The 144,179-nt window shown below is 39.0% G+C and overlaps 1 protein-coding gene across 1 annotated transcript; it reads right to left on the bottom strand.

Annotated features, from left to right (window-relative positions):
* Positions 1-39,294: 39,294 nt before the first annotated feature.
* Positions 39,295-127,110, bottom strand: LOC149205103 (nuclear envelope-associated protein 2-like). Its single transcript, XM_089393422.1, has 5 exons — positions 126,656-127,110; positions 126,419-126,529; positions 66,248-66,709; positions 66,006-66,107; positions 39,295-39,554 (listed from the first exon to the last, which is right to left on the bottom strand). Exons 1-5 carry the CDS (start codon positions 126,830-126,832, stop codon positions 39,390-39,392), a joined length of 1,017 nt encoding a protein of 338 aa, XP_089249548.1. The 5' UTR covers positions 126,833-127,110; the 3' UTR covers positions 39,295-39,389.
* Between the last annotated feature and the right edge of the window lie 17,069 nt (positions 127,111-144,179).

The raw sequence follows: 144,179 nt of genomic DNA, 5'->3' as shown, positions 1-144,179 counted from the left end.
AGAGCAATTTCTACAACGCCAAATGTAAAGCAAACAAAATCTTTGGCTATAAAGACAACATTGGCTTCAGAAGCAAATGACCAATGTGGTTGTGGGCAACGCGTTACAGGCTCAATTTGCAGGCCCACAAGAATACACTCACACAGAGGCGTCAATACACCACAATACTTTGCCTTCGATGCAAAACATGCTTCAGTTACACTCTTCTACTACAATATGTGCAATTTCACCCAGAGGGCAGTTATTTGTCCTCTCGATGCACCATTCTCCTTCTTTATCCTTTCTGTGAAATTTATTTTCTTCTTATAGACACAATAAAAATACCTATGAATGCACTCTCCTTCTGAATCAATATGATTCCCTCTATTGTGTGTAAGTGATGTGAAGGTAAATCCCCTCTGCAGACAGAGGCGATCCCTCTAACCCAATGAGTGGGTCTAGCAACAAACTAAACAAACTAACATACACTTTCCTAGTTTATGTTTAACAAATGCAGAGAGAAGGAGAAACCTACCTTGCTCTAATGCTAATCGCTCAATCCTTTGGAGATGACTTTGAATCTTTCACTCCAGGCCTTGCTCCTTACTTGTTCTTCACATCCGAGTACCTGCAAGGAAGATCAAAGAGCTATGCAATATATAAGAGCATATATGGCATACATCAAACATAAACTACTTAATATATCAAGGAGTATTAAGCTAAAAGCATAAACATTTACACAATTATCAAAAGTGATCATCATATGTATATATTAATAAGCTAAAAAAGGAAGCATACAACCTATGCCTTGATGTTGGAGACCTGCTTTTGGTGGATGTCCAAGTCCATTTAAGACTCTTCAAGCACTCCTTCTCCAAGCTAGAATGGGTAGCATGTAAGCATGATCTCAGCATAGGGATGAAGCAATCAATGACCAACCATTTGGGGATGGAAGGGAGTGAATTGATAGGTAAGGAAAGCAAGATAGGGATCCACAAAAGAGGGAGGAAGGTCCACATCTCAAGGGGAAATCCCATGACGATAAGATCAAGAGGTCCAAATGGGAGAGCTCGACCATATCAAAATCAACCAATATCCATCTCGATGTCCTCGAAGGTTCTAGTGCACAACGCTTCTTCTCCAATGTGGGGAAACCTGCCAGAAGAGGTTCAGTGCAAGTTTTCATATCAAAACCTGTGCTGGCAGTGCTAGTGTATAACTGTGTAACCTGCCATCAGCACGGGCAAGCAATGGGGAAAAACGCGCTGATGCTAAAATTTAGGTTTTTATTTAACCTTCTTCAGAATGGATTCAAGGCAGTTTTCCTTTGATTCTTTGGGGAGGTTTTGGTCTGTATATCATGATGGATATGTTGCACAGTTGTCAATGTTTTGGCACTTCGGGATATGGAACAGGAAGTGAATAGGAGGTGTGACAAAATATTGTGTAATAGATGCCCCCTAAAGCATGAAGGCAGAACAGGGAGTGATGGTTGAGATTCTTTACAAGTCAGTGCAAGGACGAGAACAACACCATCAGGAGACCTGCAAATCAAGCATATACATATACATATACATATCTGACATCTCTGATGATCATGCCTAATGATACATGAATAGGCATCTAATAATACATGAATCCGTGGTATGGATGCAACCATCCAAATAGAAGGGATCATGTGTATGGATCCTCGATATGGTCGTAGCCATCTGAATAGAAAGGATCATGAATATGGACCCATGGTATGGTCACAGACATCCGTCCAAAGGAAAAATGTGTATAATCATGAATAACTCACAACTGCACGTAACCTGGATTTTATCAAACAAAATCCAGGGTCTTGCGCTCTGTCTTGACCCGATCAATGTACAAATTCTAACATGTGAATAGATGTGTCGAAGTCGAACATGATAGAAACCCACCTGATTACGTTCAATGATGTAAACAATTACCACGCACTAGAGAAACCACCAATAATGGCAATGGTTCTCAAGGTACAATTAGCACAATCCATGAATGTGAATAATGAAGCTGAAGTTGAACACCCATGGAATCACCCGATCGAAGGTCAATGATGTAAACCCATCGTCGAATGCGAAGAACTTACCATTGAGGCATGCAATCTCTAAGGTACTGGAAGGGAGTTTCTAGATCATATTCTCAGATAATGAGCTGAAGTCGACGGGAATTGATCCCTTGAAGGAGGGCCATAATGAATCCCACATCATCGACATGAAACAAAAGGATGCAGTAGAGTAGATAAGTGTGGTCCAATACTATGGCAGAAAATCAGACAATGTATAAGCGGTAAAGAATTGCAGATAGGACTTCTCTTGAACATATCAGCGACACGACTCCAAAGTTTAGCAAAATTTGACTCAACATAGGATCATAGGTCATGATGACGAAATAATATAATCAGATGAGAGGCAAAATAGATTTCCCAAACCCAGGAAAGCAAGTGACTAAGTGACGATGTCCCAAACCCAACACAAGCAACAGATGAGTGTCATGTTCAAGAGCGACATGTTGCCTTTACAAAATACAAGAAATTATTGCTTTCACTTTTTCCCCCACCATTTTTGGTGAGTACACCATATATTTTTTATCACAATGTTGAAGGGGATAGCATATGCTTGACATATAAGTTCATCCTTTGGATGAATCCATCCTAGTAATTTTTACAAGTCCTAGGAAGTAGAAACATGGTCTCGTCATGGTGACAAGTCATGCGTCATTTAAATTTTACGAGTCTGACGAAGGGGAAACTCGACGTCTTTTTCATGTTTAGAGAGTTCGAAAAAAAATGAAAAAGAAAACTCCAAAGGTCCCTTTTCGTAAATCGTCTCTTGAACCCAAAAAGGTAGAAAACAATATCCAAGAGAACCTCTTAGCCATGTTCGACTAAGGTATTCCTTTTTTGTACAATAGTCTATCTCAGTCTGGAAAAGGGTTAAACTTATACTGAGTAGACGTCATTTCATTTACTTTAACGAGTTTGAAATGACAAGTACTCGGCAATATTTTCATTTTTCTAGAGTTAGAAAAGAGCTTAAAGATGACACTAAGGGGTCGCTTTTTCGTTTATTTTTTGTGAGTCTTAAAAAAGTGATAAAATAAAACTCTTTTAATCAGTCAATATAAATCGTTGTCACTAATAATATGCGACCCGTCGCTGCACAAGGAAACGTATATTACTGATTTCGAGGAAAAATATTAAAAATGAGTGAAATATGCCTTAATTTGGTGAAAATATTACTTAAAACTTATAAATAGGGTAAAAAGTAAATCATTTTTACCACTTTACCAATTTGCAATTGTGAAAGCATTTTTACCTCATTTCACTTCAATTTTAAGGTAAGGCGCACAATTAATCCGGGACACCATTCGTCGAGCCGCTTGATGCAGGTAAGAGATTTGTTCCTTCCCTTCATTTTGGTACTCATTTCATGCATTTTCATCCATAGAATAGGTTGCAAGGAGGACTTACAAAAAAATTATATTGTGGGTGACCAACGCAGGTTTTACCCATCGGAGTCGCGCTACTCACCCTGTGGTCAATTAGGCCCTCGCACTGGTAGTGCAAGAAAATTCATAAACAGTCGCATTGGGGCCAAGGTAAAAAATTTGCATGAAATCCTCCATTTCAAATAGTTTATCTTGGATTTTGTTTCCATGGAAGCTCATGAAATGTTTTTTATTTATTTTCGACAGGATAATCAGTCCAAAATGGTGGTTGAATGGAAAGAAAGGGGACATGAAGCTGAAGACAATCAGGGAACTCAGGATCAAGATTGTGTTGATGCCCTACGAGCATGTGGGTTGATCAAGTTCTTCAGGATTCCTAGGATCATATCAGATCCTAAGTTATTGTAGCATTTGATTATTTGGTGGGATGTGGATTGCCAACTATTCATGATCGGGGATCAAGAACTCGAAATAGAGGTTGCCGACATTTATTTCATTACCGGGTTGTCTAGAAAGGGACAACGGGTGCAGTTGTCTGAATCATGCACTGGAGGAGAGAGCACGGATATGCTCATTGTGAGGCATTGTCCAGGGACCAAAAAGACCCAAAGTGGGAAAATTGACATAAATACCATTACAAATCTCCCACTACAAACAATCCTGCACACTATGGCCCAAGTAGTTGGGGCTCAAGCATTGCATGAGGCAACAAAGTCTCATTTCCAGTACGCAATCGAGTGTCTGAATCCCACGGTTTTCAATTGGAGTGAGGGTTTGTTGGTGTGCATGAAGTGCCAACTTACCAAGTGCAAGTTAGGGAGTCTGAAACAATTTGGTTTCAGATCCATTTTGGTGGCATTCATCCTGGAACATGTTCCATTGTTTCGTTATCATTGGTTAGAAGTGGATGCTCCAGCACCCAAAGATCCATGATTACTTAAATGGGGAGAGTTGATGCCTCGACATGGAGGTGGCCAACAGATGTCATTCCCTTCGGCATTTTTTGGATGGTTGGGTCAGCAGCTAATCATAGTTGATGATTGGGCATATGCAGGCACATACTTTCGAGGAGATATAGATCTTCCACTTCCTCCAGAGGCAAAGTGGACCGATTCAGGTAAAAACTATTTTTTGAAGTTTTTGAAGTTTTAATTTTTTGTATGTGTACTAAGATTTGACTTATGATGTTTTGCATATGTGGGACCATAGAGACCTTCAAGGGTTTCTCCAGTAGCCAGGCGAGTGGCAAGCTAGATTGAGGAGGCTCCTTACAAGGAGGGAGTATATATATATATATATATATATATATATATATATATATGTTTTTTTTGTTTACCATGTCTACTATGTGATGCTTTATGATTTACAAGTTTCGCAAATGTCTATCTAACACATAGTTAGCCAATGCATCTGTTAATGTGTTCATGCAATTCGGAATGTGATGATAAATAATAAAATCAAAGTCTTGTTCCAATAGACGAACGCACAAATACATTCTCAAATTTTGAGGGTTTCTAACTTAATATTGTCCATTAAGTTGTAGTACAATGAGTTGTGAATCAAGTTTTACAATTAACTCTCTAATGCCAAGAGCGATAGCTTCTGACAAAATCTTGATGATTGCACTATATTTGGCAATGTTATTAGTCGTACGACCTAAACATATACCTTGTAAATCCACTAACCCACCATTAGGGTCATAGATTTCACATGCAGCGAAAGATAGATTTTTTGTATTACGACAAGCACCATCAACAAAACCGATGTAGCGGTTGGATGACATTTGCAAACCAAGTAGAGCACGAGGTAAGTAGAGGAAAACGTTTGAAAAAGAAAACTAACACACAAAAACCACACTGCACACTAATGTACATAAGTATTTACCCGAAAAATCACGCATAATACTTCTTTAGGTAAAGCCTATTTCGGGGCTCAACTAAATAATTTCCTTCATAATCTACTAACTCATAAGCACCTTTTTGTAAAACTCGCTTGACAATGTAAGGTCCATGCCAAATTGGTTAGAATTTCCCAGCTCCCTATTTCTCATTGGCTTGATCATAAAGCAAGACCAAGTCACCCTCAGAAAAAATGTGGGGAGAAACAGTTGTATCGTATTGAGCCTTAACTCGCTTCTTGTGGGCTTCAATTACTAACGCTGCAAAACAGCGAGTTTCATAGAGCCTTTCGAGGTAAAGTAAATGTTCCTCCTCAGGTGAGGTATTGGGGAGTAATTCAATAGCTATTTTCAATGAAGGAATTTCACACTCAATTGGAAGAGTTTCCTCTAGACCATACACCGGCTAAAAGGGTGTGAATCTCGTGACGGTCTTAGCTATGGTTCGGTAAGCCCAAAGAGCTTAAAATAGCATGAGATTTTGATTTGATTTATGCATCCCAATGGTTCGTTGAAGCATGGTAACCAAGACTTTGTTGACGGCCTCAACCTCGCCATTGGCCTGTGGATAATAAAGAGTTGAGTTGTCATGATGCAAACCCAACCCGAGTAGTGAGCTATGTCATCATGTAATTTCGTAAATGAGATCCATGATCAGTAACGATGGCTTGAGGGACACCAAATCGAGCTCACATAGTTGAAAAGAAATTGAGCAGCAGTTTTATCGTCAGCATCACGTGTGGGCATCATCTCGGCCCATTTAGTGAAATAATCAACGGCGACGATGATATAACCATGCCCCCCAGTCGAGAAAGGGTTACATGTCATGAAATCAATACCCCATTTAAAAAAGGGTCTGACGGTAACAACAAGGTGTAGGGTTGCAGGTGAGGCACGTTGTTTACGGTTGTAAATATGGCAGGCGTGACATTTTTGGACTGCTAAAATGAAATCTTTAAAAATCGAAGACCAGAAATAACCGACACGAAGGATTTTTTTAGTGGTAGCATACCCTGAGATGTGACCACCACAAACCCTAGAGTGGCAGTCATTTAGGACTCTCATCTTCTTCGAGTGTCAAACATCTATGAAGGATAGAATCGACACCAACACGGTACAAAGTATCGCCAATGATTCGATAGGGTTGGGACTGATGTCGAATGCGATGACGTTCAGAATTGGACAAATCTTATCGAAAAGTTTGGGTTTGGAGATAGATAATAATATCTTGTACCATGGGTCAAGAGTGCTGATGAGAAAGAGAGTCTCGTCAGGAATGAGCTCATAAAAATCCATAGATGTGGTTGCGGAGGGAAGGTCACAAATTAACTCAGCGAAAACCAATGATTTCTTTGATTTGGTTGTAGAAAACTCCAAATCAAACTCCTGAAGGATAACAATCCACTTAGAATATTTCCCCCCAGCAACTAACGAGTCAGAATGTAGGTCATGGGGTTGCAATCGGAAATCACAGTGGTTTTCCACAAGAGAATATAGTGTCGAAAGCGTTGAACAATGTGAACAGCTGCTAAAGCGAGTTTCTCGACATGGGCATATCGAGTTTCGGTATCAATAATATTTTGACTTAAGTAGTAGATCACGTGTTCATTTCCATCATCATCGTCTTGCACCAGTACCATAGCAATAGTACTATCGGTTGTGGCCAAGTACAAGAAGTAGTCGTGGTGATAATTGGGGGGATGCAGCAAAGGGGCACTAATGAGGGTGTTCTTTAATGCATCAAAATATCTTTGAGCGATTTCATCCCAAATAAATGGGATCCCATTTTTCAACAGAAGTAAATCCCTTGGCAAGTTCAACATAATTAGGTACAAAATGATGAAGGAAATTAGCTTTCTCTTGCAAGCTTTGCAACTGATGTAAAGATGATGGAGGGGGTAAATTTACAATGGCCTCAATTTTGAGGGGGTCAATCCGGATGCCTTCTTTAGATACCACAAACCCTAGGAGATGACTAGATTCGACGCAAAAGATACACTTATGCAGATTTAAACGAATATTGTAGTGTCTACAGCGAAAAAAAATCACTCGAAGGTGGTCAGGATGATCATGACGCTTAGCACAATGGGTCAGTAATTCATCAAGATACAGTTGAAAGATGCGTTCGATGTCATGGAAAGCATAATACATCGCTTGTTGGAAGGTAAACCCAACATTTTTCGAACCAAAAGGGAGTATTTTGTAGGCAAAGGTTCCCCATGGACAGATAAAAGCAGTTTTATGTTGATCGGCGGGAAGAATGTTAATCTGGTTGTAGCCAGAAAAAACGTCCACAAAAGGAAAAAACTCACTCCCAGCACATTCATCAATGACTTGGTCTATAAAAGGAGTTGGATAATTATCTTTCGAACACGCCCGATTGATATCACGGTAATCAAAACAAACACAAATAGTCCCTTGTTTTTTAGTCACGGGGACAATGTTTGAAACCCAATATGTCAAAGGAATGGGGTAAATGAAACCAACCTTTAGAAATTTTTCAACCTCTCCCTTTATAGAGGCTACCTTTATAGAGGTTGCCTTTATAGAGGCTACATTTCTAGGGTGCACTGGGCGAATTCGTTGATGAACAAGCTTCGCGTTTGGATAAGTAGGAATTTTGTCCACAAATATACTCCAATCTATGCTAGGAATTTCTTCATATGACTAGGCAAATACATCGCAAAATTCATTAAAAAGGGAAGTGTAAATCTTGATCTCATCTGGAGAACAAGAAACCCCGACATGGATGTTCTTGATAATTCTATGTTTAAAAGAAAATGTCGATGGGCATCGTAGCATTAATGTTCCCCATGTTTCCCTTAGACAAAACTTCATGCACAAAAATGGGCGTTTGAAGCGGATGGGTCAGTGTATAGGAAACAAAGGTATCTAAACACGATGAAATCTCTTTGAGACTCAAGAGAAATGAGGAACGATGATGGGCATCATTCCAGGGAGTTTCCTCAAGAGACATGACCTCAGTGATACTCTCATCAGTGCATTAGGGGAATTTTGAGGTCTAAAATGGACCTCCTAAGAAAATTATAAAATAATAATGGAAATAATAAAATAAGATTAGATTACATCATCAAATTTTAGAGGATATATATATATATATATATATATATATATATATATATATTATATAACTATATATTTTCAACTTATTTTCTCCCTATGGCTTTACTCAAATTTTGAGTGGAAACACTCATTGGATGCAAAATTTGATTCCTCATCCAAGGAGTACCCACATTGCATACTTTCGATGTACCTTGCTACACGAAAAATGGGAAAAACATCAAAAACATGATTGTCATCACGTTTTTTCATGTATTTCTCATTTTTCGTGTAGTAGGGTCCATCGAAAGTATGCAACATGGGTACTCCTTGGATGAGGAATTAACTTTTGCATCCAACGAGTAATTTTGCTTGAAATTTGAGTAAAATATTAGGGAGATAAGTTGAAAATACGAGTTGAAAAAGTAGTTTTATTATTTTATTATTTTTTAATCTTTTTACTTTTTTACTCCAAAAATGGTGAATCATCCCCCATGGTTGACATCATCATCTTGAATCCTATTGGTCCTTATAAAGTTTATTTTGGTTGTACATTTTTGTTAGGAGGTCCATTTTAGACCTCAAAATTCCCCTAATGAGGAAATGTCTCGTTCAAGGGATCCGGAGAATCCTAAGAACCAAGCCAAGGGGATTGTGAATACGTGTCTAGATGCATACTAAGAGTAGCATGACTATCAGAAGTGATCGTTGAAGCCAAAACAACATATTGATATGTGTGTACTATTAGGCTGAGGGGCATGACATCGCCAAAAGAATCAACCTGATCTAGGTGAGGAACGATCCACGGATCGTGATAAGTGGATATCATGTTAATGGAAGCGACGTTTGGAGGTGGGAGGGAAAACTTTCACATAAGATTAGAGTCTTTAAAAAGACCCACCCCAACACTCTAATAAGGGATGTCATTATTTCCCAATCTAGCGTGTTATACGATATCTTGCCTAATTCTCTGAGACCATCTACGAACCCAGCATCTTCTAAACCTCTAGATGTACCACCTGTCGACGGTATTATTGGGCCAGTGACTCAAACTTCCAGTAAAGCTTCTTCGAAGCAGAAATCCGTTTCAACTATTGCATCCAATCCTCCTTCGAATCCCTCTCCAAATCTTGGTAAAACCTCTAAGGTTAATGTCATTCAGTCTACCGCGGTAGACAAAACCTCAAAAGGTAAAAATAAGGGTAAAGGAAAAGCCAAATCTGATACCCCAAAACAAGATCCTCTGAATTCTTCTACTAATGATGCATCTAAACGTAAGCCCAAATATCCTTGCCTCATTTGTGAGGAAGATCACTATACCAAGGATTTTCCCCATCGTGCAAAAGTTAGTCGCTTGTTAAAAGGCACTCAAGGGACACCGGCTATACTAAAAGAACCTTTTCCATCACAGCAGACCCAATTGGTAGAACAACCGCAATCTTCTACATCTTCGGGTTCTCAAGTTTATATGAGTGGAATGGTACCTATTTCTGTTTCCACTCGGTCAAAGTATTCTCTGACTCCTCTTAAACAGGTTGTGTAGAAATAAGTTACTGATACACCTTCCACTTCTACTCCACCTAGTTTCGGACCTCTTCATATTGAGAGACCTAATAATGACTCTGTTAGCCGACCACCTCCCAAGGGTGTCCTTCGAAAATAATCTTACAATCTGAATGCACAAGCCCAGCATTACAATATTATCGAAGACTTAGCTCAAGCGCCTTTGGAGATGTCTGCCTTGGAAGTTCTCCAGAGTTGTCCATCGCAATGGAAAGCATTACTATCTGCTATAGGAGGAATTGACCCTATTGATTCAAGTCTGGTTACCTTTGACCTAGAAAATCATGAAGGTAAATCCCCTATGTGGACAGAGGCAATCCCTCTAACCCAATGAGTGGGTCTAGCAACAAACTAAACTAACTAACATACACTTTCCTAGTTTATGTTTAAAAAATGCAGAGAGAAGGAGAAACCTACCTCGCTCTAATGCTAATCGCTCAATCCTTTGGAGATGACTTTGAATCTTTCGCTCCAGGCCTCACTCCTTACTTGTTCTTCACGTCTAAGTACCTGCAAGGAATATCAAAGAGATATGCAAGATACAAGAGCATATATGGTATACATCAAACATAAACTACTTAATAGATCAAGGAGTATTAAGCTAAAAGCATAAACATTTACACAATTATGGAAAGTGAACATTAGATGTATATATTAATAAGCTAAAAAGGGAAGCATACAATCTATGTCTTGATGTTGGAGACCTCCTTTTGGTGGATGTCCAAGTCCAAGAAAACACTCTTAAAGCACTCCTTCTTTAAGCTAGAATGGGTAGCATGTAAGCATAATCTCAGCATAGGGATGCAGGAATCAATTACCAACCATTTGGGGATGGAAGGGAGTGAATTTATAGGAAGTGAGAGGGAGTTAGGGATCCACAAAAGAGGGAGGAAAGTCCACATCTCAAGGGGAAATCCCATAATGATAAGATCAAGAGGTCCAAATGGGAGAGCTCAGCCATATCAACAACAACCAATATACAACTCATTGTTCTCGAAGCTTCTAGTGCACAAAGCTTCTCCTCTATTTTAGGAAAACCTGCCAAAAGAGGTTCAGTGTGGGTTTTCATATCAAAACCCGCGCTGGCAGCGCTAGTGTATAATTGTGCAATCTGCCACCAGCACAGGCAGGTAGTGAAGAAAAACACACTAATGCTAAAATTTAGGCTTTTAGTTAACCTTCTTCATAATGGATTCAGGGCAGTTTTCATTTGATTCTTTAGGGAGGTTTTGGTCTGTATATCATGATGGATATGTTACACAGTTGTCAATGTTTTGGCACTTCAGGATATAGAACAGGAAATGAATAAGAGGTGTGAAAAAATATTGTGTAACAATAAGTAAGGACAATAGAATCATGTCCTTCCCCTATTCCCTTCGGCATACTTGACCTCAACTTGATGCCTTCATCGATATGTGCTTACTCTTTGACTCAATGCTTTTTCCATGTGTATATAGTCTCCTTAGTCACGATCTTAGTGCGATCGTTCTCCTCAGGTAAATCTACGCAGAAAAATTCCACGCTATCATAAACAAAATGCGCAGAAAATTATTCAAACACCCTTACCTTTCAACACATTCGCCCTACAACAATGTAAACTTTGAAACGAGAACTGAAACTGTTACCCGTTTCGTAGAGATAGCAAAAAAGTGATCTGATTTTGAAAATGGGTGATGCAGAACACACATGTTTTTTTGAGAGCATAGTTTTTGGCACTTTAATTTTTTTAATGTACATTGCATTTTAGAATGGTAGTGATTTTCATGCTGATTTTAAAAAGTGGTAATTCTACATGAGACCCTTTTTTTAAAAGACCTATTTTTTGACTTTAAATTTTCTAATGTATGAAATATAAATAACTATTTTGTAAATTTAATAACTTTTGAAGTGGTCGTTTTCTTCATATTTTCTTGTCTTTATTTTAATTTTAATTTGTTTGTAGTGAGGTTTTTATTGTTTTGTATTTTTAAATTAGAAGGTCGATATTTTGAATTTTCGATATTCTACCTATTTATATATCCTTAATTAATTTTTCAATCCACATGAAATAATTGTTTCTAAAAAACAATATTTTTTAACAATGGATATAAAAATAACCATTTTTAACATAAATATAACTAAAAAACTACACATTTTGATAATTTTTTGCTAGAATTGGCATGTCAAAATCACAATTTTTATACGAAAATTTTAACTAAAAATGGTTAAATAATAGTTTTTTTAATGAATTTCATGTCAAAAAAATAATGATAATCACTTTTTTTTTCAAAAAATAATGTTAACTTAAAAATTAATGCGAAAATCACATATTACAAATATTGAATGCATGACAGTATCAGTTCTCGTAATCGAAATCGAATAACCACTGCCCAACTGCCCATGGGGGTGGCTATCGGAATCGGATAGCCACCTCCCGGCCACCCTCACAGGTGGCCGAGCGGTGGCCATCGGATTCTGAGAATCAGATAGCCACCGCCCGGCCACCCCCACGGGTGGTTGGGCGGTCCTTATCTGATTCCGAGAATCGGAGAGCCACCGCCCAGCCACCCATGGGGGTGGCCGGGCAATGGCTATCTGATTCTGAGAATAGATAGTCATTGCCCGACCACCCCCACAGGTGGCTGGGCGATGGCTATCTGATTCCGAGAATCGGATAGCCACCCCCATGGGCAACCGGGCGATGGCTATTCGATTCCGAGAATTGGATAGCCACCCCCACGGGCATCCGGGCGATGGCTATTCGATTCCGAGAATCGGATAGCCACCCCCACGGGCGGTCGAGCGATGGCTATTCGATTCCAAGAATCAGATAACCACCCCCACCGGCGGTCAAGCGATGGCTATCCGATTCTCGGAATTGGATAATCACCTCGTGACCGCCCTTGAGTTGGATATCTGATTCTCAGAATCGGATAGCCACCGTGGGGGCGGCCGAGCAGTGGCTATCCGATTCTGAGAATCAGATAACCATCACCAGGCCACCCCCACAGGTGGTTGAGTAGTGGTTATCCGATTCCGAGAATTTGATAACCACCGCCCAACCGCCCGTGGGGGTGGCTGGGAAGTGGCTATTCGATTGTCGGAATCAAATAGCCATCGCCCGGCCTCCCGTGGGGACGGTGGCAGATAAAATTATTTTTTTTAAATAAAAAATAAATTATGTTAAATATGTTTATTGTGTGTGTGTATATATATATATATATAAATTAAAAATAAATAAATTTATATATATTTTAAATGTTATTTTAAAAAATATCAAAAATATATTTTATTTTTTTTAATTTTAATGTTTTTTTTTAATAATGTTTAATTTGAAAATATGTATTTTTTTTTTAATTTTAATTGATTTTCCGGTTTTTATTTTATTTTTAATTTCAGAATATTTTTATTTTTTAGAGTTTTTTGAAAATGTTTTTAATCTTTTTTTCTTTTTTTCTTTTTTTTTAATCTAGTTTGTTTTTAAATTTTTTTTTTTTAGTTTTTCTTAATGCTTTTTTAAAATTTCCTATTTTTACTTAATTTTATAGTTTTTTTAATTTTTTTATGGTTTACCACATTAAAAAAAATGTTTTTTTTTTTAAATATGTTTTTCTTATTCTTTATTTCTTTAAATTTTTTTAATTTTTTTATTCTTATCTTTTATAGATTAATTTTGTTTTTTTTTACATTTTTATGATTGTTTTTTTTAATTTTATGTTTTGTTTTTAATATATATTTTTATTTACGTTTTGGTATTTCTTTTTTTTAACTTTTTTTGTATTTTTTTCAATGTTTTTATTTTTGTTTTTATTTTTATTTTATGTTTTCATTATTTTTTTGAAATTTTAATGTTTTTCGGAGTCATAAGAAAATATTTTACATCATTATTTCAAAATGTTGAAAATTTACCAAAAAAAAAAAAAAAGTGTTATTTGAGCATCAACACTTTTCGTTTTGAGGGTGTATTTTGCACAATTTTTGGACATAAAAATTCGGTTTTACTGCAATTTTTTTAAAATGTTGAAAATTAACCCTAAAAAAAAAATTCATCATTCCATTATTAGCACTTTTCATTTTCAGGCTGGTTTTTGCACAATTTTTGCACAAAAAATTCGTTCTCACTGCCATTTTTAAAACATTTTCAAAATTAACCCTTAAAAAAAAACTTCGTTCCAGTATACACATTTTTTGTTTTTAGCACTGTTTTTCATGTTTTTTCGAGGTTTTTTGGGCAGAGTTCTTGTTTTGAGTTTATAATTCTCGTTTCAAAGTTTACATTTTTACCTCCAATGGATCTTCAATCATTTTACTTCCTTTTCTACACCCCAACTGTATAATATTCCCAGGGAGGCAACCAAACAGGTTGTGGATCCTGAGTATGCATCCCAAACTATCTATGAATACTAGTTTACAGCTAATAATAAATCTGAATCGCGTATACTAGGTAGAGGAGGCTCAGACTTTACTTATTTCTTGCATCATGTTGAAGTTCACTTTCGCATACATGTTGCAGTGACAGGAATTTGGGGAATAATTGCACTCAATTGAAAATCCTATGAAACTATGTGTTACAAATTTTAGCAGACTATCTTTCAAAATGCTCGACTACAATGATGGTGACTTCAAACAGGTCTCCACTTTGACATTCCTTCAAACAACTCCTTTACTTCCTCAACAATTCTATACAATGACTCCTTTGTTCTTAATGTCTGGCATTCTCAGTGATGCTCCATTTCTTTTCACAATGTTGAAACAACTTCAACAATGGCATCTAATTTGTTGCAATTTTGCAAACTCCACGCATAATAACTTCAACATCTTGTCCATGCTCTAGGCTCTACGGTAGCGTTGATTGATAACAGTGACTTCCCTCCTTTCGACCATGATAAAAATTTGTGCCTAAACAATGATTTCACCCCTCCACGAATGGAGCTCAGTTCTTGGTGTATAACAGCGTCAAAACTCAATGAAAAATAGGTTGCATTATAATATGTAATTCGCAAGTTTCATACCATACAACATGTCACACCATACAACAACTCACGGACTTCATACATATATGTGCTACAATGATCTGACAGTCAAGAAAATAGTGACTAACCATTGGTTAGTCCATCTGTCACTCTCAACGTTGGGAACTCACGCACACCTGGATCCGATCTCTAACAATTCGGTCTATGACGAACGTGCTCAGCCCAACAAGCTTGCAGAGCTAGAAATTATTCGCCAACAGTTCATTATACTCATTTGTACGCAGCTTACTCTACTCATCCGTGTGCAGATCACAATTTCTTAGTGTTGGCTCTGATACCAAACAGAGGAATTGATAAAAATAAAAAACTAAAATTAAGAGAGACTAATCCATGGCGGAAAAGGCTTCTCAAGATTTAATGTATTGTATTAACAAAGACTGATAATGATATATTTAAATACATCCAGATTATGTCTCAAGATAGTGCGTCTATCTTGGACACACAATCTCTTTGGTTGAGTAAATATCTCAACCACATACCATTATAGGAGCATAACTAGTTGGAGAGAATATCTCAACCAACTAGACCTAAACAAAATCTCAATTTTGAGGAATAGTCTCATTCTAGAATAGACAAGTAGAAATTATTCCAAGTTTAATAATTTATTATTTTGGACTTATTGAATGTTTTATGAGAGTGTGAGGCTAACATTTTTTGAAGGGGTTTTAAAGGCTTTCATGTCATCCCATAATGTTATGTGACTATTGTGTTAGTCGCTCTGTCACTTATCTGACTCATTGTCATATTCTCTGATCATAATGCACCATAACAGCCTCCCTCATCAACCTTGGCAGTTTTGTGGGGCACCTTAGCAATTTTGAAAAAATCGAGGGGGGCGGGGGGGGGTGTCTAAACCCAATAGTCAATTGACACACACACCTAGTAGTGTATCATTTGTTATCCATTTTAGACTACCCATGGTGGTGGTGGTGATGAGGGGGAGGAGTAAGGGGGGGCAGGGGAGTGGTCTGAACCCAATAGTCAATTGACACACACACCTAGTAGTGTAATGTTTGTTATCCATTTTGGACTGCCCGTGACACACCCCTCCCCTCTCCTCCACACCGCCACCCAACCCCCCATTATGTAGTGCACATGTTTGGGGGGAGTCAAAATGAATGAAGGCCATAGATTTTGTGTGTTGATTTGCAGATGTGTGCACCCTTTAATAAAATGTTTATTAAACCCTATTTTACAAAGTTTAAATTCGGAATTTGAATTTTTTCTAAATTTTATTGAAAAGCAAGGGATAAATCCAAATTGTCCAAGGCTATGAAACCCATTAATCACAGAAAAATCAAAAAATTATTTCTTGTTACAACTACATCAGTTTTTTTGTCTCTAGATAGAACTCCAAAATAGAGTTTTTTTTTTTTTTTTTTCGAGGAAAAAAACCATCATTTAATTTATGGATGTAATACATTAGAATGTGTATTCATGAAGGATCTACCCCAATCCAAACAATGGCCATGAAGAAAAATACCATACTGTCCAAAATATATATACATACAACAATCGCCCCCAGGGGCCCTCTCATAGAGCTCATTAAAAACAAAGTAGCTATACTCAAAATCAAACTAACAGAAAAAAAAGAATCGGCCAGATTGGCTACAATGGTAGTCTCAAAAACTAACAACATGATATGGAGATAAAGAAACAAATAGTAAGAAAATAGGAACTATGCTTGTGCACCAAAGGCATCTATAAAAGGACGATGAAAGAAATAGTATATTGTGTCATTTAGGACATCTCCAATAGACCAAAGCCCCAAACCAGTTAAAGGCCTTCCGTAGATAACATCTTTTCTTCCTTGCTGTGATCCCTTGGGGACAATCTCTACTTGAAGCCATTCTTACAGCATTCCAATATTAAACTTCCTCCCTCTAGCCCGGTTGACCAGAGTCTTCTCTGCAAACAATTTGGCCACCTCCATCTCAATGTCAAAACCCAAACTGAGGGTATATGCAGCTAGGCACTTTTCACTTTGCTCGACCTTATCCTTGTTTATTTTGGAACCATAACGAGACGAATCTTTAGTCGATAAGTGAGAAGCTTCTCCACCCTCACGATCCCTAACTTGTTGCTCATAAACTACAGTGCCAGCAAGAAGAGCACCTCCATCCCCCTCCACCAATAAAGTCCTCAAGAGGCTACGCGATGACATATTGTAACCCTCTAACACCAACTCAGCCTTTGAAACAATCCTACAGCCTATAAAGATAAACCCCCTACTGTAGTCAAGAAAGGTATATTCTCCCCTTCATACACAAAATCCACAAAAGAATCTAACCGTAGTGTCTGAAAACCACCAATTAGCATCCTCAAAACAGGGAATTTTAAACCCCCTAAGAGAGGAGGAAACATACGTTAACATGACCCGCCACCACCAGTTCCAAAATGTTTCAATTTTCCTTAGAAAAGGGAACAAAAGTTGTGAATCTGAAGGTAAACCAAAAGAAAGGGGACCATTACTCCCCAAAATCCAAGTAAGTAACCAACAATTCCCTTGACATAAATTTTGTTAGTTTGGAAGCTCAATGACAAATTCCAATCATGGGACTAGATTCCTCTTTTCGAGATGACCAGTTTTGATTTTTTAAGCTCTTGATTTGGACAAGGGAAAGTGTATTTTTTAATTAAAGCCCACATGTGCAAAAAGGACAGGTTGACCCAAAAGAGAAATTGGACACCCATGGATGGATATAAATACAAGTCAAGTGACCCTCATTTGGATATCATCGTGATCATTCTTCTTTCTTTGGTTTGGCTCACATAGGTCTGAGGTGGTTCACGGAGATTGGTTCGTACAAGTCCGAAATTGTAGCGTCTGAAAATCACACATGGGATCTAAGGTTTTGGTTCCCAACCGCGAGGATGCTACAGGGTATTTTTAGTCACAACCGTAGGCACGCAGGCTCATGTGTGTGGTTGGAGGGCTTCAACCGCATGCACATATACTCTTTGCATGCATTTGGAAACTATGGTTTGATTTTTATAGTTGATCAATGATTTGGTTAGTTGACCATAGAGTTCGACAGTTGACCACAAATATTGATAGTTGACTGCAGGCTTCTAGATTAGGGTTTTTTTATTATTGGTAATGTTGGGTTCATCTATTGGATATAGTTTAGTTAATTTTGCTAGATAGCCTTGTGGATAAAGGCATGGATCATTATACTCTCTCCTTGTTGAAACATTCAATGACAATCTAATAAGAAGAAGAATTTGAAAGGGTTTTCGCCCTTGTGGAGTTTTTCCCTAGTCTCCGACCAATCCAAGTGTCTTTATGCATGATTGCTTTTCTTCTGTTGTTCATTTATGTTTCGTTGCATTGATGATGATATTGTTCTTTCTATATAATTTCATATGTTGTTGAATAATGTTGTAAAACCGATTAATGTTATGAGGTTGTAGGGTGAATTTAATATGTAAATGAAGAAATGCAATTATCTAAAGCAAGGAACAATATAGCCCTAGGAAAAATTAGCATGGTATCAGAGTTGGGCTAAAGAAAAGTCATTGAAGATCACCCTTATGAAGACATCATTGATGCAAGCAAGAAAATATGGAGGAGACCTAAAAGAAGGCTAGGGTTTGAAGCAAACTCTATGCAATCAAGTTATTAGGGTTTGATGGATATTATGAGGTTAGGGTTTGGAAGAACCCTGGATTATGACAAAGATTTGAAATATGTTATATTGAAACCATAGCACAATCAGTGTGAAGATGTTCTACCACTTGTGACAGGTTTGATGTAGCCCTAGATGGAATAGTCTCAATTAGGCCTAGTTGTTGATGAAGTTGATTGAAATATATTGAAGGAAACATTGTTATATGGACAATGGTAAGTAATGACCCTTGAAGGCTAGTTCAAGAGGGAGATGATCACCTCTCATTGAAGACAAGTATTTTTTCGATTTATGTTACTTCTTTATTACTTTACTCTTATTTAGATTTATTGATTTTATCATTGATTATACATCCTACACGCATACTTGAGTATTTGGATATTTCTAACCTCCTTATGAGATGTGATAAGCAGATCCTTCTTGAGGATCATCTAAGGTGCAATAAAAGATAGCTAGCGCAAGAAGAGAATACCTACAGCTGCCCATGAAAAGTAAATGATACAAAGTGCAAAGGTATCTGAATTTTATAATGTATGTATAGTATATTGTTTCAGCTGCAATATTGGATGGCAAGGTAAGCCCTGAGGTATGATGGGAATATTACCTTCATATATGCATATGAAAGTAAGTTTGATTCATGGTACATATGATGAGTTGGTGCACTTGATATTGGACAAGTATCTTACATTCTATTAAGTCATAGTAAAGTTACATAGAAACATTGATTTTTGATATATAACTTGATACTATTGATAAGGCTTGTGATAAGCATCCCTGATGATAAAAGAGTAACAATAAGATTGATATTCAGGATATTCTTGTTAGGTTTTGATAAGCTTAGTAATCTTGACAATGTGATGCCCTGAATTGATGGTTGTGTAATGTGATGTTGTATGTTGATACACTTGTCAATTTCACTAGTTATATGACACTAACCCTTGATGAATGTATGATGTCATGTTCATATGTGATGATGAAGTAGTTGATGTTGATTTCTAAGAATCTGATATAGTTTGATTTCATGACCTAACAGTTTTGTTGGTGCATGGCAGTATTATGATAGACAGGTTGATGCCATGATTAATGTTGATTGAAGTGGCTTCTCATTGAAAGAGAAACTCTCCATAAGGTCCCAACACCTATTATCATTTGTAGTAAAATTATAGAATATTCTTTATTGTTGAAGTAAACTTTTTGGACATGAATAGAAAAATATTTGATGTTGTTAGTCTGCAACAAGTTCTAGACAAAGAAGAGAAGGTTTCTCCTAGTCCAAGCCCCAACCGCTAGGACAAAGGCTTAAGGGTGTGGTTCTAATAAGCCTCCCAACTGCACGGAAGAAGGCCTATGGGTGCGATTGTGGTTGTAGGACACAAAAACTAAAATTTTATGCATGAAACCAGAAGCACACCGAGAGTATGGCAAACCTCTAGATATGGAGCAAACAATAGAAAGTTCAATGAGCAGGGAAGTTTGAATGTTTGACTTAATCATTAGGGGATTTTTGAGGTCTAAAATGGGCCTCCTAAGAAAATGTACAACCAAAATAAACTTTATAAGAACCAATAGGATTGAAGATGATGATGTTAACCATGGGGGATGATTCACCATTTTTGGAGTTAAAAAGTACAAAGATTAAAAAATAATAAAATAATGAAACTACTTTTTTAACTCGTATTTTCAACTTATCTCCCTAAGTTTTTACTCAAATTTCGAGCGGGAGTACTCGTTGGATGAAAAAATTCATTCCTCATCTAAGGAGTATCCATGTTGCATAGTTTCGATGGACCCTACTACACGAAAAATGAGAAATACATGAAAAAACATGATTGCAATCACGTTTTCCATGTATTTCTCATTTGTTGTGTAGCATGGTCCATTGAAAGTATGCAACATGGGTACTCCTTGGATGAGGAATCAAATTCTGCATCCAACAGGTCTTTCCACTTGAAATTTGGGTAAACTCATATGGAGATAAGTTGAAAATATGAGTTGAAAAAATAGTTGTCTTTTTTCCCTCTAAAATTTGATGATGTAATGTAATCTTATTTTATTATTTCCACTGTTATTTTATAATTTCCTTAGGAGGCCCATTTTAGACCTCAAAAATCCCCCTAATGAGAGAGAATGTGAATGTGTTGACTAAACTTGTGTTTGTAGGGACTAGAATATGCATATCAGTATGTTATTTTGATTTGATCATTGAAGCTAGTATATGACAGTATTTGATAACAGTTGCAAGGGTTTGACAAGATTTCGCTTATTGGTTTAATATAGATGAGCAGTATTGGAATTTCGACATGATGCTTGATAGTTCATAGCTATGTTTTGGCTTATGGATTGATTGAAGTCACAATGATCACAAGTTAGGGTTTTGATTTGGTTCTTGATAATGGTAATTGCCTTGATGTGGAATAGCAGTGCTATGTAGACATAATTGATTATGTATGGGAATCATTAGCATTTGGCACATTGATTGAAGTATAAACAGTTGTGATTCAATATGCAGTGGTTTTTATTGCAGAAATCTCACAATGAATAGATGGCAGAAATGTATACGACTTATCCTTGATGTATAATGACAGAAATAATTCATACTATGATTATCTGGATAGCCTGATGAAGTTTGATATTTCTTAATGACAGTTGTTGACATTGTTAGTGTCAGTCTTGTTAGCCTGTCACCTGGATCAAAAATGCTTTTACTATGTTTTTCCAAGCTTTCAAAATCAAATTTTTTTGTTACTAGATTTACACAGCAAATTTGGTCATTGTATGGTCAGTCTAAAGATGAATTCAATGTTTGAAAATTCACTCATGTTGGTCGCCTATCACACTTTATGAAGGTGTCACAATGAAAATGGGTCAGTCATCATCAACATTCCATTAGGTATTAGGTCATCCATTAGGTCACTAGGGTTTCCAAGGTCCATCATTTCCATGAATAAAACCAGCAATGAGTCAAACATGACAAAGCAACTTTTGAAGAATTGACCTTGATTTTCCACACACTCCTCATATTCTCATGATATCAAAGGTTCCAAAAAAAGAAGCTCCAACACTCAAGAAAGCAAAAGGACATCTCAGGGTTGCAATGGTAAAATCTGTCTTCATAAAGTGAAAATCAGTTTCTAAAGGAGGGTGGGTCCCATTTCTTTTTGAAAAAGTGAGGAAATTTTCCCTATATAAACTCAAAAAGCCCCATAACTCTTTCATTCATATCCTATTCACTCTTTACCATCAAACTCTCTCGTCCAAAAAAGCAAAAAACTTGTCTTCGTAGGAGAGATTAGCAAAAATTCGAAGGTGTTGCGCGTAGAAGAACTGTGTTGTGCTTAAGGGACAGGCGCTGCGCGTAGAAGCACTGTGGCATAGGAACACTGCGTTGCGCGCACGACAGAGTGCCCCGAAATGCATCAAAACTCTCCCAAACTTCAATTTTTCACTTGCAAGCTTGGTTTTACTGATTTCTAAGCTAAGGAACAAGTAAGTACACCATCATCCTCCATCTTTTTCTTTCCCAATTTCATTTCATGTCAATAATTCTTCAAGTTAGGGTTTGTAGCAAATTTTGCATGGGAAATGTTAGGGTAAAAATGGCCATCATAATTTTTTATTTCCAAAACATGTAAAATGATATCCTACACCTGCATACATGTTTAATGAGCCATTTTGACCAGTTCATCCACCTCAAAACAAAGTTTAAACACTCAAAAAGCAAAACCCTAGCTCATTCCTAGAGGTTTTTTGGAAAATTTCATCATAAACCCTCTTGTTTTCACCTGCAAGCAACAACATATTTCCACTATTTCTCCACTCATTTTCATCAGCTTTCAAATTCATCTCACCTTTCCTAAGACCCCTCCCATCATTTTTTCAAAATCACCTACATATCACTTCATTTCCATTCACACCTCACATCTTATTTTCACTTCCTACTGCTAGGACTTTGTGTCATCATGGAGGCAGAATCTTCGCCAGAAAGAAAGAGACAACATAAAGGAGGGAGGATCCTCAGATATGAACCATCAGACTGCAACACAATCAACTCCTATCCTTTCATCAAACAATGCTTTGAGGATGTCCACTGCTTGGAATTTTGCAAAAGGGTGAGCGAGGCAGGGTTTTATGAGCAACTAACAGATTGGGTAGCAACACAACTGAAAGGAGAGATTGCTATCATTGCTGGTATTGAGTTCAATTTCTCAGTGGCCTCCATTTCAATAGCAATTGGGTTACCAGACAATGGCGAATATTGGTTCAAAGGAATGAACCTAGATCTTGAAAACTACAAGCCTTTCCTAAAGACACCATACAAAGATACACACATTCACCTCTTGCCTTTCAGATATTTATTGGAGAAATATCCCCCTTTAATGAAAGCTATCATGAGGTTCTTCACTTGTGAAGGTAGATTCTCCAGGTTGTATGCCTATCATATTCGCCTCCTGATGCATTTCACATCTCAAAAGTCACTCAACATGTGTAATTATCTATTCAGGAGCATTTCCAAAATGTTTGAAAAGATACAATTAAAGGACAAGGAACACTCCCCAAGCTTATTCCATCATAGTCTCATCAAAGCCATTGTCCTTCACCAGCTGACAGAGAGAGGTATGGCTTGGGAAGCATTTTTGGAAGCAGCCTTAAAATGGCATGAGGAACATGCAGTATCTCAGTCTCCAAGTGCACCAAAACAACAAATAGAGGTGGGGTCATCTAGAAAAATAATAGAGAAGACTCAGCTATCCAAACTTGAGGTGACTAAAGTGTATAAAAAAGGGCAGAGGCTTATGTTTTCTTCTCACAAAGAGAAAGGGGCCAAGCCTTCTTCATCGACAAAGCAGGAATCGACAGCAAAGGATAAAGACACAATAGAACATGAGTTTGAACTAATTGATCCAGAGACCGAAGCTCAGACCATAAACATGAGACAAGCTATCAGTGATAAGGACTACCAAATCAAGGAGTTGGTGATCAATTTGGAAAGGGCAAAGTATGTTATATCATTCCTTGAACAGGAAAACAGTCAACTCAAAGCAAAGGAGTTGATACTAGAAAAGGAAAAAGCTAAGTTAATGCAGCAAATCGGCAAAGGTAAGGAGATCATGACATCAAGTGAGCCTAAAACATCAAAGGTGAGAGGAAAAAGTAAAAGACCAAGAACAAGAGGCCTCAGGAAAGCTTTACAAGAGGAACAAGAACAAATTCTGCTCAATGAGGATCTTGACCTAGAAGATAGGATCGCCCTATAGGTTCATCAAGATAAAGAATATTGGCTTAATAGGGTGAATGAACACTTGGAGAAACTCCTTGAAAAGGCAAATAAAGACAATCAATTTCTCAGACACATGGCGCATCACTATCAAGCTCAAAACATGATCACCAATGTCAAAGTGAAACAACTTGAAAATAAGCTCAAGGAGGCAAAAAAGATCAAAAGGATGAGGGAAACTTAGAGATGCTTGTTGAAGCATCCATGAAGCTATAACAAACATATTTTTACACCTTCCCTCCAATTTTGAGCAAATTCTGAGCATTTTGAGTTTTTTGAGAATTTTTTGTACAAGTTTAGAAATTCAGTAGGCACTGCGCTTTTTCCTCAGGCCTCCATTTGAGGAAAGGTCTACATTTTTGGAAAGGTCTTATCATCCTATAAAAACCCATTTGCCCAGATTTTGCAGAGGTGGCTTAGTTTTGGAGAAAAATGCAAAAAAGTGGCAAAAAACTAGCATTCTGGACCCTTTTTTGACAGGCGCTGCGCTTCTAGAGCGACCTTGGGAGAATGGATTTTTGAAGGTCTTCCCATGCTCCAAATTCAGAAATTCAAACTGTTCTATAAACTAGACTTGAAGGGATAGTTGATTGTTTTCTCAGATTTTCATTTTGACCCCTATAAGGCACTTGAAAATCAGCGCAAAGTCGGCATTGCGTTTCTGCACTTTCTGTGTTTTTATTTGGAAAATTTCACTGTGTAAAATTTCTAGTTTCTAGTCTGACTTGGTCAAAGTCAAGATTCTCTATGTAATGGCACTAGTTACGAGGCTAGGTGATGTAGGCATGAATAAATCTACATCATAGGTAGTTTTTTGTGTTTATTAGGCCTCATAAAAGAAGCAAACTCCTAAACAAACTCTTCATGAAGTGTTTGAGTTTCACCTTCTCACTCTCACCTGTTGGTTGAGAGAATCTTGAAGTTAGTTCCTCCACCAAGGAACTCGACTCCTGAAGGTGGGCAAATGTTCTAGGAGAGTATAAGTATCATTTCTCCTCAGGAGAAGAGGGTTGAACTTTTTGTGAAGGAGGCTTGCATTGTAATCATCTTTCAGCTAATACAGATACAGGTTGCAGCGATTTTCAAGGAACTCTAGCCCAGTGAGTTCATGGTGCTTGTACTTCATTCTTTTTGTTTTCTCATGGTCGAAACATATTTATATACATTATATCCCTTCTTTCTATGAATGCCTTGTGATAAAATACTCAAAATTCTTGTTTTTCAAGCTCTGTTATCTGGTTTCATAGTTATGTGTTTTGTCTTCCTAAGCTAATGAAATCATGTTTACTTATTCTCATTAGTTTCTTCTACACTATATCCTCTATACTACACTGACAAATACTCAAATTACACCATGGCTTCTAATATCTAGCTCCTTATTATGTTTTCTCCTGCATTCGCGCAACCTAGACCTACTTGTGGCTTTAACCCTAAGTTCAGCAAATCATTAAAAAAAAACCAAATTTTCACAAATAAACAAAAAAATATGCATATCTAGCCTAAAATTCATTTGCTTTAAAGTCATATCACTGATAAGAGACTCAGAGAGATTCCTGTCATGCTCAGTAGGACTAGCTACTGAGTTGAAGTGGTTTGAGGTTACTCTTGTCGATTTCCTTTTCAGCCTAGGAGATTGTAAGGACTAACAGACATAACAATAGATAAGGTTGTAACCTTCTATTTGGGTGTGAGCTCTTCTTGGCACCTGGTTCGAAAAGTTTGTCAATGATGTTTGCAAAAGCTTTTAATGGTTTTTATATTAGTTTTGGTTTGGCATTTAAGGCTTGATAAATAGACTTAGTTGATTTAATTTCACATTATTAATTTGTTTGAAGTTGAGCATATTGGTTTGGTCAATATTATGATTGTAAAAAACATTGTATGGTTTGAAGCAAGCTTTCCAAGCTTGGCATGTCCACATTGACCCTACCTAGTAAAGCTTGGAAAATGTGTTGATTTGAACTTCAAGGTAGTCCAAGGTATGCCTTTGATTTTGGTTTTATATGTTGATGATCTATTCTTGATAGTTAACGAGCCTTTGATCATCAAAGTAAGAGGTATTTGGCCTTTGAATTTTGAAATGAAGAACTTGGCATATATATCGTGAAGTTATTGAAGAAATTTTGGAAAGTGGGAATGCAAATCCTAGGACACTCCGATGGAATTAAATTTCAAGAAGTTATGTAGACAAAGTTATTGTTGAACATGACTTGGCAACGACAGTTAATTGAAGCATTGATGTTTTGTATGAACACCAATCTAGATATATGTTTTGCAAAGAAAAACTTAAGTCAATTCATGATTGATCTGCTTCATACACATTAGGTTGTCGACAAGCACATTATTTTGAGATATTTGCATGGGACGATCAATATGTTCTGCAAAGAACTACTTAAGTCAATTCATGATTGAGTCGCTTCATACACATTGGGTTGCCAACAAGCACATATTTTTGAGATATTTGCATGGGACGATCAATCTTGAGCTAATATATACTACAAGAGATGTACGATTTCATGGATGCACTAATGATGATTGGGCTGGAAAGCATTATTGACAGAAAGAGCACATTACGGTGTTGTTTTAGCTTGGTATATGTCATGACAATTTTTATGAGCAGGAAATAGAAGTTCATAGCTTTAAGCACAACCAAGGTTGAGTACATTGTTGCTAGCATGGCTAGTTCTGGGGCAATTTGGTTGAAGAAACTCTTTGGGGATTTGTTTTGAACAGGTTTTGGATATGACAGTGATCCATTGTGACAATAGAAGGTGGGATCTAATTGCCAGAAAATCTCATATATTGTTGGGACTGAGATATCTTCATATGATGAGACAGTTTTGCTTTATAAGACAAGCTTAGGCTTGTGGTTGCTACCTCCGTGAGAGGGAGGATGAATAAGGTATCCTTTGGACATGTATTTATTCTGACATAATATTTGATGTAATGTCCTGCATGAATGGGAAATCAAAGGATTGTTGCTCTTGGTAATATATGAGGAAGTGTGATTGAGCTAATCAGTGAGATGCTTAAGCTGGTACCGGATATGAGCACATTGATATTATTCTGATCTATAGAGAGCAGGACTAATCGAGAACACTGAGCCATCTTTTCCCCCCCTATCTGAGTTCTTAGGGTAAGGAATTGAGATGTAGGGCCCCTAGGGTGGAACTCTGGACAATAGGGTATCACCCCTATCTGTCACCCATAGGGTGAAAGATGTTGCTCCCCTATCTTGGTCTATGCAGAGTATACCCTAGTTGGCACCATACCCACAAGTTGGACTTGTCGAGGTTATCACTCCATGTCTGACCAATAGGTTGAGAGAGCTTAGGGGTGTGTGACCCAAGCTAATTATGATGGAGGTGTTCTACCACATGACTCTTGAGGGTCATTGTGGGGAAGATCAGTGGGCAATAAGATGGATGAAATATTATTGATCGACATAGGATGGAAGATGTTTACTCCCCTATGCGATGACTCCTATTGCTCAATATAGGGTGGAAGATGTTTGCTCACCTATGAGATGACATGAGGTGAGAGTGTCCCACGAGACCTTCCTCATTGTCATTGGATTCTGAGTTGAGACTAAGCTCTATGATGTGGTTTCAGGTTGATATGTGCTCCCTGAGTTAAGCTCTCTAATGTTTCCCGGGTTGCAGCATTGAGCTCCCCGCCGACAGATGATTTTGGGTGGTAGAAGTGGCTCCCCGATGAATAGAGGATGGTAGCTTGAACCCCCCTCCAATTTCAAATTCTTCTTCTTTTAGATTTGAGAATGTTCAACATATGAACAGAGAAAATCAAGAGATAAGCAAAGATGAGCAGTGATGACATTGGATGACGAGATACTTGAGATAGGATATGATTTGATGTCAGGATACTTGCGATGATTACATGATGCAATTGGAATCTCTCCCTATCTTAGATGGGGTGTTAATTTGGCAATTCATTAACAAATTCAAATCATGGCACTAGATTCCTCTTTTCGAGAGGACCAATTTTGACTTTTGAAGCACTTGATTTGGACAAGGGAAAGCGTATTTTTTAATCAAAGCCCACATGTGCACAAAAGGACAGGTCGGCTTAAATGACAAATTGGACACCCTCATTTAGATATCATCATGATCATTCTTCTTTCTTTGATTTTGCTCGCACAGGGTTTAGGTGGTTCATGGAGATGTTTCGTACAGGTCTGAAATTGCAGGGTCTGAAGCTCGCACGTGAGATTTAGGGTTTTGGTTCCCAATCGCAAGGATGCTATAAGGTATTTTTGGTCACAACCGTAGGCACGTAGGCTCATGTGTGCGGTTGGAAACTTCGAATTCTCTTCTCTGTATACTGTTCATAGCTCCAATAAACTAGGCTCTGATACCATGTAGAAATTCTGTAAATTCTCTACAAATCTCGCTCTGAGACCTCTGTAGAAAATCTAACTGTAGGCTAACCCAATAATGCAATATACCAAAAAAAAATACTATAATCTACTTCTACTATCAATTTGCGGAAGCTTAAAGATTGAGCAAGATCGAGCTGAACACATATAACCAGAAGAAGAAGAACCAATGCATAATACACATGAAAATACTTTGGGGAAAGCCTCAGCTAAAAACCCCATTATCTGTATTATCATACAAGGTGGAAATACATTAGAATTATACAAAGCCTTAGCTCTCACAACTAGCTAGCTCTCAGTACAATCCTCCTGGATGCTCACAGGCAAACCTGGCTTCTCACAAGCCTTCTCCTCTGCATTCCAAGCTCTTATTTCCTTGCGCAGTTCCTCTGGGATGATCTCCTTCACCAGTGGAACACTGCTCTCACACACTGCTCTAACACACTGTCAGAACTGTGCAATCCTCAAGGAACCTTACCTTGACTACATGCATAAGTTTCCTTTATAGGAAAACACATGCAACTGAGAGTACATTGTCCTTGACATTTAGCTCAACTGGGTCTTTCTCAGAATAAACATGCATGAGTTTCTAATGAGGGAATCTTCAGTTATCTAGAGTACACTAGTTGAGTGCATGCATGCATCAACTGACTGATAACTCACAATTAGTTCCTCAAATAGTTTGGAACTAATTTAACTGGACTTAACTCAGTAAACTAAGCTAACTAATTAAAACTCAAATATAACTCAATATTATCTCCTTAATTAAGGGATAACCTCCTTAATTTAAGGGATAACTCTTGCATGACTTCATAAAGAATTCTAACTTGAATTTCTCCATCTAATTAATCCATAATGAATTAATTAATTATTTCCAAGCCACTGGTGAGACTAAATTTGATTTTAATTCACAATTTTAATTCAAGGACAAATTAAAATTGGAATATTCTAGATTCTGCTTTTATCATTTCTTGTTGCTATTTTCAACAGTTGGATAGTCTTGTGGATAAAGGAATGGATCATTGTACTCTCTCTTTGCTAAAATAGTCAATGACAATCTAATAAAAAGAAGAATTTGAAAGGGTTTTCCCCCTTATGGGGTTTTGCCTTGGTCTTTGACCAATCATGGTGTTTCTATGTGTGAATGATTTTCTTCTATTGTTCCTTTATGTTCCGCTGCATTGATGATGATATTGTTCTTTCTATATAATTGCATATGCTATTGAATAATGTTGTAAAACTGAATAACGTTATGAGGTTGTGAGGTGAATTTCATATATAAATGAAGAAATAAAATTATCTAAAGCAAAGAACAATATAGCCCTAAGAAAAATTAGCAAATTCACTTGCAGTTACCATGCCCCCATCCATAAACCATGATAACCTTCTCGCACTCGCCTTAGATTGTCTAAACTCTGAATCTGAGGGAAATATATCCATGTGACCGAGGCTAATAGAATAGTCAGTTAAATCGAACTCCATGATTCCGCCAAGAGACCCCCAGAACCTTGGTCAAACCACCTATGCACCTGAACCTCGTTTCCATGCAACAATAGTTACAAATCCTAAATCCATCGAATTTCTAGCTCTTTTTCCACCATGAATGAGCATAAATGAATATTCTATTGAAATTGTCATCTTTGACTCCAAAATAGAGTGAGAGATACATGCTCTTATATTTAATCAAACATATTCTTAGCAAAGACTAGAACAAGATATTATTACAAGGCTTAAGTCAAAGTACAATACACAATTATAGCATGTATCCAAGTTGAAGGATTGCCACAATCAAAACACTTTGTAAGGGAAACACTTGGGCCTGAAAATGAGAACCTAAGTAACCGGATTCGTCCTAAACCCCCTACGAATCCGAATCCTGCAAATTGGACACGATTCGCTAGGAATTCGAATCCTAGAATGGGACACGACGTGTCCGTACGGGATTCGTATGAATCCCGTACGGACACATCGTGTCCCGATTCTGGGATTCGAATCCCCTAAAAAGCAATCCGTGGACTTAAAATACGCGTTGTTCCTTTGGTTTTTCACCTTATTTCTCATTCAGTTTTCTGTTGCTTCTGTATATCACTATCAAACCATGGCAACCTCACTGTCACTGTCGCTGCTTCATCTATTCATTGCCTCTGAAATCATCAACAACAATCTTTCACAAGAAATGGCAAGTCAACCACATCACAAGAATAATATTGTTGGAACAAGAATAGTACTGCTGTCACAGGAATAACATTAGTGTAACAGGAACTTTGTCTTAGTTGTCAATGGGTTGCCACACATCCCTGTTCATATACTGCCACTATCACTGCTCTTGTTATATCACACAGTCAACTCTGCTTCTTCTTGACTGTACATTAAACCTTTGCTATCACAACCAATTCACTGCTCAGCATTTCAGTTTAACAACAACACATTATCTGTTGAAAGTAATTCCCTATGCATATCCGCTTGCACACTGCCCAATCAACTCTTGTTAACACATCATCAGGCTTTTACTGTCATAATTCTGCTGCAAGATTAGGCCACTTCTCAACTGGATGCTATTTCTTTTCTGAGATGACAACACACTGCAAAAGAACTACTTCAAGATAAAAACCCTAACTGCTGATAATAAAGACCTTGTACAATGAAACCTTTATAATTCAAGTAATGAGACCCCTGCTGCCAACGTACTTATGAAGTAGTTGTAATTTGTATTTCATTTATGAATTATGAATCATGATTTATGTGACCAGTGACATGTATTTGAATTTTGTATGTACTATGCATGTTATAGATGAAGATCTATGTTTGAAATCAATGAATTTGTATCATTAATTAGAATTTGTGTAAGAAATATCTGATTTATATATATATATATATATATATATATATATATATATATATATATAACGAATCCTACATGTCCTGTTCCGGGGGGTCAACGTGTCCGAATCCGACACTCGAATCCTCGTATCCTACGAATCTCGAATCCCCGTGTCAGGTGACTTAGATGAGAACACATCTCCAAATTTCTTATCATTAGCAAGGGTTAAAGCTTCAATTGTTAATTGTTCCCATGGAGGGGACATTTATTTTGGATGTTATTTCAAAGAGGGTTGTATTCTCCCTAGAAGTACCTCCAACTAGGTTCAACTTCTCAACAAAATGTATAAAAGTAAACCCGGTTTCCAATTCAAATTCCATTCTATCCACAACACAAAATTGGAGAGTTTCTGGAATTGTTACATGACACCTATATATGCATCAATCTAGTCATGTTCTACGAACAAGTTTATGGGCAAATACAAAGGTAATGATATGATGGGGGAATGATTAAATGAACTAAAAGATACAAAACAAATTTCATTGTCATGGTATGAGATTGGAGCTCGTCAAATTGTTAATAGATTCCTTCAATGATACATTTGCACAAGTTATTTATGCCTACCACCCAACATGTTCGATAGTTAATAGAGAGGGGTCTCTAACCACTAATTTTCAAAGGCGCAACATGGCAGTCAATTTTCCAATCTTGGGCAGGACTATGTACGCATGAGAGTTGCTCCAGGTGTGATTTTTTCAATTGAAAAAAAAAACATGACAATCAATTGTTGGGTCTCGCACCCTCCCTAACAAATTTCAAAATAGCCAAGGACCCCTCCCCCCAAAACCACTTGGCACCATAAATTACCAACGACTAGTCATATCCAATTCAATCAACAACATGAAAAAACTTTTGTCTAGAACCTAACCGACAAAGCAAGTTCAATTTTCCTAATGCAATTGTTGGAGTAGATTTTATAAATACGTGATCAAACAATTTTGTGTTAATTTAGGAGGAGGTATACCAAATCTAGCGAAATGGTTAACATTGTCATCAGCTAAGGAGTAAATAATTGTGCAACAAATTTCATTCAAGGTGCCTTGTCATTTTCCATTGCGTATAGCCCTCCCTGTTCAAATGTCAATTATCTTATAGACTATTAATAAGCTGCAATTTTATCATACATCAAGGCAAGGATTCTCTAACCAAGATGAAGCAAGCTATTTAGGAGAAGCCAAAATGGAGGAAAGTTCTCATGGTAAGAAGAGCCCATGCCAATGATGATTAGGAGAAAAATCAAAGTAGGTGGAACAGTTTCCAAATGTCATTTTGGTCCCCCTTCCACCGATGATATTCATAAATTAAAGAGGCGAGCTCACTTGTTGCAAAACAAGGCTATTTTACTTTGCATGAGTGGCAAAGGGACTTAAAAGCATTAAAATTTGATACAATTGATAAATTGAGAAAGGCACTTCCTACATTAGAGCAAGAGGTCATGAGGCCCCAAAGCTTTGTCAATTTCTAAACTTATTCATTCAGATAATGTCTAAGAGAGGACAATCAGAAAAATGTCAATATTGAGAGTGATTAACAATCGTTGGAGTTATTTTGCATAAATGTCCAGAGACACAAGTTAAGGCCTATCGAGGTCAAGCTACTCATTCTCATAGTACAAGTGAACGAGAAGACAAGAAGAATATTGCAAAAAAATTGAAATCTTAAAAATTTTGTTCCAAATGTGAATGAGAAAATAAAGGTTTTGTCCTAGGTAAAATCATTAACTATGTTAAATTTCTACAACATCAAGTAAAGGTTTTGAGCATGGGAAAGCTTGGTGTTACAAGCACATGTGTCTCTAGTTGTGAATGTTCCAACAGAGGGAGTGGAATTAGCTACAAAAGTGCCTATATTCATGGTTTCTCTAGGATATTCTGAAGAGCATATTCAAAAATTGTTACTTGAGAAGATGATCTAGGAAAATAAAATTGCTAGAATGGGACAAGTGGCAACCTATTAGCATCAACAAAAAAGAGCCACATCTGGAAACAAACAAAATTCTATTTAAAGGCAAAATGAACAACAAACTAGCTTTAGTGTTGAGCAATCCTCAAGTATGTGGATTTTTGTTCTATTTTAACAAATAGTCCCATACATTGAGCATCGACTCAACATTTGAGGAGCATAAAAACACCAGCAAAAGTCAATTTGTATGGAAAAATATTTTTTGCCAACGAAACTATGCAAGGTCTTGATGTACTTTAAGATGTAGATCCACCTTGAATTTACTCATGGCTACAATCCTAATTTGACTTGGATCCACTATGTATTTCTCATCGCCATGGTATTCTCTTATATATTTCATGGATCCACAATCTACTTGATTTGGGGACCATGCTTGCTATTTACTTGGCCATGGGTATGTTTGCCTTAAGAAGAGATTCAACTGATACTTTGGCTTTTGTTTGCAAATATCTTTCAAATCTTAGGTTTGTTAGACCCCACCTAGGTTTCACTTGTCAAAGTCCTCTATGCCTTATTTCGATTGTCAACTCCCCTTCTAACCTCATACAATGGGGGCATATGTTATAGCTAGATTTTATCACCCTTAACCACTTATATTTAGCTTGGCCCTTTCCCTATGTTTTCTCCATGATTTATTACACCTTTTAATCTTTTTTAAGCATATTCATAAATGTTCATCAGTTTCCTTCAAGCAACCTGTAAGTTGTCCTTTAGCAACCTACAAGAACCTACAAAAATGGCACGAAAAACCTTAAAAAGTGCAAAATGCATGATCATGAGAGATCGAAAAAGTCATATTCTAAGTGGAGATCATGGAGATTGTATAATTGTGCATCGCGGAACTCAAGCACTAATGACCAAAACTACTTCACAATCATAAAAATAAGAGTTCTATGTTGGGGAAAGGGCCATGAGCAATCATTGCACTTGCATGTTAGATAACTATCTAGAGATTTGCCTAGGTTTTTATACTTTCTTCACATTTAGAACCCTTTTATTCTAAAATCCTTCTCTAGTCTTGAGTAAGGTCTAAATTCTCTTTGGATTTCCCTTCAGAAGTAAGACAATGACTCTTTTGACAAAGATAACATTAATAAGTGGTTTAGGTTGGAGGAACCCAAGCTTGGATGATGAAGGTGACGACGACAAGAATTAGGTATAGATATTCTTGTTGCTTTTGCGCACTACCTCCACCCTAAGAAATTCATCATATATCCCTATTTTAATGTGTTTGAATTAATGTATCAGGGATGTAATTAATTTACCTAATATTAATTTATTGTAAATTTATATTAATCATCTATATGATTAGTCAAGTTGGAAGGTTGGTTATGGATTTGGAGAAAGATATTATACTAGAAGCCCATCATTCAGATTGGTTGCAAAGGTCAAGGAGATTTTGCATCTAATCCCAACTAGTTTCCTCTATTATATATTTCACATTCAATAGTATAACTTGTGGACTCTAGAAAGAGTTAGTTATCTGTAATTGCTTTTTCGATGAGATCAACCATAGTCACAAAGGATTCCCCAGAAATAAATGAACACCGAGGATCTATGTTAGAACCTTTTTCGTCACAGATCACTTTGGGTTTTGCTAATCAATTAATCTAGATTTGGACACTAAAGGACCACAGAGAAATTAAAATCCTAATTTCAAGCTCTGAAATTCAGCAAAACTGGATCGGTCTTTGGAAAGATTTATGGGACTTGAAATCTAGATCTTGAATTAATTGGAGAACTATAGCTTAATAAAAAATCACTCTGTGTTTTTGACATAGTAGCTATGGGTGAGGTTCAAAACTTCATTCATCCAAAGGAGGAATAGAAAGTGAACATTCAAAGGGCAGAGCCCATTTGGGGAATTTTGAGGTCTAAAATTGGGCTCCTAAATAAAATAATGAAATAATAGTTAAAATTATAAAATGAAAGTTATGAATTTTTAAAGAAAAATAAAGGAAATTACTTTTTTTGATGTATTTTTGGCTTATCTCCCTGTAGATTTACCCAAATGTCAAGTGTAAATACTCGTTGAATGTGTAATTAAATTCTACATCCAACAAGTACTCACTCTACATACTTTTGAGTAGACTCGCATCGAAAAAACTAATAATAATAATAATAATAAAATAATATATATATATATATATATATATATATAAAATAAAAAAATACATGAAAAAAGCGTGTTGATGTGGGTCTACACGTTTTTTTCACATATTTTCACTTTTTTTATGTGAGTCTACTCAAAAGTATGCAAAGTGGGTACTCGTTGGATGTGGAATTTAATTTCACATCCAACGGGTGTCTACACTTGACATTTGGGTAAACCTACAAAGAGATCATCCAAAAATATAATTTAGATATATATATATATATATACATCCAACAAGTACTCACTCTACATACTTCTGAGTAGACCCGCATCTCGGAAAAAATAAAAAAAAATTAAAAAAAAAAAAGTTAAAAAAAATAAATAAATAAAAAATATATAAAATATTAAAAAAAAAAAAAAAAAAAAAAAAAAAAAAAAAAAAAAAAATTGAAAATACATGAAAAAAGCGTGTTGATGTGGGTCTACACGTTTTTTCACATATTTTCATTTTTTCTATGCAAGTCTACTCAAAATTATGCAAAGTGAGTACTCGTTGGATGTGGAATTTAATTTCACATCCAACAGGTGTCTACACTTGACATTTGGGTAAACCTACAAAGGGATCATCCAAAAAATAATTTAGATATATATATATATATATATATATAGTTTTATTTTCCCTCTAAAATATTGTCCCCTAGGGATCACATCATCATTTTGAATCCTATTGGTTCTTTTAAAGTTAATTTTGTTAGTACATTTGTTGTTTTGAGGCTCATTTTTTGCCTAAAAATTCCCCTAATGAATTTGGAGAGATTCTAGATGGTCATTTTGTAAGCCTCTTCATCTTTGTGATATTAGGAAGTTATATCCTTTTTCACACAAGAAGTCACTCTCAGCCCCTGCATCAAATCGTAGATGAGATTTGATGGATCTCAAAGAGAGATATATTAAAACATTGTGTAGAGCTTCGAGTCTTTGCATGACTCATTCTTTACCAAGGGTTAATGACAAAGGCTAGATTACCCAAAATTGGATTCACGGATCACAGTTGCTTGGTATATGGGAAAGAGGAAAACCTCAAGCATATTATGTGGAACTACTAACTTACACAAGATAATTTGCATCAAGATCAACTTCAAATCCCCTTTATTTTCCAAGGCACCATCCATTGGCATTCAACTCCTTTTGGGGATTCAAGACAATTAGTTTTATTTATCTTCCTAGGTTTATGAAATCGCATTAGAGTGTCAACTCTATTTATTCTTTAGAAAGTGTGCTGCAAAAGTCTTTTCAAGAAAATTGTAAGCTTTATCCCTTCCTTGATTTGTTTTATCCTAGAGATAAAAGGTATACTCTCAACTACTTGCGAAAGGCTTCTTGTTGATTGGAGATGCTAAGAAGCAAGATGATTCCGCTTATTTTGATTTGAATTTCATCTTAGTAACATTGAGAAAAGCTTGATTATACATTATCCCTTCTTGTACATATCTTCTCCTTTTGTACATATTTTTGTGTAGTAATAATGTTTCCAAAAAAATTAAATGAACTATCCACTTTGGATGCAAAACTAGACTTAGTCATGAAACACCCATAGTCACATGGGTAAACATGCATATATGCCAACATCTAACTATCTTTCCCTTCTTGGTGCTTATAATTCTAGAGGTGAGAAGCATTGCTTGAAAAGACAAGAAGTTCTAGCGAGGTAGTAACCATGTTCAAAAAGGAAACGAAAACTACGAAACAAGAAAAAGAATAAACACAATTTACCTCTTAAGTTTTCCATAAAGAAAAAGCTACCGTTGCATAAGTTGGCCTAGAAATCGTGAATCGGTGTTATTGTGTGTTGCATAGCCCCCAGTTCTAAAAGCAATCACATGAACATGGCTACAAAGAATGTTTTGTATCCTCAAGGTTGGCTATCACTTGAAAAGAAGTCCATTTAAAAATTTAATCTTTAAAAAATTGTAAACAATCTTATTGTGGAAGTTCACCCTTTGCTCCTTTTGCTTCCAAAGGCACTCGTTCTTTGACAACATGCAACAATAACAATAAAGTAAAGTTTGAATGCACGTGGTACCTTTCAAGCATGTTAGTGTCAAAGGGAATGTAGTTCTCCCAATTCTCAGCACATACATGTGCCTTCAAAAGGTGACATGTTAGCTTTATAGTAATTTATCTTCGCCTCATCATAGTTTTCCAAGTACAATCTCATATAAATGGATGTTATTGTGCTCATTAATTCAAGATTAATAAGTAGCCATCTAATTCAAACATGATTAAATGCAACGAATACGTCTTCAAAAGGTGACATGTTAGCTTTATAGTAATTTATCTTCGCCTCATCATAGTTTTCCAAGTACAATCTCATATAAATGGATGTTATTGTGCTCATTAATTCAAGATTAATAAGTAGCCATCTAATTCAAACATGATTAAATGCAACGAATACGTTTTCAACTCACATTCAAATGGACAAATTGTTGTTTTTTTCTCTTTCTTAGAGTATCTAAGAATCAAATCGTCTTAGTGAATTTATGATTTATCACAAAGGGTTTGGGATATAATTTATTAGTAATGTTGAGGGAATTATTGAAAAATATCAAGAAGCATATAAGTTTTTTTAATTTATTTTAACATCTAAAACAACAACATTAAGCAAACACATTGCTACATAAATATGAAGATAAAATTGATATATAATATGTATAAGATGTCAAGCGGTACATCACGCATTGACATTGATATATGTTATTTGTCTTGAGTTATAAACCCTAGCAATATGATACAAAATCACATCAGAAAAAGGTATCTTGTGAGATCAATCATGGCAATGAAAACAATGAATTTCTCCTTGTTTTCTTGATAGAAATGGTCACAATGTCCTTAGAGCTCAATCCCACATCACACATCGATAATGAAATATGATGTTTGTCTTGAGCCATAAGCCCTAACAATATACAAAATCACATCATAAAAAAGGTATCTCATGAGGTAGATCTTGGCAATGAAAACAATGGATTTCCCCTTGTTTGCTTGATGGAAAATGGTCGCATTGTCCTTGGAGCTCAATCCCCTAACTACCTTTTGCAAAATGAGGGTTAAAAGACCAATAATTTGGCTATAAGGTGATATTGGCATAGCCAGGGCAATAATTTCGATTGATTCATGACGATTATCACCAATATTGTCAGCATGGGAATAACTAACAATACAAGCGGTATATCATCCACATATGTAACACTACTAAGAATATACTTGAAGGATCACGAGTAGTTATATTAGCTCAAACTATATGACAACATTGACTTAACTTTTTGGAATTATAGCAGCAATCTAAAACAACCTATAGAGGAGTAGAAATTAGAATCTGTGTAAAAATAGGATAGCCACATCAATAATAACACATTGAGAAATAAGCTAGACTTATAGCAAACAAACAGTGTTTTTAGGCTAAAAAGGGCTGAATTTGGCCAAAATTTCAGGGTAGCCTAAGTTTTGCATGAGCAAAGCTCGATGCATTGGAAAGATTACTCCCAGCGGTTTTGCCCCATTTTAAAGAAACATGAATGCTCAAAAAATAAATCAAAGTTCTAGATTGACCAAAAATTTGACTTATAGAGTCATGATATCTTAGGAAGTCCGGAAGATTGCTACAAGTTTAACCGACTCCACAAGTTGATACACAACTCATCTAGGAGAATAAATCTTCTACCAAAGTAGAAAATAATCAATTCAACTATGTAATCATGTACTCTATCATAATGTCTCTCTTCTATGTCAACAACAATATTTATGGTTATGGATTGTACATGATGCATGGAAGAATAGTGAAGTTGGCTTGGCAAACTTGCTTTGAGTAGTTATAAGGATACCTCTACTCTTAATTAATCCATGCACATGCCATTTGCACCTAAAAAGGTAAAGTGGACAAGCTTAATATTAAAATTTAAAATGGCACTAATAGAAGAGAAATTCAGCATATCACTTATTCTATAAAGTAGCTAAAAATCATGGGATCATTGAAAGAGGATCCATAAAAACATGCATAGAAAGAAAAAGAATTAAGCAATGCACAACCTGGAACAATAAAGAAATTCATGGAAAACTGGGTGTAAGTGTAAATGTCTTTTTAATGGGCTAGAGTAAATTTTGTGCATTACAACGTTTCATTTTTTGGCTAAGACAACCAAGATCATCATTGTTAAAGAAACTACATATTTAAACCTTGACTTTTCCCAAAACTTTAATTTGGCTGTCGAGTCATCGTCATTTACTCTCGTCAGTGCATTCACAGTTAACTCCTTGAGCTCCCTGTCTCTTCTTTCTGCAATCTGTATTCACACCAATCTAGCGGTTGTCACATTTCTACTAGAATATGCTATATCCAAAAATATTGAATGTCCATTCACACCAATCTAGCGGTTGTTAAATTTCTTAGAGAATAAGGTATGCCCAAAAATATGAGATAATGGTAAATAACATTAACAGAACAAACATTCACCGATCCCAATTTAAAAGTTTGCTTGTATAAATAACCAATTTGAGAGAAGCAAGTTCCACAGCTTCAAAGTTTTGATCAGAACATATGTGTGGATGTATGTATGTCTATATGTGCAAAGCTAATAAAATGAAATGAAAAAGAAATCTGAACTTTTTTAATCAATATTAGGAAAATTATTATCTATTTGGCTCAATATATTTAAACAACTGTAACAGTAAAACTAGTTTCAAACCTCAATGTTTAATAATAGTGTCTAAGAGCCCAAAACATTGAGGTTTGTCTTTCTAGTTACTTTTATATTTCTTCATGCTTAATAATCTCCGGGATAAGATGGCTCTATGCTGATTAAATCAACTTTTGTTATAATCTTTATCGAAAATAATCACCTGTTTTTAGATATTTCCTAGATAAGATAAGACATCTGATGTAATGGTATAATCATTCTACACAGATTTGCCAAGGAACAAGGCATCTTCAAAATTCCTATCCCCAGGCACAAGCACCCTTAACTGAAAAAAGGCCATATCCCCCACCCAAAAAGCTGACAATCATATTTGCAACTGCTCTTGGTTGATGAAGCTTATCAGTGTGCAGAAAACCAGCAAAAAACAGAGTCAGAGAAGGATCTCAATCCCAGTCCAGGGGTGCAGGTTGAAGAATCCAATATTCCCTCCAATGATAGAGCAGAAGACACTAATGCTGCGATTTCTGCCTCGACAGTGGTAGTTCTAAATGAATCCCCATCAATAAAAACGAAGGGACTGTTAGTTTATGTAGCTCGGACAAGTGTTCTAGTCTCAGGAGGTGTCAATGAGGCTAAAAACAGAAAAGGATAAATTATCTCCAAGCCCAGTTTATTTTTTTTCTAATGGAAAATGGTTAATTAATCAGTATTAATTGAGACAAGTCGATTTCTCTCTGGTGACTTCTAGAAAAGTGAGTTGATGGAGTCAAGATGATCTTAGCCATCAATCGTGATTAGATCTTGGTTGTTGACTGCTCAACAAGAAATTATAAGAGGAAGCCGATGGGCATCTTGGAGACACAGATTTTATTGAGGAACGGCGCAGTGATAGTGTGGCAAACCAGTGAAGGTTCAGCAGTGATTGAGTGAAAAGCATTTCCGGAAAATTTCTTCATCAATTCCCTTCCAGTTCCAAAGGAGAGATTGAAGATGCAATTTCATTGCAGGAGGTCAAGATAATCATATGGTGCGCAGAGGTTTTCTGGAGGGCTGAGTTTACAGAGGTCGCACGTGTGGGAGAGTGAGACCATTGTAGGGGTCGAATTCCTCCAAGGAAGCCCAGGAGGCCAGGCCGAGTTGTTTGCTGGAGGAGACCGAGTTTGCCAGGGGCTGTGGGGCCATATTTCCTTCAGCAAAGGCCGCACGTGTGAGGTCATACACTTGCATAGGAGGGCCAAGAATTTCTCAGAGGGAGGCCGAGTTCCTTACAGTGTTTTTGATATGCTGGTCGTTGGGAAAAAAATAATTGCCGGAGCTTTTCCAGTTTATGGCAAGCAGTTGTACTAATTTTCAATTACAGATTTGCTGAAGAATAATAAAAGCCTCATCTGCAGAACTGCTTTCCCCACATTGGGGTTTTTCGGGGAACAAATTCCAAAAATTTTGGTGTCTATTTTATGTGTGTCTTTTCAGTTCCCATGTATTCAGTATTTGTAGTAAATTAATTTGTTGGGACAAATAATCTGTTAAAAGATAGAAGATTAACTACCAGATTAACTGCAATAGAATTTTCACAGGGACTGCATAATTTGACAAGTCCAATTCAAATAAGGAGTTGGCAGTTCATACTAATTCTGGAACTCAGAATTATGAGCTGCGGTTAGTCCCTGTGGAACCTTCAACAGATTAAGATCAAAAAAAAGAAAGGGTAAATGACAGTATCTAGGATTATTTTCCTTGTTAGTACTCGATAATCTCTTCTGTGCTCTATTGCCTTGTACCTTAAATATGTATTTATATCTACCTTTTGGTTTTTCATAAATGCTCTCCTGGCAGATACAGTGGGTAACCTCCCCTTTGATATGAATGAGAAGTTATGATCATTTTCAAGGAAATAAATAATGAATCGTGATATAAAAGCTGAGAAAGAAAAAAAATTGAAGAATGCAAGATGAAACCTCGCATAAGAACAAAGAAATTTTCCTCATAAAGATGGTTTCAAAATCCATTGTGCGTGTTCACATGTATCCCACAGTTTCTCCACTTTAAAGCCATCGTGAATGTTCAGATGGACCTTGCTCTCCAATTTGCCAGCGGATGTAAATATCCTTCAGAATACGGCAGCACTGGCTCTCTCTATATGGCTAAAATTTTATGGTCTCCTTCCCTCGGTAGTCGATAAAAGTTTCTAGCTCTTTGACCAAGAGGAAATAAAAAGGAAACAATTTTAAAATATAAACATCCAAAACAGCAAAACTGCAGATATTAAATGCCTATACCAGCCAAACAAAATAAATTCACGGCACAGCCTAAGAAACTGGCAGGAGATAATGTGGGACACCAGGATTAAAATGGAGAAAACCTCCAACTGGGTACAAACTCCATTTCAGAAGCTCATTGTATTCAAATTTGCTGCATGCTAAATGATACAATGATCCACATATTTAATGTGTGGGACTGAATCTGTCAGTCCTCGTTCAGAGAGGATACAGCAGATATTCTGTCAGTGCCAAAAAATGGGCACTTGGACGTGTAATTGCTCAGACACTAACTCCTCTCAACCTTTGTTTCACACCACCATATCTGCACATGAATCTTTCCCTTTTTAGTACAAGAAGTACCTTGGGTGCTAAGTGTCGGTGTGCAAACGCTGATAAGTGCAATTTTCACTTGCTGATCTTCCAGTTTGCTAATTTGTGTAGCTTCTTTATCCAGATGCTATATTTGTCTTGAATAGATCTGTTGAATCCTTCATTGACATGACATTTTCTAAATCATTGCATTTAACATTTTATGCTGACAGTAGACCAAGACATTTAAGCTACTTGTCACTTGATGATTGTTTTTTCAGTGTTGTGAATCTAATTTGACATGCAAAATAGCCATGGAACTTTGACATTTGATGCCATGCTTGATTTTTTCTTTTTGTTGCTTTAAACAGGAGTTGCTGCATAAATTATTATCATTTAAAAGGATACAGGTGACATATATCATTTCACAATGTAGCTTTCGAAAACTTCGATTTGCCTTATACGAGGCCTCTATTTGTAAAACTTATCATACCCAATTCTTGCTACCTGGACTTAACATGGTAAAACTTTTGATAAACCTGTTGATTTTGGGTGGCATCGGATGTGATCTAGCTCTGAAATTTTGTGGAGGGTCTAGAATACATGAGATCTCCAAGATCCAAAAATCGTTTGGAGAAATTCCACCTAGATGATGAGTTATTAAAATAATTAATATTTTTAATGGGGTTCCTAACTTTAATGGTTACTAATAAAGATATGGATGAGAAGCTTCTAAGAGACGAGGATCAAATCTGTTTTAATCTTAGCCATTGATTAGGGACTTAATTTCGGCCGTTGATTCATCAACAGGAAAAGTATAAGAGAAAACTTGAGTCATTTGCAGACACACCGGGCAAGTACTCAGTAACCTGAGGGAAATCGATTCTCAAGGAGAAGGAGTTCGATTTCAAAGGGAGAGTTGCAGGGTTAAGGGAGAGGAGGGCATCATCATCAGTCAGAGACTAAGGAGGAGGTGACGCAGAGCATCCTAGCGACAGCGCAGAGGGGAGATCAGAGAGACAGCACAACTGGAGACGCAGTCCTCACTCAAGTTTGCATCACGCAGAGGTGACGCAGAAGTGACACAGAGAAGGACAGAGGGTCTCCGAGGTGTCAGAACTTCTCCGGGTAGAGGATGAAAATTGTCTCAGGTGTTTCTCTCAGAAGTGTCTCAATATTTTGTAGAATCCTTCTTTGTAAAGAGATTGTTGTTGAATATTAATAAATAAACCCTTATCTACCGCATCGGTTTTCCCGCATTGGGTTTTTCCAGGGACAATTGTCCAAAAATAATTGTGTTGATGTGATCGATTCTCGTGTTTGTATATCACTGTTATTTTCTCTATGCTATTATGTGATAACTGCACAAGAATTTATTTTAATGTTTACTGAAGGGTTTCGTAAATAACTTATTGAGGAAAATAAGTAGGAGAAATAAATCAGTTACTGCAGCAGAATTTCTTGTTAGAAACTTTCACATGGTATCAGAGCAGAGATCGGGCAACAAGATTAGAGAATCTGCTATGAGTCAGGAGCATAATGTCGGGGCAGCAACTTAGAAGGACTCACATAGTTCCCCAGGGAAAGAAAAAAGCACGAAGAACGTGGATCACGATTATTCTATGTTAGCTTCCAGACTGGACGAAGAAGTCGCTTGCTTAGCAAGTTTTGCGTCCTCTGAGGTTTGGTATATTGATAGTGGAGCTTCGGCGCACATGACAGGAATACAAGAATTTTTTTCGGATGATCAGGAAGAACAAATGAACTTCCTAATCACCATGGGAAATAAGTCAAAATGTACCCCCGTAGGAAGAGGTACTGTAGTCTTTCAAACAGAAGCAAGGAATCAGCTTCGAGCAACCAATGTGTTGCATGTGTCAGGATTGGGGATGAACTTACTCTTTGTATCTCAGCTACAAAACAAGGGCTATGATGTTTTTTTCATTGGGAAGAAGGTATATGCCAAACACCCAAGTTGGAAAAAGAAGGCTCAAATTGGAATCAGAAGTAACAGGTTGTATAAGTTACAGCTAAAATCACCAATGGCATTGATAGGCAGCAGTGGGAAAAAATATTTGAATGAACTATGGCACAAGAGGACGAGACACTTACACCATGGGGCTCTAAGAATTCTCGGAAGAAGCGTCACCTGAGTTCCAAAGTACAGTACCAAACGAGATGATGTATGTAGAGGGTGTGCACTAGAAAAGTACGCCAAAGTGGCTTATTCCAAAAGTAACAATAGGGCTAAGAGTGTTATGGGATTGGTACAATCAGATATCCGTTGACCCATGTCCACAAAAGCTCTTAGTGATGTCGAATACTTTGTCACTTTCATTGATGACCATTCCAGAAAGACTTGGATCTACTTTCTGAAAACCAAGGATGAGGTTTTTGGTCGATTCAAAGAGTTCAAGGCTTTGGTTGAGAATCTGACAGGATAGAGGATAAAAGTGTTGCGCTCAGACACTGGTGTAGAATACATTGACAAGGACTTCACTGGTTTTTGCACAAGGGAAGGCATCATAAGGGAGTGGACAGCTCCCTATAATCTGGAGCAAAATGGAGTAGCAGAAAGGAAAAACATGACTATTGTTGAAGCAGCCAGGGCGATGTTGTATGATCAGGATACGCCCAAATTCCCATTGGCAGAAGCATGCAGCACGACAGTTTATGTCTAGAACAAGACTCTTCACAGGGCATTAGGTAAGATTACTCTGGAGAGTGTCTTCACCGATAAGAAGCCTTAGGTGAGTCATTTCAGGATATTTGGGAGTTTGGCATATTGTCATGTACCCGAAGAAAAGAGAAATAAATTGGATCAAACTGCAGAAAAAAGGATATCTTGTGGGATATAGCGATAATGCTAAGGCATATAGGGTCTATCTTCAGGGGAATAGGAAGATCGTAATTCAATGGGATGTAAAGTTCATGGAGGATAGAGCTTTCAAAAAATCCCGAGAAATGCCTTCTGAAGAGCAGTTAAAGGATGATCCATTGATCCAGCCACTTCGACCTACAGAAACCAGCACCAGTATTTCTCCTAAAGATAAAAATCCAGAGGTATCGCAACAGCTGGAGTCTCAGGAAGAGGAGGAGCAATTAGATATACCCACTACCAATGGAAGAACGAGCCGAGAACTTCGATAGATACTATAGGATGCAGAGGATTTTGTTGGTGCGCCCAGGAACGAGAAAAGGGAGTGTAGACAGCCTGACAGATACCAAGCCTTGGTGGCTCAGGTTGGAGAACCCTCTAGTTTTCAGGAGGTCGTTCAGCATCAAGTATGGGTAGATGCTATGGTGGAGGAATATAGTTCCATAATGGTCAATGATGTCTGGGAAGTGGTACCTAGGCCTCAGGACAGGTCAATTGTAGGTTGGAAATGGATCTTCAAAGTCAAATACATTGCAGATGGAAGTGTGGAAAAATACAAAGCCAGGTTTGTGGCTAAGGGGTATGCTCAGAAGGAAGGGATAGACTACGAAGAAACCTTCGCCCCAGTAGCCAGGTATACTTCTATTAGATCCGTGATATCCCTTGCAGCATAGATGGAGTGGGAGATTCACCAGATGGATGTCAAGACTGCGTTCTTGAACAAGGTGATAGAAGAAGAAGTATGCATTGAACAACCAGAAGGTTTTGAGACACATGAGAAGAAATCTCATGTATGCAAGTTGAAGAAAGCCTTGTGTGGACTTAAACAGACGCCTAGAGCATGATACAGTCGAATTGGTGGTTACTTGCAGAAGATGGGATTCGTCAAGAGTGACACAGATCCCAACCTCTACTATCTGGTTGTAGAGAATGGGCCTCTAATCCTGGTGTTATAGGTGGATGATCTTTTTCTAACAGGCTCATCAAAGATTGCAAGGAAAGCCTACCTACAAAATTTGACATGAAGGATTTGGGACAGATGCATTATTTCGTGGGGTTGGAAGTTTGGCAGCAGAAGGGTGGAATTTTCCTTGGACAAGGGAGATACGCTACAGAGATTTTGAAAAGGTTCAGAATGTAGGACTGTAAACCTATGGCTACTCTAATGATTACCAATTGGAAGAAGATTGATGCATCCAAAGACAAAGAAGTCGATCCCACCTTGTACAGGCAGCTCATAGGGTCTCTGATGTATCTGGTCAATACCATACCAAACATTTGTTACGCTGTCAACACCCTCAATCAATTCATGGTGGAACCAAAGGGGGCTCTGGGCAGCAGCAAAGCATTTTCTTAGATATATCCGAGGAAAAGTCCAGTATGGACTAATGTACACCCAAGGCAATGACATCAAGCTGAGTGGGTCCACTGACGCAGATTGGGTTGGAAGTTCAGTATATAGGAAAATACCTCTGGAACTGTTTCAACATTGGATCGGGAATGACCTCCTAGTGTAATAGGAAACAGAAATCCGTAGCTCTGAGCTCAGTTGAAGCTAAATATATGGCAGCTAGCACAGCTTCGTGTGAAGCCATATGGCTTAGGAAATTGCTTGTGAATCTATTCAGGAGAAGGATGGAAGCGACCAATATTTTTTGGGATAATCAGAGTTGATCAAGCTCTCTGAGAATCCAGTTTTTCATGATCGGTTGAAGGACATTGACATCAGCTGTCACTTTATCAGACATTGTGTCCAACGAGGGGTAGTACAATTGAGGTACACCCCGACGGGAGAACAGGTGGCAGACATTCTCACCAAGGCTCTAGGAAGAACAAAGTTTGTTTATTTGAGAGAGAAAATGGGGATGGTTAAGAATTTGTTTCAGTAGCAGAAGCGGATAGTATAGGGAGTTGCAGTGCAGCAGTTAGCAGTGGCAACGTTATGGGCAGCATGATGCAGCATATTCAGAGGGAGTTGCAGTACAAATGTAGCAGTGACAGTTGCAGTGTCATGGGCAGCAGTACAGATTGCAGCAGCGTAGTAGATGAGAGGCAACAAGTCAAGCATCAGCAGCGCAGAGGACCGATGTCATGGATTAGTGTGATGCCTCTATTGGGAAGCGTTGCTAAAGCACATTCCTCACTAAGAGGAAGTGTAGATTTTGGGTAGCATCGAATGTGATCTAGCTCCGAAATTTTGTGAAGGGGCTAGAATGCATGAGATCTCCAAGACCAGAATCGTTTGGAGAAATTCCACTCGGATGATGAGTTATTAAAATATTTAATATTTTTAATGGGGTTCGTAGGTCTAAACTTAGGAAAATAAAAATATTAATGGGTATTAATAAAGATATGGGTGAGAAGCTTCTAAAAGATGAGGATCAAGTCTGTTTTAATCTTAGCCGTTGATTAGGGACTTAATCTCTATCGTTGACTCATCAACAGGAAAAGTATAAGAGAAGACTCGAGAGTCATTTGGAGACACATCGGACAAGTACTCAGTAACTCGAGGGAAATTTATTCTCAAGGAGGAGGAGTTTGATTTCAGAGGGACAGTTGCAGGGTGAAGGGAGAGGAGGGCATCAGCATCAGTCAGAAACTGAGGAGGAGGAGGTCACACAGAGCATCCTAGAGACAGCGCAGAGGGGATATCAGAGAGAGCGCAACTAGAGACGCAGTCCTCACTTAGGCAGCACGCAGAAGTGACACAGAGAAGGACAAAGGGTCTCCGGGGTGTCAGAACTTCTCCAAGTAGAGGAGGAAAATTGTCTCAAGTGTTTCTCTCATAAGTGTCTCAATATTTTGTAGAATCCTTATTTGTAAGAGATTGTTATTGAAGATTAATAAATAAACCCTCATCTGTTACACTATTTTTCTCGCATTGGGTTTTTCCGAGAACAATTGTCCAAAAATAACTGTGTTGATGTGATTGATTCTTGTTCTTGTATATCACTGTTATTTTCTCTATGCTATTATGTGATAATTGCAGTAGAATTTATTTTAATGTTTACTGAAGGGTTTTGTAAATAACTTATTGTGGAAAATACGTAGGAGAAATAAATCAGTTACTGCAATAGAATTTCTTGTTAGAAATTTTCAAAAAACCCTCTCAGGTTTTCTACTGGTATTCTCCCCAATCCTTCACAGGATCTCGACCCTCAAAAACAGAAAAACAAATATATCAAAGTTTTGCTATTACAAAGGAATGATGAAGAAGCACTACAAAGATAAACAAGATCTCATGTAAACAAAACCATGCAACACATGCCAGCAATCATTGTGTATTTAGTTGAGTTCAATAGTTGAATTTCAACAGAACAATATTAGTCCAAAGATAGACATATTATCTTAACTCAACCACACTTTATTCTAGCCTCTAGGATCAAATATTGTTGGAGAAGTGAGAAGATTTTATTGTCATAGCAGCAAATACTACCCCTATTTTGGCCCCAGAATATGAATGCAAGTATATCGAAGAGATCATTCTGAGCCAAGACCATATTTCATTTGTGATTATACATTTGATTTATAATCCTCACTATGGAAATACCTTCACTAGAGTACATGGAAATACTAAATAGGGATTTATTTGCACATGAGGCTTCCTCCTTTTTAATACATGTTACGGCAAAATCTAGCACACCTAGAGCAAACACTCACTAGGCAACCTAGATCTTATGGCATCAAGGGATCACCCACCACTGTTGTTGGAAACTCAATTAGGGCAGCATTTTAATTTGACTTTTCCTTACATGGCAATTATTTGTGATATTATATTCTTCTTCTTGATTATGCTTATGTTCTTATCTTCAAATAAATGCCAAAACAAATGAAGATCACAACCATACAAAGATGAACACAAGATATAGGCTCCAAGCCGAGGCAAAAACCCTCCAAGGGGAAAACCCAAAAAGAACTCTTCTTGTAGAATCAATTCAAAGGAGACTTCCAAGACCAAAATCAAAACATAGGGCTGCCACCAAGAACCAAGTCAACCAGCCAATCTTCCTTCTGCAATGCAGGACAAAGTCTACAAGGAGCAGTGAAGCAGAATCTATCAAAAATTAGGCTCGTCTAGCCCTTCTACCTTACAAGTAAGGTATGCATTCTCTTCTTTCAATTTCGGAAATGAGGTAACCTTAGAAACCCTAGGGTTTTACCACGTGAGAACTGTAAGAGGTAGATTTCGAATATTTGAATCCTTTGAGGGCTTTTCCTTCTCCTTCGCTAGGCTCTTCTAGCCTAGATTAGACCTTCGCATCCTTTTCTAACCACAGATTAAAAGATGAGATGTGTGACTTGCTTGTCTCTCAAATGAGGTCGAAGTCCTACCTTTTTATAGCCTTCCAAGAGGCTCCATAAGCCCTCTCTAGGCCGACATATGTTGGGTTGGCCGACTTGGTCTTGGGAGCCTACTAGACACTTTCAAACATAAAATAATTTTTATTTCTTTGATACAAGTGCTTGAATGGGACTTTTACAATTTGACAAGGATACTTGACTCATGACAAACACTAGGAGCATTCAATGGATGCTTGACGTAATGAAAAATTGACTTGAGCATGAAACCCATGCTTTACAAAAACTATTTTCTTTCTTCTTTTGATAGATACATAGAAATTACATTATGATATGAGTCAAATGACAATTATGAAAATCAAAACTAGTTACATTCTCCAACAATTGTCACCTCAGTGGCTTCTCTCTAGCTATTTAGTGGTGGATGTTATCCCCACAAGGGAGGTTTCCCTAAAAATGATCACCAATAAGATATTCAACAAAGGAGGGCTAATGGTGAGGCAAGCTCTAATAGTTGAAGGAAAAGGTATTGGCCAAGCCTTAAAAGGCTGAGATAAGAGATGCCTAGAGTTCAAATACACTTCTCTAATACCTTTATAATTGAGAAGGGTGTTACATTATGATATGAGTCAAATGACAATTATGAAAATCGAAACTAGTTACATTCTCCAATAGTTGTCACCTCAGTGGCTTCTCTCTAGCTATTTAGTGGTGGATGTTATCCCCGCAAGGGAGGTTTCCCTAAAAAAGATCACCAACAAGATATTCAACAAAGGAGGGCTAATGGTGATGCAAGGTCTAATAGTTGAAGGAAAAAGTATTGGCCAAGCCTTAAAAGGTTGAGATAAGAGATGCCTAGAGTTCAAATACACTTCTCTAATACCTTTATAATTGAGAAGGGTGTTATTAGTTACGTTTTGTATGATATGTAGAATTAGGGCACACAATGGCATATAGCAGCTTGAGAAAATAGCCTATGAGTGACAGGATCAATAAAGGAGCAAAGGCGATGAAGGAGACATGCTAGGATTAAGTAAACAGTGGTTTCTAATGGATGATTGCATATGAAAGCAATTAAAATCAAGATGTCAGCCCTAATTTTGGGGTGTAAATGTACAATTAATGCTAGATTTTCTTTTTTATATTAATTTTATGCAAACCCTTTTAAATTTAAGAGAGAAATTAAAATGACCACCACAAGCTAGTCTAGCAATGGAGTCAATGATGGTGAGGTCAAAGATAGAGGAACCTGGATGAGGTGTATGGAGGACTTTGAAGCCTCTCTTAGAAACCTTAGCAACTTTCTCTAAGTGGAGATTTAATATCAAAGGAGGCATACACAAATTTCCCTTGATGGAACCTTGAAAAATTAAGTTTGCAAAGCATAAGGAAACAAGATTTCATAAAGGATATTGCACTTTTTAATATGGCACAAAAAAATCCTAATTTCAGAAATTTGCATGCCAAATTGAAGAAAATCTGCAATAACTTACACTATTCAATCAAGAATCACTTCATCAATCCAAGACAAGTCTCTTACAAAGATATCCCTCCAAAGACAATTTGCTCCACCAAGATCACATTGCATCCAAGTGAAAAGGACAAGAGAGCTAGTGCACACTTTTTAAGAGAGAGGAGTGATGTGAAGTGTGATGTCTAAATGAACATTAGATAAATTTTTGAGGTCAAAAACGGGCCTCAAAACAAAATTGTACAACAAAAATCAAATTTATAAGAACCAATAGGATTCAATATGATGATGTCAACCATGGGATGATTCACCATTTTTGGGGTAAAAAGGTAAAAAGATAAAAATAAATAAAATAAAACTACTTTTTCAACTCGTATTTTCAACTTATCTCCCTATGATTTTACTCAAATTTTGAATGGGAGCACTCATTGGATGCAGAATTTAATTTTCCATCCAAGGAGTACCCATGTTGCATACTTTTGATGGACCCTACTACACGAAAAATGTAAAATACATGAAAAAACATCATTTCAATCACGTTTTTTCATGTATTTCATATTTTTCGTGTAGTAGGTTCCATCGAAAATATGCAACATGGGTACTGCTTGGATGCAAATTTAATTTTGCATCCAACGAGTGCTTCCGCTGAAATTTGAGTAAAATGATATGGAGATAAGTTGAAAAAGTTTTTTTTTCTTTTTTCCCTCCAAAACTTGATGAGGTAATCTAATCTTAATTTAATATTTCCACTATTATTTTATAATATTCCTTATGAGGCCCATTTTAGACCTCAAAATTTCTCTAATGAGTGACTCCCTTCTATTTATATGAGCCTTGAGGGTAAATATGTCACTTTTCATTAATTTACAGGTAAAAGCCCTAAAAGTTTACTAGAGCATTACACTAGGCCAAAAGGGTCACAAGTCAACCTTAAGATAGCTTTAAAACATAATAAACACATCAAAATCACCCACACGTGGGAATGAAGGCTCTCCATGATGACGTCAACCTCTCACAGTGGGAAATCTCCATCAAGCTAGTGATAAAGTGGCTCATGAGCGCTTCTTACTCCAAGAAATCATCAAAGTGCATGGGTATATCTCCAAATAACTCGTCCACCATGATGTCATCTCCAAGAAGGCTCATGTCACCCTTCTAGGGCATTTGGGGGTGACGTGGCATGCTATAATGCAAGCATTGGCATCTCAGCCTGATGTGTTAGTCCTCCCAAGTTAACTCAATTATCACCAAGCTCATATGGGTTCTAGAACAAGGCAACTCCCATCAAACAGGGTTGAGGCTAGCCTGGGAGTGTCTTATTTCCATCTGGGCACATCATCAAATAAGCCAACGAATTGGCTTCCTAGTATAGTGTTTTAGCATCTAGAGGTATAGTAAGAGGAGTACAACCATGTGGAGTCACATTAAAGCCCAACGTCCATCTCATAAGGTCAATGTCGGGGCCACAAGGTCATATATGCTCTCAATAATTGGAAAAACATCCTATGAAAGGTGTTGGATAAGTGTCAAGTCTTCCTTAAAAGAATCTTTGTTGCATGTGCGATGAACCACCTGAAACATACCCTCAATATCAAGTGAGATCAACATCATCAAGGGCAAAAAACCATTAAAGTATCATTGTGAGACATTCCATGTTTGGGGCACAAAAATAGTTTAGACAAACCTTGCCTTCCAAACATTGTATTCAAAACCGGTCGGTTTGAGTTGTAAACTGTGAAAATTCCTTGAACTGCAGTGATTGAGTATTATTCTCCTAACTTAAAAGTTTATTTGTCATATGTAATTATTATTACGGCAAATAGCAAATAAACCACTCTGCAATTCTTCACAATAAAAATACGTTGTGGAAATAAAAATAGGAACTGAGAAATAGATGCAGACACATAAAATTAACATTATTATTTTGGACTAAACGTCACTGGAAAAACCTCGAAGGGAAAACCAGTGCAGAAGATGAGGGTTTTATTATTATGATTATGCAGCAAAATCAGAGAATTACAACTGGATGCCCAACTGGCAATCCTCTGGCAATTTATCTCCACTGGAAAATATACTGGAGATCCAAGATCTCCTCTGCAAAACAACTTGGCCTGCTCGCGCCCCACACTAGCAACTCGTATTGTTGCCTGAAATGCGCATTGTTGCCTCTGAGTAACTCACACAGCCACAAAAATGCTTCCCGGTGAGTTGTCCTACCTGCCCTCTTCCTCTAGAATCAATTCGCTTCACCTCCCAGACCCTGATCCGACCTTCAGCAACTGAATTGACCCTCCTCCCGGCAACTCGCACTACTCTATACAAGCTCTTCTACAAATAAATTCGGCCTCCCTTTCCTCCTCCAGAAAATTGGAGAACCTCTTGGGAATTTATCTAGAAATTCTCCTTACTGCAAACCCCTACTACACTCTTTCCCTGGCTCGAGTTGTGCCCTCATTGAATACTGCGAGCTGGGTGAGTCGAACTGCCTTGCTCACTCAATGTGTCTTCTCCAATCCCTTCTTCCCGCTCTTATAATCTCTCACTCAAGTATCAACAGCCAAGATCTAATCATGATCAATGGCTAAGATCATCTTAGACTCCATCAAGTCACTTTTCTAGAAGTCTCTAGAGCAAAATCAATATCCTCGGTTAAAACCCATTAATTAATCAATTTTCCTAAGCTAGACTTAGGAACATTTTTAATTATTGATTAATTATTTTAATTTAGGGGTTTCTAAGTGTTTTCTCTCGAAACCTTTACTAGGTTTTGGTGATCTTGTGTTCCTTACCCTCTCTGACACCTTAGAGACTAGAACACCTGTCTAATGCTACACCAAAAACTAACACTCCCTCTTAACGAGGAAGGTGTTCTCCACTATACCCATCTGCTCTCTGAAATAGATGAACTTGGCTCTCCCTAGAGCCTTCGTGAGTATATCGACCACTTGTTGGTTTGTGGGAACATGTTGTAGCCGAATTGCTCCACGCTGCACACAATCCTTGATGAAGTGGTACCGTACATCTATATGTTTCGACCTATCATGAAACATTGGATTCTCAAAGAGCTTGATGCAACTTTGATTATCGCAGTAGATACTGGTAGCCTCCATGCTTTGACCGAACAACCTCACTAGCAACTTCCAAAGCCAAATAGCTTTGCATGTGGCCATGCTAGCTGCCATTTACCCCACCTCCGTAGAGCTCAGTGCCACGGACTTCTGGTTCCTACTACACCAAGACATGACCCCTGATCCAACCCTGAAGCAACACCCTAATGTGCTTTTCCGATCCACGAAACTGCCTACCCAATATGCATCCGTATAACGACATAACCTGACACCATCACCTCAAGTATGCCTCAACCCATCCTCAATTGTGTCGCGCAAATATCTCAATATATGCCTTACCGCTGTCCAATGCACTCTCTTAGGCCCCACCATAAACTGATTGAGAGTGTTGACCGCGAAGCAGATGTCTACCCTTGTGTTAACCAAATACATGAGTGAATCGATCCGTTGCCTATAAAAGGTCTGGCATTAGAGGAAATTTTAGCTAAAAGTGGCCTCCTAAGGAAAAATAATAAAATAATAGTAAAAATAATAAAATAAGAGTTATAAATTTTGGAGGGAAACAAAAAAACTACTTTTTTTAATTGTATTATTGGCTTATCTCCTTATAGGTTCACTCAAATTTCAAGTGTAGACACTCGTTGGATGTGGAATTAAATTATGCATCCAACGAGTACCCATTATGCATACTTTGAGAAGACCCATAATGATAAAAATTGAAGATACCTAATGTATCTTCAATTTTTAGCAATTTGGGTCTTCTCAAAAGTATGCATAATGGCTACTCCTTGGATGCAAAATTTAATTCTGCATCCAACGAGTGTCTACACTTGAAATTTGAGTGAATCTATAAGGAGATAAGTCAAAAATACAATTAAAAAGAGTACTTTTTCTTCTTTTCCCTCCAAAATATTTACATGTACCTCTTTTTAAATTTAAAGGATTTTGATTGGTTTACATATTATGACATGGAAATTACATGAAAATTTCATGGGCCTTTTTAGGCTGAAATTTCCTCTAATGTCCACGTCCTTGTCCTCTGATGCATCTATCTTCCTCTAGTTAATAATCATAGGCGTGGACATAGGCCTACAATCTTGCATCCCAAACTTCTTTAGGATCTTTGTAGTATACCTTCCTCGACCAAAAAATATCTCCCCGTCCCTCTGCCATACCTTCAGGCCTAGGAAGTAATGCATCAGTCTCATATCCTTCATATCAAACTCTACTGCCAGGCTCCTCTTGCACTTCCTCTATGAGCCCTGATGACCCTGTTAGGAAGAGGTCATCCACATAAAAAACTAGGATGAGTGGCTCACCCTCTAACGTCAAATAGTAAAGGTTGGGGTCAGCGTCACTCTTGACGAATCCCATTTGCTACAAGTAGTTTTCAATCCGACCATACCATGCCCTGGGATCCTGTTTGAGCCTATATAGCACTCTCTCCATTCTACACACGTGTGTGCCCCTCTCATGTTTCTCAAGGCCCTGTGGTTGTTCGATGTATACCTCTTCCTCTATCACCCCGTTCAAGAAGGTTGTCTTGACATCCATTTGGTGAATCTGCCATCCCATCTGTGTTACTAGAGGTATTACTAACCGGATGGAAGTATATCTGGCAACCGGGCCAAAGGCCTCTTCATAATCTATGACTTCTTTTGTGCATACTCCTTTTCCACAAACCTAGCGTTGTACTTTTCCACGCTGCCATGTACAGCGTACTTGATCTTATAGATCCACCGAGAGTCGATAACTGACCTATCCACAAGTCTTGGCACTACCTCCCAAACATCGTTCGACATGATGGAGTTATACTCCACCATGGCATCCTACCACACCTAATGTTGTGCAGTATCCTAATAGCTGGAAAGTTCAACAACCTATGCCACCATTGCTTGGTACCTGTATGGTTGTCTGCGTTCTCTCTTGCCCGTCCTAGGAGCTCTCATAAACTCCTTCACATCCCTCAGCGTCTAATGAGCTTCATTGTTGGTTCGACTGCTAGTGGTGGGTGGTTCGACCAGCTCCTCATCCTACCTCTATTGCTCCGTCTGTTGCAAACTCGTTGGATGCCTGACTCCTGAGGTAGTGCTCATACTGGTAACTATACTAGACCCCTGCAATTGTCCTTGTGGTTGTCCCCATCGCTGCCCCTACTGTTCGACCAATGGAGCTTTTGTTGGCTCACTTTGATCACCTGTCGGCATCTTGCAAGATCTCGTAAAGGCTTTGTCCTCCATGAACTTCAGGTCCCATCTCACGATAATCCTCCTACTGCTAGTTATGTGGATCTTGTATGCCTTTGACGTTTTGCTATACCCAAAAAAACCCCCTCTCTGCAGTCTGATCTAACTTAGTGCATTTTCATCTAGAACATGATGGTAAGCTATACCGCCAAATATTCTGACGTGGCTGACCTCCAGTTTCTTCCTTGAGAAAACATCCTCTAGTGTTATCCTCCCCAATGCCCTGTGAGGAACCCTGTTATGTATATACATCGTTGTGTTACATGCCTCTACCCACAAAAACTTAGGCATGTCCTAATCATATAACATAGCTTTTGTTGCCCCAACTATAGACCTGTTCTTTCGCTCAGCTACTCCATCCTGTCGTGGATTGTATGGAGTTGTCCACTCCCTCCTAATGTCCTCCTTCGTACAGAATCCCATGAAGTCACTATCTGTGTACTCTCCTCCGTTATTTGTGTGAAGTACCTTGATGTTTTTCCATGTCACGTTTTCCACTAGAGCCTTGAACTCTTGGAACCGACTAAAGACCTCATCCTTGGTCTTCAAAAAAATAGATCTAGGCATTCCTAGAGTAGTCATCTAGGAAGGTAACAAAGTACTCGTACCCTCTAAGAGGTATGGTGGACATTGGGCCACAAATGTCTAAATGTATAAGCCGCAACACACCATCTGATCTATTGTTACTTCTTGGGAACGTTGCCTTAGCATACTTCCCAAGTATGCACCCCGTACACACATCATTGTGTTTTGTGTTCAATTTTGGAACGCCTATCATTGTCTCCGTGAGCATCCTAAGTGCTCCATGGTGTAAATGTCCCATTATTTTATGCCATAATTCATTCAGGTTTCTCTCATTGCTATTGTTGTTGCTACTAACTAGTGCCTTTTGAGAGTCAAACTGCAACTTATGCAACTTGTTGCTATGAGCTCCAATATGCTTTACCTTTTTCCAATCTTATTGTTTGATGAATACCTTCTTCCCTATGAAGTTGACATCATATCCCATATCCTATAGTTCTAAGACTAAAGTTCGGTTCATACCTAAGCTTAGCACATGCAGCACATCTATAACATTGGTGCTTGCTCCCGACTCCCTCTGAATATCGAAAATACCTCTCCCAACTGGAGTACATTTTGATCTATTTCCCATCTGTATCTACAAATCCATCTCCTCTCTATAGTCAAAGAAGTAGTCCCTAACTCCTGTTATGTGAGTTGACGCTCCATTGTCTATATACCAAACACCATGTGAAGTCAAGCTAGAAAGGCAAGCTATCTGAGCAAATTCATTTTCCAATTTGGAAGACAAATCTGTAGCCTCCTAAATGTTGAATCTCTTTGCGACCATACTGAAGAATCTAAGAAACTAAAATCAACTGGAGAATTATATGCTAGAAATCTCCTCCTTCCGGCAGCTGGAATGCGCAAATTTGCTTTTGCACTTGCCTCCTTTGTCCTTCCCGAAATTTGCACTGCCTGTTGCTTCTACTAGGTAACTCAGTCTACCTCCCGGAAGTCCTTCTCTAGTATCTGGCACACGCACTGTTCACCCTAAAACTCACACTAGCTAGACTGGCAAGTCTGCTACAGCCTATTGTTTCTAGAAGTCACGACCTCCTTTCCTATAGCTAGAAAACTGGAAACCCTCTAAGAAAATGTGGAAATTCCCCCGATGTGCTTTTCTCTTCCTTCTTGCGCTGATCTGCAATTGCAAACCATTGCTGGAAATATCTGCGCCCAGATCTACTCTACGAATTAACTGATCTTCTCTCTGGAACCTCTTCCCGACAACCACACTGCCTGTTGGTACTGCTTTTGGGACAAATCGAACTTTTCTTTCACCCTGAACTGGAAATCATTTTTCCTTCCAGAGTAATTCGCACTACCTGGCTGGCCTGCGTAGATATGGAAATATTGTACTCAGATCCCCCACTGAAACTGCACAATCTTGCTTCCTTTGCTTCTAAGCCTCTGATCTAATCTTCAATACTACTCTGATACCATGTGAAAATTCCTTGAACTGCAGCAATTGAGTATTATTCTCCTAACTTAACAATTTATTTATCTTCTGCAATTATTATTACGGCAAATAGCAAATAAACCACACTACAATTCTTCACAATAAAAATACGATGCAGAAATAAAAATAGAAACTGAGAAATAAATGCACACACATAAAACTGACATCGTAATTTTGGACTAAACAACCCCGGAAAAACCCCGAATGGAAAATCGGTGCAGCAGATAAGGGTTTATTATTATTATGCAGCAAAATCAGAGAATTACAACTAGATTCCCAACTAGTAATCCTCTGACAATTTATCTCCATTGGAAAATATACTGGAGATCCAAGATCTCCTCTGCAAATCAACTCGACCTCCTTTGGCCTACTTGCACACCACATTGGCAACTCACATCGCTGCCTAAAATGCGCATTGTTGGCTCTGCATAAATTGCATAGCCCCGGAAATGCTTCCTGATGAGTCATCTTGACTGCCTTTGCCTCTGGAATCAATTAACTTTACCTCTTGGACCTTGATCCAACCTTCAGCAACTGAATCAACCCTCCTACTAGCAACTCACACTGCTCTGTACAGCCTCTTCTGCAGATAAATTTGGCCTCCTTTTCCTCCTCCCGAAAACTGGAAACCTCGTAAGAATTTATCTGGAAATTCTCCTTGTTGCAAACCCTTGCTACATTCTTTCCCTAGCTCGAACTGCGCCCTCACTCGATGTGTCTTCTCCAATCCCTTCGTCATGCTCTTATAATCTCTCGCTGGAGAATCAACAAGCAAGATCTAATCATGATCGATGGCTAAGATCATCTTAGACTTCGTCAAGTCACCTTTTCGGAAGTCTCTAGAGCAAACTCGATTTCCTCAATTAATACCCACTAATTAATCAATTTTCTTAAGTTAAACTTAGGAACCTTTTTAATTATTGATCAATTAATTTAATTGGGGAGTTTTTATGTGTTTTCTTTCAAAACCTTTTCTGGGTTTTGGAGATCTCGTGTTCCTTAGCCTCTCTGACACCTTAGAGACTATAACACTTATTTAATGCTACACCAAAAACTAACATAAACCGGTTGAATTGACGGTTCAATAGGCCGAGCCATCCAACCAGTAGAAAAAACGATTTTGAACGTAACTGGTCGGTTTTCCCATAAACCGGCCAGTTCCATCATAAACTAGCTGGCTTATTGCCAGGACAGCTGCAGACACCATAGATGGTGGTTTTGTGGTTTTTGAAGCGGTTTTGAGGGAAACTAGGGGCTATTTTCCTCCAAAAACAACCCCTCCAAGCCTTTTAAAGCATTTCTCCCCTCCCATTTGCCTCAAACATCTCAACCCTAACAATGTGCAAGCAACCGTAATGTTAAATTAAAGTAAAAGTGACATTTCCTTTATCTTTCATTTTCATCCTTTTACTTAAATTTTTAACATTACCATGAAATGACTCATGATACTTGAGAGTGGTTTTGACCTCACTGGATTTGATATGGAGAAACTAGAATTTTAGATCTCACTCAAAATCCAACAGACTTAATAAATTTCAAGATTTCAGCATTTGAGGGATTGCAATGTTTCCATTTGATTCTATCATGCTTGAGGGTATGAGATGTGAAAATTCCAAAAACTGGAATCCTATTGAAGCAACTGGAAATTATTCTCCTAATTGTTAATTTTATTTATCAATTTATTTGTTGTTTGCTACGGAAAATACTGAATAAATCAAACTGCAATCTACACAAATAAAATTGTGGAAGAATAAACGTTGGAAGAAATGCTAGCACACACACATAAAAATAACATAGTTATTTTTGGACAAAAGTCCCCGGAAAAACCCCAACTTGAGAAAACCGGTGCAGTAGATGAGGGTTTTATCTATTAAGCAGTAGTGAAAAATCCGAGTACAATCTAGATGCATGAAATCAGCAATCCATAGCAAGAATGTATGGGCAAAATACTAAAGGGAATTCCCCTTCTCCCACAGGAAATCTCTAGCACAACTCATCTTCAGAAAAATCTGCCCTCTAACCCTCTACGTCAGCCTCTGCGCAGCCTGTTGGACGTCAAGCCTCCAACCAGCCTCTCATCAAGTCGTTCGGCCTCCAACTGTTGAGAAAATCGTCTATCCATCCTTCCCGAACCACTGCTCAGTCTTTGGAACAGAGATCGATTTTTCTTACTAATAAATCGATTCGCCTTACTGAAGCTACTGTGCAGAGCCTCTGCGTTGCCTCTCTAGGATAACACAGCCCTCTTGCTGCTGACTCTCCGAATCTGGAAATCGTTCCTCCAGGCTCACTGTCTCTGGCCCTCAATCACTGCTTCAATCTCTAGCTCTCTCTTCTGCAATTGATTGATGCTAATCTGGAAATCGAACTGCTGAAGTGCATTCTCCATCACCACATCAACCTCCTCTTATAATCCTCTGTTGGAGCATCAATGGCCAAGATTAAAACTTAATCAATGGCTAAGATCATCTCTGGATCAATCTGTGTGATTTTCTAGATGATTCACGCCTTGACTTAATTAATATTGATTAATTAACCATATTCCCTAAGTTTAGACTTAGGAAATATTTAAAAATTGGTTAATAATCTAATTAAGTCATTTCTAGACGAAATTTCCAAAAACGATTTATGGGTTTTGGAGATATTATGTATTCTAGCCTCTCCACAAAATTTCGTGGCTAGAACACATCTGATGCTACAAAAAATAACACTACCTCTTGGAGAGGAATGTACTCTGGTGCTACTACACCCCCTCTAATAGCGCCTTGTCCCTGCATCATCGCTTGTCATGTTGTTGATGTCTGACCATACTACCCACCAACCAATGCGCAACTTTGATATACGTTGCATCTGTGTTGCTGCTGACCCTGCTAAACTGCTGCCAAGACTGCATTTTCACTACAACTCCCTCTCATTGTTGTTGCTACAACTACAACATTTGCAACTGAAAGGCATCCAAAATACTGAATCAACTGTGATCAATATAATGCATATGTCACTTGAGTCTCTGAATGCTACTAGTATTTGCATTGTCACTGAAGAATTTGCGTTGTTGTTGACTTTGCATTGTGCCAACTCTACACTGCGCTCCCCATCATCTGACTGCTACTGGTCTCTGCAACTGTCACTCTGGCATCTGACTGCATCAACTGTCATTGATCCATCCAGCTACTGAATATTATGGGCCCCTGTAGCAAGGTATTAATCCATGAGGTGTGACTCCTCAAGGATCCTGCCCATTTGTAATTGTAGCACTCCGGGGCTACAACACCAAATCTCCCCACCTCACCCCTGGAGGTCTATCAACAAACATGGCGGAGTCTTCCTCCAGCCTGAAGGAAAGCCTATCGATCTCTGTTGAAGCTTCCTGTTGGTCCTGCTTCTCCTCCTTGTCCTTCTTCCTGAGAGGACACTGTGTACTGTAGTGACCAAGCTCACCACATCTGAAGCATTTTACCTTTGACAGGTCCTTCTTCTTCTTTCTCTACTCCCTCTATCCCTGACTGGGACCCTTAGATGCGAGGGTCAAAATCTCCTCCTCCTTCACCTGCTTTGACCCGCTGTTGTTGCCATTGATGGAGCTCTTTAGAAGAGCTCGCCTCAACTCCTCCTAATGCAAATCTGCCCACATCATGTCCCACCTTGGCAAGGCATCTCTGCCCAAGATACTTTGGACAAATACCTGCCACATCTCTGAGACACTGTTAAGTGCCAATCGCACTAACTTTGTCGGTTGAGGCACTGCCCCAACAGCCGACAACTGGTCTTAGACCTTCTGAATCCTGGTGAGGAAGGGATCTATGCCTTCCCCCTTCTACATCCTGATGCATCTCAGCTTCTCCTCTAAGTACATCTTTCATTGCTCGGATGTACCTTGGTATAGTGTGGAGAGAGTCTCCCACATCTCTTTGGTCACTCCCTTGGCCGCTATATGTGAGACAATATGATCTCGGACTCCATCTAGGATCAACCTCTTCGCCCGTGCCATCTCCTTTCTGTACTCTTTCAACTGATCTACATCCATGGGAACTACTACCACCACATCAATATAGGCTTTCAGACCATATTCATCTAGAAGGAAGGACATCCTTACCTTCCAGATGACACAGTTGGAAGCTCCATCCAACCTATCCTGATCACGAAACCCAACAATGGCCATCTCAACGATCTGTCGAAAACTTCCTCTTTCCTTATGCTCAATTGTTGTTCTGCTATTCGTACTCCCTTCTGGAGTGAGAAGATGTGCTCACAACGACTGTTGGTCTACAAGGAAAAATCAAACTTCTTAAGACTAGAAGTTCCCTGAGGAAAATTTTCCCTCTGTGTGCGCTCTTCTCTCTTCCGCCCCGACGCTAGCTCTGCTCTAGCAAACTGTTGTAAAAACCACTGCATCCAGCTAGAGATTTGCCCAACGAAAAATCTGAGTTGCTCCCTCTGCCTTTGGAATCACTCGATCTGGTAGGATCGAATTTTTTTGCCCCTCACTCAGAAAAATCGAACCTCCACAAGTAACTCGGCCTCCTAGCAAAATGACTGCGCTGCTCTTGGGAATTTCAGCCTGCTGCCCACAATGAGAAACAAAATTCCTTCTCTTTCGCCTCTAAGCCCTATGGCCGATCAACTGCGCTTTGATACCATGTGAAAATTTCAACAACTAGAATCCTATTGCAACAACTGAAAATTATTCTCCTAATTGTTAATTTTATTTAACAATTTATTTGTTGTTTGCTATGGCAAATACTGAATAAATCACACTGCAATCTACACAAATAAAATTGCAGAAGAATAAACGTTGGAAGAAATGCTAGCACACACATAAAAATAACACAATTATTTTTGGACAAAAGTCCCCGGAAAAACCCAACTTGGGAAAACCAGTGTAGCAAATGAGGGTTTTATTATTAAGCAACAGTGAAAAATCTGAGTACAATCTGGATGCCTGAAACTGGCAATCCACAGCAAGAATATCTGGGCAAAATACTAAAGGGAATTTCCCTTCTCCCACTGGCAATCTCTGGCACAACTTATCTTCAAAAAACTCGGCCCTATGAGCCTCTGCGTCAACCTTTGCACAGCTTGCTAGACGTCAAGCCTCCAACCAGCCTTTGATCAAGTTGTTCTGCCTCTCCACAAAATTTCGTGGCTAGAACACATCCGATGCTACAAAAAGTTAAACCTAACATGAGATTGGCATTTGATCAAGAGCACAAAGCCCTTTAAGTACATTGATGTTGGTGGCATTGATTGTTGAACTTCGTTGATGTTGGTGGCATTGATTGTTGAACTTTGTTGATGTTGGTGGTAGTGATTATTGAACTCCTCTACCATGGCTTTAACAAAAATGCACCCTTCACTAGAAGGAAAATAATTGGTGAGGCATGCTAAGCTTTTTCTACCATTTTATAAGGTTGAGGAGATGAACCCTTCACTCAAACCAAAATCATCAGTTAGGCATGTTAAACTTTTTCAATTTCTACCATATTATAAGTTTTAACAATCCAAGTCTTAAGACTTTGAGTTAGATGATGTTTATTTAGCTCTTGTTGATGGTCCCATTTCTAATGGAGTTGAATCAACAATGAGTTTTATGAGTGATCATGTTGATCAATGATTTGTAGTTTTGATTTCTAGTTTTGTTGTTGCTACTACTACTACTACTGAGGTTGCAAAGGAGTCTAAGGAGTGCTCAGACTTTGAGCCAGATGATGTTTATATAGCTCATGTTGATGATCCCATGTCTAGTAGTGGTGATGAGTTTGATCATGATGAGCAGTGATCATTGATATGTAGACTTGTAGGAGGCCACTAGACCCATAGCTTGTACCATTTTTTTGGACTCTAGAGGCCATTTAGAGCCTCATTGATTGTGTATTTTGTTGTTGATATGTATTGCACTTAGTGCCACTTTGATATATTCACATTTATATGGTATATAAATGAGCAAACTTTGCATATTTTGTCTCTATTGGTTTGGAATTATGGTTTTGAATCTTAAAAATAGTTTTTTTCATTAAAAAATCATTATTTCATGTATTTTTTTAAAGATTGGTTCATTGAAATCTGACCAGTTCCAGTTTGACCAATTCCAGTTTGAAACCCTGTTTGATAGGTGGACCAATTCCGGTTTTGAATACTATACTTCCAATGTCTTTCTAGCTTGGGATTTGTAAGCAAGTTAGGGATGATTATAACTTCAATCCTATCAGGTGCTTCCATCCCACAAGGGGAAGAATATGTCACAGGTAGACCCATCAATCAGTATGTGCATGTGATAATGGTGGTGATTGAGTCGACAAGACTTCAAGTCAGATGGCCATGGCCATGGCATGATACTTTAATCAGTGACTCCTATTAGTGCCCCTCCTGAAGGAAAGACCTCACAGGAGGTCACACTAGACTACGGGAAAAGGATAACCTCCTAGGTGAAGCATGGTAACAAGGGTACAATCAAGAGCGTCCAATCATCCAGCTTGGCCTATGATCCATATTAGTATGCCCCAAAACATTAAATGAAAGCATATGATTACAAAAATGGTTAATGTACGTTCTAATAGATTACCCGCCTTCCTTCAAGAAGCATGCCAGATGAGAGAGAGCCCTGACCGGAGCATAGGTGGAAAGAACTGATATAAAGCTATTTGTGGGCCATCATAGGGCTGCTAGCTAGCTGGCTGTTAAATGAGAAAAAACAAATTCACGTATGGGTTACCCACTTTTGGTGGGTAACAGTATAGAAGAGTGCATTAGGTGAAAATTGTTGGGATGCAAATGATGATAAGTGTAATTTTCATTCACATACATTGCAATTTGCTAATTCACTCAGCTTCTTTACCCGGATGCTATGTTTGTCTTCAATGGGCTAGTTGAATCATTCACTGACATAACATTTTCTAAATCACAGAATATCTTAACTAAGATACAACAACCTCTCATAAAAATATAATAACAAAACATGGAAAAATAGTAAAACGTATGAGAAGCACTAGACTCACATTCTAATAAAGGTATGAGGATGTCATCGGACTGGACCAAAATGTAGAACAAAATTTACAAAACAAAATACATAAACACGTGCACCAACATGTGTGCATGCATGCATATTCTCACTCTCACATTTACACTTTGATACAATCAGAAGAAAACCAACACTAACAAGATGAAAAAGACCCCAAATCATGGACGTTTTTGTGGAAATAATATGGTAAGGAATGCAATTCCCAACACATACACATTCACAAGAGTGTATTTTGCACCTCTGTTTCCAACCTGAGATGCTTAAATTAGATTCCATCACTTGTTTCATGTTAGTAGTCGTCCAGAATTTAACAATCCAGAAGCTCAAATATCATATACCAATATACCTGTAAACTATTCAAAAGAGCAGCCTATGCACTTAGTTTTGTTTTATTGTAATAAATTATAAATACAACACAGCTTTAATTATAGCTGACTGAAAAGCTACTAGTTAGGCAAATCTAAATGCAATTCATCAACTATATTATTTAATGGAGCAAAATGTACAAGACTCAAAGAAAAGCATACCCTTTGAAGCTTTCGAGTTTGCGAACGGGTTTCCTGTAGAGAGAACTCGAGTTTGAGAACTCTCTTCTTGAGATCTTGATCAGCTTTCTGTTGCTTCTCCAACTGCCACAATTAACACACTAGTTCTAGCCAGATATTCCATGTCTCTAGAGGCTTTTATATCTCTAGTAAAAGTAACAGTTATAAATTCTATGATTAGAAGCAACACTGCAGATAAATCTCCTACAGGTAAAGACATGAACCTGTGCCTCCAGCTCCTGAGTTTTATGTTTTAACTGTGAAGATAGTATCTTGACCTCTTCTCTGAGACTTACTATCTCTTCGTCATTTCTACTCAAGTGTCTAGAAAGGTTCTCAATATTCCTTGCAGACACTTCTTCTAAAATCCTCCCAAGTTCACATTCCTTGTGAAAATCAGCTTTGCTAATTGCAAACTTGATTTCTTGCTCCAGCTTCAGGACCTCTTCCCTTTGATGCCTCTGAGAATTCTCCCTTGTTTCAAGATCTTCATTCAGCTCAGCAACCTGTTTCCCTAACCTTGTAACCTGTCTCTGATGTTCTTCTAGTACCTTGCTCTTTTTATCTAGCTCTGTCAAAAACTGTGAAAATCGAGATTCTGCTAAATGAATTGATGCTTCACTTGCATCTGCTGAAGCTTGAACTTTGGACAGTTTCAACCTAACATCTTCCAACTCCTCAATGTACTGCATGGAAAGAAAATGAGAAATTTACATTTGGACGCAGTAGAATCAAAAAACGTCAATGTTTCCTCCAACAATAAAACATATAGAAACACAACAAATCTATTTGATCATAATGCAAAGTTGCAAACCTCCTTCAAATATAAGGGTTTCCTGCCCAGTAACTTACCTTTCCAAGAGCGAGATGTAGAACTGTCCATATTAACAGCAAAACACAATAGAAAATAAAAAGTGACTAGTCCATATAAGAAATGTGTCATTACATGTAAAGAGCAATAAGAAGCACATTCTTACCGACAAAACAGGCCCCAGACAATAAAAAGTCCAAACCACAACCATCTAAAGAAAGACTTTGAAAATAAGTAAATCAAATTGGCCCTATAGGTCTCACAATTCAAACTAAAACTACCAAGTCAAACTAAACTTTAAAGTTTGAACTTCAAAATCCAGTTATTCCATAGGAAAAGCAAATAGTTAATTCTTTGATTCTTTGAGCTTCTCTCAAATTTCAACTTAAACTGCAACCAAAGGGAGAAATATGTCAAGATATGGTCATAGAGCTCTTTGCAATTTGAATTGACAAGTTATCTCTAAAAATCAACCCTTTACACACTATGCAATATGCATTGGATGTTGTTCATGAAAACAACTACTTAAATATCTGTAAACTTTTAGTGATTAGTCACGTCTTGTTACTCTCAAAAACCAAAATAATATTTGTAGATCATTAAATAGAAAATGGAAAGGTATGTTCTCATTTTTTTTACTATCTTCTACACCTTGGTTTGGTCTTCTCCGACCCATTACAAGATCTATTTGCATTCCATGACCTCCTTTTCCTCACAAATATCCTAAGAATCCTGAGTGAAAGCTCCCTTCAATTACAAGGTACCATTGGACCTTTGCCTCCACACAAGAGACTTGTCACATAGGTTATGTCTAAGGAGGTAAGGGTGTGGCCTGCCTTACTTGCAATCTCCTTCAATATAGAATTTTGATGTTCATTTCCAATGAGCACACTAGATTCATGTGGATTCAAAGTTAAGGGGGTGCTCTCTCTTAAGTCACAAGATATATTCACTAGAATTTGCTACATCCCTCCCACTTCCTCAAGCCTTGCACTTCACTTTGAGTCTAATGTGGACCCCTCCTTGACCTCTACCCAAACCTTTCTCAATACTCCACATTGAGTGATGTTATCCTCTTTGGTAACTTCAACACCTAAACTATGTTGAAGAATCTTGGGCAGTTATAGTTAGTGAGATTCTTCTTAGCTTGATAACTATTTGTGAGGTGTTTTTAACTTTTCTTCTTAGCATAGTCTTCACTTGTTATTATTAGAGTGTGTCTTCTTAGTTCATCAAATAGCTACCAAAAACAAAGAGACAAGAACACAAGATGTTGGCATGCTGCCAGGGCCAAAACCTCTCCCTCTTGGAGAGGAAAACCTGCACAAAATTCTTCTTAGAGTGATTCCAATTGACGAATACCAAGACCACAACCCTTGACCTGCCAGGCCACTCCAAGACCAAGACACCAATCCTCTTCTTGCTGTGAGATCATCATTACTGTTGCAACACTAAAGCCATCTTTACTACATCACTGAGATTGTCATTACTGCTGCAACACCAAGGCCATTACTTCTTCTTTATCAAGATCTTTGTTAAGATTATGACCTGAGGATCATGACTGAGATCATGATCACCATCATCCAGAACGCTTGCTGATACAGAGTGTAACCTTGTTATATATATGTCGAGTCTCTGACTATGTTTCCTTCATGTATTGAGATCTTCATTGTTATAGGTATGTTGTGATTGTTTATTACGCTGAGACAGAGTATCACAGTTGAGTCACATCATAACGAATACGTTGTGATCCATAATTAATCCAAGACTATAATTATGCCGAGAGAGAGACTATATCAGTGATCAAGGTTATGCGTTGACTCAGAAATAATGTCGAGATTGTAATTGTGTTGAAACCGTGATCACAGGAATGTCGAGACAGTGTATTCTCTTCCTTCACCGAGACAGAGTATTCACCGAGATCATATGCCAAGATACTATCCTTCGTTGTGTTTACCGAGACTTAGTTACGATGAAGTCATTGAGATTGTCCATCTGAAGAATTAGATACCTTCTGAGATTGCGAGGTCTTTATCATTGAGTAGTCTGAGATCCTGTAACTGTACCCATGAAGAATTACAGAGAAAATCTGAGTTATCTCTTCTCACTTTTGCGTAGACCCTATTGGGTATATATAGTGGTATGTCATGTATGTAAGCCGACTTGTATTCATGAATAGATATGTCACCTTAATTGAGCCGACATGACTGTTCTTCAATATACATTTTGAGGCCGACTTAACTGATCTCTTCATCGTTTTGCAGGCAGTCTTCTTCGTGCTTGTCTTTGGAGGATTGTGCTTGTCTTGGAGGGTTGTTCTAGACTTGTATATATTTTACATGGGCTCATGAAGAGCTCCTTACATGTCTTTGACTCTTTGACTTTCCTAGACCTATGGAATGAGCAAGAAACTCATTCTTATAATTTACAAAAATAATATCTTTTTCGTGACAAGTACAAAGATCAAAATTACATTTTGTAAATACCGAACCTAGTTACGCTTTCTTCAACAAACTAGGCCTTTACAAGTATTGATTCATGACAATTCAAAGGACATATTCTATCTTCAAGAGATCGACTCAAACACAGTTGAGTCTTCATAGGATTTCAAATGATTGATTCTTATATTTTCCACATTCGCCAATTGATCCTACCTCTCCCCTCTTCTCGTCCCTTGAGACAACCATAGTCAAATACCAACTTCTCTCCAAGGCCATTTGTGAGGCTACCCTTGAGTACTACCACCATATCATTCAAAATCATATTCATGTCCCCACACCCAACCTTTATCCCACAAACTGCTAGTATGACAAAGGATGCAAACTCCTTCATAGACACCTTCATTTCGCTCTTTCACACAACGCCCCCTCCATTCTCCACGTGGAAATATTGTAAGCATATCTTGTCGCAAGAAACATTGTTATAGACATAAATATATATATAATTGATAAATAATTAATGATAATTAGTATAATGAAAGGACACGTCCTAAAATACATGACTATTCATGAAAGGACATCCCGCTTAGGTATATATATAGGGCCCTCATTGTACAATCAATCATCATACCAATTCATTCATACATTTATTTAATATAGATTTACTTATCCTAAATGGATTACTTAATATTCCAAGTATTCTAGATTATTTAACTGTGAGCCAGGTTTGGCTAAAATTTCATTATCGTTTACAAATTAATTGTGGACTTTTAGACACAAAAATTTTTGGAGCTTCTCCATTCTTCGGGTCTTCATCAACACTCAAGCCCTTGGCCATTAAAGATAATAAAAAAAATCAAAAGAAAATTGAAAATTGAAAATTATATTATTATATAAATAAATAAATAAGTAATAATAATAAAAAATTAAAATAAATTAAATTATATTAATATATATATATATGAAAAATAATAATAATAAATAAATAAATAATAAAAATAAACAACATCGTATGATTGTCGTCACCTCCAACCCACAGCTACCATAAAACCTTCGACACCAGCTATCAACCCTTGTCCTCACACCAATCAACCACCATTTCTTTGTTTATCATACATTCGTATTTGGCCATACACTACCATACCCTGTAGCCCCAAGCCATCCAGTCCATATTACCACGTCCACTCTCCGATCTGGTTAGTTTGTGTAGTTGTGGTACCTATTAACCTTGTCCCACTGTTGATCTACACAGTCCATATGATTTTTGTACTACATTCACTCTTAGAAACTCATCTTGGCAACTTTGTTCGTACTAGCACTATTAAAAGCAATTGCCTTAACATCCATAAGTCACAATCCATACAATCTATTGATTTTGTGCTATCACCATGCGCCCATTCACAATTGGGTCCATACACAACTGCTATCCATATCCGTATTATCATACCATACAATTTGATAATTGAAATTTCATACATGATTAATTTCCGACCAATGTTTTTAAAACCGGAACCGGTGACCGGACCGGTCCACCTAATGAACCGGTTTACCAACCGGAACCGGTCTAACCGGGACTAGTTTGGTCTAAACGAACCGGTTTTAGAAAAATACATTAAATAATTATTTTTTAATGAAAAAAAACTATTTTTAAGATTTAAAACCATGATTCCAAGCCAATAGAGACAAAATATGCAAAGATTGCTCATTTATATACCATGTAAAGGTGAATATATCAAAATGGCACCGAGTGCAATACATATCATCGACAAAATACATAAGCAATGAGGCTCTAAATGGCCTCTAGAGTGCAAAAACAAAGCCTACAAACTATGGGGCCAGTGGCCTACTACAAGACTTCAGTCTAGACTCTACATATATGATAATAGTAATACTATAATAGTGATCAACATTATCACTTGAAGTAGAAACTTCTCATGAGTCTCAGTCATCATGATCAAACTCAGTTGGTTGAGTCTCGACTCCCAAACTTTGCAGTCACAAACTTCTCTATTGGTTCAGTGACTTGAGTCTCAAACTTCTGAAGGTATTCTGCCCTAATATGCCCTATTATTTCATTTGGTGCTCCACATGGCTTTACATGGCCTCCTATCCCAGCCAAGTGTTGCTTGTACCTGTTAATACCCCCTCCTTGAATGGATTTTTGGCAATATTTGCAGATCATTTTGCCATCAATCATATCACAATGAGCCCATGCAGTATCTCTGGCTTTTGGAGGCATGATGACTCCCTGGATGGTAGATCATAGAAGTGAGAAGTTTATAACACATAAAAAAAATTAATTCATGGACAACAGTCAAATAAGGAATTTTCAAGTGCAAATCCTTACCTGGAAATGCAAACTAGTTTCCTTAGCCTCCTCTTGAAGATGGCAACTCCACTGACAGCTACACACTATCTCCAAAATAGCTCCAACTCCAACTCCAAGATGACTACTTCAGCAAAAACTCAACACTCTCCAAGCTCACAAACAAACTCACAAACACTCACAAACACTCCAAATCAGTTGTGCGAGACAAATGAGAGTGAGAGGGGCCTCTTATAGCTTGGAGAGGGTGTTTTTGGAGGGAAAACACCCTTAGTTCCCCCCCAAAACCCCTAAACCACAGTCAGAAAACCGCTTTTTGCAAGTTATGGTGGGCATGCCTAAAACCGGCCGGTTTAGGACGGAACCGGCCGGTTTGATACAAACGGCCGGTTCCGTCCTAAACCGGCCGGTTTTCACCGGTTAGGGCCAAAATTTGGAGAAATTGCCATTCCAACCGGGTTTTTTGGCCGGTTTAGACCGGTAACCGGTTTTTAAAAACGGTTTTAAAAACATTGTTTCCTACGTGACCATCCATCCATACAGTAGCATCTTTTCATAACAATCTCCTAAATTTGTGAAGATATATATATATATATATATATATATATATATAATTGCTCTTTATTTGAGTAAAATTACCGAGGGGAAAATATTATAAAAGTTAAAAGGAAATTTATAATGGTTTTCTTTTAAAAGTCAAAAAAGGGGTGATATGTATTAGAGACTTCTATAAAGTCAAAATATATATAAATATAATAAAACGATTATTATAGAAGAGTTTTGAACTAGAAAAAGAAAGGGCAATTTATTTATTCTTTTTACTTAAGTTTTCAGTCAAAGAAAAAGTTAAAAAGTATATTCCTTGATTAAAAAACAATATATGTTTATAAAAAGGAAAAAAAATCTGAAAGTATTTAAATTATTCAAGATCAAGAATGGACTATAATTCGAAGATGAAGGAATACTTTCTCATAAAGATTGTTCAATAGCATCGTGTCTCAGATTGTTTACTCTAAACGGGAGTATTCAAGGAAAATAAGTTAATATCGTTATTAGCATGAATAACAAAGAAAATTATATCAATATCAATTTGGCAAATCAATTATCAATTCCAGAATCAAATATAGGTGAAATGGAAGATATTTTTCACAAAAAACATTATGAAATTAAGGACTTACAAGTAATAACTGATGATTATGAATTTATATATCTCAATTCAGTGTTGTAACTATATATAAAAACAAGATCGACATAATTCTTGGTTCACCATGGCTCGGAACACCAGGTTCCTTCATTTTAAATACCGAGAAGAATTTTTTGACTTTTTCTATAAGAAGAAGAAGGTGATACTTCATAATATTACAGTGAAGTCAGATTCAATAGTACCTTCATCAAAAGACCTAAAAGATATATCAAAAATAATCGTTCAGGAAAGAAGTTGATAAAAATGAAGAAATTTCTCAAGGACCACAGTGAAAAATTACTTATGCAAATTAAGAAGCTTAAGAAGGATAAGAAGTCACTAGAAAACAAAAAACTTATCGAGACAAAAGAATCGAAGTCTTAAAGTAAAAATGTCCAAGTTGAGGAGAAGGGAACTGTTGATGAATGTAACTAGTGTCGGTCTTCATAATTATATTTGAAATGTATTTGCCAAAAGAAAGATAAAGCATGGGTTTCATGCTTGGGTCAATTGTTTTTAGGTCAAAGTCTCCATTGAAGACTTCAAGGGTTTATGTTAAGTGTCCTTGTCCATGTCACAATGTAAATAACCGTTCTTGGGAATTATTTGTCAAGAAAGAAAATTATTTTAATGTAAATTAGGTCAATTAGGCCTCCACCAAGTCGGCCTCAAGGAAGGACAAGTCAGCCTCATTAGAAGAATTTGATCACCTAAGATGACTATATATAAGCAACAACTCGACTCATTTGGAGGACATCTCACACAAGTTCGAATTGAAGTAGTTGGGAAGCAGAAAAGGTGTGAAATTCAAGGAGGTTGGAATCGAAGTTTTTGGGTCTCTCTCTCTCATGTGCAACGAAATTTTGAAGCTGCATCAAGGTCGAAGCTATGAAGTTGTTGCATCAAGGTCGAAGTTGTGAAGCTGCTGCATCAAGGTCAAAGTTGTGAAGTTGTTGCATCAAGGTCGAAGTTGTGAAGTTGTTGCATCAAGGTCGAAGCTGTGAAGCTGCATCAAGGTCGAAGTTGTGAAGCTTCTAGGCTGAAGCTATTGAAATTGCTAGATCAAAACTGCAGTCCTGAAGCTAGGTCAAAGTTTTGTTGCTGAGAAGCCGAAATTTCTGGATTGTTGTTGGGTTGAAGCTGTTGGATAAGAAGAGACTACTAAATCATCTTGGAAGGCTGACTTGGTGGAGGAGGAAGGTCTGTTGGTCTAGGGTCTTGGTCTATCTCATTTGAATTACTAAAGGAAGAGTTCTTGATTGGGTTTTCCCCTATATAGGGGTTTTTCCCTAGTTGTGCGCCTACATCTGGTGTCCTTGATCTTCGTGTTTTGGTTTTAGTAATTGCTTGATGAACTAAGATAAAAGGACATAAGAAAACCAATAATAACTCAAAGAAATCACAAGTAATTATCTACAAGAGAAAATTTTTCTACCTTTCCAATTTTCCAACAGGAACAAATATAGGTCCCATTAATCTTACAACTCAAAAGGATGCCAACCCAATTGAAGTCAAAACATACTCAAATGTTGCAGTACAAACAACAGAAAGGCCAAGTGAAGTTTCCATGATCTACCAAGCAACATCTGTGTGAAGGTAATCATATACCTATATAAAATTAAGAAATCACCAGAAATGTGATAAGAGAAAATCGGGTCACATGAACTCTTTATCTAAACCCAAATCATAAGAGCAGACATCTCAACTAGTCAACCTATCTAGATCACTCAAGACGAAAACAATTGACCTATGTTCCAAAGAATATTGATGTCGGCACAATTAAACATTATGATAACAATTCATTTATGATATCGAGTAAGTGCAAGGTTCCACGAAAGATGAATTTGGATGGTTAGATCATTCTTCAGTTTGACATTTTTTCTCTACAAACAGAAGTTTATATCGTCTTGTATCTCTGAAGATGACAACTCCAAGAATTTGGAAAGATGAGAATAAATTACAAGACAAAGAAAAGGAAAACGCACCTTTTCATCAATATGCTTTGAGGACAAAGCATTACTAAAGGGGAAGGCAATGTTATGAACATAAAAATATAAATAATATAAAGAAATCATTCATAAATAATTAATAATAATTAATGATAATTAGTATAATGAAAGGACATGTCCTAAAACACATGACTATTCATGAAAATGTATCTCACTTAGGTATATATACGGGGCCCTCATTGTACAATCAATCATTATATCAATTCATTCATACGTTTATTCAATATATATTTACATATCCTAAATGGATTACTTAATATTCCAAGTATTCTGAATTATTTAATTGTAAGCAAGGTTTGGCTATCACAAACACAATTTCATTGCCAAAAGGAAAAAATGAACTTCTTGAATCCTTCTACAATTCATCAAAAGTTTTATGGCGTGGTCTTTTCCCAACCATGTTACTTTCCCACCCAACTTTGATTACCATTATTTGTTTTCACATACTACCTCTTACAATGACATGTGGGTAGCCCCCAATCAGCATTGCTTCCCCTCCTTGCCATTAATTCTCCCATGGCAACATTAGGAAAGTCAATATATTCATGAGCACCCATAAGACCGCTAACAAGGAGGGCTTTCTGGTCAAGCTCCTCAAACAAGTTATTCACTCTCTCAATTTCCATACTATTTATTTGTTTACTCGTGTTGTTTGTTCAAGGTTCCCTCCATCTTGGTCCCACTATATCATCCATCCCACTGATTAGGGATTACTTCAAAGTTCAAACCTCAACAATTATAGGACACCATGATTGGCACACTATCACTAAGATCTGTGGCACAATTTTCATATGTAGTTATGAGATCAGCTAGAGGGAAAGCACCTCATGGCTAAAGGACAAGTAAGGTTTTGCTAAGAGTGTCATTTCACTAACAACTTCTTCCTTCTCTGACATTATCGAGGAGACCCATCATAGTTCTTTGAAAGTCTTTTGTTGGTTTGTGGACTTTGAAAGGCATTGTATATTTTAAGAAAGTTCATATTCTAGAGGTTACATGGCATTGGTATTTCAAAGACACTTTTGGTTTCTTGGTCAACTTCGCTTCATTCATGGCCTCTCAAACTTCATAAGGAACACAACTGGGGTCAGACAAAGTTGCCACTCTCGTCAACTTGCAACGTGGTGAAGATTTTTTCCTACACAACACCTCAATCTCCTTGCTTTTAATTGTTAACAATGTGATCCTCCTAGCCTCCTAACCCAAGGGGCTATGAAGACAAATTAACACCCTATCCAACTTTTGTGACTTTCATCTCTTAATAGTTAGTAAAACTAAGGTTATGATCTTCAACATATTTCAATGCTTTGTCTGAATACCATGTTTACATCAAAGGGGATGAGATAGAGATTACCACAACTTATAGACCTATGGTTTTAGGTCTTCAGGCCTCAATTCAATTTGAGGCTTGCTTTCTAGCTCCAACTTCCCATGGGATATGGCTCCCTTGCTCCACTCAAAAGAAAATGCTTTAAAATGACTAGCTAGAATAGAGAGAGTCTATATTCTCCAATTACAGTGTATCATCCATTGCAAACATGCAATTCCTCAATCCATCATCTATGCAAAGTTCAAGGCTTATCCTTTGGGCCTTGAGGCCATCCTTAGACTTGTTTCCTTCCTTCACATAGTCCAAAGTTCAAACCATAGAAGACTATGCATCGAATACAAATAAGTACCCCTACCTAGCTCTCCACTCTTAAGAGGACATTTCCTCCATACCCCTGGGCAGTGTCATTACTAGTTTTTAGAGGCTTCCAATTGCTTCAATCAATGGCCACTTCTATCAATCAACTTTTCCCCTTCATGTCCTCTTTGGAAACTCCAAGTCACTACATACCCTCTAAAAAGACCTAAACCAAGTAATTCAAGAGAGGTATCTATAGGCATTACATCCAAGTCACTTGGATGCCACTTGCACCCTAAGGTTGCATTTTATTCCAAGCACTTCATGCAGTTGAGGGATGGTCTTATTGTCAAACCAGAGTATACAAGCAAGTATTAGATGTACAACCCGGTGATCCTCCTTGGTCAATTCAAAGTGGGCCCCCATCAACTTAAGTCAAGAACACCAAATTCCACGCCTTGAAGGACTTGCTAGCTATTTCATTTTTATGAGACTAAGTCAAAGGACCACCTTATTTTTAGATATCTATTACGAGATGAGAGCGTGGTTTTACTACCTCTATAGAGGCTTGAAAAGTCTCATGACCACCTCTTTTTGCTATTCCATCAAGAGGCACATGGCTCATTTCATGAGGAAGGAGTTAGGACACAAATCATGACCTTCAATGGTCCTCCCCAGCAAAATCCCAACAAAAGAATCACTTTTTTTCCCTATTATCACATCAACTGGTGGCAGCAAATAGTAAGAAGAAGCCTAAATCACTTTAGACACTAGATCAATGCGACCATGCCAAATTTGTTCAATAGTTCTCCAATGTACTTTTTTTGAGAGATGAATATGTATTTTGGATTTTGAATGACTTCAATGCCCAAGTAATAATGAAGATGTCCCAAGTTTGTCATTTCAAAACCTTTCTTCAGTTCTTTCTTCACAAATGCAATATAGGTTTCATTGTACATATACTACAAGATACACAACTGTTTTGCCAACCTTTTTGATAAACAAAGTCGCATCATCAAGATTGTAGTGTTTGAAATTTAGCTTCAGAAGATGCTCAGTTAGCTTTTCATACCATGTTTGTGGTGCCTGTTTTAGGCCATACAAGGATTTGATGAGCTTGCATAAATTTTGTTCTTGTCCCTTCACAACAAAACCCTCAGGCCGAGACATAAAACATTTTCTTTTAAATCCCCATTCAAGAAAGTTGTCTTCACATCCATTTGATGGATTTTCCATCCATTATGTGCTACCAAAGAGAATATGGTCCGGATGGTCACCCATTTTATTGTGGGAGCGAAGGTTTCCTCATAGTCAACACCTTTTTGTGCAAATCCTTTGCCACGAGCCTTGCTTTGTGCTTGTCAAGTGAGCCATCTAATTTATACTTGTTTTTGAAGACCCACTTGTAGCCAATTGGTTTGGTTCCATATGGAGGGTCCACCAACTTCCAAGTCCCATTTTTTATGAGTGCATCATATTCCTTTTGCATGGCTTCTTTCCATTCATCATGAGAAGCAGATTTTTTGAAGGAAGTGGGTTCAAAGTTAGTGGACAAATTCAATTCACAATTATATGAAATATCTATGTCATCCACATCACCTGAATTTGCACCTCCATTGTCAATTTTAGTAGAACTCCTTGTTTCAGTCTTTCTGATCTCATCAGGATGGACACTGTCAAGTGTCTTGATCAACTACTTTGATTATTTTGGAGGACTAGATGGCTCCTTTGAGGATGTGGCATCATCAATGTTCAACTTCTCAATTCTACCATTAACATAATCCAAATCCGATGAGGTGCTTGGAACTTCTTCATGAGGAGGAGGAGGAGTGGATTCTACAAAGCGAGATTCCAAAGATTAACCCAGAATTGGGCTCCCCCCTTCAAAATTTGGAATCTCACTGTCAAATTCATGATATATCTTCATCAAAGAAATCGTTTCTAGATGATCAAGTTGTCTCTCAACAGAATCATCACTTTTGGTGGACTCAAGAAATATGACATCTCTAGAAAGTATGAATTTCACATTTGCCTCATCGTAAAGACAATAGGCCTTGGTGGTATCAAGTACCCCAAGAAAAATGCATTTACAACTCCTTGCATCAAGTTTGTTTCTCTGTTGTTTTGGAATCAAGGTATAGCAGGTGGAACCAAGAACCCTAAGATGCCTGACGGAGCGGATGTGACTGTTAGAAAATCGAAAAGGCAGAAAGATTTTCTTATACTTGATAATTACTTGTGAGATTCTTGTGTTCTTATTAACTTTCTTATGTTCTTCTTTTATCTTAGTTCATCAAGCAATTACCAAAACAATAGCACGAAGATCAAGGACACCAGATGTAGGTGGACAGCCAGGGAAAAACCCCAATCTTGGGGAAAACCCAGTCAACAACTCTTCCTTCAATAGTTTTCCTGAGATAATCCAAGACTCTTGACTTAGACACAGACTTCCTCCACACCAAGTCAACCCTTTCCTTTTTCAGCAGATGATCACTTTCTAGTACTGTCTTCAACCTAGATGCAGCAGTAGCACTTTGATGCAGTAGTATCTTCGACCTAGCAACTTCGATCTTAATGCAACAGCTTCGACCTTGAAGCACTTAGCTCTTCAACCTTGAAGCAGCACTTCTACCTTGAAGCAGCACTTCAACCTTGATGTCGTACTTCAACCTTGATGTCATACTTCAACCTTGATGTTGTACTTCGACCTTGATGTCATACTTTGACATTGATGTCGTAACATAACTTCAACCTTGATGTTGTAACAGAACTTCGACCTTGATGTCGTAACATAACTTCTTGATGTCATAATAGAACTTCGGCCTTGATGTCGTAACAAAACTTCTTGATGTCGTAACAGAACTTTGACCTTGATGTCGTAGCCCAAAAAATCACACGTTTGAGAGAGAGAGATAACCCAAAACCTTTGATCCTACAATTCTCCTTCTTTCACTGCAACTTCGCACCTTTTCACGGCTTCTTTTAGGAGATCGAACTTGTGTGACTGATTGTCCTCCAAATGAAATTAACTGCTTCAATACATAGGCCTCTGGTGAGGTCAAATTACCCTTCTTGAGGCCGACTTGGTGTGGAGGTGACAAAATTCATTTTTGACTCAAAAATAATTATTTTTACATTATTCAAAAGCCCAAGAAGGGTCTCTTTAAATGTACAATGACTCTATTGACTTAGAATAAATCCTAGAAGTCCTCAATGGAGACTTTGACCTAAAACATGATGACCCAAGCATGAAACCCATGCTTTAATAAGTCATAATAATAATAATAAAATTTATTTTCATTCTTTTTCATAAGTACATTTTATTATGACTCAAATACAATTATGAAGACCAAACCTAGTTACATTTTTCAACACTCCCTCTTAACTAGGGAGGTATTCATAACAAGTACAAGGAAGATCTCAAACTATATGAACTATGAAGAGTTTAGGCACCGCAATGCCATGGACTAGATTCTTGACCAAGGAAATCTATCCAAGGTCTCTCAACAATTTAGGCACTGCAATGCCACAGACTAGATTCCTGACCAGGGAAATCTATCCAAGTGGGACTAAGATGGACTAAAGCTTTCAGCCTCTCTAGGTACCATCAGGCTTACTTGCTAACCACCAACCCAGGGATCTAGGTGTGTATCTGAGGTCAGAGCTCTATGACCAACGCCACCCTCCCTACTTCGGGATCTAGACATCAACACATAGTGTCGGCCTGATGTCCTCCCAGGCAATGCTTCACTCACAAAGCCTCAACAAATCTGATTTTTACAATCAGTAGCAAATCCATCCTGATCAAATAGATTGGTAACAACAAATCTCTCCCGATCAAATTGATTGATAACAACAAGCATGTAAAACATGCTATCAAAACTTCCAAGAGATTTACTTGTACAAACACAACCCCAATCAGTAACAATCTTTCAAATGTACATAAGTAAACACAAACCTTTGGGGTCTTTCAAACATCTTGATGTTGCTTCTCAACTTTTCACAGTAGGACTTAGAGCTTTCCAAATGAATCTTGACAAAAGATTCCTCAACCATACAGCTTCCTTTCCTACTTTACATGCAGCAACAAACCTGGTTTTTCTTATCTTAGCAGACTCCCAAAATATATTCTCCAAATTCTTCTTTCAAGGTGTCCATCATGACTATGATATGCCCTCCCTCTCAACTAGGGAGATTCCTTTCATCCAAGCTCCCTCTCAACTTAGGGAGATTTCACTTCTTTACAACATTGGAGAATCTTCCATGGCTTCCATCCTTCCCATGTTGATCATGCTTATCATATCAACTTTGCTTACAAACATCTTCACCATCTTGAAGATTATGTACCTACACAACTTAGATAGAAATTACAACCAAATATATAGAATCATGAAGTTAACCTCATCAAAATCATACAATAATGGAAGCATTAGACTTTATAAACATAATCAGCAAGAAACTTTACTTCTATACTTCAACTTGTTGCCCAGGTTTTGTTACAAACCCACAACCCAAGATCAATCTCATTATATCTAGGACTTCAATATTTCTTTCAGAGATATGACAAACTCTTTTATAACATATAGCAAACCCTAGAGACCAGTATAACAATGCATCTAACAACTTTCAAAATTCATATGTTAGACTTCCTACTAGGATTTCATACAAACCCTATATTTCATACATGAGATTCAAAAACCAATCATAGCTCAATCAACAACATGACTAGCTTCTACTAGGGTTTGATGTAAACCCTAGATTTTCATTTACTAATTCTCAACAATCAAACTGATCACAATACAATTTCAGGTTTTTATCAACCTTTCATAAATCCCAGATTTGTCAAATCATATACTAGAGAATTTAACTTCTACTAAGGTTTAGCTACAAAACCCTAGAATTCACAAACAATATCATCCTAGAATATCAAACTTCGACTAGGGCTTAGTTCCAAACCCTAGGACTTATGACCATCAATAATTAGGTCAGCACATATGCATATCTAGGATTTCATCATCATGCATAAGCATATCATAACAACATATGTCAGGCAAACCCAATGACACAAACACATTAAAGTTAGACATATAACAAACTTGATCAAACGAACAAACATATACCTAGGGATTCATTCCTAGGTCATAAGGGTCTTGCTCATAAACCCTAAAGATCTAGGGTTTCAATACATAACATAGCAAACCCTAAATTACCAAAACTTCAAAGGTTTGGGATTTCAAATATCACCTTTCAACCCTAACAAGTTAGGGTTTTCATAACCATACCAAAACCCCAAACATGACATCATCAAAGCATCAAACATTTTCTTTAGACTTCATCAATAACCCTAAGTAGGCTAGGGTTTCACACATTATCATCGACATACCCTTAAGTTAGGGTTTTACAGAGAACCTTTTTAGGGTTCCACAAGAATAATCAAAGATGTGAGGAGGGTAGATTTATCTAATGATGAATCACCCAATCAAGAATCTTTATGATTCAAGAGTGCTAGACACAACAATGTTAGTAATGTAGAATAGATTACCAAAAAGAATGAATATACCTTTATCATGAAGAGAACAAAGCTTATGGTCTAAGGCATACCTTTGTTTCTTAACAAACCTTGTAATCCCAATGCTTTGTCTTGTAAGGCCTTCTTTCATAATCCTTGAGTATTCCTTTGGAAAGTGGTGAGGGCTCCCTCTTAATCCAAACTTGAGGGATACGTAAGGGATAGAGTCCCTAGGTCTTTGACTTCGGATCCTTCCATCTTGTTCTTCTTTGGTGAAACTTCTTTGACAAAGTTTGCTTGATCCCTATTCCTTTTACTCCCTAGATTCTCAAGACAATCCCTTTTATAGTGACCCATCTTGTGACAACTGTAGCATTGGCCCTTTGGACTTCTTGAAGGTTCCTTTCTTCTCGTGATGAGCGGAATAGTCATTCAAGATTTTCTCTTCTTCACTCTCCTTGTTGATTACTAAAGATATTCTGACTCCTTCTTGACTGCATGCATTCCATCCACTATTAGGCTCATGGCCAAATCTTTGTTTCTCTAAACTTTGCTTTCTTTGCTTCACTTGATTCATCTGTAGGCTTCTTTACTTTTCCTTTGACTAGATCCAAAACTTTATTCTTTTCAAGGATTAGATCTATCCTCTTTTTCCATGACCTGTAATTTGAGGCTCCTTCTAATTTGTTCTCTCCCTTTATTGAGTTAGACATTGTCCTAAGCTTCTTCCCTTATAAGGTCTCCTTTTATGATTCCTTGATCAACTACTTGAGATTCCTTAGTCTTCTTTCAATAGATCTTCAACTTGCCTTTTTCTTTCTTCTTCACCTTAGCTCTGATACCATGTTAGAAAATCAGAAAGGCAGAAAGATTTTCTTATACTTGATAATTACTTATGAGATTCTTGTCTTCTTATTAACTTTCTTATGTTTTTCTTTTATCTTAGTTCATCAAGCAATTACCAAAACAATAGCACAAAGATCAAGGACACCAGATGTAGGCAGACAGCCAGGGAAAAACCCCAATCTTGGGGAAAACCCAGTCAACAACTCTTCCTTCAATAGTTTTCCTAAGATAATCCAAGACTCTTGACTTAGACATAGACTTCCTCCACACCAAGTCAACCCTTTCCTTTTTCAGTAGATGATCACTTTCCAGTACTGTCTTCGTCCTACATGCAGTTGTAGCAGCAACAGCACTTTGATGCAGTAGTATCTTCAACCTAGAAGCTTCGATCTTAATGCAAAAGTTTCGACCTTGAAGCACTTAGCTCTTCGAACTTGATGTCCGACTTCAACCTTGATGTCGTACTTCGACCTTGATGTCGTACTTCGACATTGATGTTGAAACATAACTTCGACCTTGATGTTGTAACAGAACTTCTTGATGTCGTAAAAAAACATGACCTTAATGCCCTAACAAAACTTCTTGATGTCGTAACAGAACTTTGACCTTGATGTCATAGCCCAGAAAATCACACGTTTGAGAGAGAGAGATAACCCAAAACCTTTGATGCTGCGATTCTCCTTCTTTCACTGCAACTTTGCACCTTTTCACGGTTTCTTCTAGGAGATCGAACTTGTGTGAGTGATTGTCCTCCAAATGAATCGAACTCCTTCAATATACAGGCTTCTGGTGAGGTCAAATTACCCTTCTTGAGGCCGAATTGGTGCAAAGGTGATAAAATTCATTTTTGACTCAAAAATAATTCCAAAATTCATTTTTGACTCAAAACTAATTCTTTTTACATGATTCAAAAACCCAAGAAGGGTCTCCTTAAATATACAATGACTCTATTGACTTAGAATAAATCCTAAAATTCCTCAATGGGGAATTTGACCTAAAACATGATGACCCAAGCATGAAACCCATGCTTTAATAAGTCATAATAATAATAATAAAATTTATTTTCATTCTTTTTCATAAGTACATTTTATTATGGCTCAAATACAATTATGAAGACCGAACCTAGTTACATTTTTCAACAGTGGCCATACCACATTTCGTAAGGAGTCTTGTTTCAAAGAGCATGTGATGGGCATTTGTTCTTTACATAGACTGCACACAAAATTGCTTCAGCCCAGAACATCAATTTTACATTCTTAAAGAACATCATGGAGAAAATCGTATTCAAAAATGTTTTGTTCATTCTCTTAGCCACATCATTTTGTTGAGGATTGTATGGAACTGTTGTTTGATGTTGGATCCCATGTTATCAAAGATAGGATTCAAAGTCATTACTAGTGTATTCTTTGCCATTATCAATACGAAGGGAACCAATCTTAGTTTGTGCTTCATTTTCAATCCATACATGAAAGTTTTTAAATGTTTCAAATGCTTTAGACTTGTCTTTCAACAAATATACCCAACACATTCTAGTGTAATCATCAATAAATGTCATGATGTATTTATTTCCATTTGCAAAAGGTACAGGCATAGGACCACACAAATTTGAATGAATCAAACCAAGTTTTCTACATGCTCTAGAATTGGAGTCATGGAATGGTTGTTTGCTATGTTTTCCAAGAATGCAAGCAGAACATTGCTTTAGTTTTCTAGGAATAGTTGGAAGACTAGAAACACCATTCTTTTTCATCAAACAGAGACTATCATAATTAATATGTCCAAATCTAGCATGCCATAGAAGACTTGAAGACATTGTACCTTCGTTATGTTGAGTGAGATGGGCAAAATGTTGTGCAAAAGATGTGGATGTCCCCTTTAGCTTTAGCAGCTTGTCTTCTTCCTCTCCAATCATCACGATCTTGTTGTCAGAAGTCCTTATCTCAACCTTTCCATCAAAAATATGAATGGCGTGTCCTTGTTGGTGAATGTGCATAAGGGATATCAGGTTCCTTCGCAATTAAGGAAGATAGAGAACATCATGTAAGACAAAATCTGAAAGTCCAGGTAGCTTGAGTCTTATTGTACCAATCCCTAAAGGCTTGAGACTAGATCTGTTAGCAAAGTATAACATGCCATCTATGTTTTCATCGAACTGCTCAAATGCTTCTCTCTGAAATGTCATGTGGCAAGTGGCACCTATGTCAAGCAGCCACGTGTCTCTCCAAGAAGTAGATGCAATGTTAAACACATCCTCATGCAAACCAACATTACAGTGAGTGAAAATATAATGAGTTGATTTTGGTGCATTACCTTTTCCTTGTTCTGGATCTTTTTCTTTTTCTTCTTGTTCTTTTCCCATGAAATTCTCCATTTTTTGGCTTCATGTCTTTTTCTCCCACAACGGACACAATGCAGATCAAGTCTCTCTGTCTGACTCCATCTACCCCCCTTCGTCTAAAGTTCCTTCTCCCACGTCCTCTTTTGTTGTTGTCTCCTTTGGCAAAATCAGTCTTTCCTTTTTGGGACCTGCAAATAGTCTCTTAATTGGACTGTGAAACTTGCTTCTTTCCAAAGGCTTTTTCTCTTTCTGAAACCTTCTCAACCAGGGAGTCAAATATCATGTTTTTCATCTGGGCACTTGCTTGCATCAAGGTAGTGAGAGTATAGGTAGGAAAACGGGCCTCTATGAAGGTTGTGAGAGGAAAACCTATCTTAACTTTGGTGGCATCTATGTCATGCAAAATAGCTTTGATTTCTAAGGCCAGTGCCATGGGATCATCATCTTTTAGTTCAAGGTTAAAAAGCTTCACAAGCAGTTGTATGAACTCTAACTCTGAGTAAGAATGATACAGATCTTTCAATTTTTTAAGTGCACCATATGAATTTGTGATTGAGACAGTGTGTTTGCTTACCTCCTCTCTTGGTGTAGCATTGATGAAGGCAAAAGCTTTGTTCTCCTTGCTCTTCTAGATTATAAGGTCTCTAGCAGATGAAGGCTTGGCTAGTCCTTCCTCCTTCAACTTCACTTCTGATCCAAATTCATCGTCAATATTTTCTATGGCTTCTTTACAAACTCTATCCCATTGGTCATTAAAAATGAGTGTTCTCTTTATCTTTCTGAGCCACTTTGTGTAGTTTTCCTTACCTATTAAAACTATGCCAACTATGAAATTTAGTGAATGCATTTTGCACTCCAATTGAAAAGGTGAAGGAAAAGACTACTTCAACTTCATAGTACCAAGAATAGAAGTTAGAGCCAGAGTATAATTTTGCCAATGCACCAGAAAAAGAGAACACTGGCTCCAGAAAACATCCAAAGGAAGTTTTCTTATACGGTGGATGACATTAAACACAATAGAAAAAAAAAATCACCAAGTGTCAAGTGCATCTTTGGATTTGGGTTTGAGTCCCAATCATAGTTGTAGAAAGTAGGAATGTGACGAAAGGAACGACAGTGGAATCAATCTCTCGTCGAGCAACTGAAAAAGGTAGTGCATAGAAGGAAGGAAACAACGCAAAAGGGGCATCTTCAACTTCAAAGACCAGTGTCGCATCTTTGTTCTTTCAAGCGAAAAGGCCAACTACGCATCAATGGTTGGTCAACCTTTAACATAAGGTGAAAACAACCCGCTCGCACAATGCTCGAGCATCCACTAATGCATTCTTTGAAAGATAGTAGGTAACACTTATAGTTCACAAACAAAATCTCGATTGTCTCATCACGCAAAGACGACTTTCAAGTGAAAAGTAACTCGATATGCAAATCAAACTCAAGAGACTTATACTTGTAGCAATGCATCAGACTTGGTCCACTGAGAGCACCAATGCAAGGAAAAGAATGCATACATGCATCAACAGTTTTGAATGATACTTCTCAACAAATTCGTAGACAGGCACGATCTTCTCTACGACAATTTGTTCACGAGCAATCAAGTACTCGCAGATCTTCTTCAGAGAATGCATGCCATAGAAATTGGAAACTTCCAAAATGGCATAAGCGTCTTCGACATGAGAAAGCAAAAGGAAGCACTGATTGTCGAACTACCAATGATGGAGAAATAATGTTGTAGCAATAGAGAAGTACGACATGCAAACAAGAGACATGTAGCGAGATGCAACCACATATAAAAATAAACAAAAGGTGTCACAGAGCCAAAAATATGTTGTGCACTGTCAACACAACTATCTGGATAGGCACCTCCACAAACAGAGCTCTCCAGATGAGACGCAACCTCTTGTCTTTCTCTCTATTAGCAGACGAATCCTTGCATGTGCTTCCTTTGCGAGAGCGCAAATGCATACAGCAATACGTAGATGGGCAAAAGCAGGTTTGAGCAAAGGCGCGCTCAGCTTTGATACCATGTCAGACTGAGGATCGCTCAAAATCTCCAACGTCTTATTCATAAATGAGAGGCACAAATTTATTACAAAGGAGAAACGGTTCTCCAACTACGTGGGCTACTAGTTTGCCCATCGATTTTCCGTTTCATATTTATAACTATTTACAATTTACCATAATCCCAGAGGATTAGGTGTTTAACATATATAGATTTCACATCTCTATATATAGAAATATTCTTATTTTTAATTTGATTAAAACTCTGATAATACATATAGTTACATATGTATGCAACATTTTTCTTTGACATGTTTTATAATTTTTATAATTTTATTTTTTAATGTGATATGCATAGCATTGATGAAAAATATAGATAGATAGATATATAACTTAGAAGAAAAGTTTATTGTAAATATTGAAATTTTATATCCATGTTAATTAAATTTAATATGAAATTCTAAAATATAATAGTTATGAATACGAATCATTATTTCAATTTATATGGTCAATTGGAGCTTAATTTATAGCTACGATATATATATATAGAAGCCACAGGACACGTCACCCCCCATGTGTCGTGAATATGTTGTGTCTGACACAATTCATGCCGACCCGAGTTTGACTTGTGTCTAAGATGAGGGACACGAGTCAAACTCGTGTCGGGCACATGCCGAAATCATGACATGATTTTCAAACACATGTCAGACAAAAAGCGACTTGCATTCTAGTTAAATTCTAGATTTGGACCGCATTTCATCATTTTGCTTTGTTGTTTGGGTGTTGTAGGACTGTGTGAGCGACCAGCAAAGGAGATAGACATCTTCTGGAGGTGATTCAAGGTATAGGTAAGTGGATTTCCCTTCCATTTTTTTCTAATTTCGCTACAATAGTTTGTCTATCCATTTTGTTTACATGCACAGCCTTACAACAATGCATTTTTCTTTATTTTTACAGCAGTCATGGCTCAATCAAGGGCAGCAAGGAAGGGGCATAAGAAGGGGAGGAAAGTCCCCATTGGTAATACCCCCCTCTTTCAATTTCATCAAGGTCTACCAATCTCCTATCTGTTGGAAGTGGGGCTGCAACAATAGCTTCAAATGTTGAGAGAAACATCAATTTAGCAAGACAGCAGGCTCAAGAATTGAAATATCCCTTGTGGAAGTATGTTACAAGATATCAAGGGCCAAGCTACAAGTTAAAGGGAGGAGGCAATTTTCTTTGGACATGCAACTTTTGCAACCATCAATTCAAGAGCACCTATTTCTGTGTGAAAGGGCATTTGTTGGGCACATCATCTATTGGAATTGGAGCATGTGTAGGAGTGACTCCATCTAAGAGGAAAGAATTAGAAAGAGAGGCAAATGTTGGTGTGGCAATGGTGGTTGCAACATCTAAGAAAAACAAGAACGAGGATCCAATTCCATTCTTGAGGAAAAGAAGTTATCCATTTGGGAGTTCTAGTGAGGGCACAGGTCAAGTAGCAAAAAGGAGGGCACTTGGTCCAACGGACAAGATATTTCAGCAAGAGAGGCGAGAAGAGATTGATATTACCATTTCCTTTCTTTTCTATGTAAAATTCATACCATTTAATGTTGCAAGGTCACCTTTATTCACTACGATGTGTCAAGCTCTAGTTCAAGGGGCTCCATCAGGATATTTGCCTCCTGGTTTAGAGAGGCTTAGAACCACATTGTTGACTAAAGAAAAGGAGGTGGATAAAATTCTTGAGCCTATTAAATCTGCATGGCCAACATCTAGGGTTAGTATTGTTTCTGATGGATGGATAGATGCAGCACGCCATCCACTCATCAACTTCATTGTGTCTTCCTTGAATGGACCAATTTTCTTGAAAGCAATGGATGCTCTTGGCAAATACAAGGATGCACAATATATGGGTGAGTTGTTCATTAAAACTATTCAAGATGTAGATGTTGTTTTTTGTGTGCAAATCATTACAAACAATACACCGTTGTTGCATGATTGTGGAAGCTAAATATCCACAAATATTTTGGACACCTTGCATTGTCCATTCCTTGAATTTAACACTTAAATCTATTGCTTTTGATGTGCCTTGGATTGGAAATCTTATTGAGGATACACAGCATATCCGCAACTTTCGAATTCCCTCATAATCTACAAAGAGTACACACATCTATCATTGTTGAAGATTGCAGATACACGGTTTGCCTCTACATTCATCATGTTGAAGAGGCTGAGGGAGATCAAGACCGCTCTTTAGGCCATGGTTATTTCAGAGTTTTGGTCTTTTTGGAGAAATAAAAATCAAACAGCCTCAAAAAGAGTCAAAGACACAATGTTAGATGAATCTTGGTGGGAGAGGGTAGATCTTACTATTAAGATCATGGACCCTATCATTGCTTTGTTACAATTTGTGAATACAGACCAACCCATCCTAGGAGAGGTTTATGAGGGATGGGATTCCATGATTGAGTCCGTGAGGACCATTATTTTTCAAAATGAGTGCCATGATTATGACACATCAATGGAGGCCTTATTCACCACCATACAAGATATTCTTGTCAACAGGTGGGACAAGAATTGCACACCTTTGCATTGCTTGCCTCACTCATTGAATCCAAAATACTATAGCCATTAGTGGTTAAATGGTGGACCTTCTTGCAGATTCCCTCCTCACATGGATGATGAGATTTCACAAGCGAGGAAGGATGCATTAAGACGGATATTTCAGGATAGAGCACCCCTTGATGAGGTGGAGGATGCCTTTGCGAAGTTTTCCACTGGCATTGGGAAATTTGCAGGCTATAATGTGATTAGAGACAGGGGGCTAAGAAGCCCTATGCTTGGTGGGAAACTCATGGGGTAACATGCTCTCCTCTACACAGACTATCCATGAGGCTCCTCTCTCAGCTCACTTCATCCTCTTGTTGCGAGAGGAATTGGAGCACATATGGGAATCTATATTGTTTGAAGAAGAGCAGCCCAAGGTAGAGACAATGGTGTATGTGCACACCAACTTTCATCTTATTTACAAGCACAGGGAGGAGTGGTTGAAGGGAAAGACAAAGATGTGGGATGTGATTCATGATGATATGGTTTTGGACAGCAGCGTTGAGTTGGCATTAGCCAACTTGGTGTTGATTTTTGAGTAGCTTGGGAGGTACTCCAAGCCCTAGAGTTTGGGGTTTGGAGGTTGGAGCGCCACAAAAGTCATTTGTGGGCTTGGAACCCAAGGTTGGGGTTTGTGCCAAAACCATGAGGAGAATCCAACGCAACAAAAATCATCAAAATCCGAGTTGTAGAAGATGAGATATGAACTGAGCGCCTCCTCGGCCAGTTGAGGAGGAAAGGATGTTGAGGAGAATCCAACGCAACAAAAATCATCAAAATCCGAGTTGTAGAAGATGAGATATGAATTTTTGAAGTTAATAATGGGTTTTTGGACAGTCAAATCATGTAGGCTTGAAGTAAACTTGTCCAAAAGTCATGTCTATTGGTGAATTCGTGGAGCCCTTCTTTTGTGTATAAATACAAGGTGAATGAAATCATTTTTCTCATCCAAATGTGCATCTATCTCTTGTGTAAACACATCTAAGGCAGCGAAGTTTGTGGAGGACAAGGCGTGGAGAAGAGAGGGTTGATTTGGCATCATTCTTTCTTTGTTACATGTCTAAGTTTACCTCAGGTGGAGGTCGTAGACTCTGGATGAATTTTAGTACTGTTTTGAGTGTGGATTAATGAGGATCTTCTCTCCTTGCTAGGCCACAGCCCTAGCTGTCAAATCTGGTAGGCCGCAGGCCTAAAATGCCCTGTACAAGAGGGTCGTGGGTGTTGTAGTAATCACAGTCAGTTGTAAAGTATACAAGGAGTAGTTTTGGGCTTGTTTGAGGGTTAGTTGTAGCCCTATCCTACAGTGAGTTAGACATCAAAGGTATGGAGGGAGGTTGCATTTAATAAGAGGTTGTTTGGGCATGTTTAGTAGGGTTGTTGCAGAGTGACAAGTGCCCTAACCAGGAGCAGCCAAGACAACAAATGTTACAGTACTTCAGAAGGAGGTATGCCAAGTATGTGATGTGTTTTGTGTGAGTGGATGTTAGTTGGATCAATCCTAGTGTGGACAGATTCGTTGCAACCTTTGGGAGCCAATTGGAAGGCTTGAGTTGGTGGTTAGAAGCCTCTCCTTGGAGCATATTTTATAGTGGAGTTGCGACAGAGGTATTGGGCAACATTGGATTGTTGGAGGGCAACGTGTTGGTGTCCAAAGTAGCCATAGACAAGTGTGACAAGAAGGACATTAACAGTTGTGTGTTGGGTGAAGGATTGAGCCTAATGTGTAGCTCTTTGATGAAGGAAAGAAGGTATTAGATTGGCAGACTAGAGCTCAAGTATTGGTTAGCCTAGAAGAGCAGATTGGATTAGCCCGTGTTCATTGAAGCAGAAGGGACTTGCAACAGTGATAGGTGGCAACCCTCCTGGGGTCTCTATGTGTTGTCCTTTGATGGACTAAGGGGCAGCTAGAGAGTAGATTGGAAGCAAAGGACCGACAAGATGAGATACTTAAAGATTGAAAAAAATTATGGAAGTTGTCCTTAAATTTTTGTTTGGAATTTTCTCCTTAGCCATAGGCCTTGAAGGAGCTTATCTCCTCATTATGTGAGGTCATTTGGACGTCAAAATCTCTTGAACGAAATTATTTTGAAAGATTAAAGTGTTTATAAGGTTTGACAATCTGAAGATTAAATTTCTGGAAGTTTCCTAGCCGCAAGGTTCTCCTCTCAACCCCCTGTGCTTTTCCTCCTTGAAGCTTTGACATCATTTATTTCTAGAGCGTATTTCACTTTGGAGGAAATTGATTTCATTTTGGGAGAAAGTCTATTATTTTAATAAGATTATTGTAAAGAATTTCTCCCATTAATATTTTGAGGAGGCGTATTTAATTATTTCATTTGTAAACCCTCCTTAAGATCTCTCAAACTCTTTTCATTGTCTCAAAGGGGTCTTGAGATTTGTAACATTAATAATAAGAAGGATATTTTCTTGTGGGAGCTTGGGGTTCTCACCCCATGGTATGCCGTCTCCTCTTCTAGGAGGAGTCTTTCTTGTGTTGTGCTAACTTTCTAACTCTTTTAAGTTTTCTTGTATTGCATTAGTTAGAATAGTTGACTAACCATCTAGATTTGGTTTTATTATTGCATTGGTTAGATTAGACTCGTCTCTCTATTCATGGTTGCATAATATTGAAGTGATTTCCCCTAATTTCTATCTCTTGGTCTAAATAGCTTTTGTTATATTTGAATAACATTTATTTAGCTAATAGATCTAAGTTCTATTTCTATTGAAGTTGCTTATCATCATTGGAAAAAATACTTGTGCCTTGTAATTCATACATGCTCTTAGCACTATTGAATTTATATCATAAGTGAAGTGAAATTCTAAATCTGATCAATAACTCATTTTGCATTTAGAGCAATTTCTATTAAAGCACTTGGGTGGTTTCTCTCATTCACTTTGTTTCATTGAGCAATCTTTACATGCTTCATTTATTATTACTTCATTATAATCTTCTGCTTAAATTAATCTTAATCATAAGTGGATTAGTGTTTCTCTCTTTGAAGCATCTTGCTCCAATTATATCTCATTGAAGCATTGTACTAATTTGCATCTCATTTTGCATCTTAGATCTAAGCTTGCATCTCTAAAATTTACCTCCACGCATAAGCTTGGTTGATAGAAATTTTAGGACCAACTTCCCTAACTGTCATTCAATTCAATAAATTTGAGTTTGGAGAAAAGGTTCAAACACGTGACCTTGCAGTTCTCTTGTGGCGGAGCCCTTATAGGACGAAGGTATGTGGGTTGTCAAGAAGCATAGGTGGGTATCGTTAATGATGAACTGAGCGCCTCCTCGGCCAATCTTTCTTACTGTTCACCTCATTCCTTACCAAGTTTGAAGGAATTGAGGGGAAGCTTCACCATAGATTAGGCATATAATCAAAATCAACCAAGATCCTTGCATCTCACATAGATTAGTCTTGCATTCGTTCATCTAACATTGCTTCATCTTGCATTTGTTGATTTTTGAGCATTTCATCTTAATTGCAACATTACACTAGATTTCTCTTGTACTTGTCATTTGAATCACTTGCTCATTGATCTATGATATTGTTCTATCTTTTCTAAGCATCTCTTTAAAGTACAAGTTTCATTTACATTGCAAGTTTTATCTTATTGCTCGTATCTCAACCTCTTGTGCTAACACTTGTCATGCAGCATTGCCTGTCTTATAACTTGAAATATTATTTCCATTTGCTAGTATTATAATGTTTATTTGAGCATTCTTTATAAGGCATTGGTCTCTGATCTCTATATCTTGTTGAATGCCATATTGATTTAATCAAATTTATCTCATTTATATTTGTTCATTAATAATCATACTTGCTAATTAATCACTAATTCAAGTTATATTGATTAGTAATTGCCTTGCCCTTTGTCTCCTAGAATTTGTGTTCTCAAGTGTTCCTTTACTAACCATATTTGAAGACTACACCCCATAGCTTACCTAGAAGAGAGCTTAAACGGAGAGATTGAGAATAGGTGACAACCCCTTCTCTGAGCATTGTTCCTTAAAGTCTATACCTTGTGGGGTTGAAAACTTTTCCCACACATAGGTGTACATCTTAGGTGACAACAGAGGGCTACACCATAACTCAAGAGTAGGTGTTTGTTGTTGTCCCACTAGCAACTCTAATTGTCCCTCAACGCTGGCAAGGTTGGCAGTTGTCGTAGCACTCAAAACACCCAAGGATTTAAGCTCATTGCCTTGGCGTAATATTGTGTCCTTTATTGCCTTGATTCTTTCCTTTATTGTTGAGAGGCCTCTTTTAATCTCTCCTTGAGTGTGTTCTTGGTGACTATCACTTAAAAATTGTGCAAAAGAGATCGATGAAGTGGTACTCCATTCATCAATAGTACATCTCACATTGCTATCATCCTCACCTATGATGGCATCTATAGATGACAAGGAATGTATGTCCACACACGTTTCCTCAATCCTTCCTTGTTTTTTCACTAGCTCCTCATCAAACAAGTGAAGCTTTAGCTTCCCTTCACATTCTTTAACAACACTACATACTAAGTTGTAAGCGACTATAGAAATAACCTATCGTTGTACCAGAACAACCACTAACAAAGACATGATGGATTGGGAAATCTCGTCACTCTCATCAATAAGGGTGATCATGATGGCGTTTATGTGATCCTAGATAACTGTGTCATGATTCTTACTGATGGCATTAAGGAAGTGATGAAACATCCGCAAGATAAGATATTATAATCTAATTCAAGCATAATAACATATGACCATACCTTAGCCATTAACTCTAGAGCAACGATCCTCTTACTAAAAGACGGACTTTTGATGTCATCTAACCTAAAAAAACTTTGAATGATCAACTGCAAGATCTCCTTCATTTTATCAATTTTATGAGGAACTTTAGGATTTGTAACCCTTCGAAGTTCACTCCAACAGTGTGCAATAGTAAGTCTTACCTTCTCGTCCTCATGTTTCAGCAACCTGCACTCACCCAAGTAAGTCATTGTTGGAACCATAGTTGCTTGCATTAGTTGGTTTCACCTGAAGTAAGCATTTTTCCACCTCCTCCAAAGAGCTAAGAAGGGTATCTTTTGTTGGAGACCCATGAACCAGCTTATCTCTTGCATTAAAAATTTCCTCTTCTAGCATTTTTCCCCACATGCCAATCAACATACTGCTGCACTGATTCTTAAAGAGTGTTGGTCACTCAATTTTACTTGGTGGACCAAGGCAACCTGAACTTATCTTCTACTGATAATCCCCATCAAGTTGGTAGGATGCACAGCTCTAATACCATTGTAATGTCCCTTATTAATTTGTACTTGCTTATACTGTCAAATTTCTTTCCAAGAAAATTATGGGCATTTTAAACAAACACTTTGTCACAATTTATTTATTCAATTTTTGGCATGTAATAAAGAGACTTCTTTGCAATAAAATTAAATGAACAGTAACCATAAATTCTCCAATGTCTGGAAATTACATGCAATTTAACTATTAAACTTGGTAGTTGCACGGATGGAATTAATTTGACCTTCAAGGGAACTCAGTTGTTGACACAAAGCGGTGACCCTGGGTTCAGAAGTATGCTAATAAAGCCCCCTCAAATACTAGCATTTTCAACACCTACGAGCAAGTGATGTCTCACTCGAGGTATACTGATGGGTTTGCAAAACCTTTGAAGGTTATGCAAGGGAGCAAGGGAAATAGAGACGACTTTGGTTCAAAACAACCCACCCCGAACTAGTGCAACTGCCATATGTTGCATATATATTCATTCAACAAAAATGCATTCATACATCCTTACAACATACATTGAAACATTACCAACAACTACGATGTATATTGATTGAGCACAATGCATTGTTTAACTAGAAAAGTGAGCATTCGACTGGAATCCATTGTGTGAATGGAAAGCCAACTCTAACACAAAATAGAAAAAATAGAGTTCATTCATTTATACAGAGACACAATTGTTTGCATTACATAAACTATCCACACAAAACATTCGCCAAAACCCCTGCCAAGACTCTGTTACTCATTCATTTATTGCATCATTGGTACAAACTACATAAGTGATAGAACCATGAGACTCACACAAAACTTTTGGACATTTCATATTCATATTAAACACTAGAAGTAAAAGTTATACAAAAGCACCATACGCCCGAATGCAGGAACTCAGACTATCATCATTCATATTACACTACTTGACCAACGCCATTACAATAACTAAAGTAAATATCAACAATAGGACAACAGACTAGCAGAGCCACAATACAACCATTCAACAAAGCCAAAAAGCAAAACTATCATCCAACAATAGCAAAAAGGCAGAACTCTCCATCATCAATAGCAGCTCCTTTTATAGCTTTATTCTCTACCATCATGCTCCAAAGAATCTTCAGCCAACTCACCTTGATGAGTTTTCCTCGTACGTGCCAAGCCGCAATCGATCACTAGACCATACCTAGCCGAATTTCCACCACTGCCCATATCTAACCAACCTGCACAGTTAGAGGATACGTTGTCGACTAAAGAATCTTTCAATTATGGCAGGGTCTTCTCGGCCTCTATCGCACATCTATGCAATTTGTTGAGCATCTGCATGGCATGTTGTGTGCGATGTCCACCCTCCTCTATGCAGCTTCTCAACACTTAAGCAAAATTTCAAAAGAAATCTCAATCTTCCCCCTTTTTCTTCCCTTGTCCCAAACCATACCAAGTCAAATCGCCACCATTGTCCATATCTAACTGTTAACGATGTTGGACTCACCAACATGTCAGGGGATCTTCCCGGAAAGAAGTCCCAACTAGACCTCAGACCGTTTGGTGTAGGAGTCCCAGCAGTGGGTCATACGATATCGCCTTGACCGTGGTTGCACACAGAGGCAAGTAAGATGTCCTTGTTGGTAGCAAGGGTGTGACATATGCAACAAGCCAAGGAAGGTGCATGAACAGTTCTAACACACAGAAAGTGGGGTGAGTGCGCCCCTTGGAAACCTGTGATAGCACGCGGCTTGGAAGGGAACACACGAGCGAAGATGCATCACAAACTGGAAAGCAAGTTAGCTAACAATCCAAAGTGATGGTTAAACCAACAACACATCTTAGTAAGATTCATACATACTTATACAGAAAGAGTCCATACATGCATGCATAAGCAAACAATACATATATCATTAGAGTAACCAAGATAGCTGAGATACAATAACAACATATGCATGAAACATGTTGGCTCTGTTATATTAAGAAGTGAAAGTTCCAATCATACAGTACAACCATGACCAACCACTAGTCTCGATAGCGGAACGTTACAGTCATTGCCACTTGCTCCTCCAAAGAGATGTACTAGCTCTGCACTGTGGAGAAGCCAAGGCTCGTTACAATACTTTCCAAGCTTTCTCTAAGATACTCCTATCGGAAGCTTGGTTGACCAAAAGCCTCTACAATGAGTTATGAGGTACTATATATAGCAAGGGGTGGGGTGACCCTTAACATTCCCTTTTGTGATTGTTCATTTACCCTCATGACTCTTCAACTACTCTATGACTATTACATTCAGCTATTGACACTTGAACTTCCACTTGACAAGACGTTACATACAATCTGCACATGTACCCATGTGAGACAAAATAGGCTTGAGCAAGCCATGCAAGACATCACTATGACTCGGACAACTGTGGGAAGACCAACTCTTTGACATCCTCATGATGGTCGACGCTGACGAACTGATGCCAAGCTCGGTAGTCCGCGATGGTGTCCGTGCACTTTGTGGTGACAACGTTCTGGAAACGAACTCTTGCCTCTATTGCATCTGGGTACACTGCTTTGGCTCCTCTATCCAACTTGTCTGATAACATGCACATCATTGTCTTGAGTGCGGCCAAACCAGCGACATACTGATGCATAGTATCTGCACTGATCGCCAAGTCTACGTTGGTGGCTATGTGCATCAACTCGTTAAAGTACGAGTCTAGCTCTAGTCGGACTTGTGCCTTTGTCTTTGCCTCAGTGAGTGTCCCAATAGATGGGATCGCATGTGTGCACACAACAACATCCATGCTTCTGAATACCCGTGCATGGGAAGCCTACAAACTAGTGATGAGCTGCGGGAGTTCTTCATAGTTCTGGATCTAACTCTGGATGTGTGCCTTCAACTCAACCGCTCTGGGCTTCATCATCTTGGGCAAGTGTAACGGGGCTCCCTTGTATCTCATTGTCCATGTTTGCATGTAATCGACAGCAGCATGCAAGTTTGACAAGATACGTGCTCTCCTAGCACATCGTTGTTGCCAACCATTGAGATGGACAACTACCTTATGCACGGTACCAAACCTGGAATACAACGCCCGCATGACTGTCTCAAGGGACGATACTTCATCTAGTATCGCCTTCTTCAACTCTGCTCGGGTGGATGTTGTAACCAGTTCTCCTCCCTGCTTGGCTGTTTGTAACTCCTTAATCATTCGCTCATTCTCTGCTATCAAGAAGCGAACACTCGAGCTAGTGGCTTTGGCATATGCTCTGGTAGCATCAGCCAATGCTGTTGGATGCTTGCGCACGTCAGATACAATCACTCGTTCCTCAAATTGCGCAGGAGATGTGTGGTCATCTGGAGTAGACACTCTGCACAATTGCACAACTCTATGTTGCAACTCATCGAATGATATGTTGTGCATCTCTTCTTCTGGATTGTCTCCAAGGATCTCAGTATCTCCTTGGTCGCTTGGGACCTGCTCTGCTTCTAGATCCGGTGAAGCTAGTGGGTCAACCTCTTGGTGGTAAGGCATGAGGTTGATGTCTTGCTCTAACTCTGGCTGCTCCATCTCCGTATCCATCTGCTCAAGTACTCGTTCAATCTCTTGAGCAAAGTCCTGCTCCTGCGACTACTCACCTTATCTGCTTTGTGCCAGCTGCTCGAATGAGTCTACTACCTGTATGGGCGCAATTTCATCAATCTGTGCATGTTGCGCCCCCTGCTGTATTTGTTCTTGCTACGCTTGCTTCTCCTGTCTGCGCAGCTCTTGTTCCTTCCAAAGTTGCTCCTTCAACTCTTGCAACTCCTCCATTGTTTCCTCCATCCTCTGTGTTTCTCCCTGCCTTTGCACGGACCTCTTGTCGCGTTGTTGCCTCTTTACCTCTATTGCCAAAGTTGCTTTCTGCACAAATGGGTCTACTCTGAACTTGCAGCTTTGTTCTGCCTCTTCGCTATCGACAATCTTTCTCTTGCCTTTGTCGCACGTCGATATGTTTACCTCTGTTGCTGTTGCTTCTGCTCTCCTGGATGTTGCTTCACGTTGCTCCGCTAACCATTCCACAGCAATGCCAACCAGTTCATTGGGCCTCGAGAAGCTGTGACAATATCTCCATGGGTCTTTCTCAGCCCAATGACACACCCCGTGGATCCACGGAAATTGCACTCTCGCACAGTGATCCTTCACAAAACAATGTGGGTCATACGGATTGAAGCTTCGGGTGCAGAAAGTAAATTTCTTGAACTCTTCCGTCTCGGCATCCGCGTGCTTGAGATTTTGTATCTCGTAAAACCTGATCCGCAACGGAAGAGTGGGCCAAGGTGCCTTCTTCTTCCGGTGCAGCCTAGCTGACAATCCTGCCAAGATGTGGTATGACTCTTCTTGCATGATGAGCTTGTCCATGGAAAACTTCAACAAAACATGCGAAGACTTCTCCACATTGTACATCCGCATGAAGGTGCCAAACAGTGAGGCATACCAATCCGCTATGTCGATCAGTGCCTCCATTGCTGCCTTTGACATGCAAGGTGGATCTTGTTCAAATATCACCTTGTACATCGAGGTGACAAAATGATCTGACAGTTGTGTGATGACTAAGCGGAAGCTGCATTCGGAAAACAGTTTACAATAAGTATTGACAGAGGTTTCCACTAGTGTCCATGCCCACTTCAAGCCCGGGAACTGCTGACGAGCACAAAATGCATCCAAGATGTAAGCAGACATGTAGATTTCTGCTTGCTGACCTTTGGGCAGCTATCGAGCTCCTGTTACCTGTTCCTTCAGCCTGTGAGCCAACATGTCGAACCAGTTGCATGCTTTGCCTTCACTGGCCAGTTGGTCCAATGCGATCACCCAACTCTGCGAGAAGGTCTCTATGCTCACTTGGCCATAAAAGAAACATGCAAATATGACCAAGTACTGATACGCCTTCTGTAGTATCTTTGTCTTGTAAATCTAGTTGGGTGTCATCTTGAATTTGGCTGGCTCCTTCACCCAGTTCTTCAAGATATCCCTGGAGTTGGCATTGTTGTTGGGTATGTTGAAGGGTGTCTCCATGGTGATCACTGGCTTCGGCAAATGGTACATCTACTGATAATCATGTGCCCTGAAGGTAGCAATCTCTGTCCCGCTAACACTGCTTAACACCATCGTCTCAGGATCAGTGTGCGAGACGATCCAATGTATCATGTCCGCACATGGGAACGCGGGATACCTGCATGCAATCTGGTACAAGTCGGACTTGTGAATGTTCACATAGACTTTGCGGTCTTCAAGATCTTCCCCAAATGTGCCTAAGAATGCATCATTGACCTCCTGCCATTTCAGCTTGATGTCTTTGTCTATGATCAGCTTGGTGTCTTCGTAAATCGGCAAACTCATAGACACTCACTCAACTGCTTCTCTAGTTGCGCTTTCGTCGGTGTCCTTTGATCCTGCTCTCTTGGAGGCCATTGATCTTGAACTGCTAAGAGACAGACAAACACCTGCTATATCTGGAGACATGACAACATGCATGGCAAGAAATTCGTCAGTTAAAACCAAAGCAAACTTGAGGACTGACATGCAACATACTCAGGGAACTACTAGCAAGGATTGCGCAATTTTCACTGGGAGGCCAGGAGACTGACTGTTGGAACTGCGCAAAAGGCAATTCGGACTGTCAAGAGGTTGGTTGACTGTTGGAATTGCGCAATGCGCAATCCAGACTGGCCTGTTGGGTGCTGAGATTGCGCAATGCGCAATTTCACCGGGCAAGTGATGCAGGCCCAGAGACTGCATTGCGCAATTTTTTGGGCCAGCAAACCTTGCCTCTCAAAATTACGCAAAGCAAGACTAGAGGGCACTGACTGGCCAGATTTGCGCATTTCTAGGAGGAAGGTAGAGCCTTCCCTCTCAGAATTGCACAACGATGTTTGGGGAAGGAAAAGTCCAGGCCAAAGTTGCCTAGACCCGCGAACGAGCAGCTGAAAGCATATGAAGATGTGAATGCATGGCAATACTGAATGTAAGCAGGAGTGAATGATCATGCATGAAAACAACAAATGCAAGAGTCAAAAAATAGAACAACATGCATGTGTGTGAAACGAATCGGCGACCATTCGTGCAAAACAGTGTCATGCATGCGACAGTGGTGAGATGCAAACAAAAACTGAAACGGTGCTTGTACAAGCTAACATGCATGCAAACGACAGCAAGAATTCACAGAAATCAAGCAGACAACACTCACACAAGCCAAAACACAAAAAGCAACAGAAATGTTGCAAAAGACAAGTAAAGCGGACTTACCTGGAAATAGCTGAGCTGGATGTGCCGAAGACTCCTAAATGTGTTGTGGGATGTCAGAGCTCCAAGATCGATGTGAAGAATGAGCTTTGAAGCGTCGAATAAATAAGTTTGAGGCTCATGACATGCATGCCACAAATCTAGGAAAAGGCGACACTTGGAGGAAAGTTTCTAAAACGATATTTGCATGTAACCTCCCGCTGCTAAAAATAGATCCCTAAAATCTAGGGATGCTTATTGCATGTTTTTTTTGTTATTTCAGGAAAAAGCAGCCCATGCATGCAAGTCAAGTTTTCTGGGTCCCAGGTGGAACCGGTCAACCTGAAGGCACATGCAACAGCTTGCTTCACTGAGAGGGATTTTTGCGCAATTTCTGGGAGGAGCTGGGCTGGTTGTCCAGAGGGATTGCACAATTTCAGGAGGAGCAGCTGACTATTGCCAAGAATTGCGCAATTTTTGGGTTGAGCTGCACTGCTAGGCCAGATCGCGCAATTTTCTTGAGGAAGGCGGTTCACTGAATTGCACAATTTCTGGGCCTAGCAGGCTCGACAGCAAATTTGCGCAATTTCTAGATTGAAGGTTGGTTCCCCTCCAGGATTGCGCAATTTTCTAAGGGAGTTTCTCAGCGAGTAGCTGGCCAAAGTCCGAAGTGGCAGCTTGTGAGGGGAGTGAAGCAAGCTATCATGCGCAGGTTGGAAAGCTATTGAAAAACCAATGAAGCTTATATACTTGACAATGCAAGACATGCTGCTAAGGATGGTTGGTAGGGAGGCTCCAAAATGAAGCTAAGGCAAAATTTTGGAGGGTGGTTGTAGCCACTACAACACTAACCAACCTACACAGTCGAAGAATATGTTGGCGACCAATGAATCTTTCAGTTATGGCACGGTCTTCTCGACCTCTATAACACATTTGAGCGACCTGTGTGGCATGTTATGCGCAGTGTCCACTCTCCTTTGTGCAGTTTCTCCACACTTCAAAAAAAAAATCAAAACTTCTCTCCCTCTTCCTCTTTTTTCCTCCTTGGCCCCTGTTACCCACCAGTTGTGGGTAGTATGCATAGGAGAATTATCTTCTCCTATATGGTCCTCAGCTAGCAACCCCTTGCAGCCACTAGATAGCTCGATGTGCCATTATCTCCACCATCTGAGCCAGCCATGTGGTCCCTCGCCCATCTGTTATGATCGTACGTTTGAAGGTGGGTCTCTCGACCTGAAGGTATGGCTTTTCATTGGTATAGTTGAGTAATTTTTCTTACTTATCATGGACACTTTTGGGCATGGATTGGTGGGGGGATTCAGCAGAAAGAGTGGGCTAAGTCTGTACTCTTGTCTCCTCCACTCATTTTGGAGGTTACCCTTGTATCTTAGTCTCATGGGATCTCCTTTACTGGCCATTAGCTTTAGGGTTGGCACTACATGGGAAATCTTGATTTTGGTTGTGTGGTCCTGCTTCCCGACATCATATACATCATTCCCTTCCGCTCATTCTAGCCCCATTCATCATTTTTCCCATCCAAGTCCACGTGTCCATTGGGTCCACATAAGTTTAGCCTAACCCTCCCCTTGTCCACACCCTAGGTCGAGCCTGGAAGGATGTGCCGAAGGTTGATGCAGCTAAAAAGAAAAAAGAAAGCATAATTTGGCCACTATCAACAAGAAATGTACCACAAAATGCAAAAGATGGTCGAGACATACAAATTTAGCACGTGGGCAAAAGCCAAACATGAGCTCTACCCCTTATTTATGGCCATCACCCTAGTTCCTATGGGCCCTAGATGAGCCCCTCCACATTAAGGAACCCATGATTGTCCCAACCCCTGGTGGGCAATGAAATGCCCCACCTTAAAAGGGGGTACCTACTGTTATATCCTACACATCATGCTCTCATCCCCTGGAGCCCCAAGTAGTTATGAAGAAAAATCAATCAAAGGCAAAAGGCATATGAAGAAGGGTGGAAAAACAAAGGTCGGGGTAACTCATGTACCACAATTTGCTCCCTCCTACACTCATATACCCAAGTGTGGGCTTCCCTCATCATAGCTACCCTTGTACCATGACATGTGGCCTGGAGCATTCCCCTGATCCCCACTTTGTTCCATGACTATATCACTTGCCACCTACCACCTAATGGATGTACCATGGACATGTCACCCCCTTTAAAGGTTGAAACCACCTAATAGGGTCCTTGGTTAACCCCCTTATTAAGCTTGGAGACACTTGTACATGCCAAAGCCCACTATGGAAGGGCATGCCACCATGAAGTGCCCCATTGATTCCATGATTTGTAAGCTCTTTTACTTGATTATTCTAATGATTTGTTGTATTGGAGGGCAAGGGGACGCATTGGATCTTATGCAGGATTGCAGGTGGGTCTCCATTTGGGGTTTGGTCTCCCTATATGGGGTCCAAGCCCTCCAGAGAGCCACATTGGCACTTGTAGGGTGAGCATTGAGAGCCATGGGCCTCCACCATAGCAGAGATTACTTCATGGATCCCCAGCACCATTCAGTGATTGCTCGTGTTCCACCTTTTTGGATGAGCATGAAGCACCTAGACCACCATGCTTAGCCATCTCCACACTTGGCAGAGGTTACAGGGTCCAAATGAGGATGTGTCTCGCTGCAGGAGACAAAGGGAGGGCTTATGTCATCATCTCAGCCCATGAGGATATCCTAGTGCCCCCACACCCACTTGGTAGCACTATAGTGACTTGCTTGGAAAACAAGGGGCCAACCCCTTGTCCACTATGTTTGGAGTCCATTCCCTCACCATGGCATGCTTTGGACTTCATTAGGCCTTCTCAATGGCCCAACAACTCACCATATTCATTATTTTTCCCTCTTGAGAGGTTATTCTTTGTACTATTGAGCTATCTTGGTGGGCTTGTCACCAAGTCATGTCATTATTATGTATTATTTTATTATTTGGGGCTAAATTAGGCTAATTAGGCAAATCAAATCCCCTTTTGAGTTGTATAAATAGATGAGAGGTGATTCATTTCTCTCATCATCACTTGGATTGGATTGGTATCTCTTAAGAGATTTTCGCACCTTTTGTTAGGTAAATTTTTTGGAGCTTTCTTGATGCACTATGATGTTTGGATTTTCGCTATTGTCTTTGGAGCTCCTTTTTAATGCGAAGTTGATGAATAGATATTCTCTCTCTCTCATGTAAGTCAAATTTTGATGCTATTCTTGTTATTTTACGGGTTTATTGCATGGTATGGTTATCATTATTCTTGTATGGGTTAAAGTAAATGCAAAATTCTTCTGGGAACCTTGAATAAGTGATTTAATGCATGCATTGTACTTGAAGAGAGAGGGTGAATGTTCCTAGAGGCATCTAATAGGTTTTAAGTCTCGAAACTTCATCTCTTTGGCATTTTGAAGTATAAATCCCTATTGACCTAGTTGTTGCCCTTGGAGAGTCTAGCAAAGATCAATTAGGGCTCCTTAGCTCACAGAAATTTTCAATCCATGTGTAACTTGACTCCATTAAGCCCAAGGAATAAGGCATGGATCCTTGTATCCCTTTGGTGGTCAAATTTACCTCTCTTTTCTTCGTTTTCCAAATTTTAGACCTAACCCTAGAGGGTCACCTGGGGAATCAAGCGAAATCTTTTATAGCCATCCAAACACTTTGAAAATTGGTCCACAACTACGTTGGGGTCTTCTCAAGGGGTCCTCCAAATTTGAGCACAATATAATGGTGGAATCCCAAGATATTGCATGCCCTAGCTCAAGAATCATTTCTCTCCCTACACTGATTTGGGTTAGTGTCCTCATTTGGATCATTGCATTTCAATCTTCAAAGAAAATTTGTCCTTTGATCCTCTTCTCTTCCATAATTTAGTCAAGCCCCTCCTTGGTTGATCAACTCCATACCCTTGACCTAATTCTGGGTCCACTTGATCCTTTGTGATCACGCAACTTTATAACTTTGATTTCACAAAGATCACATAAAGGCCAATTCTCCACAAGGATTCTCTAGTGTAGGAATCATCTTGACAAAATATATTCACAAACCCTAGCCTCGAGAATCCCTTTAGTCCTTAGAGAGCCCACCCCCTTGCTTTTGAAGCAAGCAAGCTATCTAATTGAGCCTCTCTTGTGAATAGGCCTTGGGAATCATTTCTTATCCTTTCATAGATTCATCCTAATATGTGATCCCTCTTATACCAGATCTCCTCCCCATCGGTGAAAGTCCGTAAAGAGCAGGGAGCCTTAACTGAGGTGACAGTGGGCTAACGCTCCATTGTTTCCCTTGACCTAGTAGTTGCTCTATTGGATCCCCTCCTAGGACCCCTGCTAGTTTGAGCGGTAACAATTTTGGCGTTGTTGTTGGGGACACGAGATGTGTGTCTTGTTCCCCATATGACATCATTGATATATTTTTATTGGTGACTCCATTCAAAGAACGAAGCCCTAGTTCTTCATTGAACTTTAAAGTCAATGCTTGTAGGATGAAGCAAGCATTTCTCTAGGCATCTTTAAATTCACCCTAGCGACTCCTACATAATTTACATGTATATCTCAATAGGATGTCTTTCTTTGATGATTTTCCCGCTTTGGATATCACTAGCATCCCTGGGCACCCTAATCATGTCACAAGAAGGATGGTATGTGGGGTTCCCGTGTTTGATGGTGATCCACTCTCCGCAATTGATCATGTAGAAATATTTATTTCACATACTTCAAAGGAGAATGTGGTCCATTAGGATGTCCATATGCTATTGTTCATGAGCTCTCTCCATGGTCATAACTCATGGTTGCATAATCACGAACCTAGGAGCATCTCATCTATTGAAGAGTTCTTTGAAGGCTTTCTTAGACATTTTCAAGTGTGCCCCGCATTAAACATTCAAGAGGAAGCTTTCATTGAGCATCATCATCACCTTGGGAATCTAGATGATGAGCAAGAAAGAGGGTCCTCCCTGGGTCCACATGACGAAAATAGGCATGACAATAATTCTGAAAGCACATGTGATAGGGAGGGTGAGTTTGTAGAAAGTGAAGTCAAGGTTAGCCCAACCTTTTCTAAGGATACTGTCTTTGATGATCTACCCTTTGAAGACCTTGGAGAAGGTGATCTCATAGCCCCTTCAAACATTGATATCAACAATTACTTACTTATTCAAGAAGGGAAGTGGGAGGATCGTTTCAACAAGGAACCTATCTATGATACCGATGACGAAGATATCCATAGTACCCTTGTTTTTCGTCAAAATTCTAGGGTTGTAGTAGCGTCCCATGTGAGCCCTTTTCTCAACATTTCTTACATTATCACTAATAATGAGGAATCTTCCATATCTCCTAAGTGTGATCATGATCCAGGTGGGATATTGGTGGCCACCTGCCAAGTCCACTTGGACCCCCACCATTGTTTCTTTTAGCTTTTCAGTTTCCTTAATTGTAGCATAGTTTACTATTTTTAGCAGTTTTTCGGGTCTTGAACTTCCGGAGCTGTTTTGAGGCCCTAAACGATGTTTTTTGGGAAAATTGGGAGCAACATATGTTGCCTATGTTGCTTCCCAAAGTTGTAGTTCTCGAATAGATCTTTCTAACGAGATATTGTGCGCATCAAATGGAGAACGTATGCCAAAGTTACACCCTGGGAAGTTGATGTACCAATTTACCCAAACGGGGCCCATAGTTTGGCATTTCATCTTCTAGGGTTAGGTTTTTGGATGTTTAGGATTTTTCATTGTTTATCAACAATAAATAGGCCTTCAAGCCTCATTGTAACACAGTTCAGAGGCATGTAGCCGCCACATCTCTTCTCAGAGATAAGCTACCATCGCCCTAGCAGGTTTATTTCCATTTCTGTTTGTAAGCATATTTTAGTATTTTGCATTAATGAAATGAAGTATTATTTCCGCTGCATCTTTGTGTATATGGTTATCTCTGTATTTTGTTGCATTCCTGTTTAAATCCGGATCAGTGGTATCAAAGCGGTCTGCTTTTTTTCTCTATTTTTCTTTGCATGTCCCTAACGAGGTCGGGATATAAGGAGTTAGGGCTTGAACTGGTCGAACCTTTGCAAGACCAGCCTCGCAAATCCCGACGGCCTCCCATGGCGGACGAAAAGAAAGACAAGGGGGCAGAGATCCTATCAAAATCTTGCTCGAAGAAGCCCTCGAGCGACAAAGGAACGCAATGATGGACAACTTTGCCCAGGTCCTTCAGCGGCTACCCAGGGGTGACGCATCGGCTTCCAACAGCTACTCTGGAAACGCCACACCGTTTAAGGTACAAGAAAATTTTGAAATCCCCATATTTGAGGGTCAGATAGACGCAGATGCCATCGATAAATGGTTAAATCTGCTAGAGGGTTATTTTTCTGTTCATGATTTTTCCAGTCGGGAAAATGTTATTTTCACTCTTCCCAAAGCAGCCCCCCACGTCAAGGACTGGTGGGAAACCTACTGCGAGCATAAGGATGAAAGTACAGGCTCACTATTTTCGGCTGCACCCACTTGGAATTCATTCCAGGATGCCATCAAGGAGCAGTACTACCCTGTCGGAAGCTATGAGGATCAATACATAAAGTGGACCACGCTGCGGCAGGGAAGGGACCAAGACGTGCCAGAGTTCACCAATATTTTCCATACTCTTCGCAAAAAGTTGGGTATCAAGGATTCGAAACAGCATTTGGTACTCAAATACTGCGGCTACCTGCACAAGTACATCCAAGAAGAAATAGAATTCCTGAACATATCCTCACTCGGCACTGCATACCGATATGTCGTCAGGGTCGAGCAAAAGTTTAAACAGAAGAATCGAGACTTTGTATCTGCGAATCTGAAGCAAGGGAAAGGTGCCCCCAAACCGCAGAACAAAGGACAAGGGAAAGGGGCGGCCCAAGACAACCCGCCAAAGCTGCAAGCAAAGAACAGCGCCGCGAAGCCGAAAAAGGACACGGGAAAGTGGTGTGAGTTCCATAAGAGCTCCACTCACAACACAAGTGAGTGTCGGGCCAAGCAGTCACTGGTGGCTGAGCTAAAGGTTTCAGAATCGGATGCAGGTTCCAACTCTGAGTCAAAACCCGACAAGGGGAATGACAAAGGGAAGCATATTATCGATGCGGAGCCCAACGCCACCGTTGCCACCACGAAGATCTAAAAGGAGGAACCCGAAGATCCAGAGGAGGAGCAGCATCTCTTCCACTCCCAGATGTGGGTAAAGAGCTCCCCACTACAGTTCATTGTCGACAGCGGGAGCCAAAAGAACCTCATTTCGGTAGAGGTCATGAAGCGGCTGGACTTACCGACCACAGCACATCCACAACCGTACACCATCGGGTGGCTTCACCAAGGATGGGATCTTTGCGTGGGTCAGCAATGTCGCCTTCCATACAACATCAAGCCCTTCACGGATGAGGTATTGTGTGACATTGCTCCCCTTGAAGTTTGTGATATATTACTAGGACAACCATACTTGTGGAAGCGACATGTTGTGTATGAATCAAGGCCCCGTGCTATTATTGTTACTTTGGGAACTAAGTTGTAAGGGATACTAGAGGTAGCACCGCCTACCGCCATCTCTTTGATTACTGCAAAACAATGCAGTAAGCTCATTTCCAAAACCGGGAAATTTGTTTTCCTGATGATATGCTCTCAAGGAAAGAAGAAGACGGTGGCCACGACCTCCAGACAGGGCCCCTCCGCACAACAACTACAGATGGACAAGGTCGTGGAGGAGTACGAGGACATCTTCACCTCCCCCGCAGGGGTTCCTCTGCATTGTCAGGTCAAGCACTCCATCGATTTGACCCTAGGTGCGTCGCTGCCCAATGGACCAATCTATCGGCGCTCCGTTCTGGAGAATGATGAAATCAAGAGGCAGATTCAAGAGCTATTGCGGAAAGGTCACCTCCGTCCAAGTTCATCGCCCTGTGGGAGCCCGATCGTGTTGGTACAAAAGAAGGATGGGACTTGGAGACTTTGTATTGACTATCGGGCGCTGAACAAGATCATTGTCTATAATAGGTACCCGATCCCACGGATTGATGACCTCTTGGACCAACTGAAGGAGGCAAAATATTTCAGCAAGATCGATTTGAAGTCAAGATATCACCAGGTACCAATTGAACCCTCCGATGTGTGGAATACTGCCTTCAAAGCCAAGGAGGGCCTGTTCGAATGGTTGGTGATGCCTTTCGGATTGACGAATGCTCTTGCAACCTTCATGGGGCTAATGGAGGACATCTTGCAGCCATTCACCAACTCATTTATAGTGGTATAGTTGGATGACATCCTGATCTTCAGCCAAAGTTGGGAAGAGCACCTCCACCACATCCGACAGGTTCTCCAAACACTACGGCAACACAAGTTATGTGCCAATTTGGAGAAATGCACTTTTGGCATGACCCAGGTTCAGTATCTGGGATACATTATTGATGAACAGGGGGTGCATGTGGATCCATCCAAGATCCAAGTCATTCGAGATTGGCCATCTCCAACCACTCTGACAGAGCTTCGCATCTTTCTAGGTCTTGCCAACTTCTACCGCAGGTTCGTGTTGGGATTTTCTCATATCACTTGGCCCTTGAGTCAAGTCACCAAGGGAGGAGCGAAAGCAAAACTCTTGTGGTCTGAATCTCAACAGAGGGCATTCACAGAGTTGAAAGATCGCCTCTGCACGACACCCGTGCTCACATTACCAAACTTGCAACAACCATTTGAGGTCGAGACAGATGCCTCTAACTATGCTATCGGGGCAGTCCTTACTCAACACAGGCATCCAGTGGCATATCATAGTGAGACACTTTCAGACAATCCAGAAGTATTCCACTTATGACAAAGAGATGTATTCCATTATGCAGGCATGTCGACAATGGAAGCATTACATTTTGGGGAAGGAAACGGTCATCCACACAGACCATCGACCCCTACAGTTCATACAGACCCAAGGGAAATTGCAAAATGATCGCCATCAGAAGTGGACCACATACCTGCAATAGTTCCATTTGTATATCAAATATAAGAAGGGTAGCACCAATAATGTTGCAGATTGCCTCAGTCGACCACCGATCATGGCGTTAACCACTGTGCTCAACTCTTGTGGGCACGAGACTTCTGATTGGCCACTTCTCTACAAAAGCGACCCAGAATTCGGCCACACATACTAGACACTCTTGGAGGGTTAGCATGTTCCAGATTTTCACCTCCAGGATGCCCTGTTATGACACCTGGGTCACCTTTGTGTTCCTTCAAGCAAGCGTGCCAAGATGATTTGGGAAGCACACTACAATCGGGTTGTTGGACATTTCGGGGTCGAGAAAACGATGGCAGTACTGTAGAAGTATTTCTATTGGCCGAATCTTATACACGATGCGGGAAGTACATCAGATCATGCACTGCCTGCGCCATTGCCAAACCGACCATCAAGAAGCAAGGCCTCTATACCATGCTGCCTACCCCTAGTCGACCTTGGGAATCCATCTCCATGTATTACATGTCAGGTCTTCCTTCCACTAAGCATGGAAACGACTGTTTTTGTGGTCGTCGACAGGTTCTTGAAGATGGCCATTACGGTCGCCTGCAAGAAGAATATCACAGCAGAAGCCACTGCTAAACTCTTCTTTGAACGAGTGTGGGTACACTTTGGGATCCCACAGTCTATCATCTCAAATCGGGACAGCAGGTTCCTCGGTACATTTTGGTCCAATCTCTAGTCGATGCTCGACACCAAACTCACTAAATCCACAACCTTCCATCCTCAAATTGATGGCCAGACAGAGGTTGTCAACAGGATGATCGTACACATTCTGCGCATGTACAACTCAAAGCATCCACGCACATGGGATGAGAGCCTCCCCTATGTTCAACACAGCTACAACTGGGCTCTCCACAGCTCGACTGGCCACAGCCCTTTTCAGGTGGGCTTGGGATTCCAGCCACTATGTCCCATTGATGTGGCCATGCCAGTTGCCGCTGCTCACGCAGATTCGGCTCATGTCTAGTCCGAAACAGATAAGGCAAACAACTTCATTGAGCACATCCAACATATTCGCCAACAGGTCCATGACATTCTGGAGAAATCAAATGCCAAGTACAAGCAGCGACATGATCAACATCAAGTGCCACACAAGTTTCAGGTGGGCGACAAAGTCTGGTTGCATTTGCAAAAGGAACGCCTTACTGGAGCCTATCGGAAACTTAGACCACTCCGATATGGTCCTTACACCATTACCAAGGCTGTGGGAGACAATGCATTTGAGCTCAGCATTCCCCCATTCCTTGGCCTGCACCCAGTGTTCAATGTGGACTGCCTTCGGCCATACTTTCCACCATTACTAAACACATCCGACATTGTAGAACAGCTCACACCCACAGAGTTAAATCTAGATTGCATGGAACAAGTTGCAACTGATCAGATCATGGACACACAGATCAAGCACACTCGCCAGCATAATATCCAATTATATCGAGTTGTCAAAGCAGGCCAACTCCTTCACCAGGGCAAGTGGCTCACCAGGGACCAAGTTCAACAGAAGTTTCCTCATCTCATGGAGGAACTCAACGCAATGGGGACCATTGCTTCCTAAGGGGGGAGGAATGATCCAGGTGGATATTGGTAGCCACCTGCCAAGTCCACTTGGACCCCCACCATTGTTTCTTTCAACTTTTCAGTTTCCTTAATTGTAGCACAGTTTACTATTTTTAGCAGTTTTTCGAGTCCTAAACTTCCGGAGCCGTTTTGAGGTCCTAAACGACGTTTTTTATGAAAACTGGGAACAACATGGGTCCATGGACTGATGTTGCTCTTCCCAAAATTGTAGTTCTCGGATAGATCTTTCTAACGAGATACTGTGCGCGTGAAACGGAGGTTGTATGCCAAAGTTATGACCCCGGGAAGTTAATGTACCAATTTACCCAAACGGTGCCCACAGTTTGGCATTTCATCTTCTAGGGTTAGGTTTTTGGATGTTTAGGGTTTTCCATTGTTTCTCAACAATAAATAGGCCTTCGAGCCTCATTGTAACATAGTTCAGAGGCATGTATTCTCAGAGATAAGCTACCATCGCCCTAGCTAGTTTATTTCCATTTCTGTTTGTAAGCATATTTCAGTATTTTACATTAATGAAATGAAGTATTATTTCCACTGCATCTTTGTGTATATGGTTATCTTTGTATTTTGTTGCGTTCCTGTTTAAATCCAAATCAGATCATCATGGGCCAGTTGTGTGTCATGTCTCTCTATCTCATTGGTCTCCCTTTCCTACTAATCATGACCCTATGATGGCCGTAAAGCATGACATAAATAATGAAGACCATGATGGGGGTGATATGCCTGAGGTTGCCATCCATAAAAAGTTTATGAGCCTAATTGTTGACATCTCTATCTTTTGGTTAGAAGAGAGGATCTCGTGGAGTAGATTACATCCCTTTGTTCCCTCTTCTCCCATAATCCTCCATGCATGGGCATTCTATTTTTCCACCTCCTAGACCCTCCATATGATTGTTTCGGTCCTTGGTCTTCAATTTGTTGCATAAGTAATCATTGGGCAAAATGTTTCTATATTGATCTAGTGATGTCTTGGTTGCATTGGCTCTATGATTACACTTAGTACTTGCACGATGTAATATGCATGTTAGGTAGGATGCATTGCATGCTAATTTTCTCATTAGAACTAACATCATATGATATTTTCATGTTAGATTAGTTGCATTTAGATTAAAATTGCATTTGAAATTTTATTTAAATTTTATTTTATTTATTAGTTGATTTTTATGGCCTAATACTAAGCATGGGTGATCATAAGACACCACAAAAACATGTTGCCCCATGTGCTTGGTCTTTGATATGTGCAGATAACAGGTATGTGGTACCAAGAGATTGTTGGTGTTCTCATGACCTCCCTTTCGAGTAGCTTTGCGCACCTTTCTGAGAGCTCATGTCCCAGATGGAGCCAAATGTTACCCACCACCTATGGATAATATGTGTGAAAATTTCAAGTCTGAAATCCTATTGCAGCAATTGGAAATTATTTTTCTAATTGTTAATTAATTTAAAAATTTATCTGCTACAACAAATATCAAATAATTCACACTGCAACCTTCACAAATAAAACTGCAGAAAATAATAGCGTTGGAATCTGAGAAATGCTACCACACACACATAAAAAATTGACATAGTTATTTTGGACAAATGTCCCCGCAAAAACCCAACTTGGGAAAATCAGTGCAGCAACTGAGAGTTTTTATTATTATGCAATAGTGAAATTTTGAGTACAATCTGGATGCCTAAAAACTAGCAATCCACAGCAAGAAAATCTGACCGAAATTATCTAAGGGAATTTCCCTTCTTCCACAAGCAACCCCAGCACAACTTTGCCTCAGAAAACTCGTCCTCTTGGACCCTCTGCACAAGCTTCTACATAGTGCATGCACAGACCCTTTGACGTCTAGCCTAGAACTGCCTCTTATCAAGTCATTCTACCTGTCTCTGTTGAGGAAAATGATTCTTCGACCTTTTGGAAGACTTTCCAAGCCTCTAGAAGTTGTATAGATTTTTCCCACAATTAAATTGAATTTCCCTTTGAAGCTAACTACGCTGCCTCATTAGGAATACCTCGGCCGCTTGTTGTTGCCTCTCAGGATCTGGAAAACTTCCTCTGAATCAATATCCCTGCCCCTCTCTGTCTCTGCTTCCCTATTGAAGCTCGAACTCTCCCAGCACTGTTGGCTCTCTAAAAAATCGAACTCTCCAAGGAAATCGAACTCCTTAAGTGTGTTCTCTATCTACCCATCGACTTCTTCTTATAATCTTTTGTTGGACCTCCAACGGCCAAGATTAAAACTTAATCAAGGGCCCAGATTAATTCCCTGTCGATTTGTGTGAGTTTCTAGATGATTCACACCTTATCTCAATTAATTCTGATTAATTAACCCCCTTCCCTAAGTTTAGACTTAGGAAATATTTAAAATTGTCTAATAATCTAATTCAGACACTTCTAGGTGAAATTTCTAGAAATGATTTCTGGGTTATGGAGAGCTCCTTCGTTTTAACCTCTCCACAAAGTTTCGAGACTAGAACACCTTCGTCGCTATAGAAACTAACACTCCCTCTTAGCAAGGAAGGTGTTCTCTCTAGTGTTGCATACTCTACCACATACTTTGTCTCTGTACCACTCTGTCACGTTGTTGATGTCTCTAACTCCCACCAACCACTGCGTAACTCTAATGTTGCATTTGTGTTGCTGCTAACACCACCATATTGTTGCCAACCCTGTATCTACATTCTACCTCCTCAATTGTTGTTGTTGCAACTGCAACTACTGCAACTGAGAAACATCCTAAATACTGAATCAACTATGTTCAGTATGATACATCTGTCTCCCGAATCTCTGACTGCTACTAGCTACTGCACTGTCCACTGAAGAATCTGCGTTGTTGCTGACTCTGCACTGTGCCACTCTCCACTGCTGCCAACATTGCACTACACTTCTCAACACTTGACTACTACCAATCTGCAACTGTCACTCTGGAATCTGAATGCATCTCTGACATTGATCCATCATGCTACTGAATATTATGGGCCCCTAGAGCAAGGTAATGATCCATGAGGAGGACACCACAATGGACCCTACCCATCTCTACAACTAACTAGGACTACAACTCCATGTCACCCCACCTCTCTCCTAGAAGTATAGCTACAAACATAGCAAAATCTTCCTCCAACCTGGAGAACAACTTATCAATCTCAGGGGACGTTGCTCCCTGGCACTGCTTCTCCTGCATGTCCTTCTTGCTAAGAGGACTCTACGTACTATAGTGACCGAATTCACCACATCTGAAGCACTTGACTTTTGACAGGTCTTTCTTCTTCTTCTTTTCCCTTGCCCCTAACTGGGACCCTTAGATGCCAGGGTCACATTTTCTTCTTCCTTCACACCCTTCATGCCCTTGTTGTTACTGTTGTTGATGGTACTCTTTACTAGAGCCTGCCTCAACTCCTCCTGCTGTAGATTGAACCGCATCTTCTCCCATTTAGGCAATGTGTTTCTGCCCGAGATACTTTGGACAAACACCTGACAGTCATCTGAGACATTATTCAGTGCCAATCGTACAAGCTCTATGGGTTGGGGTGCCTCCCCAACAGCTGATAGCCGATCTCAGACTCCCTAAATCCTGGTGAGGAAGCCATCTATGCTTTCGCCCTTCTACATCCTTATGCTCCTCAGCTTCTCCTAGAGAAACATCTTCTGTTGCTTGGAAGAACTTTGAAATAGCTCGAAGAGAGCATCCCACATCTCCTTGGTCGTACCTTTGTCTGCCACATGTGAGACTAGATGATCTCAGACTCCATCCAAAATCATTTGCTTTGCCTTCGCCATTTCTTTTTTGTACTCCTTGAGCTGATCGACATCCTGGGGTACTACTACCACATTCTCCACATAGGCTTTCAGGCCATATTCATCCCAAAGGAAGGACATCCTAACCTTCCAAATGACATAATTTGTGGCTCCCTCCAACCTATCCTGATATCTAAGCTCAGTTAAATCTGGTCGAAAATCTCCCTCTTTCCCTCTGCTTGGTTGTTGGATCTGCTACTCACACTCCCTTATGGAGCGAGAAGATATGCTCACAACTACATCTGCAATTGTAAAAATTAGATCTCAAAAACTTGAGATCCCCTAAGGGAAATTTTCCCTCTATGTGTGCTCTTTCTCTTTCCACCCGACACGGATTCTGCTCTAGCAAACTGCTGCAAAACCCTCTGTGCCCAGACAAGAAATATGCTCGGTGAAAATACTGAGCTGCTACTGCTCCCTTTGCCTACTGGAATCGCTTTTTTGGACAAATCAAATTTTATTGCAACTGCAACTGCAACTGGAAAATCGAACTCTTGCCCAGCAATTCGCACTACCTGACTAGGCACTGCGCATCCCAAAAAATTTCAGCCTGTTGCTCCCTCTAAATAGCGAAATTTTCTTTTTCCGCCTCTGAGCTTCCCCGTCTGATCAATTATGCTCTGATACCATGTGAAAATTTGAAGTCTAAAATCCTATTACAGCAACTGGAAATTATTTTTCTAATTGTTAATTAATTTAACAATTAATCTGCTACGGCAAATATCAAATAATTCACACTGCAACCTTCACAAATAAAATTGCGGAAAATAATAGCGCTAGAAACTGAGAAATGCTACCACACACACATTAAAGATTGACACATTTATTTTAAACAAATGTCCCCGAAAAACCCAACTTCGGAAAACTGATGTAGCAGCTCAGGGTTTTTATCATTATGTAGTAGTGAAACTATGAGTACAATCTAGATGCCTGAAAATTGGAAATCCACATCAAGAAAATCTGGCCAAAATTATCTAAGGGAATTTCCCTTCTTCCACAAGAAACCCCGGCACAACTTTGCCTTAGAAATTCATCCTCCCGGACCCTCTGCACAAGCTTCTACGCAGTGCTTGTGCAAATCCTTTGACGTTTAGCCTAGAACTGCCTCTTATCAAGTCGTTCTACCTGTCTCTGCTAAGGAAAATGATTCTTCGGCCTTCTGGAAGACTTTTCGGGCCTCTGGAAGCTTAATCGATTTTTCCCACAACTAAACCAAATTGCCCTTTGAAGCTGACTACACAGTCCTCCGCATTGCTGCACTTGGAATAACTTGGCCTCTTGCTGCTACCTCTCTAGATCTGGAAAACTTCCTCTGAATTAGTCCTTGCCCCTCTCTGCCTTTGCTTCCCTACTGAAGCTCAAACTTTCCCAGCACTGTTGGCTCTCTAAAAAATCGAACTCTCCAAGGAAATCGAACTCCTCAAGTGTGTTCTCCATCTACCCATTGACTTCTTCTTATAATCCTCTATTGGACCTCCAATGGCCAAGATTAAAACTTAATCAAGGACCCCAAATTAATTCCTTGTCAATCTGTGTGAGTTTCTAGATGATTCACACCTTATCTCAATTAATTCTGATTAATTAACCCCTTTTCCTAAGTTTAGACTTAGGAAATATTTAAAAATAGGCTAATGATCTAATTGAGACACTTGTAGGTCGAATTTCCAAAAATGATTTATGGGTTATATGAGCTCTTGTGTTTTAGCCTCTCCACAAACTTTCGAGACTAGAACACCTCTGATGCTACAGAAACTAACAATATGAATAGGAGAAAAAAATTCTCCTAGATGGTCCTCAACCGACAGCCAACAGATAGCTCGATGTGCCATTATCTCTGCCACCTAAGCCAGCCATGTGGCCCCTCGCCCATCTATTATGATCGTATGTTTGAAAGTGGGCCTCCTGACCTTGAAGGTATGGCTTTTCATTGGTATAGTTGAGTAATTTTCCTTACTTATCATGGACACTTTTGGGCATGGATTGGTGGGGGGATTTGGCGGAAAGAGTGCGATAGGTTTGTACTCTTGTCTCCTCCACTCGATTTGGCGGTTACCCTTGTATCCTAGTGCCATGGGATCTCCTTTACTAGCCATTAACTTTAGGGTTGGCACTACATGGGAAATCTTGATTTTGTTTGTGTGGTCCTGCTTCCTGACACCATATACATCACTCCCTTTCGCTCATTCTAGACCCATTCATCATTTTTCCCATCTGGGTCCACATGTGTCCATTGGGTCCACATAGGGTTAGCCTCCCTCTCCCCTTGTCCACACCTTGGGTCGGGCTTGGAACGATGCCCCAAAGGTTGATGCAGCTAAAAAGAAAAGAAAAAGCATAATTTGGCCACTCTCAACAGGAAATGTACCACAAAATGCAAAATATGGTCGGGACATACAAATTTAGCATGTGGACAAAAGCCAAACATGAGCTCTGCCCCTAATTTATGGCCATCACCCTAGTTCCTATGGGCCCTAGATGAGCCCACTCCACATTAAGGAACCCATGATTGCCCCAACCCTTAGTGCGCAATGAAATGCCCCACCTTAAAAGGGGGTACCTATTGTTATATCCTATGCATCATGCTCTCATCCCCTGGAGCCCCGAGCAATTATGAAAAAAAAAACCAATCAAAGGCAAAAGGCATATGAAGAAGCATGGAAAAACAAAGGTCGGGGTAACTCGCTTACCACGATTTGCTCCCTCCTACACTCATATACCCAAGTGTGGGCTTCCCTATCCGTTCCATGACTATATCACTTGCCACCTACCACGTGATGGATGTACCATGGACATGTCACCCCCTTTAAATGTTGAAACCACCTAATAGGGTCCTTGGTTATCCCCCTTATTAAGCTTGGAGACACTTGTACATGCCAAAGCCCACTATGGAAGGGCATGCCACCATGAAGTGCCTCGTTGATTCCATGATTTGTAAGCTCTTTTACTTGATTATTCTAATGATTTTTTGTATTCGAGGGGAAGGGGACGCATTGGATCTTATGCAGGATTACAGGTGAGTCTCCATTTGGGGTTTGGTCTCCCTATATGAGGTCCAAGCCCTCCAGAGAGACACATTGGCACTTGTAGGGTGACCGTTGAGAGCCATGAGCCTCCACCATAGCAAAAATTACTTCATGGATCCCCAACACCATTCAGTGATTGCTCGTGTTCCACCTTTTTGGATGAGCATGATGCACCTGGACCACCATGCCCAGTCAGCTCCACACTCGGCAGAGGTTCTAAGGTCTAGATGAGGATGTATCTCACTGCAGGAGACAAAGGGAGGGCTTATGTCACCATCCTAGCCCTTACAGATGGTTTACAAGCATTATCGATCCACTTGGATACCCATGAGGATGTCCTAGTGCCCCCACACCCACTTGGGAGCACCACAGTGACTTGCTTGGAAAACAAGGGGCCAACCCATTGTCCACTATGTTTGGAGTCCATTCCCTCACCATGGCACGCTTTGGACTTTAGTAGGCCTTCTCAATGGCCCAACAACTCATCATATTCATTATTTTTCCCTCTTGAGAGGTTATTCTTTGTATTATTTATCTATCTTGGTGTGCTTGTCACCAAGTCATGTCATTATTGTGTATTACATTATTATTTGGGGCTAAATTAGGCTAATTAGGCAAATTGAATCCCCTTTTGAGTTGTATAAATAGATGAGAGGTGATTCATTTCTCTCATCATCACTTGGATTGGATTGGTATCTCTTAAGAGATTTTCACACCTTTTGCTAGGTAAACTTTTTGGAGCTTTCTTGATGCACTATGATGTTTCGATTTTAGTTATTGTCTTTGGAGCTTCTTTTTAATGCGAAATTGATGAATGGATATACTCTCTCTCTCTCTCTCATGTAAGTCGAATTTTGATGCTATTCTTGTTATTTTATTGGTTTACTGCATGTTATGGTTATCATTATTCTTGTATGGGTTAAAGTAAATGCGAAATTCTTCTGGGAACCTTGAATAAGTGATTTAATGCATGTGTTGTACTTGAAGAGAGTGGGTGAATGTTCCTAGAGGCACCTAATAGGTTTTAAGCCTCGAAACTTCATCTCTTTGGCAAATTTGAAGTATAAATCCCTATTGACCTAGTTGTTGCCCTTGGAGAGGCTAGCAAAGATCAATTAGGGCTCCTTAGCTCATGAAAATTCTCGATCCATGTGTATCTTGACTCCATTAAGTCCAAGCAATAAGGAACTAATCCTTGTATCCCTTTGGTGGTCAAATTTACCTCTCTTTTCTTCATTTTTCCAAATTCTAGGCCTAACCCTAGAGGGTCACCTAGGGCATCAAGCGAAATCTTTTATAGCCATCCAAACACCTTGAAAATTGGTCCACAACTGCGTTGGGGTCTTCTCAAGGGGTCCTCCAAATTTGAGCACAATCTGATAGTGGAATCCTGAGATATTTCAAGCCCTAGCTCGAGGATCTTTTCTCTCCCTAGACTAATTTGGGCTAATGTCCTCATTTGGATCATTACATTTCAATGCTCAAAGAAAATTTGTCCTTTGATCCTCTTCTCTTCCATAATTAGTTCAAGCCTCTCCTTGGTTGATCAACTCCATACCCTTTACCTAATTCTAGATTCACTTGGTCCTTTGTGGTCCCACAACTTTATAACACTGATTTCACATAGATCACATAAAGGCCAATTCTCCACAAGGATTCTCTGGTCTAGGAATCATCTTGACAAAATATATTCCCAAACCCTAGGCTCGAGAATCCCTTTAGGCCTTCCTAAAAAACCCACCACCTTGCTTTTAAAGCAAGCAGGCTATCTAATTAAACCTCTCTTGCGAATAAGCCTTGGGAATCACTTCTTATCCTTTCATAGATTCATCCTACCTTGTTATCTCTCCTATACCGGGTCTCCTCCCCATCAATGAAAGTCCGTAAAGAGCCAGAACCCTTAGTTGAGGTGACAATGCGCTATCGCTCCATTGTTGCCCTTGACCTAGTAGTTGCTCTATAGGATCCCCTCCTAAGACCCCTGCTAGTTTGAGCGGTAACAACCCCAACATCGGCCTCTTCTTGCAACTAGGTAATTCGACCCCTTTTGCAATTCAACCTTCCTTGGAAATTAACTCATCCTCTACAACACAATTCAACCTCCTTGATTTAGAAGGAATTCGGCCTTGCTAAGATTTATATGTCTCGGTAGTAACAATTCGATCCCCTTTAATTTATCAAGCCCTGCAATGGAACATGGCTTCCAAATAACTTGACATCTACAACAATAGCAATTCGTCTCTCATAAATTATTTGCTTGCCCAAAGAAGGAGAACTCGACCTCAAGTTAATTTTGCCCACAAATGAAACCAACCCCCACTCGTCCAATATAATAAGCAAGCAAATAATTTGGCCTATGATAAATAGCCTCGGGTTCTCACGAACTCGACCTCCTCTAGTGGAACTCGACTTGCTAGAAAAAGAAACCCCAAACTGTTGTAATAATGAAAATATCTATCTCCTACCTCCCAGATTCTGGCAAAATAGATCTTCTATCATAATTCATCCTAGACATATGCTCAATCTCGGCCTGGGATTTTACCCTGTTTTCAAGTACAACCTAGGGATTTTACCCTCTGATTGACCCTAGATCATTACTCAATCTTCCTAACTCTATTTGTCTTGCAAATTTGAGCCCTGATAATGATTCAACCTTCCCTTGTTCAACCTGCAAATAATGCCTCAGCTTCCAAGGATGAAAAGTCTCCTTCTATGTTGATGTAGCCTCCTAATGGGTTTTGGCCCTGTAGTTTAGTTTAATGCAACACTGCAACCTATATTGATTCGACCCAATGTCTTCTCAATCTCCATGAGTAAGGTTTCCTTTTCAAATAAGAGTAGACATAAAAAGTAGAATCTTTTAAGAAAACAAATATAAGATTCAACGACAGTTTAATCCTCCAATAAAAATCATACTATTCTAAGGCTTATTGCCCACTGTACTAAGTTTGTAATCAACCAGCAAATCAAATCACTATAGTTTGCAAACCCACAATTTTTAGTAAATAATACTATATCAAATACAAAGATCTTGTCACTAGTTACTATCTACCACACATAGTTTAGTCTTGCTGGCTTAGGGATGCCACAGAATAACTCAGAAAACTCCATTGAATTTTGCCTCAAAGATGCCCGATCTATCTCAAGGAAGTCCCAGGTTTCTGCTTCAGATGTGGTCTTAGAAACCACTGAACTCTGCCTCAGTAAAATGGTCGAGTTGCTTCAAGAAAGATCATCGAACTTACTTCAAAAAATGACCAACTTCGGCCTCAAGAAATGACCAAACTATGCTTCAGGGGTTTGGGAGGGGGCATAAGGGGGCGAAGCACCTCACAGAAGGATAACAAACTCTGCCTCGGGGAGGCCAATTTGCCTCAGAGAAGGACACCGAACTCTGCCTCAAGGAGGTCGAACTGTCATAGGAAAGGGAACTGGACTCTGCCTCAAGGAGGCCAAACTGTCACAAAAGAGGGCACCAAACTCTGCCTTAGGGAGGTCAGACTATCAAAGAAAAGAGCACTGGAATATGCCTCAAGGACGTCGAATTGTCACAAAAGAGGGCACCAAACTCTACCTCGGGGAGGTCGAACTATCATAGATAAGGGAACCGAAACTCTGCCTCTGAGAGGTCGAACTATCACAAAAAAAGGGCACTGAACTCTACCTCAAGGAGGTCGAACTGTCACAGAAAAACCCACCAAAATATACCTGCAATTTTGCCCTCGGAAAGCCAAGTTGCCCCATGGAAAAGTCCACTGAAATCTACCTTAGATTATACCTGCACAGCTTCAAAGGAATCTAGTTCTTGCCTTAGATTTTCTACCAAACCTTGTTGACTTCGAAATAGGTGAATCCCGAGGTTTCCAAACCAGAACAAAACATAAAAGAGGAATTTACTAACTAGGGTGGAGTCTTTGACCATCAAAATTAGTTGAGGAAAGAGTGGTATTAAAACCCTCAAAGCCACAGCTCAAGAAAACAGATGTATTTGATCCAAATCGATGATGATCATTTGATTCCAACTCTCCTCTATTTATAGATTTCTTCATGGGCTTCCAAATGTGAGTGGTTGTGGATGCAACCTGCAATTTTGTGATTTTTTCCCAGTCAACCCAACATTTACACAATGTTGCTCCAACATGGGAAAAATTGGGTTTTACCCCTTTATCAAGACTATAGCCTGTAGGGTTGGATATGTTATTTTGTCCTTCCTTATCCACTCAAATGGGAGAGGAGATTACATAACGTCAATGCAATCCTCATTAAACCACTAGTGTATTCGCAAACTTTGTATATGCAAATAAATTCTACAAGTAATTTTCAGTGATGAATCTGAGTGATCCCTCCAAGTGACTAGCTAGGGTGTATTGTTGTAACATTGAAACTAGTATTGGTCCGTAGGAAGGATAGTTTCATCCCTGAAGAATATCCATGCTAAGGGCTACAAACCCTCACACAAAACTCAATGAGCCCACAAAATTAATTCATCAAATATCTAATCATATCTCTAAATGAGCTCCTGCCTTTCCTTTATAGAGATGGCCATTCCAAATACCATGGGTCAATACCATGGTCATCTGAATACCATGGGTCATTTTTTCCTCTTTTAATAAAGTGATTTTATAATATTTATTTTCCTTAGTCACTTTTTTAATAAGTTAACTCCCCGATATTCCACAATAATTTATAAGTTGTAGTCTATGGGAATCGGCTAGACCATTGAGATGTCTCTGCTATCAAAATCTGAAAAAAGACACATTACATATACAATGTAGGATTTTAAATGGGAGCACCACATAACACAATAATAAACAAATATAATGAGGAAGAATAATAAAAGTCACATATATTAATGTTGTTCCAACAAATACATGTGAGAGCCCAAGGTAGGGTACCCATAACTTTACAGAAGTATTACTCTTAAATAATCATCTCTCAATGCATTGTTATATAGCACCTTAACAAATACATCTAGGAGAGCAAGATAGGGTACCCACAATTTTACACAAATACCAGTCTCTCATATAGTCATCCCTGAATGCATTGTTATATAGCACCCTTGGGTGGGATTCTTTTGCTAACTTCTAAACAATTTGCTTCCTCCAACTTGAACATCTAGTAAGTGCATTAGATGAGATAGCAACACCCTAATACTCCTTGGGAGGAAGCTTGTGGTGAGTCAAGTTCTCTATGGCTTTAGGTTTCCCTTCCAAGTTACTCAATATGGAATTACTATTTTTCAAGACCCACTTTGCATTCCTCTATTTGGCCTTTTACTTGCCAACATTCCCAAGATGAAGTCCTAGTCATGTTCTTGAAGCAGGGGCAATGCTTTATCCAAGCCTAATGTATAGAAATTGTTAAAATTTCCATGAACCCAACAACCTTGCTAATTTATTTACCAGCAGATTATCTCAGATCTACTGAATAAATGCACAACTGGAATATTAACAATACTAAACAAAAATATTCAGCGAAAGCAAATAACACAACCAATCTCAACCACATACACACAAATTTTCTCGCCAACAAACAATTCTTCATTAATTACTCAGAACCTACTTGGGCTCCCTTAGTAGGAAAATGGCCCTCTAAGGAAATTACATATACAACAATGAAACTAAATTTGATCCAACTCATCAAGCCCAAGATATGTCCTTCAATCTGTCCTGGCTGATATGGATCTCCCTTGCTGCTCTTTGCACCTTCCTTGGACCCAGCACATTTGAATGGAAGTCCTTCTCCACCCAACCAGTGAGATCTCACTCTTACTGTGTTTTATTTTCAAGATGTCTCCTGTGTGTCTTCTCCCTTAGCCTAGGCTTTCTTTTATGAGCTTGAGTTATCACCAAATCCAAAACCCTAATCTCCAAACTGATTGACAATTGAGATTAGATCTTAACATCACTAGAGATAGACAATTTAGATTTATCGAATTCACTAATGCAAAAACCTATGCATTTTATTTGATAAACTCAATTTTGTCTTATAAAAGAAATTACTTTAATCACTAAAGTAATTGCTAATGTTAAGGGTGTATTAGATGACTTCTACACACCTGGACACTTAGGCTTGTGCAGAAGTACCTACCCAAGCTACAAGCATCAACAAAAACTAGTTGGAAAACTATCAATTCCAAGTGTTATATCAAAGCTCACCAATTTGATAGAATGATTTCTTTCTCATATTCTAGATTATCTCTTAAATATAGAGTTTAGTCCATCTTTTGTTCTTTCTCCCAACACAATGATCTTGTAGAATAAGAGATTGGCTACTTGACCATTTTCTAAATGTTTTACCTGCATGTTTGGTAATGGCATCAATTTCCATGTTCAACATTCTTTCCTTTAATATCAACTTATGAGTCCAACCTAAGGCGGTTGCTGTTCCTCTTATCCTTCCTAATTTTTCAAGGAAAACAGCCCTTGTTATTTCTAGCTTCTTAATTGATTTTCTCCTCTTTTCTTGGGGAAAATCAATATGCTCAAGACTGTCTGGCTTCTCATCCAACCAGCATCTAATTTTCCCCAAATTCCCAACTCCCGGATAGCTTGGTGTTAGATCTAAATGGGTTATTTTGCTTTAGACAGTTGGGATGGAAACTAAGTTCAAAAGCATTAGATAACTGAACCACTGAGATAACTTTTGTAGACCAAAGTTTGAAATTGATTTACAATATTTTCTAGGAGATGACACTTACCCAATTGGCCTGTTGCAAAGTCTCTACCTTGCTTTTAATTTTGCAGGTATAGGCCTGATCGGCCTGCTACCTAGGATCTTTGAAAATTGACTACTAGGGCTTCTTTGGAAAGAAGAAACTGTCTGGGTCATTGCTTCCTCTCAACTCTCTTTGACCAACTCTATGTCTTTCTAATTATGTTTTGAACCCGCACGAATTATAAGCTTAAAACGGAAGCCTGTCCTATTCTAGAATCTATACAGAGAGGCATGACCCCTTTTACCAATGTACTATATGCTGACATGCATAACTAGATTCTACATGAGATCTTATTTACTAAAAGTCATTATGATCACTATCCCATAGTGGCATCCTATGAGAATGATTTCTGATATCTATTTAGCTCATCTCTGAGTTTTCTATTATACTGTTCTCTTGGACCTCTAATATTCGGAACTAAAATTCTTAAATTAAACCGCCTGTTTCTTACTCACCTGGAATGTTGGAGGACTGTCATCCATGTTCCTCAATTGTGCTCTGACTTGGAAAAGTCTTGGGAATCTGGTATTTATGATTGAGTGATGCGAGTGATCTGTGCAAGCTCATCCAATTTCCATTGCATCCCCTGCAGGTTGCATGTTCGCTGATTAAAAAGAAGCATTGCCTTTTTCGTGGAAGAGATCACGCCATTGCTTGAGCTGCTGCGTATGTGCTTCTGGTAAGAAAATAGAGGAACCTGTCCTTGTCCCAGTTGTCATAATACCTGTAAACCAGGCCCAAGACTGAAAGAGCGGCTGACAGTGGCCTAAGTAAGGATGTTATTAATAAAATCACGAGTAACAGTAACAGACAACGCCCAGGGCATTCATTAATTTTTAGGTGTGTATGATTATAGACTCTTTCAAGGAAAAAAAAAATATCGAAGACTATTATTTCTTCGTTTACAGGTGCTGGCAGCTGCCCAAACAATAAAAAATTGATGAAACACCACCATCTTAATAAAGTATCCATCCACCTAAACCAATTTTAGCTTGTTCAACATGATTTGAGCTCTTTTATGATAAAAAGCAAAGCTTTTCCAACAGGTGTTAAGCCCTTTGATGATAAAAAGCAAAGCAAACAAACATTTTCACCTGCTTCCCAACAGAGGCAGCCGAGCTTTGGGCTTCAGAACTCTTCCTCTCCAACCTCTCCTGTAGCTGTTCAACTTCCATCTCCATGCTTTTTGCTTTTGATTCTGCAGCCTGTCAGTATTCCATAACCAAATTTTACTTCCTGAACTTGGACTTGAGGAGCTTAAAGACAGTATTCATGCTAAAATGTGTATGAATGGAAAATTATGAAAGAATGGTCTCTTTTCTCATTCATGCCTGCCTATTAGCAGCTTCCTGTGCAAGGGAAGCTTCCTGGGCTACCATGCGTCTTCGAACCTCTCGCAGTTGCGAGGTCATGGAACCCACTTCTGATGCTATTAGGCGAAGACTCTGTTTCTTTTCCTCGAACTCCTTTACCACTGGACTCGAACCTGTGCTCTCACAGCTCGACATTTGCGTTTCTTGTGTAGGATTATGATTCAGGTTAGCTGCTTCCTCCTCCTCGCATATTAAGCAACCTCTGTTACCTTCCCCAACTCACTCCTGAGTCAACCTGGGCATCAGGCTTGCAGTGATTGATGGCAATTGCTGTAAGTTTTCACTCCGCGGACCGTAATAAAGAAAGCAATGAAATGGGGAAGAAATGGAATCTTTGCTGTGTGGTGACAATTAAGAAGGCCACGTGAGCAGAATCCGAAGGCAGGGCAGTCCCACCTTGGTGGGGAGGTTTGCCCATTGCGCTTTGAATGACCGCGTGGCAAAAATTGACGAAGCTTTGACAGAAACAGGCGGGAAGGGAAGGACGTCACATGTAATTTTGAATTTTATCATTGGAGAAGGAAACGCCGAAAAAGGAAAGGGTCTGGATACATGTTTTATTATGAAAGAAAGAAATAAATTATTTTTAATGTTCAGAGGCTAATTATGAAAGAAAGCGACGGGATACCTATAATTTGCATGGACGAAATGTAAGGCATAAAAAGTTCGATTTTCAAACATTATGATTATAATTTTTGTTTTATATGTTGTATCTGTGGATATATTTTTTTCTTTGTCCATCTCATAAACGATAATGTTGGCATATATGTGGCACTTACTTTTCCGCTCTTCATATTGTAAACCTATAATGTTGCCATAAATGTGCCACTTATTTTTCTGCTGTTGATATTCTAAACCTATTAGACGTATGGCTAAGACAAATTTCATTTTTCACTAATTTTGAAGTAATTGTGAATTATATTTTATTATACTTTGCCGCAGGCAGAGTGTATAGTGTATAGTGTATAACTTATTTAGTTTTTTTATTCGACTCATATTGTGAATTATATTTTATTATACTTTGCTGAGTGTATAGTGTATAATTTATTTAGTTTTTTATTTGGTGTTTTGAAAAAAAAAAAATTACATTTTTTATAGTTTAATATTATAAATTGAATTTTATTATTTTAATAATATTTTAATTTATTTATTTTAAATTTGATTAGTTTAATTTTTATTTTGTAACTTATTTTCAAATCAAATATGTCTTAATATTATTATAATTTATTATATTTCAAAATATTTATGAAGTATATGTTCATTTTTGTTTTTTTGAATTTTATCTGGCGTTTCTTTCGAACCGATCAGTATAATGTACAAACTAGAAAGCTCAGTACAACATACAAACAGAGGGTTATTTTAATAGTTATCTAGTCGTATTAGATGATGTGATATTTTTCATGGTTGTTGCTATTTCCACCTCTATAGCTCCATAAATGCCCGTCCTTTACAGTCAAGAGACCCCTCCTTATGTCAACATTCGATGGATGCATGGCGGGAACATGCCATGACGTAAGGAAGATGGGCCTCTGGGCTATAAAGGACGGGCATTTATGGAGCTATAGAGGTGGAAATAGCAACAGCCATTTTTCATCGCTCTTTTCTTGATGTATGGCACAAAAGTGGAGTTTATCAAGGATGAATAAACCGATGTGCATGTAGCCTTGAATACACGCCCTTCAAATGCAATGGACTATAATACGATAACAGTGCTTTGGGTGGAAAGAGTACCTTGACATCGACATTCGAGAGATATTTCATTATGAAGTCCCCACCACATTTAAGTTATATTTCATTCTGAAGTCTCTACCACATTTATGTTTACCTTATCGGGTGAGATTCCAATATAACTCATAACTTCCTAAATTTATAAAAAATTAATAACTTTTTATTAAAAAAATAAAATTCATATTAAATTTAATAAATATTAAAAATAATGTATATTTTAAATAATTATATTTTGTGATATATTTAATAACAAAATACATTTATAAATATATCTATCAATTAAATATATATAACTAATCACAATTATGAATATATTTATAAATTTAAAAAAAAAAAATAGTTTTAAAATTTTTAGTTATACGGTGTATTTATGTTAATTCATAAACCAAAAAGTTTTATGTATTTTTAAAAGAAGGAAAAGTTTACAAAAATTGGCATAGACATTGCTTTTAGATTAGATGTTAGTTTATCATACTTTTGCTTAGTGTCATACCCTTGTCTAATGCCAAGAATAAGGGAAGCATATGTACTAGATCTAGTATAGACCCTCAAATTCACATGCTTGTGGGTCATCCTAGTGATACCCATATCACTCATGTTATTATCAGCTGGTTGTCATCATAGAGACGAAATTTTTACTTTAATTTAACTATATTTAAACTACTCTGCAAGTACTAGCCATTGTGTAGCACTTGTTTTTATTATGTATTGTGCATATAAACTTTAATTAGTCTATAAGTGATTATAATGTCATTATATAGAATTTATTTATATAAAATATATATGTTTAGGGAAAGGGATAAAAGATAAATAGAAATATTGTAATATAGTTAAATTTGTGACAATGTTAATAGAATGAGTTTGATATATTTGGCTAATAAGGCTAGAGTGATGAAAGAGGAGTTAATTGAATTTACTCAAGATCTCCATGAGTGTTATCGGATTTGGAGGAATTAAAAGGAAAATGATGGACTGAACACTCCTTGGAGAGATGTAAGGGTTCAAAGGACCACAACCCTCATCAAGATCCTCTTGGAATTTTAGAGTTGGGTGAAAAAGTGGGTTTTTCAAATGGATAGGGTGCCTTTTTCAAAGTTGTTGAGAAACCCAAGATAAGGGACTAGTGTTCATATGTGCTTTAGTGTTTTTAGATTGGGTAATGTAGTTGAGGTCCAAGGTGAAGGATAGGTTATTGTGGTGGTCATAAATTGGTGGCAACAAAAGAAGGGCTTCGAGTTAATGGAGATGCATTGCCTCTTATGGAGGTTTCTTTGGAGACTAACTCATTGGATATAACTCCGTGTAGTGGCTCTAAAATGTTGGCTCCTAAAATGATGATTCAAGGTTAGGTTTTATTGGGAAAGCCATTGCAAATTTGAAAGCACGTGGTCTTGAAACTATTTTGTTGAAAGAAGGCCCATCTAGGATTTTGGGAGGAAGTAATGTTGCACCGATTGAAAATGTAGTGAAGCTACGGGTTGGTAGGGTTTCCTCATGGGAAAAAAAATGTATTACACATGAATGTACTTCCATCAATTTTGTATTAGGTGAGGAAGTAAGGATGCATGTAGTGATTGGCATGGCAAAGATGGATCTGCTCAAACAAGTGATAGGTTGCAAGTTTCACAATAAAGGTTTAAAGTCTTGGGTAGATGAGTTTTGGAAGCCCTTCTTAGGATACCCTATGATTCCATATTTTTTTAGCTCTAGGGGTTGTTAGTTTTTCTCTTTAGATTGACCTCTAATGTGACTAGGGTTTTATCAACCTCTTAGAAGTAGGACGATTGTCCTATTACTTTAAAATGTCGAAGCCCACCCTTTGACGCAGGGGTTGAAAGGTTTCATTTGGTGTTAATTTGGCTTAAACTACCCAGGCTCTTAATGGAGTATTGGACATTGCATGCAACATCCCTTTTTCTAAATCCCAGGTTTTGTAATGAATTAAGGGATGATAATGCTAAAGAGCTAGCATGGCTATATTGCCAAAACAATTTGATGTAAATATTTATTTTCAATTGATTATAAAACTGCGAAAATTGAAGAAGAAAGACATGCCTATACAAATCTTGATGTTTGGAAGAAGAATATTTTTCTTAGGAAGCCTATGAGGGAGTATGGGAGGTTTCTTACCTTCCCTAAATTTAATGTTCTGACCCATGATGTTTTTATTGAACTACCAACTGTCGAGGAATAGGTGAGGAATTAGTAGAGTTGTCATGCATGGGTGTATACCTCATGGTAGCCATGGTTGACTCTGCAGCCCAAGAAAGGGAACCCGAGCCTATCACGCAAAAGGTAGTGCTTGTGGGGAGAAAGATGGGAGCTTTTGAGTTTTGGAAATGGAATGAGAAGTATTGCAGTGATTAAAGAGACCCAAATTGTATATGTGAATCCCAAAACCCTTGTGATTATGTAAAACCTATGTTTAGACATTGGACCACAGAGTCCAGGCTTGAATTGCAATAACTAAGGAAACCAATGAGAGAGCCTTCCACCTGAGTTGGGTTGACTGAGGAGAACTCAACCCTTTTCATTGAGGGAACATATGGAGTAGTGAAGGGGTCTCCCTTTATGTTGTGCAAGCCCTCAGTGACCATATTTTGCTGTGTATTTAGCCCAAACTTAGTGCTTGAGAAGTGGCATTCTTATTTCCTAGCTAGTGAAGGATATTAGCCTTCATTCTCTATCCTTGAATTAACCTTTGGTGTAATACCCTACTTGAAGCATCCTTCATACATCAGATATGGCTTAGGGGTGCCCATCTGTAAGAAATTTACAGTGTTGCCATGCCTACGGCTGCGTGGAGAGTGGCAGTCCCTGTTGGAAAATTCAAAGTGACAGCTTATTAATTATTTTTCCTTGACCTTAATATTTGCTTGTCAACTTATTTATTCTTCTTAGATTCTTTAGTTAGATATTTTCATCAAACAAATATCAAGAATGAAATAGTAACAATAGACGACACATAAATTGGGCTCTCAACCAAGGCAAAAACCCTGATAGGGGAAAACCTAAAATACTCTTCTCCTCTTATAGAATTTGCTTCAAATGAAACACAAAGACCCAAGTCCTAGACCAAATCCTCCTCCAAGTACCAAGTCATCCCTTCGAGGAATTCCTTCCTTCATCTTGCTCTAATCATCTTCAAAACTACAAATCGACCTGCCAGCTTCAATACTACAAATATTTTGCAACTTCGATCCTGCAGCAATTGCACAAAGACCCCAAAACAACTCTTCCTCCAATCCTCCTTTGAGAAAAACAAGTCTTCTAAAGGTTAATGAGGTCCAAACAGAATACTTGCTCTTTCTACAACTTAATGTTTCTCTCGCAACTCCAATCTGCAATTTCAACCCTTCTAGGAAGCTACAAAAACCCTAGATTTTGCACATGTGAGAGAGATGGGGACCAAAAACAAAAAGTGTGCTTCCTCCTTAGATTCTTCTTGCCTTCAAAACATTTGCTCTTCCTTTCTCTCGCTTCCCACCTACAGATCAATTTTTTCCTTGAGAGATCGAACTTCTTGGTGAGTTAGTGACAAATGGGGTCAAATTGTTCCTTTATATAGCCTTTCCAAGCGGTCAAATTCCCTCCTTTAGGCCGACTTGAAGCTGTCAGGGCCGACTTGTACTTTTGCAATTTCCAGGACTTTCTAGACTCAAAATAATTTTTTTTCCAATTATATTTTCCCTGGAAGGGTCTTATAAACATGATGTTGACTCCTTTGACTCATGACAATAAATCCTAAGACCTAACAAACTCTAGAAGCATGAAGAACATACTTTTACCTAGAAGACCATCAATAAGAAGTGTGAAACCCATGCTTTAATAATAATAACTTTTTATTTTTTTCTTTTGTTTGTTACATAGGATAAATATTGAAATGAGTACGACAACAATTATGAATATTGAAACTAGTTAAATTTCCAACACTCCCTCTTAACTAGGGAGGTATTCATAATTGTACAACCAGTACAACATCATTCTCAAACTGAAGAGTTCTCATAAGAAGATTCATATTGATAAGGAAATTGTAAGCATCAACAATATAACCAACACTATCACGAAGGCCTAACTTGACAAGCTCGATTTCATTTACAAGCATTATGTTGGGAGGATTTATTGTGATACTGCACTAAATCTACAAGGCACACACCCCATCTGGATGAACCTGAATTCTCAAAGAATATCGGTCCTCTTCGACCACTCTTATCTTGGAAACCTATCCTATCCTCAAAGAGTGTCGATCCCTTTCCTTCCTCAAGGAAAACATAGATGCTTATCCAATCCTCCACCATTCCCTCTCCAAGGCCTTCACTTAGACTTACGACTATTAATCCTAGTCAAGTACTTGACACATGAAGACGAGAATGCACATGTGATGTCCAACATCACTCCCTCTCAACCAGAGAGGATATCTCTGTTCCCTCTTGCCTAGGAAATATATCCTTGCTCCTTTTTCATGGAGACTCCTTTTGTTCCCTCTTAAAACCAGAGGAGATCCCAAAATTCCTTTCTATTTTGGAACTCAACACCACAAGCCTTATATCTTGTCTTTCTAAGAGTGTCAGTTATTTGTTTTTTATAGCTATGTGGCTCCCTCTTTTCTTTCACATCTCGTTACATCGAGCTTGCTTCCTTCTCATAGGATCCAAGTCATCTTTCTGGCTCATCACTTTCATCTTAACATCATGGATGAAGGCATTACATTGAGCCTTTCCAAAGTTAAATTTGATCATAGCTTCTACATCAAAGTGATCTCCCTTATTGACCTTTAGGTTATCTTCTCACACTACTACCTTTCAATCTCAAGATGAATATATCTTGACTTCATAGTTTGCAAGTATCAAATGTTGAGCTTCCCTTGACATTCTTCATGTATTCCTACAATATCCTTCCAGGTAGAAAAATAATATGTTAACAAGATAACCAACAATAATTAAACTTAGACTTACCTCATGATGACTTTCTCGTCCAAAAATCCCCATGGTCCATTTCCATTAAAATCTTCCTTCATGCATCAGAGCTCCCAAGGATCGAACTTGAATACCAAGTTATAATTTTTCTTATGGAGATTATATTGGATGTTAGTCATTATTCTACCTAATCTAGAGAAAGTCTTTTATCCATCCTAAAGTAAGACAATCTTCTCTTTTTAAACATCATATAACCAAATGAAGCATATTACAACTTTTTGTACATATGAATCTTATCCAATAATTACTTTAAATATACATTCCTATGATTTGTATTCCGTCATCTAGCCATATGTCTCATAATGAGGCTACAACTTGACCCATTTCATTCCTTCATCCCTTCAAAAGCATTGTTTCCATACTATATGGAATGTAGACTAACCTTTTCATAAAGCTTCTCCCAAGAACCTTCCAAAATGATGGTCCTTCTAGGATCATGATGATCTATCTAAGCAAGATGATTGCATCTAACATAATGTTAGATAATGCATGTATGATCAATATGAAAATGGTATATCTATCTTCTTGAAGAAGAGATAATTTATACAAAGCAACTTTAAACAAGTTGACTCTACATATGCTACTACCACATGCTTCTCTCTGTGATGTTATATCAAGATTCTTCTAAAGTAAACAACAATCCATACTATCCTAAAGGAAAGACCAACTTTACAAAGAACCTATCAAACAAGATGCCTTCTTTAGTAGTATAGATCTTTCACATCTTCTTTCTTTGGCTTCTTCCCAGGTTCTCTTATTTCCTCAGCTATGTGAGCCTCGCTTCTTTCCTTTCTCTTGTTTTTATGTTGATTTGGACAATCCTATTGATTTTTTAGTATCTTAGGAGGTACGCCAAGCCCTAAGGTTTGGGGTTTGGAGGGTAGATCACCACAAGAGTCACTCGAGGGCTTGGAATCCAAGCATGGGGTTTTGCACCCAGAGATTTGGGCCAAAACCATGAAGAATTTGAGCATGAGAAAATTTGAGGTAATGGAGCTTGGAGTGGTGATTCCAATGCTTCGAATATCACTCAAATCAGAGCTCTAGAAATGAAGTTATGAATTTTTGAAGGTTATGTGTGGGTTTGCACAAGAAGTTTCAAGGTCAACTTAATGATATTTAGCCTTGTGACAAGTTGTCAAACCCTAGAATTACATCCAAGGGAGCCCTTCTATGTGTATATATAGGAGGTGAGTGTAGTTATTATTCCCCATCCATTTGTGCAACACATCACAACATAAAAGCTTGTTGGAAAGGGATATGCTTATGTTATAGGCCACAACAAGGAGGAGGCTACCAGTGAAGGAGAAGAGGGTCGTTTGAGGCCCATTTCAGAGCTCTAAGTTGCTGAAAGGAAGGCCACAACAAGAGGGGATTGTTTGAGGGCCGGTTGAGGGTGGGCATGCCTATAACAAGGTTGTCACAGGCCCGTGAAGTGTTGTTGTAGCATGCTACAAGGAGTTAAGGGTAGGTTGAGGAGGTTGTGATGGTTAGAACAACTGTGCATCACAGAAAGGGGTCTCATCCCCTCAAGGAAGGGTAAGAGCATCATTTTGGAGTAAATCTAGGCAGAAAAGAGGATTGTTAGGGACTATGTTTTGTGCCCTAACCAGACCCAGATTGCAGTAGTCAAGGAGACCTCAAACAGTGAATATAGGTATGTATTTTGGTGCATGTTTGCAGGTGTTGGATCCAAGTTTTGGATCAGTTTTGGATTGGTTTCGTTAGAAGCCTGTGGGTGCCATTTGGAGGACTTTTTTGTGGAGGTTAAAATTCCATCCTAGGATCAGAACTTGCAATGAAGTATTGGGTGTCATTCATCTGGTGGAGGGAAGTGTGTTGGCTACCCAAAGTAGCCCTAGACTAGCAGTCTTCTAGTGACGAAGATAGTTGAATATTGGGTGATGTTTGGAGCCTTATGAGTATCTCTTTGATGGAAGAAAGATACTACTAGAAGGCAGATTAGAGCTCAGGTATTGGCCAGCCTAGAAAGCATATTGGATCAGCCTGTGTTCATTGCAGCATAAGTGACTTGCTGCAGTGTTAGTTGGTAGCCCTCATAGTGTCTCTATGTGTTGTCCTTTGATGGACTAAGGGGTAGCTAGAGAGAAGTATGGAAGCGAAGGACTGGCAGAACAAGATACAACATAGAAGCTGCAATGAAGTTTGTCATTGTATCTTGTATTCCATAGATTTTTGTATTATTCAAATTGGTTTAATATAACGAAGACTAGGTTGTACATTATTGTACAATATTTGTTAAAAATTATGTATACTTGTGCATATGTGATTTACTGCTTTATATTTTCCATTGTGCAAAGTAGTTCTTGTTGAGATTCTTGGTTTGGTAGCTTTAGAGATTTTAATATTCTAACCTAGACCCAAGATCGTGGAAATTCAACATGGTATTAGAGCATGTCATAGCTACTTTTGAAGTCAGTGAATCAGAGTTGTGCACAACAAAGTACGACTTGAGAGGGAGTTGGTCACATTGTAGGTGACAATGTCGAAGTTGCAGGATGGTATCCAGTATGAGGACAAGTTGGAAGGATTGTCCAACTATATTCCATGGAAGGAAAGGATCAAGTTGATCTTGTAGGTCAACAAGATCTGGGAGTTCACTGAGAAATCCATCAAAAATCGAACTGACCCAAAGGAGTTGGAAGTGTACAAGGATTTGGATACGAGGGCGATATTGACATCCTTGATGGTGTGAAGGATTCCCTAGTACCTCATTTATCCAAGAAGAACACCACACATGAGATGTGGATGGCTCTTCAAAATTTGTTCCAGAATAAGAATGAGAATCGGGTACTGTTATTGGAGGATATGTTGAGGTCCACCAAGATGATAAAGGGTGAAGGAGTGACTCCGTATCTGACAAGATTCTCTCAGGTCAGAGATGAGCTTATTACCGTCAATGTGACTATTTCAGATTCTGATATGGTGAGGATAGCTTTCAAAGGGTTCACCAAGGAATGGAATCCCTTCATCAAAGGAATTGTTGCCAGAGAGAAGTTTCCAGATTGGAATAGGTTGTGGGATTACTTCATTCAGAAAGAATTGCGAGACAAGGATATTCATCCAAAGAAGAAGACTTCCAATGATGACATGGCACTTGTAGCATGAATGAAGGGTAAGCAGAATAAGGACTTGAGTAAATTCAAGTGTTTCAACTATGGTGGGATGGGTCACTTTTCGTCGAGATGTCTAATGAAGAAGAAGGGAGATGACGAGAAGAATAAAGGAAAGTAGGTTGTCAGTGTTGCCACTTATGTTTGAGATAGATGCTCTCACCAGGAGATTGGAGGAGGAAGAATTTGCTATGATATATCATTTCTCGCAGGGTATTATTGATGAGGATGGATGGTACATGGACAGTGGCGTGACCAAATATATGACAGGGTCACAAGAGGTTTTTGAAACTCTAGCTGAATGGGACTCAAAGTTGTTTTTAGGTCCCTATACTACTAGTGTAACCCCTTATTGTTATTAGTGAAACCCCCTTATTATATTCGTGTGCCCATGTAGTCCCCATATTGTTATTATTGTGCCCCATAGAAGCCCACTATTATTATTGTTGTGCCCTTACATTGTATTGTTATGTCGGCTCTAATTATATTATGACCCCTTAGACTCCTATATATAGAAAGGAGGTCTTTTCATTTGAAGCATCCAAGAATTATTCATTTGTGTAATGTAAAGTTGTGATGCAGGCAAGTTCCCTCTGCAGACAGAGGCAACCCTTCTAGCCCTAGAGTGGGTCTAGTCATAGCAAAGACAATACCAAAGTAAAATTCCTTAGAAAGTTGATGTCATGAAGGCCTACCTTCAAATCCTCATTTGATGAAATCCCTGTTTTGTTGCTCCAACTCTCGTTCTTCTAATTACTTTGTACCTGAAAACAACATACAGAGAAAAACAACGAACACAATATAATACGACAAAAACAACGAACATAATATAATACGACAAAAACAATATACTTAAAGGGTCAAGGAGCTTCAAGCTATCAATATGCAATTCAATATAAGAAATAAACTATTGATTTGTATTAATATAAACTGAAGTAAAACTTACAACCAAGCCTTGACGTTGTAAGTCTCCTTGAAGGGTCCTGTCAGCATGTCTTCGCAAGCATTCACTCATGAAGTGTCTCCCAAAAGGACGAATAACTCTCTCTCCTATCCAAAAGGCTGATGCTAGAACACTCTTACAATCAAGCCAACTCTACTCAAAACTATCCCAGGCTAAGTTACATAAGGGGCTACTTCCATACTCTAACAAAAATCTCTACCTCTACTATTGAATTCTTGAACTCTGAAGCTAGTTGATCTCAACCATGGAGGAAGTATTTATAAGAGGAGGAGCTTCCATAAGAGATGGGAGAAAGAGCTTATCCCTTTGAGAGGTTGGACAAAAGGTGGAACAACCATCCCAAAGGAGAGAGGCGAGCTCATATGATCCAACAACCAACCCTAGCACTGCCCATGAAGTTGTTACACTTTGAAGCTTCGATAATTTGTTTAAAAAACTCGCCAAAAGTAGCTCGTCGCGAGTGTAACACATAGACAAAGCGACAACGTCGCCAGGGCTATTTCAATCTTGGCCATCTTCGTCGGTGGAACAACTGATGACCCGTGACAACCCAAAAACATAGGTAAAAAAGGGTCTGCTCCAGGAGTAGTGAACTGGGGTATTCTTCGTGAGATGACAAGGAAGAAACTAACACATAATTTCCAACATGACACAAGGCAGATGTCAATAACACGGACCGATAATGTTCGGGATCAGGGAATGCGGGGTCGGTGACAAATTACTGCGTAACAGATGCCCCCTAAAGCATGAAGGCCGAGAGAGTGGGAGGGGTGAAATGCTTTACGAATCCATAACTGAAACAGAACACCATCGCGGAGAACCTACAAATGCAAGTACGACTGATATCTCTGATACATGAGTACATAGTGAAAGGAAATACATGTGCATAAGGCATGGGCGCAGCCATCCAAAAGATAAACATAGACAATTTGTGGTATGGACACAACCATCCAATTAGAAGGATCATATAAAAGACTCAGGTATGGTCGCAGCCATCCAATAAAAAGAGTCATGTATACAATCATGAATAAGTCCGTGCAACTTGGACTTGTGTAATATGAGCCCAGGGTCTTGAATCCCAACCTGATCATGGTACAAATTCTAATATGTGAATAGATGTGCTAAAGTCGAGCATACTAGAAAATCGCTTGATTATTGGTCAATGATGTAAACTGTTAACAAGTGTGGGAGAGACCACTAGTGATGTCAATGGTTCTCAAGGTATTGTTAGTACAATTCACGAAGTGTGAAGAATGTTCTGAAGTCAAACACATGGGAAATCACCTAATCGAAGGCCAATGATGAAATATTGTCGTCGAATGCGAAGAACTTGCCATTAAGGCATGCAAGCTCCAAGGTACCAAAAAGGAGTCTCCAGATCAACTTCCAGAATAATGAGCTGAAGTCGACAGGAAGCGATCGGTCAAAGGAGGGCCATCATGTTTCCCACATCATCAATGCGAGACAAAGGAACAAGATGAATGTGGATGAGACAGAGAATCTGAGGAAGGTGTGTAAGGATACAAACTACATAAGGATTAATCTCTTGAACATATCGGCGACACGACTCCGGAGTTTGGCAGCATTTTGGTACCAAGGGATCAAAGTTCATGATGATGCAGCAAGGATCAGATGGAATGAGGAAAAATGGATAACCCCAAACCTGGAAAGCCAACGATACAGTGAGGATATCCCAACCTGACACGAAGCAAAAAGAGTGTCGATGTTCAAGAGTGACAAGATGTCGTAATAATTAATACAACCAACTGAATACTTCCAATTTTTTCCCCCACCATTTTTGGTGAGTACCCCAATTATTTTTGAAACACAAGCTTGAAGGGGATAGCACATGCTTGTAATATAAGTTTGTCCTTCGGACAAATCCGACCCAGTAAGTTTTAACGAGCCCTAGGAAGGAGAAGCTCGGTCGCCTCATGATGACAAGTCCAATGTCGTCAGGGTTTAACGAGTTCGACATAGGTAAAACTTAGAGTCTTTTTCATATTTAGAGAGTTTGAAAAATACACGGAAAATAAAACTCCACATGGTCCCTTTTTGTACTTTTGTGTCTCTCGAGCCTGAAAAGGTAGAAAACAATACTTGAGAGAACCTCTTGACCATTTCGACCAAGGAGTACCTTTTTCATAAATAGTGCCTCCCAGCCCGAAAAAGGGGTAAATTTATACTGGGCGCACGACGTTTGACATCCATTAACGAGTTCAAAACGACAAGGGCTTGACCATTTTTTTCGTTTTTAAAGGGTCAGAAAGGAGCTGAAAGCAGACCCCATTTTTATTCTCTTTAACGAGTCAAAAAAGGAAAAATACTCGACAATCTTTTCATCTTTTACAAGTCAGAAAAGAGCTTAAAGGTGACTCGTCCTGGAGGAGCGAGTGGTATAAAGGGTAGCAACTGGTTTCGGCAATGGTGGAATTGCTCAAAACATGTAATGGTCAGGAGGATGGCTAATAAAACAACTCACCGTTGTGGTCCCTCAGGAAAGGACAAACAACCAAGTGAAAGCATATGATCGGCCAAAGAGATGGTGGTGATGGAATGAAACGACCAAGTCTCGTCTAGCAGAAATTAGCGGATAAAAATGGCGATCACGAGGGTTAAAATCAGGTATGGGTTCATTTTTACACAAGCTTTAACCATGGAGAACTCTGCTTGGATTTGGTTTCATGTTTACACAAGCTTGAAATGAAAAGAGTTGAAAGCAGACCCCCATTTTTATTCTCTTTAACGAGTCAGAAAGGGAAAAATACTCGGTAATCTTTTCATCTTTTACGAGTTAGAGAAGAGCTTAAATGTGACTCGTCTTGGAGGAACGAGTGGTATAAAGGGTAGAAACTGGTTCCGGCAATGGTGGAACTGCTCAAAACATGTAATGGTCAAGAGGCTGGCTAATAAAACCACTCATCGCTCCGGTCCCTTAGGAAAGGACAAACAACCAAGTGAAAGCATATTATCGACCAAAGAGATGGTGGCGATGGAATGAAACAACCAAGGCTCATCTAGCAGAAATTAGCTGATAAGAACGACAATCACAAGATGTAAATCAGGTGTGGGTTCATTTTACACAAGCTTGAACCATGGAGAACTCTGCTTGGATTTGGTTTCATGTTTACACAAGCTTGCCAAAAACTATGCTTGCCATAAGTTTGCATGCCCCTGATATAATGACTCAATCGAGGTACATGCCCCCCAAGCTTCATTTTAGTCAACTAGGTGATGGAATGAAGGTTCACCTGTGAGATCTTGGAAAGACTCGACAGGGATTTTACGAGATCTTAATCAAAGACTCGATTTGAAAAGGGAGTTGCTTCATTTTTTAATGAGGTTGACACAATAAAAGAATTATCCTCAAGACCCTTGTTTCATTTTTTAACGAGTTTGACACAAGACAAAGAACTATGCTATGAAGCCTTGTTTCATTTTTTAGCAAGGTTGACATAAGACAAGGAACTCTCCTCACACCCTTGGTTTCATTTTTTAACAAGTTTGACACAAGAAAAGAACTGTCCTCATCACATCTATTCAAGGACCATAGGAGAACATGGCTCCCAAGATATCCTCACTAGATGGAAGAACCACGCTCTGGGAGGAATACATGTCAGTTGGTACCAAAGACAAATCGGGTTGCAACACCCCCAGGTTATAATGTACAATATGCAGATGTGGAGACGGAACGAGTAGCCACATAATTGACCTGCAACGGGGAAGGTACTGCTTGCAAATAAGAGCTGATAGGGGATGATGGTTACAAAGGAGGTGCCTAGTGACCAATGAATGACAATTGATCAACAGTCACAATTTTCCCTTCGTGCGGAAAACAAACCACATGGAAAAGCGAAGAAACAAGAGCTCCCATGACATAAACATAGTCACGTCCAAGGAGAAGATTGAAATCTAATGGACCTTGGACTACCATCACATCTATGTAACGATCTTTCCTCCCAAAGTAATGGGGAACTGCGGAAGGATCCCTAAGGCTTGACTAGTTCCTCCATTGAAAGCCAACAGATTCTGGGTGATAGGCACAAGATGTGGGGAGCCCAAATCTTGCCAAGTAGTGGAAGACATGATGCTAATAGACGCGACTTCATCTAATATAGTGCCAGGTACTACCATATTATAGGCTTGTATTGTAATTTGGAAATGCGTATAAGACGGGAGGTGGAAAGCAGTCAAGTGACTCCTATTGAAAGAAACGACAGAACTACTCGGTGGGGGAATTATATGATTTCCCCCATTCTCGGCAAGAATAGAAGAAAGACTCCCCTGAATAGCTGGGATGGGAGGGTCATTCTTTGATTCATGAGACTCTGAGGAGATGAGAAGAACATGAGCAGTATGATCACTACGCTCTTCCGGAACAGAGTGAGCAACTAGGGGCGAAGCCAAGTCGACACTCTTTTTGACCAATGGTTGGTTGGGAACAAATTTAAGAGAGTCATGCTCAGGAAGAGCGAGATGGGAAAGAGTTGAATCCAAGTCAATCTCTTTACCAACCGGGAGATGGCCAGAAGAAAGCCTCTGATAACCAACAGGGAGTTGGGGTTGAGGAGCTGTAAGGTCTTCCAAAACTTTGGAAGCTTTATCCATAAGAGGACAAAGGTGAAGAACATGCTCTCCTTCACATATCCTATAGGGGAATCTAATCTTCCCTTTCTTCTTACCATCACTAGCTAAGAGTGCAGCATCGACATGATCTCCAGAGGTCAATGGGGATGGTCGATCCAGACTTTGAGACCATACTTCTAAGACTCTGGGAAAGCCAGGATAGTCTTGAAGGAGATGGTCACCCTTACACAAATTGCAAGGGAATATGACCTTCCTTGGAGGATCAGAAGGTTTTCCTATAGGAGGATCATTTGGAGAAACAGTTGCACTGTCGGCCCCTTGCTTAGTTGACTTCTTCTTCTTCGTCTTCTTCTTCTTCTCCTTAGCCTCTTAGTTACTAGATTTGAAACTTTTACCAATCGAAGTAGAAGAGGAAGGTGAAGAAATAGGAGAAGAAGGTGAGGGGTCAACCTTAGAATCATCATGTCGTGGTTCGAATGAAGGAGACGATGGGGCAGGAGTTGAGACACTCGGGATCATTGAGGTCGAATAATTAGACAGGTAAACAAATGGTTAACCCAAGAAACGACAATGTTGCCATATAAGGATCACCAACGTTTCCAAAAGAAGGAAAAGGAACAGGATTCCCTTCCGAGGGGAATCCTTGACTGATAGACTCTGGAAATGTTGCCATTGGAATCGGCCCTAAAGAATTACTAAGGAAGATAAATTTTACTAGGAATATTTCGTGGGAAGTTAATTTTAGAACACTGAAACAAAACTTTTCCTTTTCATGTTTTAAGAGTCGAGAAAAGGACGAAAGGTGACTCTATCACTTTCAATTGGAAACGAGCTCGAAAGGACAAGTGCTCGGATGATCCTTTTACTTTTAGAGAGTCGAAAAGGAACGAAAGTGATTGCTCTAGAACTCTAGGAAAAAGGTTTACCAGGCAAGCGTGAACTGTAGAATACCTCCCGACAAACCAAGAAGTATGAGCGGGCAATCTCCCTTAATGTTGTGTTTGGTGTATCACGTCTACAAGGCGGCCGACGCGGTTTCCTATGGAGAACAAGATTGCAACCTAGTGGGGTCTCCCATCATATATGCAACGGTACAAGGAGCACAAGTCCGTACTAGAACTTATTGAATCACAAAGGACGAATCACCCAACCTTAGTGAAAACAACAACCACTAGGTTTAAATACGTCGGAACACGTCTCTAGCCTAGACCTCTAGATATATAAGCGTTAAGTTTCAATGCTTCCTTAGGTTAATTCAATAAATTTTAATAGTTTATCTTGAATTAGATCTCAGTTTCAAGGCCCTACCGAATGTATCTTCAAAAACTCCTAGAATGCAACTAAATGAGAAAAGAAACCATTCCTTTTCAATGAACAACTAACTAAAGAAAAGTGAGAAGTTCATTTCAACGCAAGCAAAGCAACAAGCAAGCAAATGCAAGAATGGTACTTTTCATTGTCTCGCAAGCAAACCAATCAAGAGGAAAGAGTTATGTTGCTATCTTTCACTAACTTGCAAGCAATCTAATTAAGAAAATGAAAAATACATCCTTTGCTTTTCAACTTCTAAATGTCAAGAATTTACTAATGCAAAAGATTGTTCTCATTTCCTAATGCAAAATGAATGCAATAGTTTGTTCTTTCAAATAAATGACAAGCAACCAAATGCAAAACTCAAAACAATGCTAGTTTTAAGCCCTTTCTGAATGAAATCATTCAATAAGTAAAGAGAAACATTCCACTTGGAAATTAATCAAAGACTCAACAAAAAAAATATATATATGTTTCTTTTTGCAAAAACTGGAAAGCTTTCTCACTGACCGGGAAGCAATGTGATCTATGCCAAAGTGATGGAAGGAAACCAAATAAACAAGACTTGCAAGTTTGATAACCAAACGTCACGTACCAATCAGGAAGATGAAAGAACAGTCAATATGGAAAAGCCTCAAACAAAGCAAGGGATCGTTCCAAACATAGCTCAAAGGTCCAAACGAACAAGTAACGCAAGAAAAGGCTGATGCCTCAAGAAACCATAAGGTAAAGAGGTCACACAGTTCAAAAGGAGAAGTCTCAAGGGAATGAAACCAAGAGCC

This window comes from Pinus tabuliformis, chromosome 1_2, assembly GCF_031772625.1.
Source record: "Pinus tabuliformis cultivar Carrire ecotype Pingquan chromosome 1_2, CPIR1, whole genome shotgun sequence".
Lineage (NCBI taxonomy): Eukaryota > Viridiplantae > Streptophyta > Pinopsida > Pinales > Pinaceae > Pinus > Pinus tabuliformis.
The sequence above is the reverse complement of the archived record's forward strand: the minus strand, read 5'-3'. Positions and strand labels throughout refer to the sequence as shown.

Coding starts and splice junctions, on each gene's coding strand:
- LOC149205103 (XM_089393422.1), bottom strand. CDS start 126,832: ATGTCGAGCTGTGAGAGCACAGGTTCGAGTCCAGTGGTAAAGGAGTTC. Junction 126,530..126,655: donor AGGAAGCTGCTAATAGGCAG/GCATGAATGAGA, acceptor GAATACTGACAG/GCTGCAGAATCAAAAGCAAA. Junction 39,555..66,005: donor AAACTCGAAAGCTTCAAAGG/GTATGCTTTTCT, acceptor GTGTGAATACAG/ATTGCAGAAAGAAGAGACAG.